Source organism: Brachyistius frenatus, unplaced genomic scaffold, assembly GCF_029030835.1.
Source record: "Brachyistius frenatus isolate BFR_SWC_R1_liver_20210118 unplaced genomic scaffold, ASM2903083v1 Contig_162, whole genome shotgun sequence".
In the NCBI taxonomy this organism is placed as follows: domain Eukaryota; kingdom Metazoa; phylum Chordata; class Actinopteri; family Embiotocidae; genus Brachyistius; species Brachyistius frenatus.
Window position 1 is genome coordinate 734,214 of NW_027210761.1, and position 126,275 is coordinate 860,488.

Genomic DNA, 126,275 nt, shown 5'->3' on the forward strand with positions numbered 1-126,275 from the left:
TTTATTTCCACTGCTTTACTGTCAGAGCATGAAAATTCATTCACTTTGACACGTTTGATCCTCGGTGGTTTCAGAGAGTGGCAGTACAGTACACCACCTGGTACAGAAAGTAGTAAATCTCATACGAGGGTCCTGAATTTGAATTACCATCCGAGGGAGGATATCACATGCAATATAACACTTTTCATTTATTTATAGAATGTTGCCTTTTGTCTCTAATTAATCAGTTTAATTATTACTCCTGCTCTAATGTCTTTATTAAATCCTTGGCTTCCTCCGTGAAGCGATTCACATCCAGCTGGCTCTTGTGCTCGTAAAAAGAAGTGGAAGTGGAAGGCAGCCGGCCGCTGTGATTGAATCTGGGATGTGTCCTGGCCTCGAGGACGGACCGAGATAGAGAAGAGTGGAGAAAATGGGAAGCGGGGATGTGTGCCAGGAAGCACAGTGTTCACTCCAGTTGAGGCTTTTTGTGCGCGCATTCAGAAATAAATAGGCTCTTCCATGGAGATTTCATGAGGGAATTCATCGCCTAGCAAGTCAAAAGCTGATGAAAATGTCGGCGCTGAACTGCAGCCTCAGAGTAAATGCAGCTAGAAAATGATGAGAGAGCAGTTTTTGAAAGTTACACTGTGCAGCATTTTGTGTGTTTCTACCTCCATTTAACTCTAAAATGTGCCTGTACAGACACACCAAGAAATGATGGACAATAAGCAGCATGTCAGCAAATACTCCTTACGTGAGAGGAAAATGAGTTTCAGCCTCTCATCTGGGAAAACAAAGTTGACCTTCATCTTGGTGTCTTGAAGGAGCTCCAAAACTTAATTTTGAACGCTCCAAGAGTTGAACAGAAACATTATTTACCCAAATGATTTCGAAAGAAGACCCACAGAATTAAGCGCCCTCATCTTCTCTTCTTCGTCTTTCCCCTACCATCGGTTTTCTTGGAGCCACAGAGGCTCACAGGTGTGCAATCAAACCTCCTCAGCTCCTACAAAACATTTGATACAACTTAAGATTGCCTCCCGAAACAGAGCGGATTTTCCTCCATGAGTATTGACTCTCTGATCAGAGCTGGTTGGAGCTGGTAACATCCCCGGCAGGCTGAGGGGAGCTTTTTCCTGCTCATTAACCGATGCTGATGAACTCAATATCCCACATTGCCGATCACAGTCCCTGCTGTGGTGACAGCTGCTACCTGTCCGAGCATTTCTTTTTCTGACCTCAGGGAGGTCGATGAAACAGCAGAGCCTCATTCAGGTTGACCGCATGTCCACAAAGCATGAAGGGTCCTTGTGTCCATGTGTTTGATTTGAAATATTTAGGGCCCGAGCACCGACGGTGTGAAAGCCCTATTGTTATTTCTCAGAGCCATTTCAGAAGCTTAACTTAGAGATCAGGTGCTTTTCTTACAAAGTGGAAGATGACCTGAAAGGTAATTCAGCCATTGATATGTTTTGTTTGCTGTATTTCTCCTTATTTGTGAGGTAGGCTTGTTTGACTTGCCAAGACATTTAGATCACCATGTTCCTGACTGTTTAAAGCTACAAGAGATAATCATCTGAATCTAATGTAGACAACTACAGCTTATCAGAGCATTCTTTGATGTTACTGGCAAATGAAGCAAATCAGCAAGGTCTCTTATCTATCTATCTATCTATCTATCTATCTATCTATCTATCTATCTATCTATCTATCTATCTATCTATCTATCTATCTATCTATCTATCTATCTATCTATCTATCTATCTATCTATCTATCTATCTATCTATCTCTGTCTGTCTGTCTGTCTGTCTGTTCGTCAGTCAAATCACAAATTGCGGGGTAAAGGGAAGGCTGCTGATTGAATGTAATGTGACAGCATGTCACATCCCATTAGAAATCTCAGATATATGTAATAAATTGAGATGTCAAACTTGAAAACTATTTTATCTCTTGTTGATCACCTTGAGATTATTTTGTATAAATATAAGGTTTCATTTCCATTTACGCAAAAAGTAGAGGAGATCATTTTTTGCCACTTGATAGCCCCCTTATTTTAGTCACTTATTAAGATATTAACACAATGACTGACTTCTTCCTTCTGACATGATTTTGTTGTAACAGCCTACGTTTATCTCGTTCATGTTATTTTCTCTTCCTTTTTTTTTTTTTTAATTTTAAATTTTTTTTTAAAATTTTTTTTTTATCCTTACCATTTACGTGCAATTCAAACTTTGTTTACGTCTTTCGTGTTGTGTATTGGATTTTTGTTGAACGCAAACATTTTGCGATATTAAATTCAACGACGGGCAAAAGGGAGGTGACGTCATCGTGGGTGGGCGGGTCGGTTGTGTCTTCACTTCGTTTCTCAATAAAGTTTCATTTTGAAGCCAGCCAAGATGGCGGAGTGCGACTTGACAACCAAGATAGCACATTTTCTGGACCGGCATTTGGTTTTTCCTCTGTTGGAGTTCCTGTCTGTGAAAGAGGTACAGTCGTTTTTTTTACATTGGATAATGACAAAGTATGACGTAGCTGTTTATTTGTGGTGATTTATATGGTGGTTGTGTTCCATTCGTCAATCACGTAGAAGATCTCGTAAACCAGCAGGCTCCTAATTCCGATTTTATTTTCGCCTTTTTACTGCTGACATTTTTTTTTTGCTGTAACGTCAGTTTCATGTAAACGCAAGTGACCGCCAATTTCGAAACCTCATGTTGTTTTCGTAGAGCCGAGCTAACTCGCTATCTTTGCCCAGCGTGTTGGCCCGTAGCTTAGCAACCGCAGTGGATCAACGTTGGTTAAAACCGGCTTCACTCCTGTTTCTGTTCTCATGTGTTGTCTACCGTTACTCTGCAGATTATGTACCGCTATTTCATTATTTAAATGCAACTAACCCTATGTGTGTGTATGTGTGTGTGTGTGTGTGTGTGTGTGTGTGTGTGTGTGTGTGTGTGTGTGTGTGTGTGTGTGTCTGTGTGTGTGTGTGTGTGTGTGTGTGTGTGTGTGTGTGTGTGTGTGTGTGTGTGTGTGTGTGTCTGTCTCTATGTGTGTGTGTCTCTGTGTGTCTGTGTGTGTGTGTGTGTGTGTGTCTGTCTCTATGTGTGTGTGTCTCTGTGTGTGTGTGTGTGTGTGTGTGTGTGTGTGTGTGTGTGTGTGTGTGTGTGTGTGTGTGTGTGTGTGTGTGTGTGTGTGTGTGTGTGTGTGTGGGGTTGTTGTTGTTGTTGTTACAGATCTACAATGAGAAGGAACTTCTCCAGGGAAAGCTGGACCTCCTCAGCGACACAAACATGGTGGATTTCGCCATGGATGTGTACAAAAATTTATACCCGGACAAGGAAATCCCGCACTGTAAAGAAATACTACTGTCACGGCACAATTAAAGCACAGCTGTCTTCCAAGAATTTAACTGATATATTCCTTTCACTGGAGCTAAAGATCGGCCTCTTTCAAAGCTGTTGTTATTATTCAGGACTGACTTCTATGTATTGTGTTATCTTTCTATGTTAGCGGATGCAGATTTTATTCATGTGTTAAAGCACAGACTCGGACTCAGTACCTGTCATGTTCAAATATTGAACAACCCTATTTTTTTAGTTGAGCTCAGAAAATAAAAGTGCCATTTTCTGAACCGTGTGTGGTTACCGTACAAAATGTTTCTTCTTGGAAAGGGTTATGTTGGGCAGAGATCATTTCGCAGATATTTTGTTGTCGGCTGCAGTTCATTTTTCAGTCAGACTGAGGGTCAAACGTGGGAATGCTTGTTGGCTTGAACCACTGTGTGTAATGAGCGTGAATGTTCTGCTTCAGCCTTGAGGGAGAAGAGGAGCACCGTGGTGGCCCAGCTGAAGCAGCTCCAGTCAGAGACGGAGCCAATTGTTAAGATGTTTGAAGACCCGGAGACCACACGGCAGATGCAGTCCACAAGGTCAGAGCAACCCGTCAAAGAAGTGCACCTCTTTCAAATGCCTTGTTCACTTTATACTTCGGTCTTCACAGCATTTATTGTTCTTGTGAAATTGTGTATGCGGACTACAAAAGGATCATCTGGCTGTTTGTCATCTATTGATCCATTTGTTTTATGCCTCATCAGAGACGGGAGGATGCTCTTTGACTATCTGTCGGAAAAACACAATGTGAGTTTTGGTGTTTGCAGTTTATGTACAACCTGTCTCTTATCATATAAAAAAAAAAAGGTGCACTGCAAGTGGGTAGCGTGATGTGCGCTTTCGTTTCCATAACAACCAGCTGTCGCTGTGAGCCAACCCGACTGAATCCTAAAACATCCAACAGCACCCACAAATGTCCTCATTATTCACTCAATAATCAAAGACGCTGGCTGCAACTTTACGGACAATGTTTTCTATACTTTTACTTCTATCTAACGTACAGATACATTTCTCTTCTTCTGTTGGCAATTGGTCGGTGCATAACAATGTTGTCCACACCATGTGCACTAGTCTAAAAAAAACACACAAAAAAACAACTAAAAAAAACAGGGACTTGTTGTCAGGGTGAAAAGAAGAACAGGCTTTGTTTTGCCTAAGAAGATGGAGGATTCTGGCACGTTCCCTAATCAGCCGCATGCTGTCAGTCTTGCAGCTTCTGCCAATTAGCTTTCTTTGAAGGAAACAGCAGAGGTGCTAGCAGTATGAAAAACACAGCATTAGAATGACGGCACGACAGGGCTGCAGACTTCTTATGGCAGTTTTAGTATAACCTTAAAAATTAATAATTTAGCCCTTAATAATGACTATTTTACAAGCTAAGCGCAAGTAGTAATGAGAACCTTAAAGTCAAATGTTGCATCCATATTATTGGCTGACAGTCCGTTTTGAACCGTGCTTAAGTTTTGATGCGTCGTGTTTTTACTTCTTAGTTTCGTCAAGAATACCTGGACACTCTGTACAGGTACGCCAAATTCCAGTATGAATGCGGTAACTACTCCGGGGCTGCAGAGTACCTCTACTTCTTCCGCGTCCTGGTAAGAAAATTCACATGTAAAGAGAGAAAATAATATTCAATTAGCAATACGTTGAATTGTCGTGCCTTTTATGACTTTTAGATGTTTTGTTATTTTTCTTTCATAACACTACTCGGCCTGTTCAGACTCTGATGAGTTTGTCGTTGTCTGCTCAGGTTCCCTCAACAGACAGAAATGCTTTGAGCTCTTTGTGGGGAAAACTGGCCTCTGAGATCCTGATGCAGAACTGGGAAGCAGCGATGGAGGATCTCACTCGTCTAAGAGAGACCATCGATAACAATGTAAGAAGATGACTAACTTTGTGTGTTGCGTTTCTCTGACTTATGTAATCAAAACATTGCATGGGTTTTACTGAATCCAAAAAAGGAATGTGTAAGAATAAAGAGGGGTTCAGCAGCACTGACAAAAAAGTAAAAGTCGCTTTGTAGAAAATACGGAGCTGCTTCTGGTTGTTACTTTTCCACATTTGTCATTATGTGGTGCTTCTCGAATGTTCATCTTCAGTTTGACCTTGGTGTTTTCATGGTCAGGCCTGCCACAGTTATTACATTTTTAACTGATTGTGATTATTGTGATTAAAACAATTGTTTTGCAAAATCGTCAGAATCGTTTCCTTCATCTGTGAAGAAACAGCTGAATGCAATTATCAGTAATTTCACATTTCAATTCATGTTTCCACTTCGTTTTAACCCGTTTGAGGTTTGACTGGCGCTTTTTTTTTTTAATGACGTCATTTTGCAAATTGCAACTAGTTGAATGATAATTGATCGTCACTTTTACCCGGTGTTGACATTCGTTTCCTGCCTCCGTTCAGTCGGTGAGCTCTCCCCTCCAGTCACTCCAGCAGAGGACCTGGCTCATCCACTGGTCCCTCTTTGTGTTCTTCAACCATCCCAAAGGCAGAGACAACATCATCGAGCTCTTCCTCTACCAGCCTCAGTGAGTCACCGCATTTTCAATGTATCAGCGACGAGTCATCTTTCAGATGCCACACAAGGCGTGTTCATAGGCCTGATGGTGCCGAGCCACAGTTTTTCTGAATTTGTTATTTTCCTCAAGGACACGTGGCTGAGTAACACTTAGCTTTTTCTCTCTTTTTTTTTTTTTTTTTTTTTCCCAACCTTTTAAATGTTATTGAATTAGATTAGTTTTTTGCTTGACTGCATTTTTTTCCATTGCGTTCTGTTTGGCTGAATAAAATGACTGATGATACCCAGATTCACTGATAGGTAACGACTGTGCCACTTTGTGCTGCCTTTTGTGTTTTTTTTTTTTTCCAGGTACCTGAATGCCATCCAGACAATGTGCCCACACATCCTGCGATACCTTACCACCGCAGTCATCACCAACAAAGACGTACGAAAGCGCAGGCAAGTGCTCAAGGACTTGGTGAAAGTCATTCAACAGGTAAGGCAAAAACGGTTCCTAAGAAGAAGCATTCTGTTGTAATGCGCCACGAGGATTTAATCAACCCCCCCCTCTCCCTCCCCGCAGGAGTCGTACACATACAAGGACCCGATCACAGAGTTTGTGGAGTGTCTCTACGTGAACTTTGACTTCGACAGCGCCCAGAAGAAGCTGAGGGAGTGCGAGACGGTGAGGATCCGAAACTCTTTCTCCTTCAGTTCTCCTGCGTTCGTCACGCTGCACAGGGCTAATTCACCCCAATAGAAGTTGCCTGTCTGCTGGGACCGAGGGCTAAGACGAAGCCTCCCCTTAGCTACGGAGCTCTGATCTCCTGAGTCCCAGGCATTTAACTTCGCAGCTATTCAGCCCCAGCAAATCCATGTCTGGCCTGATTTGCCGGCTCTTACTTTTATTCAGTTTTGATTTTCAAAGCGGAACAGCTGTTAGATTTGGGACTCGGTTGCCTTTTCTTTAGAAAACCCTAGTTTTTCTAGTTTTGGTTGTTGTGCTCGGGGACCACTCTGTGCGTTCTCCAAGCACTCTCATCAATTGGCTTTTAACCCCTCACGTATAAATTATGCAGTGTTGACAAAGGGCTGAACTGTCCTGTCAGATACGGAGTGTGAGCAGAATGATGGAAGAACGAAGATGGTTCATTAAGTCATCCTGTTGTCATGGATTCTGCAGGGTTTTAATGCTCGGGAGGATTTAAATTTACGCTTGTTGTTTTTTCCTCTTAATTACTGTAAACATGACTACGCACAGTTTTTGTTTTGTTCAATTGGTTTCTCAGTCTTCAGCTGAGAACTTTTTGCCTAATTTAAAGTACTAATCTCAGGGATGGACTTAATATACTACTTGAGTATTTAGTGTATTTGACACAGCAAATCACTGAATACTTGTATTTCTTGCACAATACCAGGTCCTTGTGAAATAATGGGCCTGCATCTCTTTTCAAAATCCCACTCACTAATATATTCCGAAATTTAAGCTCTTCTGGCACAAACATCGCATTTCATGTTTCTGTGGTGGTTGCTGTGAAAACTCGGAGACGTCACGACATAATCTCTGTTCTGATGAGCACGTGTCTGGCGGTCAGTATCAGTTGGTGGAGGTTAATGATCAGGTTCCATGTTTTCTTTAGTGTTGCGATAATGATGGGGAAACACGATGGAGCCCTGCAGCGTGTCTTTATTAGTATACAGGTGTTTGAGTTTTGGCTTGTTTTTGACCATTATAACTCAACAGCGGTAGATAATATAACCTTCACACCACCTGAAGAGATTTGGTTGCGCATTGATGCATAAATATGCATTTTAATTAGGAAATTTCAATCTTTTTTTTTATGATGTGGTATCATGCAGCCTGTGTGACACATCTTGTGGCTTGTATTTATTTGCAGACAAACAGTAATGAATAATTCTGCGAACATATGGACCTGTCTTGATTTTGTGTCACTTTTGGTAATTGCTTATGAATAATTTGTGTATAAAAAGTGATCAATGCTCACGGGTTCTATTTTTTTTTTTTTCTTCTTCCCCTTCAGGTTCTTGTGAATGACTTCTTCCTGGTCGCTTGTCTCGAGGACTTTATCGAGAACGCTCGTCTCTTCATCTTCGAGACCTTTTGTCGGATTCATCAGTGCATCAGCATCAGGTACGTCCTCTTTGTAATATGCTTATTTCTACAGAACTGAGTGCAATGTCTTATTTGTAAAAGTACAGTGCTATTAGAAGACTTTTGCACCCAGTCGATTCATGTTTCTTTCTCACTGCTGCCATATTTTAGATACTACCGGTGTCCTAGTTATTTATTTTTTTTACGAATATTTACCAGTAAACTGTAAAAAAGACCAAAAAAACTTGGCCTCAAGGATGTTTACTTCGATAAAAGGCCCCCCTTCTCCTTCACCCTCTCCTCTCAGCATGCTGGCAGACAAGCTCAACATGACGCCTGAGGAGGCGGAGAGGTGGATTGTCAACCTCATCCGTAACGCCAGACTGGATGCCAAGATCGACTCCAAACTGGTGAGACTCGTACATTCACTGAGCTCAGCATGAGCTTCTCTGAACCCGGCACAAACGGCTCTGCCCGTTCAATTCTATTCCGCTGGTAATAATGTATAACGCAAACGAAAACGGCACGTGAGGTCTGTGAGGATTGAACGGGAGGCCCCTTAAAGTCAAAACTCATTTTTGTCACTTTGTTTGCCAGGGTCACGTTGTCATGGGCAACAACGCAGTGTCGCCGTACCAGCAGGTGATCGAGAAGACCAAGAGCCTGTCCTTCCGCAGTCAGATGCTGGCGATGAACATTGAGAAGAAGATGGCGCACAGCAACAGGAACGAGGTAAACCGAGGACGAGACTCTGTACATCGACGTTTTCAAGCTTCAGTAGTGTTTATTGTTTCGGTGAAGACGAAATCAATAATGTAGCTATGCTGTTTCTCTTTTCTTTTCCTTTTTTTTTTTTGTTCATCGATCAACTGATTTGAGAAAAAGTGAACTTTTTTGCAAACATTTAGTCAACGTCAGAGATTGACAGGCTGGTCATCACAACAGCTCGACGCCTGACTTTAAGACATTTCTCTTGCATCAGTTGATACGGTTTTATACCTTCACCAGCGCGATAGGACCTCGACAACTTTCATGTTTGCATCTAAACATACGCGTGTAGAAGCTACACCTCCCCTGTTGTTTCTATGTGTCGGTAGTTTTCCTTTCTCTTACTGCCCTCTGATGGATATATGTGGAAAACAAACTAATTTGATATCATTTCGAATCTTTCCTCAGTTTATTGTAATGATGATGTCTGATGTTCTGGTTTAGATTATTAGATATTACATTTCTGATATGCAGATCTAGATCTGTAACATGAGGGTAACTTCCTTTTGTTTATAGTTTATCTGCATAGAAAAAAAAAATATGATTTCCATTTTAAAATCTATACAATGCCAGAGTATAATGATGGTTTCTACCAACTGGTTTATCATTTTGTCAGAAGAGTTTTTTTCCTCTCAGTTTGAGTGAGAAGCTGGCAGGTTGTCAGTCAGAAGATTTCTGACTTTGAACAGACCTTTTGTTGTGTACAAAGCGTCTTCGGCATTTCTTCTCTTTTTGATGTTTGTTGTTTTTGTTTATTTCCTCAGACGCCAAACTGGGCTGCTCAGGACAGCGGCTTCTACTGACGTGGAAATATGTTCCAAGAGGATGCAGAGCTGAGGCTTTTTATTGTTTACATGAATTCATCCGTTTATCCACCATCGTTGCACAACTGACAGTTTAACTTCTGCAATAACAGGACATCCAAGAAGGGCAGCTAGGCTTTAAGTCCTCGTTACTTGTATCATTATTTATATAAAGTGGAGTTTATTTCCTTCACTATAATCTATTTATAATATGGAATCATATTTATTGTGAGAACAAGTGAATTTCTAAATTGTTTACTGAGGTTTTGGAGGGACCGAACTAACCGAAACATTAACATTAAAATATTTTTGCCCCTTCAGAGATTTGTTTCTTCCTTCTTTGGCCACTAGATGGCAAAGTTGGCTCATTTTTGGTTTTCTAATGTCTGCATACAGCTGTTTTCTTTTTGCATTGAATTTAGATTATTCATTGTGGAAGTAAGAACAGACAGATGCATGAAACTGAACGACATTTTGAAGTCTGCTCTCCTGCATTCGGCATTGACACGAGAGGAGAGAATCATTTTTAATTGAGAGGAAAAACTTGCAGATAAAGTTTGGATGGAAAACTCTGGGAGATGCAGGTTTTACTTCAGTCACACGCCCGGGTCACTTTCCAGCCTCCAGTGTTTATTGTAGTCCTGTTTCTGGTCTCACACTTCATGTTTAACCACACCTAATTTCTCAAGTTTGACTGACACCACCGAGCCTCCTCTAATTTCAGCATATCCTCAGTAAATATTTGACTTGTGTGAAACCAGTCGTCAACACATTACCAAGCAAATTAAAGGATCCGGCCTCGTTTAAAACAGGTTGGGTGAATAGTTTTGGTTAATGAACGTGTTCAACCTTTTGTCACCTTTTCCTCACATTGTTATTATTCATGTCATCCAAAGCAGATCATGGCATTTACAGGACTGACTGACACATACAGCAGGTTTCTAATGTTAGGAGACCCCCCCCCCCCCTCTCCCCACCCCATCCCACCCCACCCCTGTCATTACACAAGTTCCAGACGGCAGGTGTTCAGGGAAAGACGGGCGGGTGGGGGGAAAGTGCCTCAGGTGAATTTCTGAGCTGTCCTTCAACATCACTCACTTTGTGTGTGTGTGTGTGTGTGTGTGTGTGTGTGCGCGTGCGTGCGCTCCTTCTGATGTTCAGCCGGGGAGTGGCTGACAGTTAAAAAGCTCGCTGCTGCAACCCCTAGCCACTCCTCCAGACTGTTTTTCTAAGGCACTCACACTTTTCCAGGACTCTGTAAAACACAACAGACACACACACACACACACACACACGCACGCACGCACGCACGCACAGTGAGCGCTGACGTGGGCTGAGGTCTGAGCCGGGCTCCTTCTGGAACAGCTGGTATCCATCTGTGGTTGCTGTTGCTCTGGAGGGCTGCTGCTTCTCTGCTGCTGCTGTAGGCACCGTGTCTGCCCCCCGAGAGGATCCGCTGCAACCCATTCATGAGCTCTGCTGCAGTCACACGCTGGATTCAGACCTGACTAGATAGTGAGTAAAGGCAGCAAGCGTGCTCGGCAGCCTTCAGCATGGATATCCTGACAACCTGGGCCGTCACGAACCCGGCCGTGGCCCGGCTCCTCTGGGTCCTAGCACTGGTTCTGGCCACCTTCCTGGTCTGGCTCTTCTTCTTCTACTGCTACAGCTGGAACCAGAGCTCGTCGCCCTCCCTGGAGAGGTACCTGGCAGGTAGGTGTACCCCCCTCAAACACACACCCCCCCCTCTTTCTGTGGGTGTGTGGAAGCCTGTGATAGGCTTACAAGTGGACAGATGCAGCTTACAATGAGGGTTAAGTTTGAGTCAGACTTTACTTTTACTAAACACTCTGTAAATGCTCTCTTTCTTTTTTTCTTCTTCTTCTTTTTCTTCCCCCAAGTCCAGTAATTGTAATTTGCCAGTGTTTCCTTTCCAAGACTGCATTTTCCACAAGCTGCCAGCTCGTGTGGGCTCTGGCTCCATTTTGTGGTCAGAGCAGTTCTGATTGCTGTTTAAATGTGCCATTACCCATGTGAGGGGGATACAATGGGTCTTTCATACTCAGAAGTACAATAATACATGTTTTATTTTTTATTTTTAGGATCTTGCTGTACGCCTCCACAGACATACAGTTCCAGCTACGCCTGTAGTGTTGGACAGTGCAGAATGAGAGCTTAACGATATGTTATAACTTGACGTGATGACATGGGTCACGCATGCAGCTGAAGCCTTGACTTGCGGTGTCATGGTAACCTGCATGTCACTGCTAGCAGCTCGTGAACGCAGGTCATCTCTGTCACCTCCGCTGCACTAGATACACGCATTTTAAAACCATGTTCAATCATTCTATTAAAAGGAAAGAAAAACTTTATTGCATTTTACTTACTGATGTATTTCTTCTCTATTTTGTTCCTTCTAAAATATATATTTTTTTGTCCTCACAGTGATGGTGAAGCACTCCAAATCTAAAGCTCCAACGCAGGTGAGAAAATCTCCCATAAGATGACATTTGTTTTGTTCTTTACTGCCTCAAAAATCCCTTTAAAAATTTCTTATATTTGCATTCTGCTCAGTCCTGACTGCTTTTGAATGCACACTTCATCTGTCAGCTTGTAATACCTCCTTCAGGCTTCAGAGGTCCTCGTCCACTTGCACTTTTCATGTGTGACTTGCTGAAGAGAAGAACTCACAGAATGACAACTTCATCAGTGTGCAGGTTTATGATTATATGCCAACAAAGTACACACGATATGTACATTTTCGGGTGAATGTTACCACTCCAACATTCGTGTTTAATATAATTAATCCAAGTTATAAATCTGTTATGAGAACATTTCTGTTGGAACTTGTTATTTTTGACCGGGGCTCATAATAAAGACATTGTTAATAGATTTAATTAGAAACCTGAAGGTAACATCAGGTCCTGGAGGTTTCACAGGCTGATATTAGATCAACATGACATGTCCAGATTTGGCTGTGATTTGGGCCTCTGGAGATGCTGCATAGCTCTTTTTTCAGTAGCCTACTTCACAGGAAAACCTGAATGTGAAAGAAGAAAAAGCACAATGCAAAGAACAGCAGCATTTAGAGTGAGTAAACTGCAAATTATAGTCAAATATTGAGAAGGATTGTGTACATTTTTGTCTTTTAAACCATATGAAATACATTTTAATTTATGAAATATCAAAACCAGCTGTGCTAGCAGCTCTGTGAGGATGTACACAGGCACAGCGTTACTTTGAGCTAAATGTCAGTATGGTAAAATGCTTAATTTTTGGCGTGTTTATCAACTTAGTTTAGCATGTTGAGTTTACCTGTTTGCACTAAATGCAAAGCCACGCTGAGGCTGATGGGACTTTTTCAGTTTTAGTGGTAAAAATTTAAAGTGCTGAATCAACAGAAATCCACCCTCATGATGTAGATGAAAATGTAAAGACGTTATGAGACTTCATCCTGGAGGGAACATGAATGTCTGAACTGGATTTGATAACAATCAGTCCAGTAGTTGTTGAGTCGTTTCACTTAAAACCATAAAATGAACCTCATGGTGGCGCTATAGAGTAAAGCTCAGTGGCTCAGGATACAACTTCTGGGAAGCATGAACGTTGACACTAAATTCTGTCCCATCTGATAGCTGTGAGATATTTCTGTCTGGATCAAAGAGCAGGAGCATCACCGTCAGCGCGGCTGAAAACGAGGTGGAACTTTAAGTTGCCAGCTTGTGTAGGCCGGAGGTGATTCAACTTTCAGTAAATCCAGTTTTTTCATGTTCTGTCTCGGGGGAAGTTTCCAGCATGAGTAACAGGGCTGCCTTGAAAATACAAGAGGAACTGGCATTTGCAGAAGCACAAAATAACATCAGCTCATCTGCTACAATCATGCAGTATCAATGCAATACACCTTTCTAACGGCGTCTGCTTCAGCCCCTTCTAATGCCCCTGCAGAGGATGTTTATATCTCTCCTATGTAATCCGCGTCCTGTAATGTAACCTCTCGGCAGCTGCCGCTTCATCCCGCTGCCATGCCATCACTAAGTGTACTGCTGGTGGGGTCGAGTTATCCTGAGAGATCTGTAACTCCGCTGGCCTCGCTCAGTGTGTTTTGGCAGCGTCGGTATGAATGTTGTTGCGCAGCAAGAGAAGCACTGTGCGCTCATTGTGCGCGCTAAGTTGGAGAGGCTCTCTGAAATGGCTCCATGAGTGAGGCCCTTTGTCTGATTGGCACCAACATGCCAGCTAGAAGTCCATCTCCTTCTGCGGCAGCGAGTGGACGGACAAAGAGACATGTGAGGGCTCTCGTCTGAGGGACAGAGCTGCACACATGCCGACACTGTGATGCGGTGACCATCAGGCAGTCGGTGTCTGTCTGGAAAACATAATATTCTCATACGAAAGTACACAACTGTGGAAAACTAGAAATCTAAAAACACACTATAAGCAAGTAGTTAGAACTCGTCAAAATAAGAGAAGTGTGTTGGGAATCAAACCGATATCAATTACATCTTCAAAAGACAATCTGAGGCTGTGAGTTGAGGCCCTTGAACGCCTCACTCCTGACCTGCGTGTGCTGGTGGTTCAGAGGTGACAGCAGAGCTCGGTGACCTCACATTATGTCACTGTCTGTTAAAAATGTGAAGGATTTCGTTATGGTTGCATGTGATTTTCAATAACCGAGTGAAAGAGAGTCTTGTTCGTTTGGGACAATGAAAATGTCACATGTGATTTTTAAATCATAGGACTGTATAATCACTTCTTTCAAAACAGGGCATGCCTCAAAACTCAGAACTGTTGATTGCTGTGTGATAAGATTCATCCTCCAGGAAATAAATGACCAGTTTTTAAGTTTACAAATTGACAACTTCAGGGAATAGCAGCAGGAAAAAGAAACCCCCATTTGTTTACCTGACAGCATGTCATCATAATCAGTGTCTGAATAAGGAGGCCTTTGTTAAAACCTGCTGGTTTCCAGTGGTGAGATGTATGATTGGACAGCGAGCTTTCAAAACGACCTTTATTTTGGAAGTAAAACCTGAACTTGGCTCCATGTCGGATAGGGGATGTAATAGTGACTGCATTGTTTAGCAGAATCCAGAAACATTATGTAAACTCCACACTGAAAATTGTACGAATGAATATCTGCATGTCTGAACGGCAGCTGCTTGAATTAAATCAGGTAAACACCGATGTGAAATAAATAACCGCAGCGTTTCATTTCAGAGGAAGAAAAAGCCTAAAGAGAAGTCAGCTGCTTCTGTCGACTCACAGAAAGTTGTGGCGAAGGAGTCTGCGGCCGTTGGACAGGAGCGTGCGTGTCCAACGGTGAGGAAGAGGAAGAGGCGACCTCACAAAGCCGGGATGGAAACTGTGAGAACACAGGTGAGGAATCAAAGGACTCATTTCCTGCCTTTTCAGGACCACTTTTTTCCATTTTGTTTGGTTCATTTAAGACAGTTTGGGAGCTTCGAGATTCGTTTCAAGTGACATTTAAGAAAAGAACTACATTATTTATTGATGATCTTCAAAGGAATTATTCTATTGTTCATTAATCCTCATTTTTCACTGGAGTTCCTTGTATTTGAGCTGTTTATTCGCTGGGTGTGTATGGCACGAGCTTGGCTGGTCAAACATAAGCTGCAACAATAACTAATGCTAGTTCATTTTTATACTTTTATAGAATAGTTTATACGCAGCTAACGAATGACAATATTGTTTTTCATTTTTGTTGATCACTGTGATGTTGTGTGACTCTGTGCTTAAAGACACTTAATGTGTTGAGCTTTTTTGTGGATATGATGGCAGTGGACTCATAATTGAAATCTACTATACCGAGCAGATATCATTAAGCATTAAAACAGTACTTAAGATCAATCTTAAGTAAATCACAGTTATTTTCAGCAGCGATCTTTTATTTTATTTGGGGCAGCTGTGGCTCAGATTTTAGAGCAGGTTGCCCACTAATCATAAGGTTGGCGGTTCCATTCCTGTCTCCCTCATGTCCACATGCCAAAGTGTCCTTATGAGCAACTGAAGTTGCTCCTGATGGCAGGCGAGCATCTCGCATGGCAGCTCTGCTGTGAATGAGGTGCAAACTGTGAAGAGCTTTGAGACCACCGAGGTGATAAAGTGTGATTTAAGTGCAGACATTTTACCATTTTATGTTTAAGATAAATTGACAGTCAATACTCAACATGTTACTGATTGTGTTGCCTGGTAATAAATGATAGGAGCGGACACTGAATATATTTCTTCTAGTTGGTCTTTTATTCCCTGAGTGAACTCCGTGGAGCACAACATGAACTCTGAAATTTTAAGATTGCAAAACTATGACAGTGATAATGAAACAAAACAATCTCTTCCTACTTTTATGTACTGTTATGTGGCTCTGTTGTTCATTACTGAACTAAAAGTGTCTTAATGGCTGTTTTTCACCAACCATGAAATACAGGGAGTTCCATTTGTAACTTCCCCTCTGAAGTTTTTATCCTGACACGTCCTCTCCTCCAGCAGTCAGTTTCAATTATTTGCCCCCTCTGCCTGTCTTAACCAGTCCCACCAGGGGGCCTGGGCTTTGTCCTAATAAGTGTCTGACCTACTCTTTAAGTGCGTATAACGTTGTTGATCAAAGCGTTTTACGGGAGATTTCTCTCCCCTCCACACATCTGTTTTCATTCTGCTTTGCAACACCTGAATTTGTTTCAGCTTTTTCAGCTGCAACATATTTTTCAGCAGGCTGCACTCAGAGCTCCTCTGCTGTCCGGTTCTGTGAAACACTCGGTTGATCAGATTAAACCTTCATCACAATGGGTACAAAGCTGGCACAGACACCGGCATTCAGGACTGATGGCACCCATCGTTCATGAATACAGTGGGCTCTGTGCGGGGATTGAGCCAACCCCCCTTCCCCCCACTCCCCCCTCCACACCACCAGTCCCCCAGTGATTCATTCCAGTAGTGGGAGACTAATCATGTAGTAGGGCCACACAAACAAGCAATCTATCATTCATAATGTTGTGATTATGTAATGGCCCAGCATGGTAGTTTTTAATTTGACTTAGTACAAGGCGGCCCCATTAGAGGCAAAGAAGAAACCTGAAAAGCATGACAAGGAATAAACAAACTGCAGAGCAAAAGGAGACAAAGTAGAACAGAATTTTGGGCTAAGAGCTCTTTATTTTCATTTTTAATAAAAATCAAAGTGCAAAGCGGAGGCTGAGCTGAGCTGGCAGGAACTATAAACACAATTAGGCCTTCAGATTTTTAGGACTTTCATCAAAAGTCACTTATTGACCAAGTATGTTTCAACATACAAGGAATTTGACTCCCGTTGTAATTGTAAATTTAGGCTTAATTTTGCAGAGCCTTTTGGCTTGTTTTTAGTTTTATAAAGGTGTCCAATTACCAATGACCTTTCCAAAGCCTTTTTTCCTCATTTCATGGCCTGTTACAGTTGGTGGAATCCTCTGCTGTCATAGCGACGCTTTAGTTGTCTAACTGTTGAGGGCATTTGTCAGATGCCAGCTGGAAAACTTCAAGTAAACTTGATCTTTTTGTCTCCAGTTAACCACAACAAATCTGACATACTATTTAAAACTTTGACCTCAAGCTTCCATTTTAATCCAGATCCTTTTTCATTTGATAACAGTATAAAATAAAGCATACCATCACAGCAGATTTCATTTGATCACAGTATAAAATAAAGTATACTATCACATCAGATCATGTGTTTCCTCCTGCTAGACAGTTGCTGAGATGTGCACTGGCACTGCCTCTCTTGTAACAGTATCATAAAGGTGTGAAATTCAGGGCTTAAAGGTAACATTCCCAGTCTGACTTGTATAGTCCATTAATTTAGACATACATTTCCTTCACCTAACCTGAACCCACTCGGATATCTTATGGATTATAGTTTCCCTGAGAGGCTCTTCGTGAAATAGCCTGCATAAGCAAGAATAAAACTCGGTCTGAAGGGCGCAACGTGTGACGAAGCGACAGCCTCCGCACGCTGCAATCAAAACTGACATGAGCTCAGTTATTTTTTTTTAAATTTTACATGCGCACCGAGCGCGCAATCAAAACCTCTCATCTCCATCCCGGTGAGTGCCTGCAACTTCGCCCGTGCCGTTGTAGCTCCTAAGCAGGAAGGGGAGGCATGCAGGCTGCAGGCTGAAGGGCGCAGATTCCTCCTGTCGGTTCGCCCCGCATGCAGCCCGGATCAGTTCAGGTCTGAGCGGCCGCTGCATCCCACACGCAGACTGCAGGACGCAGGCGCGACTCCCGCTGCGGATGAGGATGATGGCTCTCTAAGTTTGAGGAGGTCTAACTGGGACGAATCCACCGGCGGTACCGTTGTTGTTTTCCACGGAACCGCGGCGACAGGCATCCTGGATATTTTTGGCGTGAGTAAAGCAGGAATACAGACTATTTATGATTCATGTTTTTTTGCCGCATCGTCGACGCTGTTAATCACATGATTTAGTGCCATTTTAAAACCTATTAGAAATATTCTGACATTTTTTTTAATTTTTTTTTTTTTTTACTGTGACAAGAGCGATGATGTTTGCACCCTAACCTGCCCAACAGCAGGTGCACCTATCAGGTATGTCCTCACTGCGGATCAAGTCGAGGAGCCTGATTTCAGGTGTGGCGATGCAGTGCAGCTCGAGCCTGAATAGCTCAAGTTTTCTGTTGAGGATTAAGGACTCGACAGCTTTGTCTGTAAATGATAATCAACAGATCCACTCCTGATGAAGTCCATCAGTTGTTGGAGCAGTCAAGGCGGATAGAGAGGAGTCTCCGTCAGCTGTCAGTGGGATTCAGCCTCTGTCAGTCTTTTCATACCAGCACACACCACTTAACTTTCTTCCATTTTCTTCCAAGTCCCCTGAGTTTCAGGAGCATGCTCCCTAGGGCTCCTCGGGGTTGCCTGGTAACTAACGGATCACCCTTGATGCTTTGAGCCTGCTTGGATGAAGGCCACAGAAGAAAGTTCACAGGGAATAGTAATAGGTTGGAGGCAGGAGAGCAGAAGTGATGTGTGCAGTGAAGATATGAATTATGTGTACGCATTATCTCGAGATGCTTTTAGCGCCTTACTGTCAGGGCATGGCACTACTGAAGAGATGATCTGCAGTACAGTAATAATGAACTCGGAGAGATTCACTCATGACCGGATTCCGTTGGATTCGTAGCTTTGAGCGGTGCCTCGAGGTCACACTGAGGTCACTCCCCTCTCTGCTGTGTGTGCAGGCTGTTTTAGAAGCGCTATGAATTTTTAACACGAGTCCCTGTAACCTTTTAAGCAACCAAGCCTGCATTTTCCCGAACGCTTTCTTTTATTGTAAATGAAAGACAGCATCCTAGAGTCCCAGCTGAGCCCAAAAATCTGTGTCAGCTGACTGGTACTGGGTTTTTTTTTTCCTCCACTTAGATCAGTCAATGAAGTGCTACAGGAAAGTATAATATGCATGTAAGTGCTCTACTTCCAATGTCTTACAGAGATATGACATGATGAGCTGATCTTAAACTGGTAAAACACACGTTTTCCTGAAAAGAAAATGTCTTGGGTTGTTATAATGTGTCACTGTAACAACTGTCATGTGCAGATGTTCAGTTTCACACTTCCTTTAATCCTGAAGTAACCTTTTGCTAAGCTGACTCCATGCAGTAAATGTGCTCTGAGTTGATCTCTCTTTATTCAAAAAAAAAAGGTTTAATTGTTCAGGAGATGAAATAGACAGTGTTGCAGCGCTGCAGTCATAATAACTTACAGTAGCCAGAAATAAGATTTAGCTCAATCATAACCTGAATGTGACCCGTTGTCTGAAACCCTGTCGATGTTACTCCTGAGGCTCTGGTCCTGTCTGGTCCTGTCTGGTCCTGTCCAATCGGAGAGGCCGTGGCGGCGCAGCCAGCGCCCCTGTGGGGAGAGCATCCTGCACTGGATGGTGACTCAGCTGAAATGAAGCTGGGTAGCGTGGTGACGTTGTACAGTGCCCGAGCAGCACCTGCCCCACTCCTCACAGCAGCTCTCTGTGAACAAGTCAGGCCTCCAGCATTTTGGTGAAAAACACTCCTACTTCAAACAGAAAGCCTGAGCACAGAACTGCAGCACTGAGCTTTTGTCCTTGGTCTAAATATAGATGCTCCAAAATAGGGGTGGGCAATAATTCAATACCGTGATTTCTGAAGTTTTGCATCCAATCGTTCATCTTTGGATTTAAAAAAAAAAAAAAATCATAGGCTATGCCAATAATTAAGAGTGGGCTGCAGTAACCCATCAATTGGATTGCGTTGTCATTTTGCCAAATTGACATTGTAAAAATATTCTTACTGATTACATCATTTGTATTTTAACTATATTGTCCAGTCCTGCTTCAGAATATGATTTGAATCACTGTCTGACATCAAGTAAAACCTCCTCGAACTGTACAATTAAGCTCATGATTCATTTTTTTTTATTATTATTATTATTTTTTTTAGACCTTTTCCACCTCTAAATATAAATTGACAGGCTAAAGTGTCTTAAAGGAAAAATTAGGGGTTGTATTCTCTTATCAGAGCAAGATGTTTTCATTCACAACAGCAGATTTTCTATGGAAGGAGACAGTGTGCCTGTCGCTTTAAGAGCGCGTTGCATTATGGGTCGTCCGCCGCTTAATATTAAGCTCGCAATTGCAAGCTTACAGTTGACAGCTGACCAAAGTTTTCTGGTCCAGTTGAAGTAGTTCCAGCATCTTTATCCGAGAAATGGACTTTACAGAGTTGTTTTTCAGGCGCTTAAGAAATAATGTGTCACAGAAACTCATGCTAGCAGAAGGTAAGAACTCAAGCAAATAAAATCAATTAGCTATCTAATTGATTTTTTTTTATTTATATACCCTCTGTATTGGTCAGCTGTAGTTGTGACGATACTTTAAGTTGAAAATATTAAATGTAAATATTGTCCAAAATATTCCTTGTTTCATTCAAAGTTTGCTTTCAAAATTTAAATCAGTAGGGGGTTACCAATAATACTATCAATTAAAAGTGATAGTTTATATTATAGAGCTTCGTTCTTTAATATTATAATTGAACACTGTATTTAAAAAAAAAAAGGAAACTAAAGACCTCTTTCTTTAATTAGTCTTTTAATTTGAAATGTTTATAGCGTTTTAATTAAGTTGTTATCCCTTGTGTGCGTGTTATATAAATGATTTCTTTTAACACTCTTGTTTTACTGAAGTAACTTTAAGTCCTGTGCTTTTATTTTTTTGATTTATGTTTATTTTTTGCTTCTATTTTTGTGTGCTGTTTTAATTTGAAGCACTTTGGGCTCCATGTTTGTATGGGAGGTGCTACGTAAATAAAGCTGATTGGGGCGAGTTCTCCCACCATCGTTTACAGGACTCAAACCACGTCTCATGAAATGGCCAAGAGGTTTGATTCCTGTAAACAATGAACAGACAGTTTCTCATCTCATCTGCTCATTTGGATAATGTGCTTAAGCAGGAAAAGTACCATTTCCACTGAAGTAAAACTGAATTATTTCAAGGTTTAGGTGCCGTACCACTTCCGGCGAATATTTGGGGATGCCACGGCACAGCAACCAATCCATACGAGACTACAGAAATAATAAAGGTTCTCCCTGTTATGATTTGTCTTCATGCTCTTACCATGTCCATCCAGACCATGGAGGAGGTGAAGGACAGGCCCAAGAGGAGGCCTATGGTCCGGGCTGCGTCGGAGGAGAGCGCCAGTGACTTAAGTTCAATAAGCTGGTCTCCGTCCCCCGGAGACACGCTGCCCTGGAACCTGCCCAAGCACCACCGCATCAAGCGCTCCAAGTCAGCCTCTGGAGATGTTCTGGACCCGGCAGAGAGAGCCGTCATCCGCATTGCAGGTAAGATGCTCGCAGGGAGGTAGAAGAGTCTGCGGGGGGGGGGGGGAAGAGATATTTATGTGTTGAAAGACTGTTCTAGCCACTCGTTATCTTTATCTTCCTGCGTAGTGGATATTTAGTGTAACACTGGCTGTTAATGCTGCAGCTCGTGTAGCGTTTCATGAGGGAGCTCTCCTCTCAACTGTTGATCATGTTGAGCATCGAGAAAGGAAATACTTATGTCTGAGCATTAGGCCCTACTGCAGCACTGGCCTGTTTCCTGATGCTGTTGACTGTTGCTTTACTTCACTGAGTCTTGATTACATTCTGTATTTGTGTATTTTACAGCGAATTATTTTCTGATGGTGGATGTCTGTTTTCTGTGGTTGTTGTTTGGCATTGCAATGCTTTCATGCTGTTGACATGGGTCATGGTGAATATTATTTTATATGCCGTTTTTGGGTTGACCTACGTTTGTTTAGTTTAGAGATGTAAACATGACTGTTGGCTTTAGCATGGCCCATTCATTTAATCATTTCCCCGTAAGCCTGGTCACACACAAAGTTCATAGTTTTTCCACGTGCCTTGTATTCAGCTAAGCATTAGAGAAAAACCTGCTCAAAATCTGATTTTCCAAATTAACTTGACGGTATATTTCTTATGATGGTTTGAGGCGCTTAAAAAACATTAAAAAAAAAAAAAATGCAATGATCCACTGTTACAATTTGCATATATACTGTAAACTATACCTCAGAGTCTCTCGTAGCTACATTGTGTAATACGAGAGAAATAGTGCCATCTCTTATCTCCTGGGGGGTTTCAAGCTGCTTTCAGTCTCTTTATCCACCAGAGAGCTTCTCCAGGTCCTTTACTATGAACTATCTGAACACAGTGAGGCAGGGATTAGATGAAGCAAATCGCTGCCTCAGCACTTCCTGTGGCGGGCATTGAGTTTAGATTGTCTCTTCAGACCACAAACAGCAACACGACCTCATCCCCCCTCCCTCCCCCCTGGTCGTTTCTAATATTGATTCGGCGGGGTGGGGTACTGCAGCGTGACTGGATGGATTGTACTCTACACACACACACACACACACACACACACACACACACACACACACACACACACACACACACACACACACACACACACACACACACACACACACACCAGCATGACGGTATGATTTCCAGCACTTATGCAGAGTTTATGGAGGAGCTACAGTTCAGGGACAAACTGGGTGATTTATTTCTGGAAAAAGTATTGACTGTAATGTCAGTAAATGTGAGCAGAATACAAAGGATCCGATGAAATATATGGGTGACTGTATCAGTGTTGGCTCGCTGCCATAACGGCCCTAGCCCCACTCATTAGCCTCGTGAGGACACGTCCACGGCCGGAGCCGGAGCCGGAGCTTTATCTCCCGACAACATGATCGTTGGTTATCAAGCTGCAGACAGTTTGAGAGGCAGGCTGTCAGCTAACACTAAATAAGAAGACTGCATCAAGGTTTTTGTAGCTTTCTGACATCCAAGCTTATCGATCAGATAACTGCAACTCATGACAGTAGCTGTGCTGACATCAGTACAGAGTGAGAGTGATAACACAACGTGCTTGTAAAAATAAACTTGAAGGATACACAGTTCAACAGAACTACATGGAGCGTGAATTGTCCTCATGCCACATGTTGTCACAGCCATGGCTATGACAGATTTTCCAGTGTTTCTTTCAAATGACTAAAATGTCATTGCTGTCCCAAACCCACCACCACCACCCCCATAAAACACAGGAAGTGCACTACATGTTATGTAACTCCTCAGGAAATTTCCCTCTATTTTCATTTTGCTGGTGTTTTTCACATCTGCATCTGAAACATAATGTACCTGAAATTTATAGTACTTAAAGGCCTACTTTTTTTTTTTTTTTTTTTTTACCTGCTAATGACATCATCACTCTGGTGCCCCTGTACAGCTTCTAATCTGTCTTGTTTGGCAAAGTGCTGGTTTATATTGGGTGGCTTTGACCCAGGTCTGTTTGTGGTTAGTCCAAACGAACTCAATATCCTGTTTCTCAGTGAGAGATACCTGAAGAGTGTTTAGCTTCACCAAAGCCAGAACAAGACAAGGCTTTAAGGCAGAAAGAAAAGGGAGCAGAAAAAGGCTTTTCCCTTTTGGTGAAAGTACTCCTGTTTTCTCATTGTCGTAACTAGATTAATATTTTTCTTTCTTTTGAAGTAAATATTCTCTCTTACTCTGTTCCTTCCATTATGTAACCTTATCCCAAGTTAATATTCAATATTTAATTCTCTGCTAAAGAGAAACCTCTATAATCTTAAAATATCAAGCTTCCTACTAGTTTGTTCTGTTCTGAAGAAACACAGATTTGAGGAAACGTCATAGTTGTGCTCCTAATGGATGCACATAAATTATTCAGCGCTGCTTTCAGCATGGGATTTTGTTTTGTCCGAATAGTGAATTGTAGATCCATTATTGATTTTTATATTTACTGTCTTCACCGTTGCCTGCATCAGCACTGTTAAGGATATTTTTGGGACCCTGAGATACTGCTGTGCATCTGACAAGCTTTCTCTGTCTTTCATACATGGTGTCCAGCTTCATGTACATGCTGTTAATGTTGGGGATCAGACTCGTGCCCACAACCCCGCCGGGCACATGTGTAGTATACACACTGGTCACTAGAGGACAGTATCCAGAAATGAAATGTGGCGTGTCTGCATCTTTCTGATCCACTGATCCTTCTAACACTTTGTTTTCATTCACCAACCCTTCATTCAACGCCATACTGGGGATGTTTATCGGAGACCTGCAGAATGAAATGTGTACTCGGTAGTAGCATGTTGAGCGCAGTTGGTAAACGAAACAAGATTCAGCCTCAGGAAAAAGCAAAACGGAAAAGGATGTGCCTTGTTGGGGTCATTGGCCAAACCAGGTTGTAAATATCACTTTTCCCCAAATTTAATTAATGCTTCACAATGAAAGCAATACATCGCTTTCTCATCTGACATAGTTTCACAAGGTTATGTTAAATCGGTCAGTAAGTTTATTTAAATAATTCGTGGCGAGGCATATTTTTCCTTTTTGTGAAGGCAATGAATTCTAACTTGTTGTATTTTATTTACCACTTTGTTCTCCGCTTCATGTGCGCTTCACTTGTAACTTAGATATTTGCTACATGACGTACTAAATTAATCTAAACATTATTACACATTATCTGTGTGCCTTTAATGAACTCTCACTGCATTTTTATTTATTTATTAAACTATTGGACTATTATTGATTGGACACTGTTGTGCTTTTGTTTTTTTTAGCTATTCTTTTCCATCCATCCATGTGTCCGTCCTTCCATCCATTAGCTAAACCTGCTTGTCCTTTTGGAGGGTCACGGGGGGGCTAGAGATGATCCCAGCTCACTTTGTTTTGTGTATTGTTTTGTACTGTAGTTTGACTAGATTTTATTTTAATTGATTTCTTTTAATATTATCATAAGTGCTGTAAAAATCTGCCTTGTTGTGAAGGCAGCATAAGCCAAGAGGAAACTCCTCATGGATTTTGTGAATGTAGAGGCTTAACAGATTAAAAATAGTCCGTCAGTCATTCACCACAGTCACGACCACACTGGAACAGTGATGCTTGCCTGTCTGGTAGGAAAAATTATGTGCTTACAGTAATGTGTAACTCTGGACCACATTATCCAGACACTAACTACGTTTCAGCCTCTTTTTTAGCATTCAGACCACCAACCTGTAAGCAAGTAACCAGGCAAGCTCTTACAAACACAAATCAGTCAATACACAAACAAATCAGTCAATGAACAGTGAGGAGGAGGTTGTGTCCTTCCTTAGATGTTTTGTGGTTTTCTTTTATTTCAGCAGAGAACATAAATTAGTGGTGCAGCCGGGGCGGAGAGGCTTTAGTTTGGTGATGTGTGGGAGGGCCGCTTGGCACTGCAGTGTGTCACCGGAGCCAAAGCTAGACAAGCAAACAGAGAGACAAAAGTGAAGAATTCTCTCCGTGAGACACCATCCGGTGGCCGGTGACGAGAAAACAGTGGGATGTTTTTTTTAAAATTTTTATACCCGTACTGTGGGCCAGGCGGAGAGGGCACAGTTCAACTATCATGCCTGTATACTATCAACATAAAAGAGCCATATTATTCTGTACAGTCGGAAGAAATCTAACTGTATGACTGTTCTTTTTATCCTATAAATATTTTTAGGCTACGCTGGGATTGATGTGGTGACCTATTGTCAAACAGTCTTTGTACAGTGACAATGTTTTCCTTGATTTTCTGTTGAAACGGTTTGACTTTTTTTTTTTTTTGTCCTGCTGTTTACTCCAACAAGTCGCCACTTTTACTTTTCTGGAGCCTGACAATGATTATTCTGATTAGTTTAGGTCAATATAAAAAGTAATATTTGGGTTACATGATTAAAATGTATAAGTTTTGGTCTACATGCTGTATGTTTCTGCATAATTGGTACACAATAAACTGAATCAGTTGTCTAAATGGTGCTTTGCAATCAGACTGCCTCCTCTGCTGGATCACAACTGTTATTTATTTGCAGGCTAATGTCTGAACAAACAGATGTTAGTCCACAAATAGTTTCTGTCCTGTTGTTGATTTGAGTTTCTAATTCAAACCTCAGCTTTAACGCTGTCTCTGCTGGAACGGATTGCAGTTCAACACAACACCATCTTTGTCAGAAAGTTTCTGGAACTCATAACTCACCGCTGGAGACGCACACTGTACATGGGTGGGTGGCTCCAAGTTGCAAAGTTGTACTGATTATTCAAGAAACTCAAGAGTGTAGAAAGATTTCTGACATTCCTGATGTGAAGGATTTATTACGATACATTTTGCAGCTTCAGGTTGATGAAACTCTCTTAATTCTCCTGATGGCTGAAAAAACACAAACTCCCAGCTGTATGAGAAAGTGATCTCACACACACACACACACACACACACACACACACACACACACACACACACACACACACACACACACACACACACACACACACACACACACACACACACACACACACACACACACACACACACACACACACACACACACACACACGTGTGCTCAGGCTGCCATATTCTGTTCTGCCATATTCTGTTGCTTCCAGACACTGACAATGTGGCACATTACTATTCTAGCTGTCCTAATGTTATTGCCCAATAAAAGTTTATAAATAACACAATTATTAGTGGTATTTTGATACTTTACCCCAGCTGTTTAGCTCGTACAGATGCACACAAGTAATGAGACACTCACAGTCTAATCCATTTTATATTGCACCATTGCATGAACTAGTTGAACTTTTCACCGAGTCAGTTTCTGTTGGCGTGTGGTCATTTTGAGATTTTTACAGTATTCACACACCCACTGTACTTGCTTCCAAATAGGATTACATTTTTACATGCAAAACTCGGATGCAGCTGGCAACCTAATAACCACATTATGAACTTCTGAATTTTATGAAGGTGTGAGAACTTCAGAACCCATATATTTTGCATGCTGGTTCCCTGTAATGGTTACTGGGACACTTTAAATGGTTGCACCCAGTTTTAGTTTCACATTTGTCAAATTTGAAGCACGTTACTTTGTGGGTCGTGCACATCTAACAAGAGCCTACTTTTTTTTATAGGTGGTGGAACTTTTGAGGACAGTGTAACGTGCATGCATTTCATGCAAAGAATTAGATCTGATGTAAAAAAAAAAGAAAGAAAAAAAAGGCCTATACATAAACACAACCCTAAACATATCAAAGGTTAAAACGGTGAAATTTTATTGTTGTATGAAAAATATATGTTGAATTTGATGCCAACAATGCATCTCCACAGCATTCTGTAAACGTTTGGGAACTGAGGACACCAGTTGCTGGAGTTTTGAAAGTGAAATGTTGTCCGTTCTTCCCTAGATGGGTGACAGTTCTGGACTTTTTTTTGGAAAACATAGTTGTATAATATCCACTAATAGTCATTTAAAAGGCAGCAATAACAAAAGGAAGCCATGGGATGTTAACCTTGTGGTGCTTCAAATATCAACACGTGTGCCAGACCACATGATAATTTATGTTACTGTTGATAATTTGATAATCTCATTGTAAAATCTCCAAAGAATCGCTCCAAAGAACAATCAGCTTTTAGTAACACTGGAACGTTTTCTACAGAGAGCTTATTGGAAAGAACCGCTCATTGACTGATTAACAGTGAATTTCCTCTGAACTTTTCCAGTTTTCCTCTCGGACACAAGTTCTCAGTGCTTCGTCCAAGCACTACTTCCTTCGAGGAAGGTCCAAGTGGAGCCACAGTTTTTCTTGGCATCTCGACTGACTATTGTCGCTGCTTCATCTGCGAGGGTCTGCGACTAATTTGAATGTAGCAGTAGATCTGTGTGCTGTGGTCTTGGCACTGTACTAAACTGCAGGGCCTAAGAAATGAACTACTTGGATGTATCCTGCACTCATTTGTTGTCACTTGATAAGAACATCGCCTCAATGTAAATGTGAAAGGCTCAGTTTCACTTTTCCACAACTGAATCGGAGCAGAGAACTGAAGGGGACGGATCCTGGCAGGACGTCTTAACTTGCGTATATGTTGGCAAAACAAGCGCGTGATCCGGGCTACATATATTACACAGCAGATTTAAGTTCAGTCAAGTTCTTGTTTTATATCTATCTATCAAATGAAGTTTCACAAACACTTCCGAACTGTCAACCCTGTGTCGTGTTGCATAAATAAAAACTATACAGAGCGTAAAAGTATTCTGTGAAGCATCATTTTGGTTTATTTTGCCTGAGGGTGTATTCTTTTTAGAAAAGGTCACATGAGTCACATGAAACATTTAAAAGTCCCCTCTAAAAGTTGTAGCTGTAGTCTGCTTGGCTTTGTTTTGCTTTGTGTTATTCAGCACTGATCCAGTGTTCTGTCCTGAAGAGGTGTGGTTCTCTTAAAACTTAACAATCTGCCCTCTATTTAGTTTTGGGAATATGACGTGACTTTGAGGAGAACCGTGTAAATCTTCTGGGATTTATTTATTTATTTATTTTTTAAAGCTGTGAGTACTGTAGAATCCACTTGCCCCACTTTCTCCAGCAGCGGGAACTCAAATAACCCCACACAGCTCCGTCATTTGTTTTTTCATCGAGGTAGCCATGTGTGTCTCTCTCTGAGGTGGAGCTGGTCTGAACCGTGTGTGTGTGTGTGTGTGTTTGTGTGATTTGCAGTCCTGCCTCAACTGGTATCTATCTTTGTGGTGTGTGTTGGCCTCTGTGCCTTTAAGAGGAGGGTCTGATATGTGTGTGTGTGTGAGTGTGTGTGTGTGTGTGAGAGGGTATTTCTCAAGCAGAGGAGGGGAGTGGTGGTGGTCTGGAATGAAATGTACAGCTTTAGAGGGAATACTGTGCCTGAGTGTGGGTGAGGAAAAAAGGTGGGGACAGACAGATAGGTGGACAGATAGCCAGGAGGGCTTTTTGTGAAGCTCTTGAGGGGACAGAGATTCAAACTGCCAGTGGAAAGTTTAAAGGGAAAGTTTGAAGAGAGGAAAAGTGCCCTAACCCTGACTCAGTACCAGGCCATGTCCATGTATGACCCAGGTCAGCGGCTGCCAGAGGAGCAAGACTATGTTCAAGCCTATGAGACCGTCAGAGAGAAATACAAAGGTAACAATGCCCCCCCCCCCCTCCCCTCTTCTCTTCTATAGTAGTTTTAAATGACTGTCAAATGATGTTGAGAGCATGTTTAAATGGGAGGTGGGCGTGCTGAATGAGAGCATGCCTCAGTGAGTATAGTATGTTGAAACCTGTTTGACTTACTACCCTTAATTGGTTCCATACTGATTTGCACGGTTGTACTATGTTTCAAGGGGTGTCTCTGTGAACCGTAGAACCAGGAAGTATAACATTTCACCCGGAGAAATGACACGGACATTTGTCTTGACGCTTTTGCTCAGTTTTACTGGAGACATATCGTAACGTTATAGCTAGGAAACCGGTCTCCGTGGTGATTTGGTTGTGTTATGCAGGTTGAGTGATAGAAAACCTCTGTATGAATAAAACAAAGAGGAGTCCCGCCTGGTTATGTCCCTCACTTGTGTCCTGGCTTGCAGCCTCCGTCGCATACAAGGGAATCACTGGGCAGTGCGGTCACAGGGAGGTGTGACATTTGGCCTTGGTTGATTGGCACAGGTCCAACAGTTGCAACATGAATGATAAGAGCTGCCAGTCAACAGGCAGCCACATCAGAAGGAAAGTCGCCTGGATATATCTGGGTAAATGCTGACATGGTCGTGTTTATTTCGGCGTCCGAGCGATTGGCGGTCTGGACAACTTCAAGATGTTCAAGCACCTCATTTGCTTACTTAATTCATGAGTCTGACTTTGATCAATGAAAAATGACCTCATGACTTCTGTGCAGCAAGAAGCAGCATGTTCAGATATGTTTTTATGTTCTACTGGTTTATCAATATACAAAATATATTAATGTGAAATTTGACCACAGAAACCTTGATTGAACCGTTAAAATGTAATCATTCTGTTAACTGAAATAATGCTGACGTTGTTTAAAAGAAGCCAGAGCACATTTAATCAAATAACTTCCAAAACCGATTTCTGTTTATATTCAGTGTCTCTCCCCATAAAAGCCTTTATCATATCAAGAGTCTACGGATTACAATATTTTGAGAATTTTAACACCACCAATATTTCCATCAAGGTTTATTAGCCATCATTTATTTCAGCATATCATTAGCATTCTTCCTCCCTGCATGTGGAGAAGCCTTTCCCTGACATATCGCACCTTCCAGTTGATCATGAATGTGAAGAATTTATTTAAACTGAACAGGTTCATTGTTGCTCCATACTGCCACTAGTGATCAAACACTTCTGAGGATACCTTTTAACTAAAATATTTGGCATGAACGTCATGTATTTTCTGGATGCACCATGTCCGAAGTGAAGATTTTCTTCTTTTCTTAGTGTTATCTCATCGCTAATTGAACATTTTGGATGATCGGTCAGACAAACAAGTAACTTGAAGCATCATCTTTGGCCTTTAGAAAATGTAACGACTGTTGTTTTAATATGAACTAGAATTTTACAAAGCAAAAATAAAACTAAGTGATTTTAAAAACAAAATAATCATCATGTTGCTCAGTAAGGAATATAATTAGTGTCCATGTGTTTCCGGTAATTTACTGACCTTAATTACCTGCTAGACTGCAAAGAACAAACTTTAGAAATAAGCAAGCTTTCCTTAATGTTGGTGTGGAATTAAAAGTACACGCATGTTGGATGTAAGTCTGCATGTCACACTTATTTTTTTGAAGAATTTTATATTTATGCTAAGGTCATGCAAACGTGTTTGCACAGTAAAGCGTGGTTGGTTTGAAACGCAGACTAAGTTGCCTCTAACATCAAAATCGGTTTAACGTCTGATTTAAAAAAATGTTTTTTTTAAATGGATGGAGAACATCCAGCAGGTATCATATTAACCAGCTCTTGACAAGTTGACGCTGCGCCTCTGGCTCAACATATCAGCGAAGGCAGGTGAATTACATTAACATTGCTGTGCGGGTCGTACCCTGTAGTATCTGTAACCGTATCGGTATAAAGAAAGGCATCGTTGCTGAGAAACGGAACGGAAGTTCGGGCTAGTCTTTGGTAAAATTAGAAATATAAAGAGAACATGTAACTGTTGGGCGCAATGTCCAACCTCCTTCCAGCAGACTATCAGTGAGTCTTGGTCTTCATATGCTGGGAACAGATTTATTCCATCCAGTCACATCAGTCTTGTAATTTTCTTCCCATGTGGTTGCCTAATGTGAATGTCGCTGTGGGCAGCGTTCCTGCTGTGTTGCTCTGGCACCAGCTTGGTGCTCCACGCCCCTCTCATAACCTCCAGTCCCTCTGCCAAGATCTCACTTCCTGTTACTCCTTTTCTTTTTGTTGGTTTTTGACTTGATGCTGTTTGTTTGAGATAATTGTACATCCAGAATAAATGGAAAGTCTGGACGCATATCTGCTTTGAAAAGACAAAGCAGAGTACAAAGAAGGTGAAAATACTTGTTCCCATCAACTTGTGGTTTGAGCTGATCTGGTTTTTGAGCAGAAAGTGGGGGGTTTATTGTTTTGGGATTTGTCAGGAAAATTATTATTATTGGTAATTTAATGGAAAATGTACGACCAACACTGCATTATTGGTCTTTATTTGAGCAATAGCCTACGTTACAATGTGTCATAGCTTTGTTATCCTTATCATCATTATTCTTTCATGATTGTTGTGTGAAATATTTATATATATATATTTTTTTTTTGTGGAGCAAATATTTATTTTGTTTGAATAAATTTGCCTTCAGTCCTTAACGTGAAAAATCTTCTGAAACATTACAGACGAAGGACTAATTGTCTTTAGTTAAAAAAAAAAAAAAAATCCCCAAGAGATCTTTGCTAAGCAGTAAACTGTAAGGACATGCTGAACAGCTGTCTGACACAATCTGCAAGAGAGTCAGTTAGCGTTAGGTGAAGGATCGCTCTGCTTGCAGCCTTCAAATGGACAAACAGGTGGGGAAAACATAACGTGCTTAATATGGCCCCACTCTGCCAGCTACAATTCAGCTCTCCCAACTAATCAATTACCGAGTTAAATATTTGAGGTGGCCGACCCATAAATTAGCAAAACGAAATGACAAAAATCGTCCAAAACATTGCCCCTCCCAAATAAACCCTCTCCGTCGATGGACTTAGTCGATCAGTGATTGCTGATATATTCATCTGGTGGCTCAACCCTAAATTGAGTTTCTTCTATTTTTAGCCATAGTGTTGACACCAGTTCAAAATTCACAGCACCCGTGAGAGGTGTCAGATCCCTCACGTACAACTAGCATTTATTATTGGCCGGTTGAACCGTTATTCTTCTTTGGTAGGTTCTGTATTCATTGTGTCCCATATCACAGTTGTTATTCCTGTACCGGCTGTCTTCTGAGGCCACATTTGCATAGGTTAATTGCGGCAGGTTTCCTATGGGGATAATAAATTGTGGCTGAGTGCTGCTCAGTGTTAGAATAGTAACAGAACAGATCTATTAGTGTAAAACATGCAGCTCTGCTTTAAATACTCACTGCAAATAAATCCCTGGAGTTTGCTCTGTCAGTCTCCAAGTTATTTTAGTTGAAAGTTACACTAAAATGACTTCTGACATTTAACTCGACAATGATATTTCCTAAGAAGGTTGCAGTCACGTATACAGTGGGTACGGAAAGTATTCAGACCCCTTTACATTTTTCACTCTTTGTTTCATTGCAGCCATTTGCTAAAATCAAAAAAGTTCATTTTATTTCTCATTAATGTACACTCAGCACCCCATCTTGACAGAAAAAAACAAATGTAGAAATTTGTGTAAATTTATTAAAAAAGAAAAACTGAAATATCACATGGTCATAAGTATTCAGACCCTTTGCTCAGTATTGAGTAGAAGCACCCTTTTGAGCGAGTACAGCCATGAGTCTTCTTGGGAATGATGCAACAAGCTTTTCACACCTGGATTTGGGGATCCTCTGCCATTCTTCCTTGCAGATCCTCTCCAGTTCCGTCAGGTTGGATGGTGAACGTTGGTGGACAGCCATTTTCAGGTCTCTCCAGAGATGCTCAATTGGGTTTAGGTCAGGGCTCTGGCTGGGCCGGTCAAGGATGGTCACAGAGTTGTTCCGAAGCCACTCCTTTGTTATTTTAGCTGTGCGCTTCGGGTCATTGTCTTGTTGGAAGGTGAACCTTCGGCCCAGTCTGAGGTCCAGAGCACTCTGGAAGAGGTTTTCTTCCAGGATATCTCTGTACTTGGCCGCATTCATCTTTCCTTCAATTGCAACCAGTCGTCCTGTCCCTGCAGCTGAAAAACACCCCCATAGCATGATGCTGCCACCACCATGTTTCACTGTTGGGATTGTATTGGGCAGGTGATGAGCAGTGCCTGGTTTTCTCCACACATACCGCTTAGAATTAACGCCAAAAAGTTCAATCTTGGTCTCATCAGACCAGAGAATCTTATTTCTCATAGTCTGGGAGTCCTTCATGTGTTTTTTGCCAAACTCTATGCGGGCTTTCATATGTCTTGCACTGAGGAGAGGCTTCCGTCGGGCCACTCTGCCTTAAAGCCCCGACTGGTGGAGGGCTGCAGTGATAGTTGACTTTGTAGAACTTTCTCCCATCTCCCTACTGCATCTCTGGAGCTCAGCCACAGTGATCTTTGGGTTCTTCTTTACCTCTCTCACCAAGGCTCTTCTCCCACGATTGCTCAGTTTGGCTGGACGGCCAGGTCTAGGAAGAGTTCTGGTCGTCCCAAACTTCTTCCATTTAAGGATTATGGACTCCACTGTGCTCTTAGGAACCTTGAGTGCTGCAAAAATTATTTTGTAACCTTGGCCAGATCTGTGCCTTGCCACAATTCTGTCTCTGAGCTCCTTGGACAGTTCCTTCGACCTCATGATTCTCATTTGCTCTGACATGCACTGTGAGCTGTAAGGTCTTATATAGACAGGTGTGTGCCTTTCCTAATCAAGTCCAATCAGTTTAATTAAACACAGCTGGACTCCAATGAAGGAGTAGAACCATCTCAAGGAGGATGAGAAGAAATGGACACAAATTTCTACATTTCTGGTTTTTTCTGTCAACATGGGGTGCTGAGTGTACATTAATGAGAAATAAAATGAACTTTTTTGATTTTAGCAAATGGCTGCAATGAAACAAAGAGTGAAAAATGTAAAGGGGTCTGAATACTTTCCGTACCCACTGTACAAGTTGCATTTTTACTTGTGTTGAATATTTCCTCATGGGAACAAAAGATGAGTCCATTACAGATGTTTGGCTGCAGTGTTGGAAGTTCTTGGGGAAAATTGGAAATACTGAGGCAGAAACATCGCGGGATGGAACGAGCTCTGTAATGAGAACAGCCTGAACTTACTTACTTCGGGTGGTGCAGTGGTTAGCACTGTCGCCTCACAGCAAAAAGGTTCTGGGTTCGAATCCGGTCCTGGGCCTTTCTGTGCGGAGTTTGCATGTTCTCCCTGTGCTTGCGTGGGTTCTCTCCGGGTTCTCCGGCTTCCTCCCATCATCCAAAAACATGCACTTCAGGTCAGGTTACCTGGCGCCGCGGTCGTGGCAGCCTGCTGCAGCATCTCCCCCCTGAGAGCCCCCCTGCTGTAGTGAAGAAATTTCCCCTAGGGGATTAATAAAGTGTATAAAATCTAAAAAAAATAATAAAAAAAAATCTACAGTGACCTCAACCTTGTTCGGTGATCTAAGCCTCAGGTATTCATTCTTTTGAGGTTAGTTGATGGTTAATCTGCCAAATGTCCAAGAAATGCTGTTTTTCCAGTCCCTGCAACCTACTGGGCAAAGAATTGGGGTTCATTTGGAAACTTTTGGAGCACCAAAACCACCACTTTAATTACATTAAAAAAACAAAACAAAAACAAAAACGCTTGATTTCAGCGTCATCGCTCTGAGCCACCACCAATCTCCAGATTTTAATAGAAAACCATTTTACACTTTTTTTTTTTTCTTCCCTTCGCTCATTTTAGCTTGTAGGTAAACTGTGACGGGTCTCAGAAGACAGTCGTCTTTATTTGTACTAATCTCATCTTTGTGTTCGCTCTGTAAAGTGAAGATTTAAATCATGCCTCGAGGGGGATTTTAAATGTATTCAGTGTCCCACTCCCCCTTCTTAAACAACCTTAAATAAGCCAGCACACGGGGATTCTTCAGCGACAAGAGAATTCTGGTGTGTGAGTGTGAGAATACCGGCAGAGTTCAGTTCAGTTCTAAAAGGGTTGCGATAAGTTTGTCTTGTGAATCACTGTTGAGCTGGAGCACCTGCAGAGAAACCCTCCTCTCCTCTCCTCTCCTCTCCTCTCCTCTCCTCTCCTCTCCTCTCCTCTCCTCTCCTCTCCTCTCCTCTCCTCTCCTCTCCTCTCCTCCTCTCCTCTCAGATCGGTTTCATGTAACATGACCTCAAATTCTAAAATGGTAATCCTCCTGAAGTTGCGCACACGCACAATCACACCTACGCACAGATGCCAAGAAATGTAATGAGACCGACCTACAGGTTGTGTAAATGAAAAATAATAATGGAGTATAGCTGATTTACACGCTGTTTTGTTAAATCATTTTTGGTCTGTGAAATACAATATTTTCCCTTCGCAGAATGGTGACTAATTATCAATAACCTCCAAACCAAATATACTTTTTTGGCTGCCGTTCAACTTGTTACAATTTGCTAATTCACATTTGAGTTTTAAAACATCCCCGGTGAAGCAGGAGGAGTTTGGGTGTGCTTTTTGGGAGTTATAACAAAATCTTGCTCTCATCTGTTGAAACTAATTTTAGTTTGTTATCACCGAATTAAGTGTTATAAAAGTGTTAAAAGTGCCTTTTAGCTTAGTTTTTTTTACAACCAAGCATCCATTCTGTGAAAATAGTTATTGTCTTGTTGACCAAAGCGGTGTCACCTACTAAATAATAATTTATGTTGTTTCTTTTGAAATAATGTTGTTAGTTCTTCAGTCACCTGGGAACATAATCTGATTGGTGCCAACATGCAGAACGGGGAACTGCACATTTCTGAGAGATCATCCAAACTTCATGGCAGTTTAAAACCAAACAGACAAATAATTCAGGCCGGTTTTTGGAAGTAGCTGTGGAAAGTGTTGATTTGTGATATTAAGCAGCAGTTCGTCTTTCATTCAACGCCTCCTCTGTTGCTCTTCCCTGCAGTTTGAAGACACGCTGCGTGCATTGTGGGTCCAGTGAAAACTTTCAGTCATTGATTATGATTTTGTTTGCGTGCATGAACAGCGTGTTATTATAAAAGCAGAGCTGCTTCCCTGAGGGTGCGTCTGTCAAGATTGTCTTGACTGTCAGCTCGAAACCTCGAAGATAATAACTAATAAAAAAGCTTTGTTTTAACAAGACATCAACAGGAGTTGAGTTGTTTTGAATTTACAGATAAACAAGAAAATTCTTGAATCGGAAACATGAAATTACTGAAATTCGTTCTGTACGTGTGAAACGCCGGACAAAAGACAAATGATTGCAGTTTAGGTCACGGATGTATTTCCCGAGGGCCTCTCGGTACGATGACCTCCACTGACGGAGGACACACTCATTTATTATCTCCACACATGTTCACACCTTCCCTCCGTCCCACAGCGCTGTGCCCACAGGACGGCTCGGTGTACAGTAGATTACAGACGACTCAGAAGCTGCAGTTGGCTTCTCACCTGTCTGCTACATCACACGAGTTTGTAAGGTGACCTGGTCAGTCTCTGTTTGTTCACATGTGCAGCTCAAACATGTTGTGCTCTGGATACTATAAATGTGTGTGTGTGTGTGTGTGTGTGTGTGTGTGTGTGTGTGTGTGTGTGTGTGTGTGTGTGTGTGTGTGTGTGTACATGCAGTGTGTAACAAGACGAACTGTATCAGGGCTGGCTGGTAAAAACAGTGTCTCCACAAATGCAACTTCCAAGTAAACAAGGAAAACATCCTTGTTTTCCAGTTATGAGTTAGCTTCACTATCAACCTTTTGATTGATTTTTTAATTTTTTTTTTTTAAATAACATAATTTAAGTATAAAAGGGCAAACACTATTTTTCAGAACTCAGAGTCTACATCTTCAAACTTCTGATTTTGTGTGACCAACCAACCAACCAACCAACCAACCAACCAACCGAGCGAGTCAGATGAAGAGTTTAAGTCCATCCATGTCACAAACAGTAAATGTTTGTAACCTGTCAACTAACCGTAATGGAGCAGTAAGCGATAACACCATTTTGGCTAACTTCCTGGTAGCTGCGAGCATTCGCCTCCTCATGTCACTGTGCCACCACCACATAAACACTCGGGGGCCAACACAGCTAATATCAGCTAAACTAATCATTAGCTGCCAAGGTACAATCCACCTCCAATTATAACGCTGCAGATTCGTAAAGCACAATTTCTGTATGCGATAGTATTTGATTTGAATTGTAGTAATCTAACTGCAAGTCCGGACGCAAGCCGTGCTATTATTCAAAATTGAAAGCTAATATGCTGGAAAATAACCTTAAATCAAACCCGAGCTTCAGCAACAACCATAAAACAAGTTCTTATGCCTGAAAAATGTACAGAGCTTTGAAATCTTGGAGCATCTAATGACCCTGTCAGCTGATTTTTATTTTATTTTACCGAGTTTCAAACCTTTCTGTCCTGCAGTGAGACAAGTTGGCCAGCTCGGTCTCCATTAGTCATGCCACTTTATCTGGCACGAATAGATCAGTTCACATTCTTTCACTGAGTCCAAATGACTTTGATGATAAATAACATGAAGATCTATTTGGTTTTCTTTTGTCTCTGGTTTCTTCTATGAAACGATTCCAAGTCTACAGAGAAACGCAAATCCCAACCATGAACCACGGCGAGGTGAACTCAGCCTGGCAACGTGTGCTGGTGAGACCGGAGAGGACGGAGTGGAGCGGCTGTAGTTGAGATGGGATTTGTGTTGGAGCGCAGGATTAGTGTTTTCCCAAACTCGGGGAGTCAATAACAGCTGACGTTAATTATGTAACCACACTGCAAAATATTCACTGTCTCAAGTTAATTTAATATCAAACCGATTCAGAAAGGTACGATTTGCATAAAAGTTGTTTTTGGTGTGTTCTGAAATTAGAAATGAGAGGAAATGCACTTTTCATCATGCTGTTCATCAAAGTAAATTACATTGGATACTTCGGATGGGTCATTTAGTTTTGAGTAATCCTTTAATCATAAAAATTCAAATATTTTACTGCACTTATCGCCTTCTCTTGAAAGTTTTTTTTCCCCGTGTTTTTTCCAGCCTGAAGGTGGCAGTAATGCACCTGAAAGCTGTTAGTCAACAGCGATTCAGCAACAAAGGAAGAACACAATACTACCAGAGTCAAATAATATTTAAACAGTTCTGAGTGAATATCAAATAGTATTTATGCATGAAATGCCCATCCATAGTGAAAATACTATTAAAACCATCACAACCTTCTGTGTGAAACTCCACTGCAAAAAATTATGTTTAAAAAAACAAAAAAAGGTGCAAACTCTGCTAAGTAAAGCTAGCGTACCAAAAATCTACCAAACCTATTCATAGTCATTTGAGGGCAAAGCACCGAGCAGATGGTTCATCCACAGATCAACAATCAATGTTATGTTGTCATCAGATAAAGTAAGTTTGATGTTGAGCTAATGGCAGCACTCATCTACAACATGATGGCCCGGGACAGGCCACATGTACCTTAACAACTATAGATAAAAAATGTCAATGTGCCTCTTCATTCTTTCAACTTTTTTTCCTGATCATATATACCCTGTAACTTTTGTCATAATTTCTGACATGCAAATGATGACGTGTATTCAATTGACTTCATAAACTGATAACAAAACACAGAACTAATAACTGTGTTTTCCTTCTCTTACTGCACATCTGCAGTTTTACAGTTACTCTTTGTCAAAAGAGAAAAAGAATCAATGAGGTTTTTAACAATTAACCTCAGGTGATTTTTTTGTGTCACTGTGTTGACTGTGCTGACAGGTCATCATTGTAAATGAGAATTGGTTCTCAATTGATTTTACCTGGTTAAATAAAGGTCATATATTTAACGGTATGACGTCAGGGTTTACGTTCCCACGGTGTTCAGAGGTGCAGGTGTCATACCTGTCATGTTCGGCAGGGTGCTGACTGGCTGATAGCAGTGACACTATGATGAAGGAGGTATTTCTAATGTGTCTGAGAGGGTGATGTCACCAGCAGAAAAATCTGTCTGGTCGCAGGGAGATTCCAGTCTCCAGGATACACTCCAATACAAACCGTCACTTTATCCCTCCTGAGTGCTCCGCACAGTCGAGCCATAAAAACAAATTGTGAGTGCATACAAAAATAGACCAAAATGTAAATCCAAATTATGTGCTGTGATATATATATATATTGTTTGCAGTCATGGCACACTACGCCATGGAGTTTCAGGAATTTTCTTTCACATCTGTGTTTTTGAGTTTGTCTTCTGTTGACTGTTCATCCCTCAGTCTAACCTGTGCGTGAGGCTGCTCGGAGATCCCGGCCTCGCGCTGGTTTCTGGGATGTGAAACAATGGTACTAACACCCTGGTTGTGGCACGCCACAGTAAGCCAGACTAATGCCAGGAATGTCGGTAGTGAACCGAGTGGCATGTCCTCTATTTTGTAGCAGGGTCCCTGCGTTTGAGAAGCGCTGCTGCCTTTTCCACCCGTCCACGCCCTACTCTGCTGCCCCGCTCACTTTCTTTGTAACACTCGCGTGGACCCGAGCAGTGGTATATGTAGCGGGGATGCAACAATAACCACATTTACATTGATTTTTGCCTCACCTTTTCTCTCATCTCATTTACAGAGCTAAAACAGAATGAGCTCATCCAGTAGGTAATCACAAATAATAGCCATTAATACAATGTTTTTATAATCTTAACACTTAATCACCTTCAAGTAGGATATTTCAAATTTTAATTAAGTGCAATTCTAGTTTTGAACCTGCTTATGTTTTTAATCGCATATGAGCTGAGAAAAATCGAACATTTTAGGGTACATGAAACATTTGCAGACTCTATTAGATACATCTAAATGACATAGTGGTCACAGTAAAATCAAGACAAACATGTTGACAAAAATTCAAAGATTTCCAGGCACCAGCTATGTTGAGACCAGTTCAGCACAATGAACTAGTTACAAATGGTGTTCATTCATCTCTTTCAAAGGTCATCAGTGACCCCGTTCACACAAAATGGATTTGTTGTTCAGTGTTAATAAACTGTTCTTCCGGGTGGCCCGAGAATAGCCTCTAGTGGATTTCTGTCAGTGCTGCACAAAAGGAAAAAGACACGCTGAATGTGTCCCTTTCAGAGTTGTGGATACGACGGATAGCGGGCCTCAGAATTTCTTTTTTCATCATGACACATTCTGTGAATCGCTCCTGTGTTGGTGTCTTCCTGCCAAGGGCTCTTTTTTTCTTCTGTTTTAAAGTGCCACTGAGGAGGTGTACACACAGTCCTGTCTTTCTATCTTTCTGGGGACACTCATTGACATAATGTACAACTCGGTACCTGACCCTAACCTCAACCAAATTCTTTACCCTAACCCTAAAACTAAGTCTTAACCGTCAAACTTGGGTTCCAGCATTTTGGTCCCCATTAAGTTGTCAGTCCCCGCATCATGAGTAGGCTCCTGCTGTTTGGATATGAAAGAGAGAGGGCTATGTAATGTTATCTCTATCTGGACAGACAGTTTTCAAAATATTGTGAAGTAGAATGCATTACATTTTGTGACAATCCCTCTTTCCCACTTTTGAAACTTGTCAGGATTATACATCTCCTGACCGAGCTTTGCAAACCCCTTATTGTGTAGCCAGATTTGGCCAAAGAGTGCAAACCACGAATTTAGAGGCTTTTCAACTTTATATTATGATATTTAGAAAAAGACAAATCAAAATGAAGTATATGTATAAATTTATGTTTGATATTTTGTAGTTTGAATGAAAAGTGGTCATGATATAAGAAGCATTATTGCGCCCTCCCCCCCACCCCCGTCTATGTTGCGTATCTTGTGTGATATACATAGGGATCAATTTCAACAGGTCATGTAAGGGATGAGAGGGGGAGAGGGAGTGGCATTAATAAAGATATTATTTTTAGCTGCTGACAGTTGACTTCCTGGCTGGTTTTCGTGTTTGTATATGTGTGCAGATGAGCTGCAACAACTACACATTGAGCTTAATGACGCTGATGGATCTACACAGCAAGGGGGATGTGGGGATGTATCGCCTCCTCCACATGCCCAACCCTTAATTCAGAAGGTACTGGTCCCGCTCCAGCTTTTAATGGCTGAACTCCATGGTGGGAAGAACCGCATCCCAGAGAGGGGTGTAGGGGTGTATCAGGTCCTCCAGCTCTGATTAAGTGGGTCATGAGACCTTGGCTGTGTCTCAGACAGCGTAGTACTAAACAGCTGCATGGAAACAGAAACGTCACTCAAACTGGCGAAGGAGTCCGATGGCTTCATATGTCACACAATGACATTTAGCTCGGAAACTTAGTTCTCTCTGAAGTGCTTGAAATGTATTAGGAACAATGGTATTCTCTGTGTGGTACTTTGGATAAAATGGTATTTTTCGAATCACCTCCACTAAGAAGGTCGCAAATAGGAAGTAGCAAATAAGGACAAAGTTAACAGTTAAACACAAAAACAACACAATATATTTGGAGATGTCTGAGTTTCCTCACAGTTTCTTTCTAAATATTAGCACCAGTGTACGTCTGTGAATTCTTGAGGTGTTATGTAAATTTGGGTTTTGCACAGTGACCCATTTCCACACATTTTCGAGTATTAAGTACGTGGATGTGTTCACAAATGCTTATTACTGGAAGTAGACCGTTCAAGGTGTGATCCTCTAACTGTGTATACTTTCATATTCTCATTAGATTGAATTGACGTTATGGAGCCTTAATGTGGCCTGGATATTACAGACTCAAATTCACCTCGTCAATATTTGGGTCTGGCTACGCTCCATTGGCGTTCGTTTCCAGTCGTTGAATCCTATTGGGTGGTGTTTACGGATTCATTTTGAAACTATTTGAGCAGCCTTTAACCAATACCATGAAAGGAAATTCATGTGTTGTAGAAAGCTAATGTTTCAGGTGTGGCCTGTCAGTTGGTGTGTAATGTAGGTTCAGACCATTGTCTATTTAAGCAGTGAAAATCAGTCAGGATTTGCACCACTGTAATTCAATGCAGGGCACCTTCCACAGGTGCAAATCTGATGTGTAAGAAATTACAGGCGAGGTTAAAAAAAAACCAACAACGAATAAACTAGAGAAGGCTTTGATGGAACAAGCGTCATGTAAACAGCTCGTTTTCATTCAATAAACAGCTGCTTTATTGCCCCCACTTCAGTTTGCAGTAAATCTCTCCTGCTTTCTGTACAGTTCAGCTGCGCTTGGCAGAAATCACGCAGGAGAGATGTTTTTTTTTTTTTTTTTTTTCTGGTAACAAAAAAAATAAAAGAGCCGGCAGAGATCTTGAGGTGTTGGAACTGTTAGAGTAGAAGGAAAAAAAAAAAAAAAAAAATCCAAAACCAACGAACCTGCTGTGATGTGACGGTAATGCCTGGGAGTCGGATACAAACACAGGAACGTGAGACACTGAGAGATGCATTCAGTATTTCTACTGCTCATTTAGAGGACGTCAGCAGAATCCTTCAGCGGGGACCATTTTTATTCATACTGCAAAGAGAATGTGGTCATATCCGTCCCAGACCACCTCTGAATGGGATCATATCCGTCCCAGACATCCACCTCTGAATGGGATCGTATCCGTCCCAGACATCCACCTCTCAATAGGATCGTATCCGTCCCAGACATCCACCTCTGAAGGGGATCATATCCGTCCCAGACCACCTCTGAATGGGATCGTATCCGTCCCTGAAGACGTATCCATCCCAGACCACCTCTGAATGGGATCATATCTGTCCCAGACCACCTCTGAATGGGATCATATCCGTCCCAGACGTCCACCTCTGAATGGGATCGTATCCGTCCCAGACCACCTCTGAATGGGATCGTATCCGTCCCAGACATCCACCTCTCAATAGGATCGTATCCGTCCCAGACATCCACCTCTGAAGGGGATCATATCCGTCCCAGTCCACCTCTGAATGGGATCGTATCCGTCCCAGACGTCCACCTCTGAATGGGATCGTATCCGTCCCAGACCACCTCTGAATGGGATCTGAGCACATCGGATCTCAGACCTGTACTTTTGGCTGACCACATATGATTTGATGGTAATGCCAAACATGAACAGCCTCTTTGTCAGTTTCAACCAGCAACTACTTCTTGTTTATCTCCTTCCTGCTGCTGTAGCTGGATCTGTCATCTACCATCAGCCTGACAAGCATCCGTTGTTCGGTGTATTGACTAGAAAAGTGCTCATTACAGCCTCGCTAAATAATTTCTTGCCTGTACCACGAGGTTGTAGCGTAAGCCGTGGCTAGAATGTGCCAACATTATGCTGCTGTTTGTTATGCAGGTGTTCGGCAACGGTGTAGTGGCTTGCTTTTGTTTTCACACACACACGACTTACTCATTAGGACATGAGGACAAGGTGAAGGATGGGTGTGAAACGCTGCAAGGTCGCAGACAGCAGCGCTGTGTTGGAACAGAAAACAGGTTTTTGGGAACCGCGTGGCTCTTGTGTAAAGTTGGGAAAACACCCACAGAAGCTTCTTAGTTGTTTTCTCCATGGATCGGCTGTCATCACTGCTCATGTCTCAATGGCTCCCCATGATTTGCTGCAGGAATTTAAAAAACGATTCTCATTTATCGCCTGTCGTTTAGCGCAATGCATGTTTTATGTTTTTCATTTACCTTCCATAGCGACTGCTCTGTTTTGTTTCAGGACATTTCTAAATTCTGTAATGATGATTTACTGCCTGTGCTTGCTTTGCAAGCAATGTGGAATATTTCTGCTATTTATGTGTTTTTTTTAATAAAACGCAGATGACAAAGCTATGCAGCTTGGGCGAGTGCAACGTTTCAGACAGACAGCAGTGAGAACACTCCTCACTGAATTGTAGTAGTTGCTCTTTAAACGCTTTACGCTTAAGTAGTCTGGCCATTGAACACTTAATTTAGAAAGAAAGGAAACCCCTCAGCAAGACGTGGCATTGACTCTGAAACTGGAGCTAGCGTGTATCTGTGGCCCTGACGGGACCACCTGAACATCAGCTACTTAATCAGACCACATGATACTGATAGAAGCAGCAGCAATAATCGAACTTCGATGCAGGACGGAGACCTACACACAAACCGGTCAAATACAAACCAAACAGCACGCATGCATGTGTAGAAGCATCCGGGTCGACACTGAACTGAAAGGTCACCCTTAAATCTGCCACTTCATCACCCTGGACACAAAGGACTGATTTCACTTTTCCCGTTAAACGTAAGCCTATTACCAAAACAACGTCTTCGCTGACTCACCACATTGTGAGGTGGATCTGTGCTTCTCCAAAAGGCTCAGAGATTCAGACAGGGTTCTTTATAATGTTTCAGTGATTAATGGGTTTCACCTGAAGTTGAGCCGTATTTACTCAAAATCTTTACCCACCACGTGTCATCCTGTTTTGACACATCGGTCGTGCTTTTGGTTTTCATGCTGTTAAAACTATGAATTAAAAAAAAATGCAGGGGAAAAATTTACTCTGAAATTATGTAAGTGTGTCATGAGAAGAATATTTGGAGCTGACGAACAGATACAAGTTATTCTTCGCAGTTTTAGATATTCACAAATCCTACATCCAGCGGCCGTGTGTTCTGCTGGTCAGAGTCTGAGCTCCTCTGTCAGTCTATTCATATTTAAGCAATGTGGCATTTTTGGTGCTGCTGACTTCAGGCGTGAGACAGCGGTGCCAGTCGGTCACTGGAGGCTTGAGGAGACTGCTGAGTCAAAGTCAGCATAACCTTGCTGTCATCTTCTAAAATAATACTGTCAAGAATGTAATGCAAACCCTCCCGACCTCTTGTTTATTCTCTATAGTTACATAAAAGTCAAAGTATTGGATTCTTCTCTAAATATCGGGTTTGGGTATAGAAGTGGATTGTAGATATCGCCATCGTCATCATCGCTTCACCTGTAACTTGCTGGAGGTGAAGTCACAACTCGGTCCTGACAGTATGGGCTTGTTTTGTTTTTAGCTCTAATTTGTGATTTCAGCCATTTATAGAATGTTTTTTTACAGATTGTAATTTTAGTTTTTATTGATATCATGTTAAAAAATATGGTCTTGCATAGTGCAATTTTGTTTAGACTCCAGACTTTAGTTTCCTAAAAAGTGCTGCGTCATCCAAACCCCCTCTAAAGGTCCAAGGTTCCCTCTGCAGTACTTTTCCTGAAAAATAGAGGGACTCCTCTATTCCAGTCAGAGAGCACTTAAGGGGGGAGGGATAATGCTGTGTCACAGATACCATTCTCCTGACAGTGATGAAATACACCACCCAGTGACTATTGATCAGGTTCATTTTAATGTGAAAAAACATCATCGTAGTTTTTTCCTCCCCCAAATGACAAAAATGTAAGTAAATGTTTTATTTTACCCCCCCCCCGGACTTCTCTTAAAGTAATATTTTAACAGGGATTATAAACCTTTATTAAAGACAGCATGTGCATCTCTTTCAGAAGTATATTTCCGATCACGCACCACCTCTCAGTCAAAACATTTCACACACTGCATCGGCTGCTTGAGACCATCCATACGCAACGTTGTGATGTGGCGGCGGAGCGTGACCGCGACTGAGGCACCTCCCCGTGAAGCACCACAGGGATGAGACGGGACGACATCAGGGAGGGGTCGGAGGTGGGAAAGAGGGAGGTGTGCTCCCATCTTCCACGTTCTCCTCTGCGGACAGGGGATTGTGTGCGAGCGGGACGCGGTAGAGAGAGAAAGGGAGTGAACAAAACCACGGTGCTGCCAACTCCCTGTGGCAGCAGCAGTGCAGAGAGAGAGGGAGAGGGCGAGAGAGAGAGAGAGAGAGAGAGAGAGAGAGAGAGGGGATAGAAAGAGCCTGCCGTGAGCTACAGAGACGTTTCCATCCTCCAGCGTGGTGTTTCGGTTGCTGAGCTGACCTTGCAGCGCTCAGACTCGACTGTTTGGAGCCTCGGGCGGTCGCGAGCAGGGAGCCTGCGAGCCTGCGAGCATGGATTCTGCGAGGTCCATCCAGCATGAGATCAGCTCTCTCAAAGGTACTCCTCTTGACTTTTTTTTTTTTTTTTTACTTCCTGACTCCTGTCATCACCATCGTATGCATTCAGGACCGCCTTGTTTCCCCCCCCCCCACGATCCTTCCCCGGTGGAGACTTCCTTATCGTATGGATGAAGGCTGAAGGAAACAAAAAAAAGAAAAAAAGTTCAGTTTTGCTTGTTTTCATGGATGTTGATCCATTGTTGAAATGGAGGAATGATAATCCTCCGGTCCCCCTCGCTCGCTCCCTGCGTGTTTTTGTGGGATAAAAGGAATGAAAAGCTTTTGTTTCCCTTTGTGTCCAGGCGTGACCACAGCGATTGGACCGGGGGTCAGAGGGAAAGATTGTGCTGAGAGGGTGTGTTTTATGAGCGTGTGTGCGAGATGCTGTCCGGAGGCGGCTGCTGCTGCTGCTGCTGCTGCATGCGGCACGCTGAATGCTGAATGCTGAATGCGTCTGCGCCGGGAGATGCAGAGCACAGTGCCTGGTGCAGAGTGGCTGCTGCATCGCCGTGGTAACAGCAATTGCCCTGCCCCCGAGTCAGGGATGGGGACTGTTGGTGCAGAGAGCGTGGTGAAAACATGTTCATGAAACCCTGCAGTTATGGAGGAAAGCTGTCTCCGTAGAGCTTGTGTTCGTTTAAAGTAGTGTTTACATCACTGAAGTTGGCTCCTCCCACTTCCTCACTCACAGGCATCTCACTACTTTAATACATGGCGTCAATTCAAGTGCCTCGTACAGATGTAGTTCTGGGCATCAAACCTACATGTCTTTTGTAATGGATTAAAATGTATCTATAACAGTGAACGAGTAAAAGACGTGTTGGATGAGATCAAGCACTGCAAGTTCAAATTCATAGGCTTCGTGACATCCTTTTTGATTAATAGATTTTGATTTAACTTCAAATTTTGTCCGTTTCAGACAACGACATCTGAGCAGATTTCTTGTACACATCCTAGAAATGTTAAACATGCCCTCATAATATTTAAAAACTTTGTAAAATGAAAAAAGCTCATATTTCTCTGTAACTTTAGGTACCATAAAGACGTTAGAATGATGGCAACCCACGTCTTCACTGAGTTTAAGGCATGCCAGCTACGGTTTACTTGACCTGCTGTTGCTGTGACAACGCATTAAATATAACATTACCACTTGCTCAATAATACATCACCATGTATTTCATTACTGCTTGATTAGTAAGGCAAACTTTGAGTACGTTTTTAAATTGGCATCCACCCAACTTTTGTGAAATCTTTGTCCCCGTGGCATCTTAATTTATTCAAATGCTACTCCTCTCCTCCCATTTCACTCTCACCCTGCAGGTACAAAAGTCTGCATGGCTCGTATTTCCACACTTAGTTTATCACATTCAGGCCATGGAGATTCCCATACTCCGGCATGTAATTAAGAAAAAGACTAAAAACAGCCTGATATTTATAGAGACAGAAAGCCTCCAATTTAAGAAGGCAGAACCCAACCAGACTGATGAAACCGGGCTCAACTCAAAGAAGAGCCTTTTTTATTTTAAAAGCTGTTGTGTGCGGAGCTGAAGTTTGTCTGGAGCACTTCTGGCCTGGCAAAATGCGGTAACACTTTTTGGAGGAGTTTTCCAGGGGGCGGAGGCCTTTGAATGATCCTGGAGAGGGATCTGAAGGAGGCCTCCCTGTTCGGACAGGCTGAGAATGTTTTCCCCAGGGCCGCGGAGACAAAAGCTCCCTCGCTTCACCGGGCGCTCCCAATGGAGATACTTAATATGTTGGACACTGCTGCTTACTCAGTTCATTTGTAAGCATGTTGTCACCTCATGACCATTACTCTCATTGTCCCCCCTTTTTTTTTGTGTTTTTTTTTTTTTGTCAGCTATTCTCAAACACTTTGTACAGAATCAGCTCTTTAACACAGCAGCCTGTTGATGCTCTCCTGTATGTGTTGAGACAAGCAAAGCCACTATTGAAAGGTGGCCTTCGTGCCCTGTCGCTGTATTCTCGTAGGAAAACAACCTTGTACCTGCTTCACCTCTTTCTTCCAGCCTATTCTCTGTCTTGACCCAAATATTTTGAGCTGATTTCAGGCTTATGCAGATCTCAGCACAGTGATGGAGGAAAACTTTTGGAAAGACATTTTTGGATGCAACATTTGGCTGCATCATTAAAACATTTAATGAGCCTGACCCCCCCCCCCCCCACCCCCTTCTCCCACCACCACCACCACCACCCTCCACTGTCTGCAACTTGTTTTTCTGCCATCTTGGCCAGGTCACCCTTTCAAATGCGGTTACCGATTTCAAATATGCTTAGCTGGTTAAATTAGTCTCACATTTAATTGTTTGTAATCAAATAAGAAAAGGAGCAATTCCTTGCAGGAACAATGTGAGCGCTGTTAAAATATTGTGTATATGGCTACGTGTGGTTTTAAGCTGCCTCTACTCCACGGCCTCAGTCTTATCTTTATCAGCATGTTTTCACAAACAGCGCTCTGTTATGAATGATGCTTTCTGAAGGTTACGTGCTGCTGACAGAAAGATTGCTGTGTTTTTGAAGCAGCGCCGGTTCGAGCCGGGGATATCCAGTTAAAAGGGAGTTCAGGGCGGGTGTCAGAGCACTTGACCTCTGAGGGGTGTCGTGTTCCCGGAGTGCAACGGTTAAAAGGTAAAGCAACTTCTTGACATCTGGCAGGTTCCCTCGTGAATGCTGCGCAAACAGATCTCTTTTGAAGTACTTCCACATTGCCAGTATAGGCGTAGATACCAACATTATAATTATATAATGTTCTTATATTTTCACTTTAAAGTAGTAAGTTGATCTTCTGTCCACAAAAAAGCGATGGAGTTGTGACAAGATGTAAAAAAACAACTAAAACTGTTGGCTTTGGGAAAACATTGTAAAAAGGCATCATTTACTTTTTCACAAGTTCCAAAAAACATGCATATACACACTTGTGCTTTAGTAAATTAATATAATTTATGGAAACTAGCAAGAAAAGTCACAATGAACAGTTAAAAGCTGAAACATGCGATCTGTGCGACTGCAGGTTGCAGCCTCGCAAATAGAAACTGGAGAAACACACTGAAAACAAAAAAACCTAAAAATAGACGTACAGCCATTGGAAATCTTCTCGGGTACTGCAGTATGCACGTTTGTTGTTGGGCTGCAAGAAACTATCACTTTCATCATCGATTACACGGGTTGCAACTCCATATACTGCGATACTGTAAACAAGATGATACATGATATTTTTCTATTTTTTTTAAAATTTGATTTCAAGGAAACATCATTGTATAAAGAGCACACAACCACATCCATGAAGCTCGACTTCACCTTTTTTATGCAATCAGTGGGATATGCACCGCATTGTACCATTGTAACACTGCTTTTGTGCAATCTGACGAATAGCAATGAATCTTTGCATGTAAACTATTAATTAAAAATCAACGCAGTTTTTAAGAATTGATACAGTATCGCAAAATATCATATCGCAATGCTCAAGTGTATCTCATGTTCCTAGGGGTCTGTAAACCAAAAATGAACATAAATATTTCCTAGAGCTCAAACTGATGTCTTCCAAAAGCTTTTTGCATTTGACAAATGGTCCAAAACCCAAAACACATTCACAGTCATGAGACTGGAAGAAGTGCCATCGACTAGTTGTTTCAGTTCTAGAACTAGACCAGACTTAATTGGATTCATTTCGTTCATTCCCTTTTTTTTTTTTTTGTCATAACAACAGTGTCTGGTGCTCAGACAGGATGAACAACTCAGGAATGTTACTGCTCCCAAAACAGAAATATGTTTTTTTTTTTTTTTTGGCTATGAAAGTGTGATAATGTGAGGTGAAACGCCCTCTACTTTCATTACCACATCCAGTCGGACAAATTAACCGTATGCGGACCCTCCTCAACCAAATGTGTCTGGCTAACATCATAACGGAGTTATTATTCTGTTGTTTCCTGAGGAGCTACAAGTACGCCATTAAGATTGGAATCTGTAATCTGAGGATCAATAAGTGTTCTACTAGGATTTGCTTCCTGAATTTCCTTCAATATCCTGTGTGTGTGTGTGTGTGTGTGTGTGTGTGTGTGTGTGTGTGTGTGTGTGTGTGTGTGTGTGTGTGTGTGTGTGTGCGTGAGTCTGCGTTCATGCTCTTTGATATCTGCAGATAAGAGTTCAGTCCAACGTCAGATCAGCATTTTTTTTCCTTTGCTGCTGCACTTTCTGCCTGCCAAGAATCCCCAGCATAAAATGATCCACGAGGACAACGTAGGCGATAAATACGCGGCTGCTCCCATTTGAACAGAGGAGGGTTGCTGTTAAAAAATATTTGACACTCATGAAAGATCAAAATCAGCAGTTTCCTGTACAGTTGTCATTCTTGAAAGCGTCATGTGACCTCATTCATTCGCCGTGTCTGTCGGATGTGGCTGATGCACGCATCCTGTCTGTTTTTCATGCTCTTGACACGAAGGGCTCATGTTTCACTCTCAGCAGCTCTCGGATGCTTCGGTCGTTATTGAAGCTGCAGGAATGGGTGGATAGCTATGTTTCAGATTTCTCACCTGTTTCTGTCCAGCGAGAGACAAGATTCACTCCAAGTAGAATAAAAAAAAAAAAAAAGTCATATTGTGTTTGAAGTGTAAACCTCTACACTGAATGCAGATACCTAAAAACATATGAAGGTGCTCCTTCACTTCCCCACAGCTCTGCGATTTAGGGTCTTTCAGATCATTGTTTTGGCTTTGCAGCATGCAAGTTTACTGTTTTGGTTAAATCTCTTCAACACAGTTTTTGGCAGCAGCAGTGAAAAAGTTCTGATAAATCTACTGTACACTTCCTTCCTAAGCCTCTAGCAATAAGCAGCTAAAGATCTAGATAATTCCCTCTGGAGTTGATGGAGACCAAAACAGAGCTACAAGAAAAGTGAATATTAGTCTTAAATTCATCAGGTCAGAAAATGTTTGCTAACAAATTAGCTACTTACTTAAAAAGGTGATATGGTGGCGTTGTGTTTGCACCTTAACCGTAACTTTACAGGTTAAGAAGGTAGAATACTAAAACTCTCCCCTCAAAATGATCCAATTAAGCCTTCATGCCGTCGTTGAAATGATAATCTTGCCTCTCAGTAGCCTTGATAGGCTTTACAGTCCCTAGTGTGCAACTATCGAGGGGGGGTTCCTGCAGTAGACTGAATGTTTTCCCTCACACACCTCAGCACATCGTAGTAGAATCCGTGTTGACAGTCTGACCTTGAGGGATGAATTCAGCTCGCACAACCCCGTGAGTGTTAATGAAACCCCACCCGGCTCCTGACCTGAGGCGACTTCAACAGTGACGCTCGGCCCCGCTTTAGCTGCGAAAAAATTTCCCCTCGGGGATTAATAAAGTACATACCTACCTACCTACCTACCCCAAACGTCTCTCAAACCACCTCGTCTGGCTTGTCGTTTCATTGCAGTAGACTTTCCGACGCATTTTAAGGGTCTTCGTTGCCAATTTCCTGAGTTTGACACAAAATTTGACGTTTGAAATCGCAAATGAGACCAAACCAGTAGTCTCAAAAAAAAGTGGGAACCTTTTAATCGCCCCTCATTTATTAATGTGCACAATAGTTCAGAAACACATTTTTCTACACAGAACTGTCAAAACAGGATTCGGACTTTGATTGAAACATACGTGAAGCAATAAATCGTTTCAGTTGTACAAACTAAACCCACATCTCAGAGTTGTTTGCCTATTTTAAATTAATATATGTAAAAGTAATGGAGCAGGCCCAGCTCTTTAATTAAATAAAAAAAAAGGTTTCAGCAAGTAAAGGAAACGTATGCTCTTCCAAGTGCAATAAAACGAAGGCAGTCTGCTATAATGAAGAGTGTGTAGTCAACGTGTATATTCAGTGGGGTCGGTTTGGGGTCCGTATTGCTCAGTAATAGTCAGTGTAATCCTGTTAGAGCTGTCAGCGAGTCCGTCAGTCATGCTGGTTGATAACTGTGGCCTCAGTGCCGGCTGAGTAGCCTCCAAACTTAGCTGATGTGATTACATAATGTCATTAACCTCAGGTTTCCTGTAATTCAGAGGGGCAACTGCGGCCGTAATTTGACACATCCTCTCTAGTCTTCCACTCCTTCCTTTAATCCTCCCGTTGGTGGAGCGTAATTACACTCGTCTTGCTTTGTTTTGTCAGGGAAAGGGGACTCGGCAGGGGGATTGAAACCAGGTGTCTCTTAAACCGCTTGTCAGATGAGGGGTGACTCTGCAGAGTTTTGTTTGAACTTTATCTGAAGTGGCCACGAGGTGGCGCTGTGAAGCTGCTGCAAACTTAGAAAACAGTGAGGGCCTTAATGAGTTCGCATGCATCCAGTTAAGTGCTGCTGTTTTCCACATTCATTACTGTGGCTGTACTTTTCTTTAATCCTGCCTGAATTGGCCCTGTGGTTTACGCAATAATCTGTATCTTGTGCCATTAGCAGCACTTTCTCCAGTAGCTCTGGCAATGTTCAAACCATAAAGAAGCTGGTTGTTTGTGTGTCAACTCCCACCCAGCCTGTAAAATGCAATCTTTCCCTTTTTACTGCCAGTTAAATCTTAAAGAGTACGTTTCTGAAATATTAAGATAGTTTCCTTTGGAATAAATTTAATTTTCCCTAATTGAGTTTGCTCTTTTTTCTTTTTCTCTCTTTTCAGGTAAGTTGCTGAGTTAAAACTCTTGTCATGTGGTTCCTGGGTGACAGTAGGAGGCTGGGTGAGCGCCTCCTCCATGTTCTGCAGATCAAACATGATGGCACATGTTTCTTTCTGTGTTTGTTATCTCAAGCATCTTGTTTCTGTTAACCTTTTAAGCCCTAGAGGCCCCCAATTGGGGGCCAGGGAGAAAACCTAGCAAAAGCTATTATTAAAATATGGACATGTATACTGATATTTACACATCTGAACAACTCTCACAAGTGTTCCCTTTATTATTACACCAACATTATTCAAATAGATCTCGTGGTTGCAGAGATATACTCTTTTTATTATGGGTATGTCATTTTTTGAGCAGAGGCCTAAAAAAATAGGTGTATTTTTAAAACATTTATGCTTTGGCATAATCTGATAAGATATTTTGAAGATATTTGGGTGTATTTTCCCGTGAAATTCTAATTTATTTTCCACCTCTTCGGCACCAGTTTTTTTGTATGTAGTGTCTTCAAATGAATGCAGCTTTTTGTTTGATATGACAGTGACTGGGGACACTGTCCTGTTGTTGTCTGTGGCTGGAGAAGCTGCAGGGCGTTTGCCATCATGTCTGGTATGCTCTTTACTCTGATGCCAAGCAGAGTGAGTTAACTGGATGTGATCTGCAGCTCGAGGCCATCTCTCTTTCTCTTCTTTTGTATCTCTACTGAAAAGTTTAACTCCTATTTGAGAAGAAGAGCTCGCATGTGCCGGAGTCCGTTTCTGCAGCCTGAGGGTCCTTTTAATGTGTTTAATTTCTTTATCAATTACTTACTACTTAAAATGTGTTAGTTGAGAATCAATCAATAAGTATGTTAAAAATTTTTATCACGTGTCAAATGGTTTGGCTGGTTTGTTTTGTTATTAACGTGCGACCAACACTAATGATATTCAATTTACATTTATATAAAATGAGTAATCCTTGTCGGTGTCCATGATACCCAACACGGGTATCTACAAACACAAACACACTGTATTTCTGCAAAATCATACTTGTTTTTTTTTTTTTTGAATCCCTCCCTTTTGACATTTATGTTTGTCAGTAATTGTACGTCGTAAAGCCCTTGTGCTTGTGCCATTCCCAGAATTTACCCGGCATGCGATGAAGTTATAAAAGCTGCAGGGTCTGTTCGTTCGCCAACCCTCACCGCAGGCATAACAGCCGACGACAGCCAGCAAGGCGCCCTGTCGTATGAAAACCTCGGCTCTTTCCTTGTGGGACCTCTGTTTTGGCATTTTCCTCGCAGCAGATCGCAGTTACTATCGTGAATATGTCTCTTGGTGGTGCAAAGTATTGGAGAGATCTGGAAAAGGCAACGTGGACAAGGGGCATTGTGAGGAGCTGGACAGTCAAAGGGCTTGTTTTGAAGTTGCCCCTTTCACACTAAGTCATGGTTGGGTTTATGAGGAGGGCAGGCTGATATATAGGACTCCACTAATGGCACCCCACACATATCATGCTGACAAAGTGGCCTCAGTGTCTTTCCAGGACCAAAGAGATTTGTAACTACCCAGAGTCTCATCCAGTGCTTTGTCAAAGTACCTTTTAAGTCGTTTTTTTCTTGCTCGTTTGGCAGTCAAAAACACCACTGTGGCACCTTTTGCCTTAAATCTCCTCACAAATAGTTTTGGATGGAGCGCTTCTTCAACTGGTAGTTAGTTGGTCTCCTTCAAAGCCTGAGAATGAGGTTATTTTAATGAGCCAGGACTGAATTCCCAACAAACAGAAACACTGGAGCTTCCTGATTTATGCCCCGCAGCTTCCACGGAGAAGAAGTCGTTCAGGTGTGATGCTTTTCCTCTGTCAAACTTGGAGACAAATGGAGATGCACAACTGCGTACACCTGGGTTTATATTAGAAACGGTCTGATGAGGTTAACACACCCTCCTGTCAAACCACAGAGCTACTTTCTATTGGAAACTTTGTAGATTTTGTCCATGTTGTATCCTCAGAAACACCGAGAACCTAAAGGAATATTTCTCTGAAAAATATTTTGAGAATCCAATACTTTCCCTTTTGTGGCTCCTAAAAGTTTGAGTGTCTTCATTTAATAAAAACAAAAAAAACCCCAGCAACTAATCTGATTGTATTCTCAGCAGTTGGAGTGGATTCCAAAAAATACATTTTACACTATTAAAGTATGTCGTAAACTGTTCTCACTTTGACAATAAATCAATAGAAATTCCCTTTCAGTGGTGCTTAGTGCTTGTGAGGAGGTGCATTGAAGGTGTGAGACATACTGAACATGCAGATCGGCGGTTTTGAGTTTCAGTGGAATAGTCCTTGAAATAGGTCAGTTTGTGTTTTGTGGAGGTGTGTTTGCATGGTAACACGAAAAAGCCGCATCTCCAAAATAATGTCAAAACCAGACCACGATCGCCTTATCCTGCCAGTTTTGAGATGTTTTTATCATCTGATGATGTGATGAGCCAATGAGGCGCTCTCACTTCCAGGAAGAGTCGGTGCGTCTGTTTTTTGTGTTGCCAGTAGCAATTCTATCACCTCTGGCCACCGTTCTGGCCTTGTACTATTTTTACTCATATTTCTATGGTGTGTCACGTTACCATGGCTACAGGCATTCCTGGCTGGCCCTGCCCTATCATGGGTTTTTTGATGACTCATTGCAGCGGTCAGTCACACACACAGAAACTCTCATGTTTCCTGCCCTTCTGCTGCGTGCTTCCTCTGAATCATACCATGCTCTTATGATCCGATTTGGCAAACGGTGGCAAAGTGCATTCATCCATTTGCTGCATTTCAAGTCATCCATTTTAAATCCCTGATCATTCAGACCAAGTTCGGCCATTCTTTACACGCTGCAGTGTTTCAACTTTTAAATGCTTTGCATTATTCTGTTGACCCTGCATCTGTTTCATGACTCCCCGACTTACCTCAGGAATTTCTAATAAAAGTGGTTTTGGCAGTGTCATGGTGCTGCTCAGTCCGATGTGCATCCATTAGCTGCTCAACGTTTCAGCAAGTTCAGCTTGGTTCCCTCCAGACAAGTCATATTCCAGAGCTTTTATACTGAAGGACATTTATAGTCTGAGTGCTTTGTGCAATAACACATAAAACGTTCAGTCTGATAGGTTTGCTTTCCTTTTAACCTAATAATCCTCAAACTCATATTAAAAGCATCTCACTGATATTGGTGCTCTCTTTAGAGTTTAGTCATTGGTGCTACAAACACCATCTGAGTTTCAGCTATCTTTTCCCTTGTTTATTGCTCATTCGGCGACAGAACGGGAGCCTGCAGTCTATTCAGATTCAACATGTTGCTGAAGGACGGTTTGGCATTTTGAGGGTGTGAACTTTGAACCCAGGGAGAGCTTGGCTGGCCCGTCTCACCTCAGCTGTCTGCTCATTTACAGACATGGCTGGTTTGTTTCAGTCCCAGATTGGCTGATGTCAAGTAGTGATCATAAACTGTTCTGTCACTGCTCTGCTGTCTGCAGAGACACAACTGCACCTGAAGTCAGTCACCTCATTATTAAACACTGATATCAGCTTGATATTCCCTATATATTGTAGATATGGTGTGATTCATTAGGTTTAAAACACAGCGTTCCCTCTCTGTTGTCCAGAGTTGGTATGCAGGTGTCGTGACAGGTGTCATGCTGCGTTCTGCCCGCCCGCTGAGAATTAAGTGCATCTCGCAGCACCGCGAGAGAAACTACAGAACAATTTAAGTCATCAGTGTTTTATTAGACCCGGTAGGAGCATTTCATTCATGCAATTGATCTGAAGTTTTCCTTGATTAATCTCCATATTTATGTCGATAATATAATTCCTAATATACATTAATTTATTAGAATGTCTCATATCCTATATCAGGCACCATTATAGTTTGTAGTTGTCTTCTGTATTGGGTATATGAAAGCAATAAACATTTATATTGAAATAAATACAATTGTGAGAGAATTTTGAACTCAATTCTCAGCAAAAATTATTTTCATTTTATCCACAATCATGTAGCCCGGCTAAGTTTTCAGTCTTAATGCCCAAAGTCGACGAAGGCCAATTTTGATACCGCTGATCACAGATCATCAGTCTGCGTTAGAATAATATTTTCAAATTCATTGTACATGAGGTGGACAGATGTAAAAGTACAAGTTTAAGAAGAACAGATGGAGCAAAGAAGACAGATGAAGTGGCACCCTTTAATACTTGCTTATCCAATTGGATTTTATTTCACTGCAGACCGTTTACCAAGCAGAATGGGATTAGCTCGTTGTTGAGCGGCATATTTAGTGCAACTTAACGTCTGATAGTTGCAGAATTTATCACCAGATATGTGCGTTTACTGTTGAGCAATACTCCTTTCTCATTTTTCCCACTGCTCCGTTTCCAGATGTAAAAACGCAGACTTGCATCTAACGACTTTGAAGACAACCTTATAGCTTAAATTCCTCGCTATGAAGTGCGTACTGGAATGCGGAGAGCACTCAATCTGCCAGTCGAGTTGAATGGGGTTATTTTGAAGAGGCCACTGTCACCTTGAGTTGTTGTCATTCTCTCGTCCAGCGCCACCAGCACCATGGCAATGAGCTTTCATCGCAGATTTAAGAGGCTGACAATAAACCAACTTCTTTATTTATATGAAAGCAAAGGTTGGAAAACCATCACCTGGCTGTGCCTCAAATAAGTCAGGATAACCTCTATGCTTTGGTGATTTTTATTTTTTATTTTTTATTTATCATGCGGTCTTCATTTTGAATAAAGTATTTTAATTCCCATTAGCTTGATGATGAATTTTTGATGATGCATTGATTTTTGTGCGCTACGGGAAAGTCTTGAGTTGAAAGTTGAAGCTGTGAGAGGTTTGACGCAGGCACAGACGGTTTCATTTCTCTCCATCTGCGATTTATGTGGTGGTAACCAAACAAAACTCGGTTGCTGCCGTTTTCTTTGATTTAGATCCACGGGACAGGTAATGGGGAGCACATGGAGATAAAGTCTGCATCCAATGAAACAACTCAACACAGGCCTCAACGTTTGTTGACGAATCAAAATGCCACTAAATTCTTGCGCAGTGAAAGATCTGTTTTCTTCCAGCAGAAGAGATTTGATCCGCTGTGCCATGCATCAAGAATTTATCCCTGCTTGCAAAATGCAGCAAACCAGCCATGTTTATGATTTGTGATTCGTTCTTCCAGATATCTTCACTTACTGCGTCAGTACATAATTTCATTTTTTATGACAGGCGATCAAAATGCTGTGGAGCTGGCAGCACATCGTTTGTCCTGGTATGAACTGCAGCGGAGACTCGTCGGGCGCAAAAACAATTAGCAGCGATTGTTTTGATGTTGCCATGCCCCAGAGGGGCATGGCCATGTCCATCTGCATAGTCGGATAAATCGTCGGGAATAGAAATGGACACCGAAATCACTTTCAAATACATTCTATTGTACTTGTACCAAAGTTTATGTGGCGTACATGATGTTGAAAGCCCGTTAAACACTTCAGCATTATTATTAGCTTGTGCTTTTTTCCCCAGACCTGCCATGTCTCGCCTCGTTTTCTCTGCCATTTATTTTGAAACATTGCTCCCAGTAGAGCACGAATCTGCTTCACATTTATTTTCTTGACAAACAGGGTGAAGATTAACAGGCATCAAGAGATTTTTATTAAGGAGATTATGAAATGCTCGCAGGGATGAATAATTATTAGAGACTGCTCTTAACATAAGTGACGCCAGATGTTTGCCTTGTATTTGCAAAGCTTGAAGCGCCTCATCATTTCTCCGTGGTGGGTGCTCTAAACTGTCTGGAGCTCTTAATGTTATCTGCTGTGCGCACTGCAGTATTTCATAATTACAGAATTATAGTCAACCAGTGCAGCTGTCAAAAGAAGGGCACATTTCCCTATGCAAAAACAAAAAATGGGGAAAAACCTCACCGTCCCCAGCAAACATTTTCCAAATCTCTTGTTGGTATTTTTTGCCCTACGTTGGCAGCTGTGGTGGTCCTGGACTTCGTATTGCTTTCCAGTTTCAGTCGGTCTCTCAGGAGGTTGAGTAACAGAGCTTGAACACAGGCACAATTGTCTTCATTTATGTGGAAAGAAATAACTTGATGGCTTTTCCATTTGGGTTTGCAGAGTTGGCTGGTTGGGGATGTGTTGAGGGGAAAGCAGACCAGACTGTGTTAGTACTTGCAGTGTTTGACCTTTTTAAGTTTAGTCTTTCCAAAGTACACAAACCTCTGGAAATAATTTGTGACTGACTTTATATTATATCGGGCCTAGCCAGCAGTTTAACATACAATTACTGCTGTTCATTTCGTACCCTTTGCTTTTATATTGTTGAAGACTTGCAACATGAGCTGTCCCTGCTGTGTGTTGTCTTATTGCATGGTGGATCTGCCCCTCCGGCCTGTTGATTGTAGGTTGTATATAATCTCTGCTCCTGATCACATGTTTTACCTGCCAGCGCCCTCCCTCCCTCCCTCCCTCCTCTGGATACCCAGTGTTATAAATGGAGAATGAGTTGTACTCTAACTTTGACAGTTGATGCTGTGATTCATGGTTATTTGAGAGAAATCTTCCGACCAAGCAGGCGATCTAATATGGCTGGCAGCCGTCCAACATGACTGATTGAAAAGATTTTTTTTTTAAGAAGTGTGTTGTGTATTATTTCATTCATGCACAGGATACAGTATATGTTATACTCAATAAGCTCTCAGACAGTTATGCAATGTTTCAGTATGTTTTCCAGATGTTTGGATCCCTACCACCTACTGTATTACAGAAGGGACACAGTCTTTCAGGGTCACATTATACACATCTTCTGTTTCTGCATCCAAGGTCTTTATTTGAGCAGTTATACATTACAGTGTTGTATCGTATCGTGCATATCGTTCATGTCGGGTACTGCGCATTTTTAAATCTGTGTTCTTTTACTGAAACTTTGCCATTGATGTCATGTGTGAATATCTTGTTATCTGTGTTATGAGGCAGTAATGTCTTTGGTCTTTTTGTTATTCATTTGTTTGTAATTCTTCGACTCTGTTTGGATCATTTTCCACACTCTACTAGCTTAGCTTAGCACGATGTCTCTTCTTCTGGGGAGAAAGGACTGAATTGACTGCTTGATTGTGGCAACTATAGTTTTTTTTAAGAGTACCATTTCAGTCATTTTGAAGATGCACACCTACAGAATACCAGTGTCTCAAACATGCTAACAGCATTACAGATAGGGCTCTCGCAACCATTGAAATAATTCTCATCCAAATAATTGCAAACACCAGTGTCTGAAACAAACTAATAGTTCTTCAACTCTGTCAAATTAAATAAGTAGATGTGGATAGTGTGACTCTCAAACCATTTACGTCAATGTTGTCAGATAATGTCAACTAACCATCATTGGTGAGAACATTAGATTATCTCTGTCATATTTCTATAATAATAAACTACATTTTGTTTTATCACCTAATCCTTCCCAATCACGACTACACTTGCCAGTAATTCTTGGACAGTCTTAGCTGAAGATGTACATACAGTTTAGCTTGTTCATTATTGGATTGTTGCACATTCTGTTTGAAGCTGGGTAAGGTGGTGGTTTGTTTTGTAGCAACACGGATGGTACACACCTTATTCGTTTCCCTTCCGATCCTTTTGGTTTCTTTTCGCATCCTGTGTGCCCACACCCCTCTAGATTCTCCTCCTCTCCTCCCTCTCGCCTCTCGTCTGCACTGTTTCTCTTGCGCCCGGGGACTGAGGAGGTAGGAGGGGTCATGAGCATCGCTGCTTCTCCATGCTGACTCATGATGACAATTGGCTGGATAAATTCTTTATCACAGGGAAGAAGGGCTTGTTTGCGAGATACTGCATGCAAACACTGTATATTGAAGTGTTAATAGTCCAAAGAAGAAATTCCTTGAGGATCTGAAAGAAAACTAAAGAAGTCAAAATGGTGGCTGGAATGGGAATGCCATTAGCCGATCTGACGGCAATCTATGAGCTTCTCCTCAGAGATGGTATCATCGTGGCCAAGAAGGACAAGCGGCCACAGTCCATGCACCCGGATCTTAAGGGGGTGAACAACCTAAAGGTGATCCGCGCCATGGGTTCTCTGAAATCTAGAGGCTATGTCAGGGAGACTTTTGCTTGGAAACATGCCTATTATTATCTTACCAATGAAGGAATCGTGTACCTGAGAGATTACCTGCACCTTCCACCAGGGATCATGCCTGCAACCATTCAATGCATCCGTCGCCCTGCTTCCTCTGCTCAGGTCCAGACAGTAAAAGACCCCAAATCTTGTATCTCGAAACCAAAGACTGGAGGAACAAACCACAAAAGAGAAGAATATGAAAGGCTACCAAAAGACTTCAGAGGCTCCTACCTGGGTAACACAACAGTTGGTCGACCTGAGGTTCAAAGCTCAACCTCTTTCAAGAAAGACAAAGATTTCTGCATAGAAGAGATACTTTGGGCCAAGGAGGGTCAAAGTAACAGTTGCGGTGCTTCTCGTCTCCCGACTGAGGACGGAGCCACTCGATGCTTTTACCACATCATCGAGACCAAGCCACCGGCTACACCAGTTCGTAATTCCTCTTCAGTTGTACCAGAGATCCCCAAAGAGATGCAAACTGTTCAGATGGCTCCTGGTGTCACAGTGACGACTGCTCAACCACCAGCAGCTTTTAAAGAGTCCGGAAGTCCAGTTGTGACAACAAGAAATTTGCATAAAACTACGATCAAGGAGCTTACGAGCGAACTAATACCAGATGATAGAAGAAAAAACGAAAAACTGTCCTTGGAGGTACTTAAAAAGTTTGAACCTGGCATACAAGTGGTGGTGGACCCCCAGAAAATCTCTGTGTTGGCAGGGCGCACTGAAAAGGAAGAGAAAGATGAAAAGGGAAGTATTGAGGACGTAGTTATCACTGATGTAGTGACCCAAGATTTCCATGAGGTGTTATCATGTGAGGTTGAGATGAAGAAGCAGCTGGATTTTGAGGTCTTCAGCCTTGTGACAGAAGTGAAAACCCCCGAGTCTGACTTGACAACCCCTCTAGCGGCAGCTTTCAGAAACCCGCCAGAACAAAAAGCAGTGGATTCTGACTTTGTTGATGACGAGAAAGCCAAGGAAGTCCCGGAGAAGAAAGTTCCTGCTGAAGTCATCCCTCAGTTTCATGTTGCCTCGGAGGCTTCCTACACTCTGGCCACGAAGGCAAACTGTCCCGACTCTGTCGTCCCATCAGAGAGTCCAGTAGCTTCCCTGAAGATTCCTCTGCTTCAGGGAGGCTGGAGCTCTCCACCAGAAGACCCTGAGAAAGACCAAGAGGTTCAGAAGGCCTGGCCTGACTTCGTAGAAGGTTTGAGCTTCCTCCTCCTCTTCCTCCTGCTTCAGGCTGTCTGAGTGTTGCTATGGGCACTGGTTCTGTTTATGAGGGTGAGAGAGGGATAATTTGATCTTCGAATGATACAAGTAATGGTCCCATCATTTCCCATACAGCTAAATAACAACAGACTGCCAATTACGTGCCACTTTATGCAATGTAGGGTGTGCCTGTGTCTTGCTTGAATGACGAGTTATTAAGTCCCAAGTTTTATAACTAAACCTCTTAATGGATTTTATGTATACATTTCTACAATGGGTGTTAAAAAGGGGACTGTTTCAAGCAATATTTTTTTTTCCGCTAATACATATTCAGTCATTTTATAATTCAGCTAATTTCACAGATCAACTACGTGGAACCAGTGTGACTAAAGCTCTAAAACCAGAATATAATTGCACTTATAAGAAGCACTGATCACTGAGCCAGTATTACAGTGCTGTTTTTAGTTGTTACTTTCAATTAGTCCACATGAAGTGTGGCCTGTGATGCTTAACATCTGCTGGGTTTTATGTCCACTGGAAATGTGTCTAATCCTTCCTGTGAAACTAAACAAAAAGCAGTGACTAATTTGTAAGCACTTAAATTATGATTTAACATGCGGTGTGTCCGTGTGGCTCTATTGCCTCGGACCGACAGAAGTTACAGATCGATGCTGATATATGATTGTTCCATGGACGTGTAGAGCAGACGGCACTATTTACAGTCTGTATTTCAATTAAAATGCACACGCAGTGTTTCCAGAATCTCCATGGAGAAGTTTGTCAGGGGCTTTATTGCAATCTAGATCAACTCGAATTACTTAAAGACATGTAAATATACCCACTTCCTAGTTAGTTGTTATTATTTTTATATGGATTAACTCTGCGATTAATTCAATCATAATATTATTATTTAGATATTATCAAGGCTTGTATTGTGTCATTTCCATGCGCACATTTGCAGATTTAACTTATTGAAATGCTGAGTCTTCACTATGTATATTCTGTATCTAGAATACATGTTGTGTATTCACCAGATCGACTGTTGTTAATTCTGCCATCTGCTGGGGAAAAAGTGACCTGCTTCAAACACTGTCCTGCTGTCTGGAGATGATTTACATGCATCACCTGCATATTTGAATGCAGAACGTCCAAAGTGGTCAATTTGTCTTCATCTTCTAAAACGCGCAGCATTTTTAATTTCCCATAAATATACATAACGACTTACAGAACATGTTAGCGTCTTTACAATCCACATATTGAACTGCGAGGCTTTACCTTCATATGGATTCTGCCTGAGAACTTTCCGCTGTCAGGGTTGATACATGACTCAGCAGAGACCGGGAAATGTGAGTCCAATTAAACCACACTCAGCTTTTCCTGCCTGCGCCTCCACAAGAAGGGCGAAGCAGCGGAGCAATCCAGATGAAAACATGTGGCAGTTGCCACCTTCCATCTGCCCCTCAGTTAGCCCAGCCTGCAATGGAAGTAAACTCCAACATTTTAAAAGGCCATACTGTACTTGAATAGATGTGCCACGGCAGAACACAGAGCGAGTAATCTGCTGTCTCCTGGTCCAGTATTATGTGTTGCATTTTTCTGGTAGAAAAGAGAAATTAACAAGAAAAGCTCCAGTGGAAATGAATTTTCCTAGAGACTTCATGGAGGCTTTGATTCAACACGGCCAAGGTAGGAACAGTTCTGTTTCTTTACCAAAAGGTGTCAGCACAGAAATACTTTTTGGCGAGTCTCGGTTGGTGCTGGGGACCAAAGAGGATGTAGCAGGTATCGGGGTGTGTCTCTCACCGCCAGCATATCAGATAACAGACGCGGGCTGGACCCTTTGTTTCTTTGATTAAGTGCCAACACATTGTTTGAGGTGGTTTTAAGATGTTCTTCCCACAGAATTACCCGCTCGCCGTCTGCTTTATTCTGATGCCAGAATAAGGCTGGAGCTAGTTATAGTTTATAACTTAATACTGTGGACCTTGAGTTAGACACCACCCACGCTGCCTGGTAGTGTCTGGTATCATGTTCCCTGGTGTTAAATCCAGGGGAGGTGTGGGCAGCAGGGAGGCCCCTGACTGGCTGATCCGCATCTCTCCCCTGCACAGAACAGTGAATACAAGGCATCCCAGTGAAGGAGCAGGCCTGGGTGGGCTCAGGGATACTGCACAGCTGCATAGATAACATACCATAATGTACACATACTGCATGATGCCTTACATTTACACAAGTATTTCAACTTTGCCTGTACGGTATCTGGGCTGCAATTATAATGATTCTTTTCCATATTAATTACTTTCTCTGCAAATTATTTTGTCATTAAAATGTCAATAAGAAGCGAAAAATATTTTGTTTTACAATCTAAAACCAAAGATATTTGACTTGCAAACATAGGAAACGGACAGAAGTCGAAAATCTATTTAACCAATTTAATACTACCATATTTTTACTGAGATAATTATTACCAAGAGTTATTTAGTGATATCAGTAAAATCTTCAATCTCTTACTGGCACAGCTTTAAATCAAAGCAGAGCCATATAGTGTGTACATGGGGGGATAATTGTAATTGTCTCCAACTGTTTTTTTTGGTGTTTTTTTTTACGGCTCCCACAGAAAAGCCTTTGTTATTGTAGCTCGCTGGCAAAAATAATTTTCCGTTCTTTGTCTAAACCCTGTATAAAAATGTGAATGTGTCCCTGGGAGTCTCTGAAGCCCCGCACATGGACTCCATCCAGGGGCGCTCGTCAGAAACCACCACACATGAGAAGCTGTTTCCACTGCAGGAAAGCCTCACAAATCGAATCAAACTCGCAACGCCGTCTAGTTTTCACTTCCCAGCCTTGCCTCCGCTTCTCCCTCGCGCTCTCTCTCGCTCCCTTTTTTCTTTTTCTTTTTTTCTCATGCTTTCTCTGCACGCCCCCCTGGTTTTGATCAGAATGTTGTGAGGTCAGATGTGACTCCTTGGCAGTTCTGTATTTTCTCTAAAAGTTTTGAAGACGCTGGGAGAAGATGGACTTGTGCTGTTGTTTCTGTTCAGGATCACCAGACGGTAGGGTTTCTTTTTCTTCACAGGAATGTGTCATTTTAAAGACTTCTTTGTGCACTTGAGGATGCTACATCAGAAATAAACTGATGCCGAGATGAGTTTCTTGCATTATGCATGTCATCTGAGGGCAGCGCCACTCCCAGAATTAGTAATGTTTGATAAGGTTGCAGATGAAAAACATCAGTGGCATTCCTCTCGCTGCTCCTCTAACCCTACCTGGGCTCGTAGACAAATGTTTTCCATTTAATATTCGAGGCATTTTGACTGAACTCTAAAGAAGTTTTTACTTAATAACCTGTGAGGTTTGGCTACATCGAGTACGTGGGGGTATGCAGAGAATGCATCACAATATGGGAATGATTGAGCGAACACATACCATGCTCGGAGTGGGCTGACTCCTCCCACAAAGGAGTGGTGGAGTGAATTAAATCCAGACATCTGCTTCCTCTGCTTTTTTTTTTTTTTTTTTTTTTTAATTCCCTTTTGTTCAATCTAACTGATTGCCAAATTGCTCTGCCACTTTGGGAGGCTTTGGGGATTTTTGGTTGACATTTTCAAGCTGGGATCATATGAGGTCTCGGCACCGAAAAGAACTGCCAACACTTAAAGATTAACATCAGCCTCTGACAAACGACCCCTTTCTTCTTCGTCGCAAGTTCTGCTTCTGATTGAGCCGCTGGTCTTTGGAGGGAACTTTAAACGTATTCATGCAACTCTCGTGCTTTCAGAACAAGGCCTGCACATGAAAAGACTTCCGTGTATAGATCGACTCTGCCCTCTCATGCCGAAAGCGGCTTGAGGTCTCGGTTGTGTTGTCTTGTTTTCTGCTTGCTTTGTGGAGCACGTGTGTCGTGGTGCATTGCGTTGCTGTAGCTGCGTGATGGTGACACTGGGCTCGGTGTTGTGTTTCCGAGTGGGCCCTCATCATGCAGCTAAGGTTCCTTTTACATTGTTCAGACAACAGAAACATTGGCAGCGATGCCGTTTGTCCTGCAGCGAGATGCTGTTGACGCCTCACCGGTGAAGAGGGCAGGTGTTTTGCATCCTGCAGTTACAGCTGACATCGCTTTATTCCTTGGCAGGTGAAATACTCACAGTTGTGATTATAGCTGATTGATTGGTTTGAACACATCTAAATCACAGTGCTTAAAGTGGCAGAAGGGGCTCAGTCTATTCTGAGGAGAATTTCTCCCTCAAGGCTCCTCTGTGTTTTGACAACAGGACCTGTCCAGAGGACAAATGAAAAGCACTTTCTGATTTAAGGGTTAAAAATGCTGCTGTACTTTGGAAATTCTGGTGGTAAAACTGTATCCAGTTAAAAATGCTTGTGGGAAGCTCATGCACACTGGTGGTGTGCAAGCACATAAGGAAGCAATTAGTAGTCAAGGGAACATAGTGAAGTTACATAACGAGGATGAATTGTTAGTCTGCGATGGGGAAAAATAAAATACAGAGGCATGGATTCAGTATAAATATTTGGAAAAGTAGGAAGGGGGTTGGCTTTAGATGATCCGTGACTCGTAAAGCGTGATGGAAAATGGGCTTCGCTGGGTGAAAGAAAATCTTCTGGAGTCAGTGAATGAGTTGGAAACTTTGAGACTGGCTCAACGTCGATGGCTTTTTACTTCGCTTCTTATCAGGGCTGACCCGAGTCAGGGTGCTCTGTGTGTGTGTGTGTGTGTGTGTGTGTCAAACAAAGCAGCCTCATATATTAACTCTTAACAGACGGGCTGCAGCGAGCAGTGAGTCAACTCCCGTAGGGCAAAACCAGGGGAGTCACTTGAGCTACGGATGAGAAGAAAGCGGATTTCTAACTACGTCAGGGCTCCGAAGTTGCCTGCGCTTGAAGAACTGGAGCTAATTTTGGAAGTTGAAACGACAAAGACGACTGAATGTATTGGAAAGAGAGGGACAGTTAGCGCAAAGCACAGAGTAAAAGGGGGAGGGAGGGAGGCAAAGAGGGAGGGAGATCGCCCACTTCTGCCAGAGGACTGAGTCACAGAGACGAGCGGAGAAGGAGGGGTGCTCTGTCGTTCTTCTGCCTCTCGTAAAAATAAAGTCACGGACAACTTGGCTGCTCGTTTTATAAATTCCAGGATGACACCACACCCCTAGGCGCTGCCCCTTTTTTTTTTTTTTTCCTCCCACACACTCCCCCCACCCTTTCACCTTTAGCCCCCCCCCCCTCCCCTCCCCTCCACCAAGCGCTCCCACCTGTCTTCAGAGAGGACCGGGACTCTCCACTTTTGTACCAGGAGGCCCGATGCCGACAAGCCCCCCTGGAAATGTGTTCCCAACCCTGGTGGTTGTGGGCCACATCATTACCTTGATCGTTGTCTGGCAGTTGAGAGTACGCAAGAAGCAAGGTAAGAAAAGCTGGAAAACTCGAATCGCTCCGAAGCTGACTAGAGGAGAGCTGAGGGCATTAATGCCTTAAGAGGAAGGTTTTTCCTCAAATCGTTTCGTCGCCGGCCGTCGTCCCCCGTCGTCCCCCTGCTCTCTTTCTCGCCCTGTGTGTGATCGCGCTCCTTCCTTCTCTTCCTCACCGCCCCCCTCTCCCGTCTCGGTTTCCTGTGGTGTGTGTGCGCGATGTTGCTGTTAACCCTGTAAACGCTGGCTGTAATGTGATGACGCAGAGGAAGTATTCTTGTGGTGTTGTTGTTGTTGGGGGGGGGGAAGGGGGGGGCTTCGTCAGAGCTCTGGTCTGCACACCTCAGCACCAGCTCTGGGTTTTTTTTCCTTGAACAAGAGTCTCTTAAAAAAAACACACAAAAAAAACGCTCCATCATTTCATCCGCGTTTTGTGTTTGTAGAGATCAGAGTTGTGTAGCTCCCTCGAAGTGACTCGATGCGAGTTTAAGATCTTACACAACGTCTGCTGGATTCCCTGCATTGTTAAAAGACTTGTGCGACCTGTTACTTGGAATGTTTTCATTGTTAAAAGTTTTCTTCACACATCAGTCATGTGCTGCGGGGGGGAAAAGAATTACTACGTTTGACCCAACTGTGCTGTTTGAAGGTTACCTGCAGCCATCTGTGGCTTTTAATGTCACCAGACACACCTCGGGCACATTTTACTGTTGACACAGCTTGTCTCGCCCTACATGTCGACACACCCTCAGGCAATTTACAGGATCTCTGACTGACAGTCTGCAGGTGTTACAAATACAATGGGGTTTTTTTCTTTGTTTTTGTTTTTTTTTTGAGAAACCTGTTTGTCCACCAGGCAGTTTGCAACAGTTCATCATATTGGCTCTGTTAGATTAGCTTCATAAAACAATGAAATAGCCTTCAGTTACATCCGGATCCTTCAACTTTTATGGAGCTGATTTAAATTGAAGGGAAATATAACTGTACTAGGTTACACACCATTGTTCAACTGTTGGTTGTTATGCATAACTAAAGCAGTACTGTACATTTCCCTTATCACTCCCAGTGGTCTAAGCTGTGTTGTTAACTGCTTTCAAAGTGGACACACCGTGAGGAGATAAGAGTTGTTTTCCACAATTTTCTTGACTTTGTTTTGACCGGATGAGCAACTTTCAACACGGTGACGAGCCGTCAAAGCAAAGCAAACAACTTTCTCTTTGAAGGAAAGTGCTTAATACACAAAATGTGTTCAGAACATAAGCAAAAACGGACAAATCAAAACCGTCTTATTTCCTCATCTCCCCTTTATCTGTCCGGTTTGACTACACGTGTTCTGTAAACTGCACACCAACTCCAGTGCTGATCAAATAAAGGTCGCCTGGAATAATATTTGACTGGAAAACTATTAGGAAACACCGTGTCGTAAAAGTAGGCCGTGCATTATCTCTAACCTTCGGTCAATAATCCACCTGATTTGCATTTGAGGAGATCTGCTTTCAGTTCCCTGTTTGCCGCAGTGCAGACATTAAGGCCACACCGTGTACATCAGCAATGGTGGCGTTCCTTCCTCCCAGCACCTGTCTGCACTTTCCTGACTTATCTATAACAACAAGAAGGAGAAGATGTTGCGATTGATTTTCAGGCTGTGCGGTCGTTGTTTGCTATGACCGGTTCGGTACAAATCAAACACCTCGTTATTAAGGACACGACTTGTCCACTTGTGTAAAATGAACTGCAGCAACAAGGTGCCTTTGAGACAGTGGGAGGGTGAAAGTAGGTAAAAGGGACTTTACCCAGAGCCAGGTTTAAAAAAAGCTCCGCACATGGCGGCCGGCTAATGGTAGTAAACTCAACACGGAGGACGGTGGACTGTGTATCCTGGATACGGTCATAGCAAATGCTCACGCTGATCCTCAAGACCTTTAAGGGATCTGAGGGCTGTTTGGTGCAGATAATTAAGGAGGGATTATGTTGTTGTTTTTTCCAAGTGAATGTGTTCCCATAAATTCTAAACTTTCATTTAACACACTTTGATGTTGTTGTTTTTCACTGTTCTGTTACCTCGAGACTTCCGCTAATGGACTTTGTGTAAAGATCTCCAGAGAGTCTAAAGATTACAAAGCCCCCCTTTTGATCCACAACATCGGGTTTAACGCAGAATATGTCTAATCTTTTGAGGAAACTACACCCAAATGTGCACCAGCATTGAAGGAGGACCCAGCAGACGGGCGTCTGTGTCTGCTAAGACCACATGCCACAGACTCGAGCCGGGTTCCGATTTCTGGCTCTCGGTGTGCAGCTGTGACTCACTTTCCTGCCTGCTTTCACTGTGGCAGTAATAACAGGCTGGGGAGGGAGGGAGGGAGGGAGGGGGAGGGGGGGAGGAACAGAAAAGTGAAAAAAACTCGTTGTCATTGAAGGAAACAATGCACAACCAGTGCAACATAAAGCACTTTGGTGGGGTAAACCAATGTGCTTTATGTTGTGGTGTCTCCTTGACACGCTTTGTGGAAGAAGTCTCGATCACGCCTTTGAGCTGATTTGGCAACGGTTCCCGCTAAAATGTCGAACCACCGACGCAAGTTTGAATTACTTTAATGTTAAAAGACGTGCGTGCAGCTTCAGGAGACGCTTTCCTCTCGTGTTTTTCATGACGTTGTTTTTACTGACGTTGTAAAGTGCAGTTCTTTTGTCTTTTTAGTCTTGAAAACTGGCTTTGTGTTCGCCGTGGCAACATTTGAATATTGTTTAATAGCGCCAGATGCACGTACTATTTCTCACTCCTACTTTGGACATGGCTGTCCAGAGGGGCACGCCTGATCACATCCACAATGACTTTAAAACCACATCAAATAGGCCAGTGCTTTGTTCAATGAAATTTGTTATGAAATAATTTGTGACAAATAGTTCAAGTCAAGTCAATTTTATTTATGTAGTGCCAAAATCACAACAGGTTATTTCATGGCACTTAAGACAGTAAAGTCACTTTACAACATTATACAGAGGAACCCAACAACTCCAAAAACTCCCCATTAACAGGAAGAGACCCAGAGCCATCTGCCTCGAACCGGCAGGCGGACATGTAATGTGGTATAAAAAGGTCTTCATATTTAGCTCGTTTTGAATAGAAATGTTCATATAATTATGAATTTAAGTACTGACGGGCTCTACTATTTTATTGCTTAAAGTGCAATCCTCGATTGTACTTTAGAAACCGCTCCCCTTCAATAAATCTAGCTGCAGCGCCGTGAAAAGTATCTGCTATTAGAATTAATACTTGCTCGTTTTTGACAAATATTTCTGAAAGTTGCGAAAAGAAGGAGGGGTAAAAAAAAAAAAAAACAAGACTTCCCTTGTCAGAAAATATTTATGACCCACAGCTGCTGTGGATGTGGAGGGAAAGTGATGATTTATCACCGGTGGGGAAATGTAGGCGCTGTCAAAGTTGCACTGCCCTTAAATTAAGAGACAAAAGAGAGGAGCGTCTCATTGGCTGCAACTATTACATATCAACTGCGTCTTCCCAGAAGTTATTCTGGTTTCTGCTTTGCATTAGGAGCCCTGGAAGGGTTTATGTAATCTCGGGGAGAGCTACACATATCACACATGCTAAAATAGGTGCCGTAGCGTGTCGTCCCCCCCCCCGTCAGCATACACAAGGCTCCGGCGCGTGTATTTCGGGCATGTCCCTCCCAGACGCGCTCCAAAGGCACAAATCGTTATTTTTTTTTTCGCGTGACGCACGACGGGGCACAGCAGAGGAAGATGGAGCCGCCGAGTACTCTCCACTTCATTTCACTAAACAAAACAAAAGTGGGCTGGGCTTGTGACAAAGTCTGTGCAATCTGACACGACCCTGGTTTTTTTTGTGGTTTTTTTCCCCCCTTTCTCCTCCATGCTGCTCTCGTTATAGAGGAGAGGGGGGAGAAGTTTTTCGGTGCTTCGTACCACACACGAGATATACGCGAGTGAAGGGGGCGTTTTCGGGGAAGTCCAGCGCGCCCTGCGTTTTTTTTTTTTTTTTTTTTACGCGCGGCACAAACACGAACCGGGATGGCCGGAGTGGAGGATACAATGCAGGCTCCGTCTGTGCCGTCCTGGTGCAGCGGGCTGGACTGGGAACATCTATACCGACGAACTAATTACATCCATGAAATGAGCTGCGGAGAAGTGGGCTCTCATCTGTACAGCCGAATGTGCTGCGCAGGTAGGTCCGATCGCGCCGCCGCTCTCCATCTCTCGGCGTTGGTAATAGGAGGAGAGTCTGGTTGGGAGGGGCTGATGGGGTCGTGGTTGGGATGATGTTTAACCATGTCGGTGCCTCCACCCACAATTACAACCAGCCCCGAGGGTCAGAACAGTGAGCGTCCAGGGCCATTGGCAAAACTTAAAACTTGTATTATTATTATGTTAACTTCTGATGCGCTTTTGCAGAAGTCATAACAAAGGCAACATTGCTTCTGAGCGATGTCAGTGACGGTCTCCTTTCCACCTGGGCGCAATCCTGACGATTACCAACATGATTAACTTTGATGATCATTTAAGTATTTTTGAAAACATCAATATCTGCCTCCATCTTCTGAAATGTTGATTGAAACCATTTCAGATGTCTGTTTTGCCTCCAGGAACGTGTAGTAAACATTTTCATTATTTTATGACTTTTAATAAACCAAATTATTTATTGACAGAATAAAAAAATAATTGGCAAATTAGTCAATAATGCAGTGCTACTGTAATGTCAACTTTATTTACTACAAACAGAGGTCTGAAGTGTAAACAAAGTTGGTTTATGGTCTTTTAAATCGTGTTCCTCTGTTACTGGAGCCTCCTTCCTCCTGATGGGATCATTGGTGTTAACATTTGAATAGACTAGTGATACACTAAAAGTAAACAGTCGCTTTGTGAGGCTGAATGGAAACTTCACTTCGTGTTTGTTTACTTTCTTATAACGCCCCCTGAATGTATGATAAAAAAAAATCTGTCTGTAATGTCTCTATTAGATATTTTAATGGTCTTTGACATTTTCCGTTCTGTGCAGAAATCCCTTTTTTCCTTTTAAACTTTAGAGTTCTCCAGAGGTGTTTTATCCAAAACAGTGCGCCGATGGACTCTCAGCTTCTGTGTGTTTTGCCTGTGTTGTCACAGCAACCATTTACACAAATCATTTGTCCCGTATTTCAAAGTGACATATGTCAACACGGCAAAGCCCCAAGTGAACCTTTCTCAACAGTAATCTCAACTCTCATTCGGGACTCGGCACAAAGGAGGTTGTCAGCTACGAGTTTGATATTAAAATGGATTATATGAGAGTGTGACATATTCAGACGCCTGCCATGTTTTGTGTCCACCACAAGAGGGAGACAAACAGTATTGAGCAAATGAGCTTATCTTTTTAATTGGCCTCGGCTGTTCTGAGGATCATAAATCCAGCAATTACCCGGTTCTCATATTTCCATAACTGCAAGAATGTCAGCACCATGCGTGGCCAAGTATATGTGTTTTTGTACACAAAGTGTCTGAAAACATGACTTTTACTGCAAAAGTGACCTGGAATCATGAAGCCTTTGTAATTATGGTGAGGAAACATGTTGCGGGCAACTTAAAATACAACTTTAAAGGACCCTGGAAATGCCTCTTTGTTGCTTTTCAGGTTCATTCAGTTTATTGTCCATCTGCATCTCCCCACTTGAGTTTGTTTTGAAAAGGAATAAATTCCATTCAGTCATAATAACAGTCTTGTCTTCTTCTGTGACCGTGCATGTTGTCGTGCCCTCTCCGTTGCCAGCCCCCTCGCTTGGATCTGCCCCACGATGCCGCCTGGCTTCCATTCCTCCAAACAGTCATCCCATCAAACCCCTCCATCGTAAACCCCATCCGGACCTGCGAACCAGATGATCCACGGTGTTGATTAACATTCCTGTCGTCTTGATACCGCATGCTGACACTCGCACAGATAAGCAGGCAGACTTTTTTTTCCGGGCCGAGCGGGGTCGTTGCGGAGTCGGGGAAATGAAAAATATCCACGCAGTCCTGCACTGTGTGTACCGAGCCGCCTGATGGGGACCGAAAGGAACGTCACAGAATTAGATCAGAAAAAAGTGCTTATCCCTCTTCAGTACTTTTTAATTACAGTGAATCAGTCCAAATAGAAACCGTGATAGGCGAAATCCGTGAAGTAGTAACCTTTATTTTACAATTGAAATAGATAGAACTGGACATTAAATATAATACATATATCGTAATGTGATTTCAATGCAGATGCAAAGTGAAGCAGCTCACTGTTATAGCGAGGGTTCACTGTATACCAAATTGGGTTTTAGAATAATAAATCAGAAGTAGTCTCACTGCAGTGTTTGATAACACCGAGACATCCTAAACCAAAATAAGGATTGTGCATCTGATCTCTGCACAACACTAAAAGTTTTGCAGTGGATCGGGTCACACCAGACTACCTCAAAGGGAAGCAACTGCACAAATTAGGTTTTAGAGATACTCAACAAAAAAAAAATCAGTGAGGGATTTTTCTCCTTAGTAACATTTTAATATCTCAAAGTCTTTGTTGTTATTTATTGTTGTGTTCAGCATGAACAGCTTACAGGGTCGGTTCAAGGTATAGTGAAGTAGTCTCAGCAGCTTTCATTTCTCAGGTCCCAACAAGCTGCCTCTCTCTGCAGGTATTCCAACAATTTCTCTTCCTCAGTATTATGTCAGCAACTGTGCGGGAAACTGATGTTCCTAAGGGTGAAAGGTGCTGCAGATATTTAGGTGCGATGGGACATGTATGTGGTAGTGTGGAGGTGCTAGTTTAGAGCACCTCGAAGTCCAACAAAAACAAAAGCAGGACTCTGTTTTGGTCGAAGCACTGTGTTTTATCAGGGCTCATGCGTGCACGCGATCTTTGGCAGAAGCTTCTTTGAAAGAGTATTTGCATGAAAAGATGCAAACGAGCCTCCTCTCCTCGCGCACGCAGAGACACAGAAACTGCTTTGTTTCTTGGGTAATTTTCTGCAGCAGCTTGGTTCCTCTCTGCTGCTTTGTTTTTTTTATGTGGTATTGAAATAGTCCAGAACAAATGTTTCAAATCAAACTGAAGGTCTTGCAGGTTGTTCTTATTAGAGACACTTAAATGCATCTATTTTTTTCTGCTGCTGGATTCTCTCCTGCAGACATCCCACATCCAAACAAAGCCCTCCGCGCCAGCTTCTCTTTGATTGCGTCCCGATGGCAGAGGAGCGTTTCGCGCTCGATGTTTTCTCGCCATTTCAAGAAAATGGCCGAGGACGTGGTTTCTGCTGGCCTCGTCTGTGTGTTGAGGAAACAGGCTGTTCATTGAGGCTCTGTGGCGGCGCGTCTCGTCAATCCGCCTCCAACCACACACGGCTGACGGAGAGCTTGAGCACGCGGGGTTCATTCGGGGTTAGTTCGCCTCAGTGGTCCGTTTCCACACAATTTGGTCCAAATTAAGAGAAATCCCTCCCTCCCCCCAAATCGACCCCCTTTCTGGATCAGAGATCTGTGCGGTCTTTGTGAAAATTCCACTTTGTGCAGTTGTTAATTAGACACTGTGGATGGTCAGGCAGAAGAGTTCTTAAACCGCTCTGTTCTTCCCTGGATGACCTGCTTTGTTCAATGTTTTTTAGTACATCAGTGCTCAGATTGTCCTTGGACCTTTCTCCCAAGATAATCTCATGTTTGACATGATTCATTTGTGCTTTTATAACAGTGACTCAAAGAGAGTGGTGCTGGCGTTAAGAAGAATAAATTATCGATTACAAATTATCGCCAATAATACGATTTTTTGTTACCATTTAGCTACCTTTGGGTTTGTTTGTTTTAAGTGAAAAGGATCATGTGCGTGAGGTTGTCAACATGCTGTTTGTATTCAAATTGTTGTTCTTTGAAAGCCCAATTTTTTTTTACAAAAAGTAAAGGCAGTGAAAAGTTCACTGTGATAGATTGCCCATATAAAGAGAGTTTCAGGCCTGAATTATATAGCTGTGAAATGAAGCCTGGTGTACTTCAGACAATGTTTACCACCCATGTGAATGTAAGTATGTAATTTAGTTAAGAAAATGCAATTGCATAATAAACACAGAGACATGGTCTAGGGGGTTTTTGGTTGAGGTGTGCCTCGGTGGGCGGAGTCTAAGTGCAGATAACAAGGCTGAGGCAGGAAGAGAATCTTCACCCATCTCTCTCTCTCTACAGACCTCTCTGTGGTGAGTGGCAGCTTCTGACATTGTAGCCCGCAGGCAGGCATTTTGCAAGAGCTGGTGAAAAGAAAAGAAAAAAAAAAGAAAGTTGCATTGAATGTCAAGAGACAGCAAATGGAGAAAGGGAGGAAAAAAGTTCAGTAGCTGAATGAGTGGCTCGGACACTCCCACTTCAGGACAGGATCCCTCAGTGTTGAAGCAGCAGGCAATAAGAAGAAAGTGGAAGTAGACAACATCATCTCTCCTCGTGCAGCGGCTTCTATTTTGGTTTTGAGTACTGATTTGAGATCAGCATGGCGATGCAGCAGAAATTCGGAAACTACTCCTCCGACAGTGTGGGTAGTGACGGGGTCTTCATACAGGACTCCTACTACCAGGGGGTGCTCAAGGCCACGGAGTGCAGGAAAGGTAGAGTTTGACATAATGCTTACTTACATTTTGTATTCTTTGATTTGTACGAGTTGAGTTTGCGTTTCAGTTCTTGAATGACTGCTCTGACTCTTGTCTGAATTTACTCAGGACCTTCAGTGGTCTTCTGCCCCCCTTTAACGAAACGGGCCACACCCCTTTATGTGTCACGTCTTTTCCGCTTTTTATTGGTCAAAAGCGCCGACACCCCAAATAGATCACTAAGACGAAATCTGTTTTGCTCTGTACATGAAATTCTGATTGGAATTTTTTGATTAAAAATACAGATTAAAAACTCTCCATTTAAAAACTAAAATTTGTGATTAAAATCCAACATCACATTGAAATTTTTTTTGGGGGGGGGCTTGAAGTGTCAAGATGATTTGGCCTCACCACTGCATTAAAAGCACAGGAGACCTGATTGTCTCACACCTCGTCTCTGACCCAGGATGAAAGGAAACATCCGAGCCAAGTCTGTTGCTTCGGGCTACAAAAGTCAGCCGTGCAGGCACATTATTTGTCTGAGGGATCAGTAAAGTTTGCTTTTCTCTGTTATGTATTTCACTGGTTTGGGTTTTGGAATGTTAAGTGCAGCTTTCAGCCTCCGTCTGACCTGATTCCTCACATTGTAGTTAATGGTATACTGAAACAGCAGTGTGCTGAGCAGCTGCCTGGAGACTTGACATGTTATTGCTTATTTACTTTCTGACAAAAAAAAAAAAAAAGTATGACACTTATCCAACATGCGTGCGTGACGTTCGGGCATTCGTGATTAAGTGCAGTATCAGAATGAATTGTTCTGTTTTTTGCGGTTTATTTCACTTCTCTGTTCAGACACCGGAGCGGTCGCCGTGAGTCATCGACAGGATGCCACCCTTGAAATAGGCATTGTCGTCATCGTCGTCGTCGTCGTCTTTGGTTCCTCTGTTCCCTCTCCATCTGATCACTTCTCTTACGCGAGCTTTGATCTCAAGAACGGGTCCACATAATACGATCAACTTCCTCTGATTACAGACAAACAATGGCTTTCACTGTCTCGTCACGTCGACCCTGATCACGGCTCACTGTTTGTAAAACACCCTGATCGCCGTGGCGAAGAGGTGAAAGCGCTCGTTTGGTGGTTATATCTACATAGGTTTGATAAGATTTAGAGGGAACTTTTTAGTATGTACAGTACCTGCTGGTATGTGACGGTGTGTTGGGAATAATCAGATTGTGAAATCTAAACAAAAAGCAATAAATCTTGCAAGTTTAAACACTAATCTGAAGGGTGTCAGAGGTCATTCGCTTGTGTTCCTCTTGGACACCTTTCGTTTTGTTTTGATTAATACCATCACCTCCATTTATGGGTCATCTGCGGCATCTTCTGTTGTATATTGTCCCTGCTGAAATCCATTGTTCAACGCTTTGTGTGGTGTCTCTGGGGCAACACAAATATTTATCAGACTATCTGTAACTTGTGAAACCTTTTTTTTTTTAAATGTTTCCCTTCGGGGTTTCATAAGATCTGAGGCCATAACTGTAGCTCCATAAATATAAACTCTGTAATTCGACCGTGTTGTAAAGCAGTGGTTCCCAACCCCACGGGGGTCAGGACTCAGAGGGTTGTGGGATGACAGACGATGGGAAAACAGGAAAAATTTACTTTATCATTTCTGTAACACAATGTTTTTCTCATAAATCAGCAGATAAATGCACTATTTCAGGCCTCTATAAATGATCACAACAAACCATGTGAAAGAAAAAGTTTCCCATTGGTTCGTTGTTCACAACAGGTGACAGTGGGAAATGAGTCGTTTTTGCTGCAGTCTAAAAATTTGGAAATCATTGCTCTTAAGTTCACCAACTTTGTACGTATTTATTTCCCATGTCGGATTATAATTGCATGATTAAATAAGAAAATAAACTTTTGATTAAAAAGGATGAAACCCTTCCAGCGATTGTTTGCCTTTTTTTCAAGCAAGCCTTGTTTATGTTTCTTTGCGCTGGCTTTCATAACATGCAGAAATGAATGAAAACTAAAGGTTTGCCGGAAGGTTTAGACATTAATGAAACGATATGTTTGGGGAGAAAGCTGATTCGTATTTGTTGTTGACAAGGTGAAACGTGCAAAAACTCGTAGACACATCATTAAATTCTGTTGCTATTTGTTTTGTCTTCCCTCAGATGAACGGGACCGAGTCCAGAAAAAGACCTTCACAAAATGGGTCAACAAACACCTGATGAAGGTAAGATCCCACTTCAACAGCTCTCACTAATGGAAATAGTTCATTTTCATAACAAATTTACATTCAAGTGGATCAGAAAACTCAGACAAGGTAATAAAATGTTAACTTCATCTCATTTGGAGCGCATAACTCCAAACAGGAACCATTGATTGTAAGCAGAAGGACTCCAGCTGTCTTGAAACAAACCTTAAAGCTTGTTGTGTTCACGTCGAATTCTCGCAGTTGCTTTCGTATCCCATGCGGTTACAATAGCTCCAATTACATCAAACTGTTTTCTTTAGAAGAAACTGAGCTGTTTGATCTGAGTCTCGCTGCCAGACAAAATGAGCTGAACCAGCCACGGATTACCAGCAAAGAGAACACGGAGTGAAATCAGATTCTGATTCACCCACACGTTCTCTTTTAGAGACCGAGGCGCCTTTTTGGAAAAGCTGAAAAACATTATACCAATCCTCTTTGAACAATAAAGTCCACCCGTGCTATTCATATTAACCGAATGAGTCACGACCACCTGGCCTCACTTTAGCTGGAACTCAGGAACAGCAGCATCGTGGGCCGGGCCCGCGCAGGTTCCACATCTGGGATCCAGGCTGTGCGGGCGGCTCCTCGGGGTTCTGCAGGGGAACAAGAACTCTCTTATCGATTGTTGGGCCACCGGTGTTAAATATGTTCGCAGCCACGGTACGATGAAACAGAACTTGTGAAGTGTTGTGTCCCACGACCCTTAAAACGAAAACACCTCCTGCGTGTGAAATACAGTTGAAGTCAGCTGCAGAATAAAGAGCTGCAGCTACTGTAATAATTGTTCTCAGTGTCTATCGATTTGTGCTGAAATGATTAGTTATTTCAGAGAAATTGTCAAGACTGAACAATTTAGTGAAATGATTGATAACTTAAGTGATTTATCAGCCAAAAAAACCCAAAAAAACATTCTCTGGTTGCAGCTTCTCAAATGGGAAGATTTTCCACAAACGTTTATTTCAATAATCATCATAAATTAAATATCTTTGGGCTTTGTATCGATGATCAGACAAAATTTGAAATATGAAGATGTCACCTTCAGCTCTGGGAACCTGTGATTTGTAATCAATAAATCCACAAAATAGAAAGAAAGATCAATCAACTACAGAAAAGCAGTAATAATTCTTAAGTCCCACACTCGATCAGTTTCTGTAGTTTGTTTCTTTGTCAATTCATCTTTTTTCAGCCAGTTACTGCATCATTTAGTCAATGACATGTAACAATAAGAAAAATAAAAAAATAAATAAATCTAATGTTAGAATTTTGAACATTTAATGAGCAAGTGTTTGATGATTTAATGTAATAACTGGAAATATGCTGACTCATCCAGCACATCAGTGGTAGAGATCTTTGTTTTCCGCTGTTTATTTTCATTATTGAGTACTTTGACAATCACTTTCTTGATTAATCGATTAATTTAATTTGTAAAAATGTCCTTCACAGTTTCCGACTGTGCTGCTTTTAATTTGCTCGTTTATCCCGACAGTACAACGTGTTCAAAGATATAATTTGCTCATAGACGACAAAGAAAGGTGATTCTTCCAGGTTATGAATTATTATTGTGTCACTCATAAGTGGAGCAGAGGAAAGTTTCTTAAAAGCACAAGGTCAGTTTTACATTGACAACAGAAATGGAGAAAAAATATTTTTTGGGAGCAAACATCCAAATACATATACTGCGTATAAGGACAGATTTCATATAAGAGTAGGATGGTTAAATTATGTAAAAAAATAAAACGCGGCGCTCTGTCCGAGATGACTCGCAGGCTTTTGTTTGTGAATCCCTCCGATTTTCGGTCCGAAAGACTCGAGGCGGTCGGCGTCGGACGGATCCCACGAACGGAGTCACGGGACTCAACTGCGAGGCTCAGTTGTCGTGATCAGCTGTCTCTCAGAGAGCCGTCTACTGTAGCGCGTCTTCCAGCTCACTGTGGACTGAGGAGAATGAAAACCAGGCGTCATTCTGTGTTTTACTGAAGCTCTTTTATCTCATTTGATCCCGCTGTAATCAAGACAAAACCGTGAAACACAGAAAAACACATTTTTACTATTTTTTTTTTTTTTTTAACTTTAAAAGGTCAAATTTAAATGCTTAAAAAAAAACAAAAAAACAGATGAAAACGACAAACTGTCTTTGTCTAATGTCTTTGCTGTCCAACCAGCAGCTGTGTGCTCGTCTTCTACTTCACTGTTCCCTCACGAGTCCCTGCAGTTTTATATCCTCTCACCTCAAACTGTTTCTTCTTTCCATCCTTCATCCTGTCCTCCCACCCTTTCCCATCAGCACTGGAAGGCAGAGGTAGGTGCTGTCTGTGAGCAGAGTGCTGAGTGGACACGTACTTCCATTATTCCTGCCTGCATGTCTGTGTCGCCCTCCCTTACCCTCTATATTTTACCTGGTAACCTCCCACCCCACCCCACCCCACCCCCCATTCATTTTAAGTCTCTTGTAGTCTTTTCTAACCACCGCGAGCAACTTTTTCTGCTTTACAGCTTGCCTTTACATGTTCTGTGGCCGCAAGGGATTAAAAGGATAATTACAAATAGCGGTGGGAACGCACGGTTTAGACGTAGTTTCAGGAGAGGCGGTCTAAAGAGATACAAGTCTCTGAGGAATATTGATTTTTTATTTTTTTTAAACTTTCTTTTTAGGTCTTTATTTGTAGGTTTGGATCTTGTTCTTTTTTTTATATATATATATATAATATTTGTGACCTTAACAACTTCCCGGTGAAATTGTAGTTACATCGTATTATCACCAAGAGGATGATAACACAAAAAAATGTGCTAACGAATCCCAGGTTTCACAAATTTTCTGAAATAAGCAGACCAACTTCATGGTTCAACTTTGACCTTTGACTTTAGCCCACTACAAGCCTCTACTTAAACATAAATAATCTAGTTGCCTGCATTTGTCACCTGATTTTAGAAACCTCTGTTTAATGCTCAATAACGTATTATATAAACCTCACTGACCTACGGTTCATTGCTTAAATGGAATACACATTGTTTTGGAAAAAAAAATTTTTTAAATAAACATTTCATTGTCATGATGCTCTCGGTACAGCAAAAGTAGAAGGACTTTATTAATTGTAAAACAACAGTAGCACCTATGAACTTCAAATTTCACACATTTGTAGCTTATAAGAAGGAAATCATTTTTAGAGCTGCATATTTTATGATACAAACTTTAGTTTTCGTTAATTAGTAACTTGTTTCACGTATAAAGGAATTATAGACGCCGCAGAAGGGGGTTAAACTGGGTTTTTGTTGACATCCCATCATCTAACGCTCACTTGTGGTCCTTGCCGTTGTTAACCTGATGTGTCAAACGATATCATACCCACCTGATAACGGCCAAATCTATGAAAATAAGATGTTTAATTAAAGAAAATAAAGCAATAAACTGCTGTAGAAGGTAACTTCTGTCCCTCGCTGTCGTGTTTTTACTTTCTTTTAAGTTCCCTTCCTTTTTTTTTTAAGGTGAGATTAAGTTATTGAATTAAATGAATCTGTGCCTAGCGTGTATGTTTGTGATTCAGCTATGATTCCGACATGATGAGATACTCAATAAATCAGTGACATCTCTGTATGGATCAATCATTTATCACTGAAAAAATAAATAAAAACTGGTCTCCCCTCTCTTTTCTCCGCAGGCCCAGCGGCACATCACCGACCTGTACGAGGACCTCCGAGATGGACACAACCTCATCTCCCTGCTGGAGGTGCTCTCCGGAGAGACACTGGTGAGCTTTTGGTGACCTTTGACCTTCGGATACGAGGACATCCGCTTCTGCTGTCACCCCCTCCCCCTTGTCCTCTCCAGACCTCTCTTCTCGTCCTCCTGCTCTCCTGACCTACTGAGTTTCATTTGCCGTCATATTTGTTCTCCTGTCCGGTCGACTCATCGTTACTTCAGCTGCTCTAAATGTTTATCTCAGTCGAAAAAGTTTTCTTGTCTTTCACTTCTGCATGTGTTGACTTTAATTCTTTAAAATCTTTTGGACATTTCAGTACATGCTGAGGCTATGCGCACTCTTTTACTTTACTTACCTCAGCACTGGTCTTTTGGGAACACACCTGGTGGTGATGTAGCCTTAAAACACTAATTTCATTCTTTGCTTCCATCTTGTAACCTTTCTGCACTGACTTGTTTGACCCCTGGTTTTTCCTTTTCTCTAATTCCTGTTTGCTGACCTTTGCCCTGACCTTTCCCCCCCCCCCCTCTGCCTCTGCCTTCCTCTCTTGTGATGCTCTTGCTGTGGTAGCCGAGGGAACGTGACCTTGTGAGGAACGTGCGGTTGGTGAGTGGCGCCTGGACTGTGACTGGCTGCCTCCTCAGGCGTGGCATGTGTCACCACCCCAGGTGGCTGCTGGGTAGTGCATGATGGCAGTCACACTCCCTGTATATGGTCCCTCTTTGTGTCAGCATCGTCCTCTTTCATTTAATCAGTGAGCCAGCGGGGTCAGGAGATGAGAGGTAGTCGTTTTAATTTGAATACTTTTTTTTAGCTGGTTGTTTTGAAGACAGTTTATGGTTGTGTTTTTCCACAATTAACGTCACATCAATTGTAAATGACATCTGTAATTTTTAAAAGAAGAAAATAACGAAGTAAAAATATATAATATGCCTTCGTCCTGAATGTAGATGTTTGTTTTTGTCTTGTTAAAGGATCATACCGTACATTTAAGGAAGCTTGTGCATCCCAGATTTCAATTTGGGATGAAAAACAAAACTTTTTTTTATTTATTTTTTTTCTATATTGTTCTATATTCACATGTTCTTTTCTCAAATCTTTCTTAAGGGTTGGATTTTCAAACTTTTTTTTTTCAGCGGGTTATGCTTGAATGCACCATCAATATTCCCTTTGTGCACCTGCGCAATGACGATGTAATTTTGAGTTAGAAAGAAAGTAAACATGTCAAAGACATAGTTTGTCCCTGAAAGATGATTTTCTATATGATACTGAATCACAAACAATTCCAGCATGGAGAGTATGGGATTCTATCTTTGGTTATTTATCTGTTAACAGCGTGCATAATTCATAGTAAATAGTGTGAACATGTTAATTTATCAGTATGGTCCTTTAAATATTTCTAAATGGAGTTAAAGGGGGCAAACAACAGTTGCAAGTTATTGGGTTTCCTCACCGTTTTGAAAGTTAAGGGCCAAAGTTTCATCACTGCAAGCTGAAATGAAACTAATTGAACGACAGAGCCTGAGACTGGCTGAACGCTTACAACATGGAGCACCGTGCATGTTACGGCCATCACTCCCGGGATCACCTGTGCAGGTTTAGAGGCTGGAGATCTGCTGGATGGGACTGCGCTGCCAGAAAATTAAAAAAAAAACAAACAACTCAGTCGTCAGCTGACAAACGCACCGTATAAGATCTAACGGAAAGGTGGTGGGAGCTCTTGGAGAGAACACGAGTTGTGATTGGTGGAATCGCTCGGAACGTTTATCATCCATCATCATGCTTTCACCCGCAGACATCTTGGCTGGATCTCGAATGCATCTCAGCGTCATGTTACGGTCAGATCTGGTGATGGTCTGGCCAAAACGCTTTTTATCATAACCACGCAGAATTTGAATCGCACTTCAAATTTGCTCTTTTTTATTTTTAATTTTCCGGACCATGACTGTAAAGATATATAGTGTGTGTATATATATATATATATATAGTAATACAGTAGGGTAGATCTTTGTGTGACTGAACAATGACACACCTGTTCCTCAGTCATGGGGCGTCTCTGTTCTGTTGATCATTTAAACCTGGTGTGTTCGCTCCTCTTCATGTTCGGTGTCCTCCCGTCTCTTGCAGCCGCGGGAGAAAGGACGAATGCGCTTCCACAAGCTGCAGAACGTGCAGATCGCTCTGGACTTTCTCAAACACAGACAGGTCAGGAAAACACAGCAATTCTAATGCACATTTATATTAAAGGAGTATTTTCATGTCTGTCGCTGTTCTGCTCTTTCTTGAGTTTTATTCTATTCTTTGTTTGATTTGAGGGAAAATGTTGTTTAAAGCCTGCTATATAGATTTATGTGTCCCATAAAGGAATTGCTCTGATTGTGTCTCAGAGCTCTCCATTGTACAAATAAATTAACAAACTGTTTTTAATGTCACTCTTTCAGGTCAAACTGGTCAACATCAGGAATGATGACATTGCAGATGGGAATCCTAAGCTGACCCTGGGCCTGATATGGACAATCATCCTTCACTTCCAGGTAATGTATTACACATTATGAAGCCTCGAGTTTGGATTTTGCCCGGCGCCATCTTGCCAGTTCGAAGCGGTTTGGAGTCGGTAGTGACCATATTTGGACGATCTGGGGGGGAGTGAGCGGTGGATCTGACTCGATCTGATTAGAAACCCGGCGATATTACGCCCCGCCCACCGATAGCCGTAACCCGACTGCACCACAGGCGTGTCAATCAAACAGAAATGCCCCCAAAAGCACATCTTTTTGAAGCTTTTTTTGTAATTAATGACGAGATTATTTCAGATGAACTGCCAGAAAACTAATAAGAAGGAGCGACTTTAGCTAACAAAACTGAGACAACTCCTGGACAAATTTTATTGACTGCTAATTTTATGAGAGAAGTTGAATTGTTGAGTTATCTTTGGAGCCAGAGGCTTTTTGGAGCCGACCTCTAGTGGCCCTCGTTGGTATTGCAGCTTAAGGCACTTCAGATTCTGGCTCATTTTTCAGGGCCGGAAACTACTTCCAACTTCTAAATACAGTCTACGGCTGGAAACAGCTGAATGACAATTCCTGAGTGGTGTTCGTTTTAAACTGCAGATTGGCACTTCACTTCCAGAGATCAAATCCTTCCATTGTATGAGTGACATGCATTTTATACAGTTTGCTTCCTTGACTCTGTAAGGGAAATCGGTTCGATGTTCAGAAATCAATTTAGCCTGATGTTGACAGAGCAGTTACAGTACAGTCGGGTCCAGCAGCCAATCACTTCCAAATGGGCTTCATTGGACATTTGGCAGCACTCATGCTCTTATACACAACTACCACTGTTCGTCCAATCCTTGAGTGCACGAAGACTAAACACTGAAAAACAAAGAAAAGCCTTTCATTCATTTTTAAAGAGTTCAGGGAATTTCAAAGGCTCTTCATATTTTTTATTTTTTTTAGTGCCGTACGGCTCGAGAGGTTGGCTCTACGTCTCCAAACAGGGGCTCCTCATTTTGTAACATAAACAGTTTAAAATTGCTCTTACTTCCTGTGTCAGCACAAGCGGCAGCAGAGGAAAGCATTGGTCAGAGGGCAGATGTGCTCCTGATGAGGAAGAGGCACATTTGGATGGTTTTGGTGGATTCCTGGAAAAAGAGTGGGAGTATGTGAAGATTGTTTGATGCTATAATGTGCATGATGGTTATGTTGGGATCCTTTTCCTCGGCCCTCAGTGTGACTCAGTGATTCCCATGTAAAAAAAACAAAAAACAGCTGGCAGTAGACGTGGGCTCGACAGACTCGGAGACTTTAAACTGCAGTGGAAACTACAGAAATGATCCCCGAATGTTTGTCCATAAAAATGGACTATTATGCTTGTTGTTTGAGTAATTAAACTAAAAACTTCCATGTGGATGCACTTAGTCATCCAGCAGCTAGTTTTTAATCCAAACAAATCTCTTTTGTTTCGCACACGCTAGTCATCACAAACAATGGTGAATTTCCTCCGAGCCCCCCCAGGTGCAGCTCACGGTTTACTATATTAATGTATTAGTACAAAATAAAGATCCTGCTTCGTGACAGAGAGCGACGACGATTAAAAAAAACGGTTCTGCGAGGGCGGAGGTCCTGTTTCCATGCAGCTTCTGAGTCACTTTGTGCCCACGTCCACATTTGTATCATCGGGGTTTCCCTTCTGAAGGAAAAATAGCAGAAGAAAGAAATGCCTTCTTTTTTTCTTTCTCCTCCACCCTTTCCTGTTTAAAAAAAAAAAAAATCGAAAAGTCTGTTAGTGAAATGACTTTCTTCTGCAATGACTCATCAGCACACCCCCAAAAACACTGGAAATAGTTAATGGTGGTTCTGAAGCAGCGTTTGTTCTAGTAGGAGACTGTGAAATTGATCAGCTCTGCAAATCACCAGCGACGACGATACAGAAGCTTTACTTCACTTCTGGATGCTTGCTTGTTTTTTAAAAAAAAAAATTATCTTTGAGCAGAAAACTAGGACTGATACCCAGAAACCAAATATACTTAATAGAAGTTGATGATATTTCTTTGGAGCAGATTGGTTCCCAGAGCAGGTGGACTTTTCTGCAGGGAGAAAAAAAGGTTTTCAAAAGGTTTCCTTTGATTGTTACAACTTTGTAACATATGTGCGCAGTTTCTTTGAGACCTCCACCCATCTGGCACATCAAACTGACTGAAAATAAACACCAAGGACTGGACAAAGTACCATTTGTACATCTGATTAGAGATGTGGCACATGGATTAATGCAAATAGTCACCAACTGCAAAATGTAATACAATTCCTGTCTGATGTTTCTGTGTCTACAGGTCTGAAATGTAACTTTAAAGAATGTCTGCATTGATTAAACACGCGCTTTATTTCTTAGTTTCTTTTCCTTCAGGAGTAATAAAAACCATGTTACTGTGGGAGTTTCAGTAGTGTGTTCTCGTGACTCATGGCAAAGCCTCGCAGCTCTCAGAAAAACGAGCCTGTGGTGGTTTTCTTTCACAGTCCAACAATTATTTACAGCCGCCGCAGTATTCATTGAAAAATCGGTTGTCTGGAGCGTATCTATCTAAATGTGCTGCCAGTGACTCGCTCTCATGAGTTCTGCTCCCGTAATCACAAAGCATTTGTGCTTCCCTCCAAATCAGGAACTTTAATGGATGTCATGTGCCCTTCAAGTAAAAGTGGTGTTTGCCATTTGAGGTTTTAAATGTGACTCATCTGAAGTCTGGAAGAAATCTGAGGGAAAACTGGAAAAAGTTTAGTTTTTTTTTGTTTCTGCCTTTCAACTACCACTTTAATCATATTTTCTGTATCAAAGTAAAAGTCATATGCCTGTAATTTTACCATGAAAACTATTTATGGCAGTTTTATATACTCTTCTTTGTCTGTAAATTGATTAATTTTTTAATTATGTAGAAAATGCTTTTTTTCTTCCAAGTCACCAACAATCGGAAGTTCAGTTCTCCCAGAAAAAAAATAGCTTAAAGAGCCTTTTGTGCAAGCATTGTTTAAAGGAATGAAATGGACCATGTGCTCGGTCTGTGACTTACATCGCTGACTGGTTTCTCTCCTCCTCCAGATCTCGGACATTCAGGTGAACGGTCAGTCGGACGACATGACGGCCAAAGAGAAGCTGCTGCTGTGGTCTCAGCGGATGGTGGAGGGATACCAGGGCCTGCGCTGCGACAACTTCACCACCAGCTGGAGGGATGGCAAGCTCTTCAACGCCATCATACACAAACACAGGTGAGACACGAAGGATTTTGATGATACAATAAACTCAAAAAGTCAGTGATGTTGGAAAAATCGACAATAGACACGGTGAGACGAAAAGATTATCCGAGGAAACATAACACTTGTTGCACAGAAGCATTTTTCAGACAACACACATTTTCTGGTTTGATAAACCTGCCTGGACTCGGGACCCTGTAACACCGCAGGACATGAATTTCACACTCATTTCAAAGGTCGTCTCTGTGACCTTTTGTATATATTTCGTGTCGTGATGTCGTTTTTTTTGTAATTTATTGCAATATGTTCAGAGAGGAATGCCAAATTCATATTTGAGCTTTTCACGAAGTCACCAGACGTGTCGGGGCAAAATGTTGAGCAGTTATTGTAAATCAAACACTAACATAAATGTCCGGTCAGACTTAGAACTCCTCATTTCATTCATTCATTCATTCATGACATTCAGTTCATTCAACACCACCATTTAGCCTTAAATTATTATCTACATTGGGGAACACATTATATAATTCATCTACACAAATATAAGACAAGTGTATGTGTTTATGAATTTATTTGTAAGTGATTTAGACTTTCTTTAACTACTTACTGGCTTTAAGGTCAAGAACAGATCTTTATCACAGCAAACATTTGGATATTATAAAAGCCAAATTACCTTTTTAGAACTGAATCTTATTTATTGTTATTTGTGTCAAAGTGTCCACGAGCGCTTCCTAAACATTTCTGTAACATCCATCTGTTTGCTTTCCGAACACTCACTGTTGCATTAGGAGAAAAAAAAAAAAGAAGCTAAAAAGACTGCAGCTCAGATGAAAACAGTCACATTTTTACCATCATTTTTAAAACTTTTAATTAGTTTCTGTCGACACTTTTTGATGTAAAAAAAAATGTTCACAATAAGAATCCATTAGAACTGACATGAACTGAAGTGAATTAGCGCTTCTGTCCTCCTCAGTCAGGAAACTGCTCCCTTAATAACCACCTACCGAGCCCCGAGGAGGAGACTTTTATACTCGGAACATGTAGTTTGGGTGGAGTACCACTCCGAGAATGTGTTTGCATAGACAAACAAGTCCTGTGGGAGCACACACACATACACATACACCCCCACACACAGCAGTAACAGGATACAAAGCAGAGCCTGAGTTGGCATCACTCCGTGTCAAAAAAGGAGAGTCTTTTCTTCAACAGTCTGGGTGTATCTCACTTCTGTGAGAGGAAAGGTTGCCCCGAAGCTACGCTCGCTGGTGGGTTGGCAGGTTGCAGCAAAACACTGCTGCGCTCGCCTCTCTGCTGTAGATTCCTTCGTGGAGGGAAAGGGGAAGGATGTGCGGAGAGAGCTGCGGCGAGGAGTTTCGAGAAAATAAGAGGAGGATTTTTAAAGCAGCAGGAGTGACTCGAGGATTCAAGCAAGAAGGAACTTTTTTTATTATGTTTCCATAGTGTCACATTTTCCGTTTTTTTTTTCAAATCGAAATCTTGGAAAGCTTTGAAAACTTGGCTGCCGCCACAATGCACTCCCTGAAGAAGAAGTTTAACTCTAAGAGGCGTCTGAACAGCGCCTCCAGCAGCACCGCGGGCTCCGTCAGCGACCTGGACGACCGGGTCATCATGCTGTGCGACGACATCCCCAGGGAGAACTCCTTGGACTCGGGCCGAAGCTCCCGCGGCCACAGGGCCCACTCCAGTCGGGGGTCCGAGGGCGAAGAGCACGAATTGGGATCGGACTCTCAAGCCGTCCACCTGAGCAGAGACAGACTCTCGTACAGACAGGCCTGCTACATGGAGAACGAACCGCTGCGGGAGTACTACATCCAGAGAGTCGTGCAAGTGTATGAGCAGTATAAATGTGGTCTTATAGAAACTCCTGAGTGTCTTTCTTCTTGGTATTCGTGGGCACTTCTATCTTCAAAAAGTTCTGACATGCTGCGTGCTTGTTGCTGCATGTTTGTCTCCCCCTGGCAAGAGGCAGTGAAAGGCAGTGTGTCTGTCTTGTGTATTAACTGATGGGGGAATTTTTGATCTTCCCCGGTAGTGGGAATTGTGTCTTTGCTTGCCCGGTTATTAAGAAGATATCAGGGAGGATATAATCGACCCGCCTCCAGCAACATGAAACATGACATGTGTTTTTAACATGCCAGTAGAGCTGCAGCAGTTTGTAGATTAGTCGATTATTCATGTGAAAGACATTTAATTGGCATCGATTTTGATGATCAAATTATAATTTTAATACATTTTTTTAAAGTGTTTTTTTCTGTTTGCAGCATTTTCTGCTTTTTTGTGTGTGTCAATAATAACAGCACTCTGAGTATGTTTGGAGTTTGAACTGTTAATCTGACAAATTAAGTTCAGACATGACGTTGTGCTCTGGGAAATCTTAACAGACATCTTTAACTATTTTTTGACACTTTATTGAGGAAAAAGGGTTCAATTCAGAGTATCATCATCAGCAGGCAATTATTTTCAAACAGTGAAAGAATTTGCTCAGATTAGAGCCAAGTCTGAAGGTGATAGTTATAATAATTTTCTCTCCCACTGAAATGTTCTCACTCGCACACATTTAAAGGTCTTATTTGGCAGTAAGTTATTTGACTCACTGTTGCCTCGCTGCCCGCAGGCCCACTCTGATTGATATGAGTCAAGTGTACCGGCAGTCCAACCAGGAGAACCTGGAGCAGGCCTTCAGCGTGGCAGACAGAGACCTGGGCGTCACCAGGCTGCTGGACCCTGAAGGTGAGCCGAGGCACCCTGAACAATTTACTGGAGGGAAGATCTGAACATGTGTTTAGTCTCTTTTTTTTTTTTTCTTTCTTTTTCTAGGCACATTCGGAATAAATTTTCTATTAGTATTGACCACTGAAAGGGTCAATGCACTTCAAGTATAACTTTTTAACGGAGGATTTTTTTTTTCTTTAATTTTACAACCTTAACTGTAACGAGATCACAATTTTACATATTAGAAAACTGAATTGCAAAAAAAAAAAAAAAAAAAAAATGTATTCACGTTTGATATTTTTCTGCTGGAAAGCAGCAACAAATACGTCGGTGAATGTTTTTGTGTTTTAATATTTTATTTTACCCAATTTAATAGTTTGATCATTCTTAACTACCTAACCTAACCTAACCTAACCTAACCTAACTCTGTGAAGCACTTTATAAGCGCTATATGAATAAATGTATTATTAATCAGGGTGTTAGCATTGTTTTCAATTTCCAGTTGCCCATGACACAGCTGTATTGTTCCTCTTTCCTCCCAGCATCGTTAACAGTCTCGTTTATCCTGTTGTGTCTCTCTACAGATGTGGACGTGCCCCATCCAGATGAGAAATCCCTCATCACATATGTCTCCTCCCTGTATGATGCCATGCCCCGAGTACCAGACGTCCAGGATGGTGTCAAAGCCAACGTGAGTCCTCCTCTTCCTCTTCATCAAGCAATCGTTCTTCTCAGATCAGTTTCAAGGTTTGTTAGTAGCAGAGACAAGAAAGCGGGTGTTGATTTACATCTTCAACAACAAATGGCAGAAAACAACTGAAAAATTCGTACTTATTTATTTATTTTTACATTGTCGTGATTGTAAGCTTGGCCGATATTTTTATTCGTAACACAGCGATAACGAATGAAGATGCCAATTTACCTTAATATAATATATTGCTCTTAACATTATCGCATTATCATAAAGCAGGACTGAAGTTCAAAGACGTGGAAAGCAAGCTAAAAAAAAGTCATAAATATTCAACTACAGTTTTTTTTCATACATTATTAAAATGATGAATTTTCAAAGTATTTGTAGTCCGACTCGCCACATGTTGAATGTTGGTATAAACCTACCGTTGGTCGAATATTTCAGTCGACATTCGCCTCCCTTTCTGCTATCTGTCCGTTACCTTTTTTCAAAATCCTCGTCGCAACAGGAAACGACAACAACCTCGAGCTAGCGTCCGACGTGATTTACTCTGTCACCCATTAAGCTTGAACATCTGTGTGCACCTTCAGGAGCTGGAGCTGCGTTGGCAGGAGTATTACGAGCTGGTCACCATGCTGCTGCAGTGGATCAGACACCACATCCTCGTCTTCGAGGAGAGGAAGTTCCCCACCAGCTACGAGGAGATTGAGGTGAGTGGATCCGGGAGACGATGTCACGACGAAAAAGAAGCCGACGCTCAGCTTGTTTGTTGCGTTTCTCATCTGAAGGTTCTCTGGCGTCAGTTTCTGAAGTTCAAGGAAACGGAGCTTCCTGCAAAAGAGTCCGATAAGAACCGCTCCAAACACATCTACAAATCTTTCGAGGTGAGTTTTTCTCAGCAGGTCGTTTAGATGGTACTTATCACAGTCAGCATTTACATATAGGTCAGAAAAAAAAAAAGTGTCAAAATTCAGGTAATGTTGTTTAACCGTAGTTGACTTTGTGTGGTTGTTACTGTGCAGGGCGCAGTCCAGGCCGGTCAGGTCAAAGTGCCGCCAGGTTACCACCCCTTCGACGTGGAGAAGGAGTGGGGTCGTCTGCACGTCGCCATACTGGAGAGAGAGCGGCTCCTCAGGACTGAATTTGAGAGGTAACCAGGCAACAAAACTAAACCTCATCACATACGCTGTGTTGCCAAAGCAAACTGCAGATGAACGGAAAAAAAAAAAACTGCTGCAAAAACCACAAGGCATGAAGGAACTGAGGATGACTCATCCCCTAATGACGAAGTCCAGTTTGGTTATAAAATTATATTCAGTTGGTTTTCGTGGGGATGGGAAGTACACACGTGACAGGATTTCCATCACCTTGGCAACAATCTCATGATAATACGGTCATCAGACAGTAGCTCAAACTTGTTTGGATCACAGGGTAGGCAGGGCGCAGCTTTTGCTTTTGGTTACTTTCGTCTCTACTTTGGTGGATAGACAGAGTTTAACATCTATCATGGCGTTCCTGCATCAGGGATACGAGTTAAAGTTTTTATTCCGCCAGAGGACCGCGTGAGTGATGTCTTTTTAAAAAAAATTATATATATTATTTAAAACAAATTTTGATCTATATTGCTTGAGAAAGCAAAAAAAAACAGCAAGATGGAGCGACCAATTGCCTGGCAGTTGACCTTTTTTCTGAAGTGCTTTTTAACCTTTGACCTCCCCTTTCCCCCCCTGCAGGCTGGAGCGGCTTCAGAGGATCGTCAGTAAGGTCCAGATGGAGTCGGGGGTGTGTGAGGAGCAGCTCAACCAGGTGGAGACTCTGCTGCAGACGGTGAGATGCAAAACTTTACTCAAAATAATAATAATAATAATTTAAAAAAAAAACATAACAATATTCTTTTGCCTAAAGCCCTTCTATAAATTATCGCTGCCACAATGACGGATGCATTTTTTTTTTTTCCTTCCTCCGTGTTGCAGGATGTGAGGATGATGAACTCGGGGAAACCTCCCCAGCACACAGCCGAGGTGGAGGCGGATCTGGAAAAAGCAGAGGGAATGATCCGCTTCCTCTTCAATGACGTTCAGCTGCTCAAAGACGGACGCCACCTCCAAGCTGAACAGATGTATCGCAGGTGCAAAAGAAATAAACAATCATTAAATACTTTTATTTCGTCATTAAACTCAAAACAAACTTTTAATTTCGACCTACTTTTTTCATCAGTTAATCTACAAAAGTGTGTTTTTTAATAATCATTTAATGTTTAATTCAGTAAAATGTTTTTTTGTTTTTTTTCCAGCTAAAAACATTTGATATGAAACAAGAAAATCCTAAACTTTGAGAAATTTTGAGATAGATATAAAAAAAAAAAAACGTGTTTTTTTAAAATTTTAAATATTTCATCAGTAACTGACATACAGCTTTTGTTTCTGACCGTAGGGTTTATCGTCTCCACGAGAGGCTGGTGAACCTCCGCAGCGAGTACAACCTGCGCCTCAAGTCGGGCGTGACGACCACCCAGATCCCCATGACTCAGGTCCACACCGCCCAGGTCCTGCAGCAGGCCCCCATGAGGGTGCGGCCCGAGCTGGACGAAGTCACCCTGCGCTACACCCAGGACCTGCTGGGCTGGGTGGAGGAGAACCAGCGGCGGGTGGACGACGGGGAGTGGGGCTCCGACCTGCCCACCGTGGAGTGCCAGCTGGGCAGCCACCGAGGCCTGCACCAGTCTGTGGAGGAGTTCCGCTCCAAGATAGAGAGGGCGAAGGCTGACGAGGTGTGTTTACTAGGAACATAAGGGGAATGTACTTCGGGTGGAGCAGAGGGAGACTTTATCGAAAGAAATGTGTGTTTACGAATAAGTGTTTGATTCTTTGAATCATTAAACTAGAAGCGTGGATGATGTCAAAAAATATTAGAAGTAATGTCGTGGATATTTATGGACTGAAATATGCAAATGTAACTGTTCATTGTGAACTTTGCTGTGGAGACTGTGCGCTTTAACACAGTTTGTTTCATGTGCATTTTAGATAAATACTTTATTCATCCCCTCGGGGAGATTCATAAAAACTGTGTTTTTCCTCTTTTTCTGTTTATATGAAGTTTTTCGTTGTTTTTTTTCTCATTCCTGCTGTGAGTGGTTGCTTGATTCCCCTGTTTTTAACGTGTCTTATTGCCTCCAATCTGCTGCAGAGTCAGATCTCACCGGTCAGTAAAGCTGCATACCGCGACTATCTGGGAAAACTGGAGCTGCAGTACGGAAAGCTCCTGGTAAGTAAAAAAATAAAATAAAATACACTCATAATAAAGATAAACTGACCTCTTGTCAAGTATATGGCTGCTGTGACTTGTGATTTCTGAATAAAGACATTTATTTTTCATTTTAAACCGAGACTGAGCAGTTGCGGTGTTAATCTTCCTGCAGCATCATGGAGACTCAAAAGCAGCCTGAGACTTGATGCTGGCACCCTTTAATCCCTTCCACGTTCCTTCTGAACAAATCTTTTATCAATGTTTCTTCTGTGTCACCGCAGAACTCCTCAAAGGCCCGCCTGCGCTACCTGGTCGAGCTTCACGGCTTCGTCACCGCAGCAACCAAAGAGCTGATGTGGCTGAATGAGAAAGAGGAGGAGGAGGTGAACTACGACTGGAGTGAGCGAAACACCAACATGGCCGCCAAGAAAGAAAACTACTCGGTAAAGTAACAGCGTGATGTTCTCAGAGGTTTTAACCTCGGAGCTCTGCAGCGGCGATGATGATGATGATGATGATGATGATGATGATGATGATGATGATGATGAAGGCAGTGATACGACCCTGGTTGTTGTTGTTTCCGTGGAGCAGGGTGTGATGAGAGAGCTGGAGCTCAGGGAAAAGAAAATGAACAGCGTCCAGTCCACAGGAGACAAACTGCTGAGAGACGGACATCCGGCCAGGAAGACGATCGAGGTGAGACTCGCTGCGCTGCGAACATGAATAAACATTCACAGATGATTGTTTCTTCCTCATTGATGCCCCTTTTCTCCCTCCTCAGGCTTTCACTGCAGCCCTGCAGACTCAGTGGAGTTGGATCCTCCAGCTGTGCTGCTGCGTCGAAGCCCACCTGAAAGAAAACACTGCCTACTTCCAAGTACGTTCACTCACTTACACCCGAAGACCCGTTTTCACTGAAAAACAGCCTTGAACCCAGTTAATGTCGTCAGTTCTTCCGCAGAGAGTTAACGTAAAGCACAAAGCAGCTGCGCGTCACTGAATCTGGCGCCCTTTTTGTTTTTGTCTCACCATTTCTGCCTGTCGTCGTGAAGAAAGCTCCGACTTCTTTCACACCACTACAACTTTATTTCTCTTCTGTCTTCGTCTAGTTTTTCTCTGACGTGAAGGACGCCGAGGAGAAGATGAAAAAGATGCAGGACACGATGAAGAGGAAGTACACGTGCGACCGCGCCATCACAGTCACACGGCTGGAGGATCTGCTGCAGGACGCAGCTGTGGGTTCATTCACTTTTCTATTGTTCATTTAAACACATCACGTTATCATCACCTGTCATAATATATTTAGTACTGTGTGATGGCAAATGATGCCATACATCTTTTAAAGGAAAGTTGCAACAGATTCTTCAGCACTGTGGTGAGAGGTCACCGTTTCTGGGAACTCCTCTTCAGATTACATTTCTTTTTCTTAGAGTTTGAAATGGGGAAAACTCTGCCTTTCTGCATATGTAACCTGTTTGTTATTGTGGTCCTCACAGGATGAGAAAGAACAACTGAACGAGTTTAAAACTCACCTGGAAGGCCTGAAGCGGAGAGCCAAGACGGTCATCCAGCTGAAGCCACGAAACCCGGCCACCCCAATAAAAGGAAAACAGCCCGTCCAGGCAGTTTGTGACTTCAAACAGATGGAGGTAAGAAGGAGACCTAACTTGTTTATGGTATTTTCCAAATTTTTCACAGAAATTCTAAGAATCTAATATCCGTGTCCAGCTTTTGTTTAACTTCTGACCTATTAAAAAAAAAAATCCCATATAAAATAAAGAAATATGCGGTATACAGTTCTGTCCTTTTAGCAGTCAGACATCTGTTTTCATCTTCTTCCAGATCACAGTTCACAAAGGAGACGAATGTGCTCTGCTGAACAACTCGCAGCCCTACAAGTGGAGGGTGCTCAATGATAAAGGCAGCGAGGCGTCTGTTCCATCCATCTGCTTCCTGGTTCCACCCGCCAATAAGGATGCTGTGAACAGCGTTGCCGGGTGAGCACCAAATACCAGACAACCGAGTCAAAGGTTACCTGGTGGACGTCGTAACACACACACACACACACACACACACACACACACACACACACACACACACACACACACACACACACACACACACACATAGAGAGTCAGGGCACTAACCTCCTGCCTTACCCTCCTCAGACTGGATGGAAACCTCCAGAGGCTGCTGACCATGTGGCTGACAATGTCTGTGGACATGAGGAGCCTGTTGTCATGGCAATACCTGATGAGAGACATCAACATCATCAACACTTGGAACGTCTCCATGGTAATGACACAAAACACTGAAAAAAAAAAAAAAAGTACAGAGAAGGTGCTACAGGAGGTATTTTAAATCACTAAAGACTTATAAAATATAACAGGAATAATTTAACCTTCATGAGGGAAGATTGTTACATCACATGTCGTCATCACTACATTTGATTTATGCTTGTCTATTAGTTATGTACCTTTATGTATAGTACACATAAAAACAAAACTTGAAATGAATAATTTGGAGGGGCTTTGGAGAGTGGATTTGTTTTCTGGTTGTAGTTTTAAGTGTTTTATCTTCTGTTTCTGCTGAATTCATCAGAGAATATTCTTCCTTATCATAATTTGATCTGATTATTGTCGACAGAGGATAAAAAAACATACTTTCCCAAACATATACCTTTACACTCTACTAGTTACTATACCATAATACAGCCCAGCTTTGTATTGAACGAGTGTTTTCATCATGTTTAATATCCATCTTTCCTTCCCTTGTTCATCTGCACCCCTGAAGTTTAAGAGCCTGAGCGTGGAGGAGTACCGACTGGCACTGAGGAACCTGGAGCAGCACTACCAGGACTTCCTGAGAGACAGCCAGGACTCCGAGATGTTCGGGGCCGAGGACCGCATGCAGGTGGAGTCCAACTACAACCGAGCCAACCAGCACTACAACACAATGGTCAGCTCTGCAGAGCAAGGTAAGCAAATCAAAGCAAGGTAAATCATGGCCTGAAACACTGTTTAAAGATTGTGTTGTCATCAGACCATTTCTCAGGCATTTAAGTTGAAATTCATTCACGGTCATCGGTGTGTAAGTTGACTGTTGGATTCACGTTGCAGACTATGTGCCACCCAGAGCAGGTAAGGCGTTTTAAGTTGAAGCGGCCGACGTGCAGTGAGAGCTTTGGACTGGCTGAATGAGACTGTGTGTGCACTGAGGGCTGCTGTGCTGCCATGTTTCATCTCATTCATTAACTCAATCAGCTTCATCATCCTCTCAGATTTTTCGTATTCCTCCTAACTTGGCTTATGAGTACACTCCTCTCTCTGTGCATGGGTTTAATGGCAGCCAATTGTCAGTATTAATCATTGAATGATCAAGTCAGCGAACTGATGAATTAACACTTGTGAAAAATTTGGCAATATGGAGCCAATTAAGCATGAAGATGTACATTTAATGTTTGCAAAATGACACAGACACGTTCATAAATCATGGATAGTAATTGTATTAAAGCCCCAGTGCTTTAAAAAATTATTTAAGTTTTAGATTTTAGGGGCTTCAGTTAAAAACACTGCACCACAATACAGTTGATTCTGAACAAATAATGACTGAATAACTTTCAAATCCTACAACTAATACCATTTTATGTATGTGTTTGATATTATTAGCTGTATCTTACGTGTAATTTAGAACTCAAACTAAAAAAAACAGCTCCTTTATCCTGAATTTGTTTTCTTATAATTTCATCAATATGTTTTGTTCCAACCAGGAGAGCAAGACGAGACTGTGTGTAAGATCTACCTGACGAAGATCAAGGACCTTCGTCTGAGGCTGGAGGGCTGCGAGAATCGAACGGTGACGCGTCTTCGCCAGCTCGTGGACCAGGAGCCGCTGAAATCCTGCGCGCTGAAGACGGCCGAGCAGATGGTATCATGATCGGAACTAAAAACAAAAACAGACAGACAGTAGCAGAAGGAAAACAAATAATTAAACTCTTAACTTGTTTCTTGTGTTTCTCTGACAGAAAGTCCAGTCTGAGTTGGAGGGCTTGAAGAAGGACCTGAACTCCGTGTCTGAGAAGACGGAGGAGGTTCTGGCGTCTCCTCAGCAGTCCAGCTCCGCCCCGATGCTGCGCTCCGAGCTGGACATCACTCAGAAGAAGATGGACCACGTCTACGGCCTCTCCTCCGTCTACCTGGACAAGTGAGCCTTTTTGGGATTCTCTAAACGCCCGCTGATGCTTTTAAAGCTGTCACTGCTTTTTATCTAAAGTATAAACCTCTTCTTTCTTTTTTTTGTCTTCAGGCTGAAGACCATTGACGTCGTCATCAGAAACACCAAAGATGCCGAAGACACGCTGAAGAATTATGAGACTCGTCTGCGCGACGTCAGTAAAGTGCCGGCTGATTCGAAGGAAGTGGAGGACCAACGCAATCAACTGAAGGTAAGCTGTCGAGATGTTTACAATTCATTCATATCCTTAATCACTTTTCATATTTAATTCAGCACCGTGTCATGAATGATGCACCAGTCTGCGCCCGGTTTGGTTTTAAACTGGACTTTAGGTGATGACTTTCCTTTTTCCTCTGACAGTCGTTGCGCGCTGAAGCCGAGACCGACCAGGTGGCGTTCGACCGCCTTCAGGACGAGCTCAAGAGGGCGACAGCCATCAACGACAAGATGACGAGGATTCACAGCGAGCGCGACGCCGAGCTGGAGCACTACCGTCGGCTGGTCGGCAGCCTCCTGGAGCGCTGGCAGGCCGTGTTCGCACAGATGGACCTGAGGCAGCGGGAGCTCGACCTGCTCGGCCGCAACATGAACTCCTACCACGAGAGCTACGAGTGGCTCATCCGCTGGCTCGGAGAGGCGAGGCAGAGGCAGGAGAAGATCCAAGCCGTGCCGGTCGGCGACAGCAAGGCTCTCAAGGAGCAGCTGGCAGAGGAGAAGGTAATGTAACAGGGAAGAATGAGCTGTGTGGGGTAACGGGAGGAAAAGGCACTGCGCCCTCTGGTGGTCACTCTGAGCTGTAGCAGGATTTCGGCATCATAAAAACTTTTCTTACTGACTTTAAATCACTCGCTGGCTGTTATGAATGTGAGTTATTTAGCAGAATTAGGCTTTAAAAGTGTAAGAAAAAAGATGTCACTAATGGTGAAATATCATTTATTACTTTTACATTTACAGAAACTCCTGGACGAGATTGAGAAAAACAAAGACAAGATTGAAGGTTGCCAGAAAAATGCAAAGGCTTACATCGACTCAGTCAAGGTATACACTGATATTTTCAATTTTACAGCAAAAGAAAGTTTGTTTCCCGGCTTGACTTAAATTTCTTTTCAAATTTTTTTTTAGGATTACGAGTTCCAGCTTTTGACGTACAAAGCCCTCCAGGATCCCATCGCATCCCCTCTGAAGAAGCCCAAAATGGAGTGTGCGTCCGATGATATCATTCAAGAGGTGGGTGTTACAAACACAGTTCTGATGCCTCATCGTCACCGGCTCTTGTTAAAGCTTCGAGTGATCGTTTGACATTTAGGGAAATGCACTTTTGTTTTTATTCTCGCTGAGATTTAGATGTGAAGATTGATTCATGAATATGAAAACCGTACTTTAAATAAGCTTGTGATTAGCTTATATTTGTACAAAGTTTGGAAATACGGGAAAAGTTCTGTCCTGGATCTGTTCAAATACCAGAAAACCTTAATTTAGTTGAGTGACTTTTGTTATTTGTCATTGCTGTGTGGATTGTTGTATAGAAAATAAGTGAACACAGTTCAATTCTTTCAGTACGTCACGCTGAGAACCCGCTACAGCGAGCTGATGACTCTCACCACCCAGTACATTAAATTCATCACGGACACGCAGCGCCGCCTGGAGGACGACGAGGTAATTGCACACACTCTGCCGTCAGTCACGGCAGCAGAAGGCGTCTGTGGAAAACCTGAATCCCCACTAACATAAACGATGCGTCTCTTACCTGTTAACTGGTTCATGTATGGGAAATCATTTGTCATCACAAACTACCAAAATGTTGGCACTCCAAATTTCAGGTCCCGTTACTGAGAAAAGTCATCAGGACAGTGGTGAAGCAAACTGTTTCATCCCAGTGTTGCTGCACGTCACATCCCCACTACAGTATCTGTCTCTCATTCCCCCACACTGTGTATTTAGTCAGGTCATGTCACACAGTCTGTAAACATGACTCTGATTTGGCTTCAGGCTTCAGCCCTGAATTCAGTCACATTTTCAAACTGCTTTGTCCAACAGTTTTTATTTGATATTTGCTTCTTTATTTCCTCTTGAACCCTCCCCCCTGCCCCCCCCCCCCGTCCCCCCACCTCCACACTTTGGCTCGCTGTCTCCTCAGATGCATTATTTTTGAACCCTTTACTTTCCCCCCAACCCCTTTTTCTTCTTTTCTAACTTCCTGTTGTGTTTGATCCTTTTTGACCTGCTCGCCAGTGCTTTGTCATGATGAATATTAGTCACGCGCTTAAGAGATGAATTAACCGCAAAGCACCAGGTATTTAAAAAAACATCCCTCTCGGCCCCACGTCATCCGTCTCTCCATCAGATCCTTGTCCGTAGTGACGGGAAGGTTCACAAGTCTTTGGAAACCTTTTGTAATTGATCATTAATTGGCTGCAGATTCCTGAACTTCTAAGAACTTTGGCTTTGCTATTGTAAATATCAACTTTTGAAGTAGAATGAAGTTTGAAATTTAAAAGCAATGATAAAGTATAACAAGGTTTCTCAACTGTTGAACCTTCCTTGTAGGTATCCGTCCCCTGTACTCAACCCTGCACACTTACCATTCTTACTAAACAGTAGAACTCATCTCCATGTTTTCTGCATCTCTTGTCAGAATTAGTCTCACTCTGTCCTGGATTTCTGTCTGACATTAATTTATCCAAGCTTACTTTGTATTTTATGTTCCATGAACTCATGCTGCGTTTGCTGCATCATTTTATTCTTATACATGAATTTATTCAAATTATTCGGCTGTTTCTTAACTTCATTATTTAGGTATTTGGCATCTTTCTGTCTGCGCTTGATACTTTTTGCATGCTGCTAGTTATTAATTCCTTGCCTATTTCTTCTCAGTTACTATAGCTATACATTTTATTGAAAGCTGCTTCGCTTGGAGACGCTGCTTTAAGCCAGAATATCAAATGGTGACTGAAATATGCAACAATTTCCCCCTTAGAAACTCCATTTTTACTTATATTAACATACAGAACTGTAAACATTACCAGGCTTTATTACAGAGACCATATACAACGCAGATCAATTCAAACACAAATGCATGAAAGCAAAGTGTAGTGTCGTCCCGTGCTGTGAAGTACAGTGTCATTCTGTGTGCCATACATTAAATGACAAGCATTTCCCAATACAGTATTTACCCTCTAGTTAAAAGCTCTGTCTGTTGTGGATTAAAAGCTTTAACTGTAACATATTCTCATGTATTTACATGTTTATGTACCTACATGTGTTGTAACTACTTTCATATTGAAGTTTTATGTTATAATCTAACACGTCTAACATTCTCTCAATTCCCTTTATTCCCTCTTTGCTTCGACTAATACAGAAAGCTTCTGAAAAACTAAAAGAAGAGGAGAGGAGAAAGATGGCAGAGATTCAGGCTGAGTTAGATAAGCAGAAGCAGTTGGCCAAAGCTCACGCTAAATCTGTGGCCAAAGCGGAACAAGAGGCCGAGGAGCTGAAATCAAAGATGAAAGAGGAGGCCAATAAGAGGCAGGATGTTGCAGTGGATGCTGAGAAACAGAAGCAGAACATCCAGCAGGAGCTGCATCACGTCAAGAGTCTGTCTGAGCAGGAGATCAAGTCCAAGAATCTGCAGCTGGAAGAGGCGCTAGTGAGCCGCACCAAGATCGAAGAGGAAATCCACATAATCCGAGTGCAGTTAGAGATGACGATAAAACAGAAAGGCACGGCTGAGGCCGAGTTACAGAAGCTCGGAGACAGGGCTGCTGAGGCCGAGAAGCTCCGGAAAGCTGCTCAGGACGAGGCAGAGAGGCTTCGCAAGCAGGTGACCGAGGAGACTCAGAAAAAGAAGAATGCCGAAGACGAGCTGAAGCGCAAATCTGAAGCAGAAAAAGAGGCGTCCAAGCAAAAGCAGAAAGCGCTGGACGACCTGCAGAAATTTAAAATGCAAGCCGAGGAGGCGGAGAGGCGCATGAAGCAGGCTGAGGTGGAAAAACTGAGGCAGATTAAGGTGGTAGAGGAGGTGGCGGTGAAGTCCGCTGCCACGGAGCTGCAAACCAGATCAATTTCGTTCAACGAAAAGGCAACAAAACTGGAGGAATCTCTGAAGAAGGAGCAGGGCACCGTTCTCCAGTTGCAGGAGGAAGCTGAAAAACTCAGGAAACAACAAGAGGAGGCGAACAAAGCCAGGGAGCAGGCCGAGAAAGAGCTCGAAACGTGGAGGCAAAAAGCCAACGAGGCTCTCCGCTTGAGGCTCCAAGCCGAGGAGGAAGCTCAAAAGAAGAGTCAGGCTCAAGAGGACGCAGAGAGGCAGAAGGTTGAAGCGGAGCGAGACGCCAAGAAAAGGGCTAAAGCTGAAGAGGGTGCGCTCAAGCATAAGGAGAACGCAGAGAAAGAGTTGGAAAAACAGAGGAAGTTTGCCGAACAAATAGCTCAACAGAAACTGTCTGCAGAACAAGAATGCATCCGCTTGAAGTCCGACTTTGAACACGCCGAACAGCAGAGAGGCCTGTTGGACGACGAGCTCCAGCGTCTGAAAAACGAGGTGAACGCCGCCGAGAAGCAGAGGAAACAACTGGAAGACGAGCTGGCTAAAGTCAGGAGTGAAATGGACGCTCTGTTGCAGATGAAGATTCAAGCTGAGAAGCAGACGCTGTCCAATACAGAGAAGAGCAAACAGCTTCTCGAGTCAGAAGCGCTGAAAATGAAACAGCTCGCCGAGGAAGCTACGAGGCTGAGATCAGTCGCCGAGGAGGCGAAGAAGCAGCGGCAGGTCGCCGAGGACGAGGCGGCGCAGCAGAGAGCCGAGGCCGGAAAGATCCTCAAGGAGAAACTGGCCGCCATAAACGAGGCAACTCGTCTGAAGACCGAGGCAGAGATCGCCCTGAAAGCTAAAGAAGCTGAGAACGAAAGACTCAAGAGGAAAGCTGAGGACGAAGCGTATCAGAGGAAGCTGCTGGAGGACCAAGCTGCTCAGCATAAGCAAGAAATTCAAGAGAAAATCACGTACCTGAAGAGCTCATCTGACTCTGAGCTCGTGAGACAAAAGACTATCGTGGAAGAAACTCTGAGGCAGAAGAAGGTGGTCGAAGACGAGATTCACATCATCAGGATCAACTTTGAGAAAGCATCGAAAGAAAAGTCCGATTTGGAGGGAGAGTTAAAGAAACTGAAGGGCGTCGCAGATGAGACGCAGAAGAGCAAACTCAAAGCTGAAAAAGAGGCAGAGAAACTGAAAAAGCTCGCCGCAGAGGAAGAGAAGAAGAGGAAAGCAGCTGAGGAGAAGGTGAAGAGGATTACTGCGGCAGAGGAAGAGGCGGCTCGGCAATGCAAAGCAGCCCAGGAGGAAGTCGATCGGCTCAAAAAGAAAGCCGACGAAGCAAACAAACAGAAAGACCAGGCTGAGAAGGAGGCAGAGAAGCAGGTCGTTGTGGCCAAAGAGGCGGCGCAAAAATGCACCGCTGCCGAGCAGAAAGCTCAAAATGTCCTCAGTAAGAATAAAGAGGACATTCTCGCTCAGGAAAAGATGAAAGAAGAGTTCGAAAATGCAAAGAAACTCGCGAAAGCAGCGGAGAAAGCCAAAGAGAAAGCGGAGAAAGAGGCCGCCTTGCTCCGTCAAAAAGCCGAGGAGGCTGAAAAACAGAAAAAAACTGCAGAGGATGAAGCTGCTAAACAGGCCAAAGCTCAAAAAGATGCAGAGAGGCTGAGGAAAGAGGCCGAGCAAGAGGCCTCCAAGCGAGCGGCGGCCGAGGCAGCAGCTCTGAAGCAGAAGCAGCAGGCTGATGCGGAGATGGCCAAACACAAAAAACAGGCCGAACAAGCACTCAACCAGAAGTCTCAGGTAGAGAAGGAGCTCGGGGTGGTTAAACTGCAGCTCGATGAAACCGATAAGCAGAAGGCAGTGTTGGATGAGGAGCTTCAACGAGTTAAGGGTGAAGTAAACGACGCAGTCAAGCAAAAGGCACAGGTGGAGGATGAACTGTCCAAAGTTAAGACCCAGATGGACGTGCTGCTGAAGCTTAAGCTCAAAATTGAGGAAGAAAATCGGCAGCTCATGAGGAAAGACAAAGATAGCACGCAGAAACTACTGGCAGAAGAAGCAGAGAAAATGAAGAGCCTGGCGGAGGACGCTGCTCGACTTAGCGTGGAGGCAGAAGAAATAGCCAGACAGAGGCAGACTGCGGAGTCTGATTTGGCTGAACAGAGAGCGCTTGCAGAGAAAATGCTAAAGGAGAAAATGCAGGCCATCCAGGAGGCTACCAAACTGAAAGCTGAAGCAGCGGAGCTCCAGAAACAGAAGAACCAGGCACAGGAAAAGGCTAAAAAACTCCTGGAGGACAAACAGCAGATCCAGCAGCGCCTCGACAAGGAGACCGAGGGCTTCCAGAAATCTCTCGAGGCCGAGCGGAAGAGGCAGCTCGAGGTTTCAGCCGAAGCAGAGAAACTGAAACTGAGGGTGAAAGAGCTCAGTGGTGCTCAGACAAAAGCCGAAGAGGAGGCGAAGAAGTTCAAGAAACAAGCCGACGAAGCAAAAGCTCATCTTCAGCAGACGGAAAAACAAACGACGGAAACTGTCGTGCAGAAGTTGGAGACGCAGAGGCTGCAGAGCACGAGAGAGGCAGACGACCTGAAGAAAGCCATAAGTGACCTCGAAAACGAGAGGGCGAAACTGAAAAAAGAGGCGGAGGAGCTTCAGAAAAAATCAAAAGAGGTATTGTGAGCTGAATTAACATTGTCAGTCAATTCGTTGAACCCGTTTGATTAACACGATCCTGTTCAACACTAACTACAGCACGATGGTGGTAGGAACACGTTTCATGTAAATTGCAGAAACATCCAGCAATTTATATGAAAGTCAATCAAAACACAACAGCGCAGAGTTAAAATGGTTACTAGTGACGCATTAAATGAACGATTTGACGTGTTTATAGCTTCATGGCAGAAAGTCAAACCGAAAGATCAACACTACTCTGTACACTAAATATGAGGCTAAAGCCAGGAGATCTTTTGACCAGTCCTAATGCTAAGCTAGGCTAACCAGCTGCTGCCTGTAGCTTCATATTTACTGGACAAACATCAGAATTGTATGGATTCCCTCACATATGTCTTATCAAGAAACCAATGGAGTGTACGTCCCAAAGCTTTGGACTATATCTTCAAATATGTATTTATTTTAGATGCATTGATTGAATGATATTTCATGGACATCTCACTGATTTTGGTCTTTTTTTGTTTTTTCAATACAGATGGCAAGTGCCCAACAAGAACAAATTGAGCAGCAGAAGGCCATACTTCAGCAGTCTTTCCTCACAGAGAAGGAGCTGCTGTTGAAAAGAGAAAAGGCCATCGAAGATGAGAAAAAGAAGCTCGAGAAACAGTTCGACGATGAGGTGAACACGGCCAAAGCTCTCAAAACTGAACAAGAACGTCAGCGTAAGCTAATGGAGGAGGAGAAGAAGAAGCTTCAGGCCGTCATGGACGAAGCTTTGAAGAAACAAAAGGAGGCCGAAGCAGAGATGAAAAACAAGCAGAAAGAAATGGAAGTGCTTGAAAAGAAAAGGCTTGAACAAGAAAAACTGCTGGGCGAGGAGAACAAAAAGCTCCGAGAGAAACTTCAGAATCTCGAGGTGGGTTCAAAACAGGGTGCGTCCAAAACGAAGGAAATAGAGGTTCAGACTGATAAGGTCCCTGAGGAGCAGCTGGTTGCCATGACAATGGTGGGAACAACCAAGAAAGTGTTCAATGGCTCTGTTGAAGTGGCTGGAGTAAAGAAAGTTGGAGAATCGCCTTTCGCGTTCGATGGAATAAGAGAGAAAGTTCCTGCTGAAAGGCTTCATGACATCGGTATCCTGACCAAGAAGGAGTTTGACAAACTGAAAAAGGGCAAAGTCTCCGTGCAAGACCTCGGAAAGACTGACAAGATTAAATCATGTCTTCAGGGGCAGAGCTGCGTTGGAGGCGTCTTGACCCCATCCAAAGAGAAAATGAGCGTCTATCAGGCCATGACGGAGAACAAGATAACTCCCAACACTGCCACCATGCTCCTGGAAGCTCAGGCAGCTTCTGGCTACATTGTTGATCCAGTGAAAAACAAACTTCTCTCGGTAGATGAGGCCGTTAAAGAGGAGATAATCGGCCCCGAGCTCCATGACAAGATGCTGTCCGCAGAGCGAGCAGCCACTGGCTTTAAAGATCCCTATACTGGAGCCAAAATCTCTCTTTTCGAGGCCATGAAGAAGGGACTTATCGAGAAGGAGCAGGCAACCAAATTCCTCGATGTACAGCTTGCAACCGGTGGCATCATAGACCCCATCAATAGCCACAGAGTGCCACTTCAGACGGCCTACAAGCAGGGTCAGTTTGATGCAGACATGAACAAGAAACTCGTCGATCCCAGTGACGATTCCAAATTATTCATTGACCCCAGCACTCAGGAGCAACTCACTTACAAACAGCTACTGGAGAAATGCACCAAGGATGCGGAAACTGGCCTGCTGATATTACCGGTGACGGAGCAAGCTGCTCAGAGCGAGAGAACGTTCACAGATCTGGAGACTAGAGAAGTGTTCAGTAAATCAAACGTTGATGTGACTTTTGGAAGGTTCAAAGGAAAAACCGTCACTATCTGGGAAGTCATCAATTCTGAATATTTCACTGAAGAGCAGAGAAGAGAGCTGATTCGCCAGTACAAGACTGGCAAGATCACAGTGGAAAAGATCATCAAAATTGTTATCACTGTTGTTGAAGACAAGGAAAAGAAAAATGGAAATGTGTTCAATGGTTTGAGGGCTCCAGTCTCTGCCAGTGAACTGTTAGAAGCAAAGATTATAACCAAAGACCTGTTTAACAAACTGAGTAATGGAAAGGTAACAGTCAAAGAGATCGCTGAGATGGATCCTGTGAAGAAGGCGCTGCAAGGAACACCGAGCATTGCTGGATTGTTGGATGAACCAACCAAGGAAAAAATGCCATTCTATCAAGCTATGAAAAAAGAGTTACTCTCTCCAGAGACGGCTTTGACTCTTCTCGAAGCTCAAGCAGCAACCGGGTTCGTAATCGATCCTGTGAAAAATGAGAGGGTCCCTGTTGATGAAGCTGTTAAGTCGGGTCTCGTAGGTCCAGAGCTGCATGAACGACTTCTGTCAGCAGAGAGAGCAGTCAGCGGCTACAACGATCCCTATTCAGGGAAAAAGGTGTCTCTGTTCGAAGCCATGAGCAAAGGCCTTATAAAGAAAGACCACGGCATCCGTCTGCTTGAGGCACAGCTTGCAACAGGTGGTATTATTGACCCCGTAAAGAGCTATCGCATCCCTCACGAGGTCGCCTGCAAGCGGGGATATTTTGATGACGAAATCGGCAAGACCTTGAACAAAAGCACGGATGAAACAAAAGTTTTTTATGATCCCAACTCCCAAGAGGATGCCACCTATGCACAGCTCATGAATAAATGTGTCACAGACAAAGAAACCGGACTCCCATTGCTTTCCCTCTCAAAGAAAGCTCCAAAACCAAAAGAAGACAAGCAGATTACAGAGGCTAAAACAAAAGAGACCTTGAACCAAGCCACCATGGAGCTGGAGTATGGACCTTTCAAAGGAAGAAAAGTCACAATTTGGGAGATCATCCATTCTGAATACATTACTGAGGTGCAGAGAATCCAGCTGATCCGACAGTACAGAATGGGCCAGGTCACAATTGAAAAGTTGATAACGATTGTGATGACGATGGTTGAAGAAAAAGCAGACCAGACTAAGGAGGAGGCTCCCTTCCAAGGCCTTCGGGCACCAGTCACTGCCAGCTCACTGCTTGATTCCAACATCATCGATAAGGCGACATTCGATCAACTCCAGCAGGGTAAAAAGACACCGAAAGAAGTCAGTGAAACTGATAAAGTCAGGAAGTACCTGCAGGGCACGGAGTGCATTGACGGTGTTACTTTGAAAGATTCAAATGACAAGTTAAGCATATATCAAGCAATGAAAAAGAACGTTTTGCAACAAAACACCGGCCTTGCACTGCTTGAGGCTCAAGCTGGAACCGGTTTTATAACCGATCCGGTCAAAAACTTGAAATACTCCGTGGACGATGCCGTAAAGGTCGGAGTTGTTGGGCCAGAGCTTCATGAGAAACTCCTCGCCGCGGAAAAAGCAGTGATAGGCTACAAAGACCCATACACAGGCAATAAGATTTCTCTGTTCCAAGCCATGAAGAAAGAGCTTATATTGAGGGAGCAGGCTATTCCTCTTCTGGAGGCTCAGTTTACTTCCGGAGGGATAATCGATCCAGTCAGCAGCCATCGTGTTCCCAATGAGGTAGCCATTCAGCGGGGCTATTTCAGTAAACAAATGTCTAAATCCTTTAATGAACCGTCTGGTGACGTTAAAGGCTTCACCAATCCCAACACCAGCGAGAGCGTTACTTACAAACAGTTGCTGGAAAACTGCACAAGAGATCCCATCACTGGTCTGTGCTACCTGCCTCTGTCAAAGGTCGAGTCACCTGCACCGGTGGAGAAATCCTACCAGTTCACAGAGGAGCAAGCCCAAACAGATCTGGCTAATACTCAAATTGAGATCCCACACAAGAGTTTTGCAGGAAAGAGTATGACCATTTGGGAAGTCATGAACTCAAATATGCTGCCAGAGGAGGAGAGGCGCCGTCTCATGGAGCAGTATCGCTTGGGGCAAATCACAAAGGACAGAATGCTAATCATCATCATTGAAATCATGGAACAAAGGGAGACTCTGAAGTCAGAGCAGGGCATGTCATGTGATGTCATCAGAAGAAGAGTGACAATTGAGGAGCTGTACAGTGCTCGAATTATCGACTTGCACACGTACAACCTCCTGAAACAAGAAAAGATGAGTATTCGCGAGGTAATGGAGATGCCATCGGTAAAGCAATACCTCTTCGGCACGGGTTGCATTGCTGGAATTATGTCGGTCAGTCCTCCAAGGATCAGCCTTTACCAGGCTATGAAGAGCGGAAAGATTAAGCCTGAAGTTGCGTTGAATCTCCTTGAGGCCCAAGCAGCAACAGGATTCATGATCGATCCGGTAAAAGACGAACTTCTGACAGTTGATGAAGCTGTACGCAAGGGGCTTGTTGGCCCTGAACTGCACGACAAACTCCTGTCTGCTGAGAGAGCGGTGACGGGTTACAAGGATCCGTACAGCGGAAAAGTGATTTCGCTCTTCCAGGCAATGAAAAAAGACCTGATTCCAGAGGATTATGCCTTGAGGCTTTTGGAGGCCCAGAATGCCTCTGGAGGACTAGTGGACCCCGAATACTACTTCCGCCTCCCCACAGATGTTGCCATGCAGCGTGGATACATCAACAAGGAGACACTCGACAGAATATCTGAACCAACTGCAGATGTGCAAGGTTACACTGATCCAACAACCGATGACAAACAGTCCTACGCCCAGCTCCTGAAAAGATGCAGAGTTGATAAAGAAAGTGGCTTGCGGATGCTTTCACTGGCGGACAGACGGCTTCTCTTTAAGGGTCTCAGAAAGCAAATCACTGTCGATGAGCTGCTGCGGTCACAGGTCATTGACCAAAAGACGTACAACGAACTCACCGAGGGTCTCATTTCAGTGGAGGAGGTCAGCAGAAGCCTGAAGAAGTACCTCGAGGGCACCAGCTGCATCGCTGGTGTGTATGTAGAATCAAGCAAGGACCGCCTGTCTATTTACCAAGCAATGAAGAAGAACATGATCAGACCAGGGACCGCCTTTGAGCTCCTTGAGGCTCAAGCTGCCACTGGTTATATAATCGATCCAATTAGAAACCTGAAACTTAACGTCCCTGAAGCTGTTAAGATGGGAGTTGTTGGCCCAGAGTTTAAAGACAAACTCATCTCAGCTGAACGAGCCGTCACAGGCTACAAGGACCCTTATTCTGGCAAGGTTATCTCTCTTTTCCAGGCCATGAAAAAGGGGCTCATCCTGAAAGACCACGGCGTTCGCTTGCTAGAGGCTCAAATTGCCACTGGTGGAATAATTGACCCACAGGAGAGCCACCGTTTGCCAGTTGAAACAGCGTACGAACGTGGCCTCTTCGATGAGGAAATGAATGGAATCCTCACCGACCCATCCGATGACACAAAGGGCTTCTTTGACCCCAACACTGAGGAAAATCTCACCTACCTGCAGCTGATGGAGAGATGTATGACCGACCCAGAGACCGGCCTGGCTCTTCTGCTACTGAAAGAGAAGAAGCGCGAGAGGAAAACGTCATCCAAGTCTTCCGTTCGCAAACGAAGGGTGGTCATCGTCGATCCAGAGTCGGGCAAAGAGATGTCCGTGTACGAGGCGTATCAGAAAGGGCTTATCGACCACCAGACTTATCTGGAGCTCGCAGAGCAGGAGTGTGAATGGGAGGAAATTACCATCACCTCATCTGATGGAGTTGTGAAATCCATGATTATCGACAGGAGGTCCGGTCGGCAGTACGATATCGATGACGCCATCTCACGGGGCCTGATTGACAAGTCGGCCCTGGATCAGTACCGAGCGGGAACGCTGTCCATCACAGAGTTCGCAGACATGCTGTCCGGAAACATAAGCGGCGTCAGATCACGGTCGTCTTCCTTTGGCTCCTCCTCCTCCTACTCGATGAGCCCAGCGCCCGCCATAAAAACACCGGCGACCACATGGAACGACCCGACAGAGGAAACGGGCCCCGTGGCAGGAATCTTAGACACCGACACGCTGGAGAAGGTTTCTGTCACCGAGGCCATTCACAGAAACCTCGTGGACAACATAACTGGTCAAAGGTTGCTGGAAGCTCAGGCCTGCACGGGAGGCATCATCGACCCGAACACCGGCGAGAAATTCGCTGTTGTAGATGCGATGAATAAAGGGCTCGTGGATAAGATTATGGTGGACCGCATTACTTTGGCCCAGAAGGCGTACAATGGATTTGAAGATCCCAGAACTAAAACCAAAATGTCAGCAGCCCAAGCTCTAAAGAAAGGCTGGCTGTACTATGAGGCCGGGCAGCGATTCCTGGAGGTCCAGTATCTCACCGGCGGGCTAATCGAACCAGATGCTGCGAGCAGGGTCTCTATCGATGAGGCTTTGAAGAAGGGCACCTTAGACGCACGCACTGCACAGAAGCTCCGAGATGTCAGCGCTTACACCAAATACCTCACGTGCCCTAAAACCAAGCTGAAGATCTCCTACAAGGACGCCATGGAACGAAGCATGACGGAGGAGGGGACTGGCCTGCGGCTACTTGAAGCATCATCTCAATCGAGCAAAGGCCTATACAGTCCATACAGCATCAGCGGGTCTGGCTCTGCCACCGGGTCACGCTCCGGCTCCAGAACCAGCTCCAGGTCCGGCTCCAGAAGAGGCAGCTTTGATGCCACAGGATCGAATTTCACGACAACCTTCTCTTCTTCTTCTTCCTACGCTTCGCCGAGCTACAGCCGCCGATACTGATGAGTGAAAGTTCAGGAAGGATTTTTGTTTTTGTTTTTTTGTTGTTGTTTTTTTATTAAGGAAAGGATACGCTATAAAACCACAATGCTCACCAGATGCCTAAATCTCAGTGGGATAAAGACTCCCTTTATTCTGCTCTGCATGGGGTCATTACAGAACTTTTAGTATTTAATTTTCTACAAGTTGAATAATTTTGTTTATTGTATATTTTCTTTTAGTTATCCTTAAGCTATATCATCAGACTATCTGATTACGTACTGTAAGCAGTTCAGTTAGCATACGCAACAGCTGCTTATTCCCAATATCTTCTCACAAACGTGTTCATGATATTCTTTGATTGATAAAGTGTAATATGGTCAGCATTTACTATTCCACAAAAAAACATGTTACACTATAACCGAAAGTGTTCACGAACCTCAGCCCGACTGTTACAGAGAACCAAATTGTGTGTACAAACAAAAATGTATGTACATGTGTATATTTCTGAATATTAAGAAAAAGATGTTCGCTAAAGGAAAATAAAGCCACTCTGCAGAGCAGAATATGGAGTCTCCCGAAGATGAAAAATACTAAAAGTGTCTGCTTTTAAAAAACGCCGAGTTTCAAGATCTTTTCTCTCCTGGGCTGCACTGCCACAAATACTCTGGCAATATCTGAACCCGGCTCCATTCCCGGCGGTCCGTCAAACAATACTGCAGTTCCAGCAACACGATAACCTTTTTCAAATGAACATGAAAGTGCAAACTCCCACAAAAGAACTGATAATGTATCTTAACATTAGCATTAACGCCATGTGACAGTTCTGGACTTTACACATCCAACTTCAAGACCAACACATACAAGTCCCTGCCTTTTTGGACACTTTAAAAGGTACGTAAAAAGACTAAATTATTATTGAATTACTTTAAATGCCTTGTGTCATTTTGTGAAGTCTTGTGTTTTTGGGTCATCGTTGGATGTTTCTGTTGCAGAAGTTGCCGTCACACTTCACCTCGTCTCCAGCTCTTCGCTCGGATGTCTTCCAGAGGCCCTTGGCATAATGTGGACGGTGTCCTTCGCTGTAAACAAAGGATTTTATGCAACGGCACAGAAACACTCCATACAATGTTCCATTAGATGTTTTTAACAGTGCATCCGATCTTGAACTCATTTAAAGGCTTAAACCGTGCTTTGTAAGTGCCTGCGAAATACTGTCAAACACTTTACAGGGATGTTGGGTATTAAAGGACGGTGAGGTTGTTATACTGTAACTGACTGATGCATGACCGAAAAAGCAATGCTACCCATAATGTTGTGATTACTGTGTTATCAGGTTAGCCTTTTTACTGTCCAACTGCATTACGTCACAATCTAACTTTAAAATAATGGTTCAAAAATCTGGTAGTCTCACAGGGCTAAAATATATGGTTGAGATGTTTAATAGCTAGGATATACATTATCCAAGTTTTTTTTTTCCTTCACAGACAAGTAATGTATGTATATATATATATTGCTGATTATATAGAGTGCTATTGCTAAAAAAAAAAAAAAGCCATCAATTAACATTTCTTTGAGGAAGATCTTCAAGCTTTGCACCAGCCCCAGTATTTGTATTTTACACTACATAAACTTGTTTTTTTTTTATTTTACTTCTTCTTTGTAAAACAACACATTTGATCAATATCGTTTTATTTTCGTACCCTATATATTTTTTGGTTTGCATGATTTACTAACATTTAAAAGGTGCAAAAATTAAATAGGTGCATCCATTAAAGCTTTTTTGTTGTTGTTGTTGTTGTTACATTTCAAAAGGTTTGAAGGATGTATTTTAGTGAGGGTTATCAAGCCTTGTTTAAAATGGTGTATTTATAATAAAAGTGGTGACAAGGAATTTTATTATAACACCCTACACTATGTAAATAAACATGGAAATGAAAGGTTTTCTCGGGTTTTTCATTGGAATTTTGACACGGCACGAATAATTGTAATATGAATGGGTTTTTACGTCAAATAATAGATTGAATGGGATTACTGGTACCTGCGTCATTGTCCTACCTCTAGAATGTTTTTGTCACTATTGAACTTTACTGCCACCTACTGGACATTTACATGTATGGCTTTTAAAAGGCCGAAAGCTCGAGCTAACCAAAGTGAAAAGTTATTTGTGGATTTGCCACGTGAGTCGTATCTGTTCCAAAATTAAACGGGTTCTTCCTCGGCCTACGACACACCTTTCTAGCAAGTTTCACGGAAATCAGGGTGACAAACAAACAAATTGCACCCAAAACATAACCTCCTTTTGTGGGGGGGAAATGAATCCGTTTTACAGAAATATGCAGCACTGATTGTCCATCGGTATTCAATCAGCTATGATCAACACGTGCACTCCTCAAGACGTAGACGCAAACCTTAAAGTTCCCTCACTTCAGTCTTCAGTCGAGTGTTAGGAAGATAATAAATAAGTTTGACCACTGATGTTGATGTGCTACCAGTCTCTCATATTCTTTCAGTACCTTTAAAGATGTAAAAAAAAAAAAAGAAAGTTTTTTTACTTGATTTCTGTATTTGACAGCTTGTAGAAAGTGACTACTATTTGACTTATGGTTTATCTTACACAGTTGCGTACTTTATACGGTCACTGTGTTGCTGGATTTTATAGCTTTGCTTGTTTTATAAAGCCATTTGTAACAGCAGATCAGAAAAGTGCTATATAAATATGGATTCATTTTATTATTATTATTATTATTATTATTATTATTATAATTATTATTATTATAAAGGGCCTGAATCCTTCTTCCACCTGTTTGATAACTTGTTTGATTTTATAGTTTGTTTGTTTGCTTGTTTTATGAAGCACTTTGTAACACAAGTTCAGAAAAGTGCTTTATAATCACGGATCGTGCGGTGACGTGATCACTTAGTGTCTGACCAATCAGCTCAGCTCCAGAGCGGCCCTTAATGACAGCTGGCTCCTGATTGGTCACCGGTCTTTGGGATCGTGTCAACTTCATATTCCCACGCCAGAAAATGATACATTTTCTCTTCTTCGTTGTTTTTTCTTTTTTCATTTTTTGTTGTTGTTCTTTAAAACAAAGTTCAGATGAGGTCAGATGTCTGAGACCCCCTGAGCTGATTCAGAGACGGACACCTGGCTCCAGCCTCAGCCGGAATAACCGACTCTTTTTCTTTTTCTTTTTTTTTTACTGACGAGCAGCTTCCCGGTGAAAGATCATGTCTTCATCCAAAGATCAACCGGCGGAGCGACCGCGGCAGCCGAAGTGCTCCCGGTGCCGAAACCACGGCGTCATCATCCCGCTGAAGGGCCACACCAAGAGCTGCCCGTTTGTCCGGTGCGAGTGCTGGAAGTGCGGCCTCGTCACTGAGCGGACTCGGATCACGGGGCTCCAGAGGAAACGGATTACCGGCAAGAAGGGGCCGAAAGTGACCTCCGGCACCCGGACCCCGGAGGGAGACCCGGCTCCCGCCACCGAGGCCGTCGATCTCCGGAGGCGGCCGGAGGCGACAGGACGGCCGGAGGCGGCAGGACGGCCGGAGGCCAGCTTCACTTCATCTCCAGCTTTCAGTAAGTTGATTATTATAAAGAGTTTAAAATGTGGAGTTTGGTTAAAGGTCCTCTGAGGAAGCTGTTTGATGAACATTTACAATTAAAACAGAAGAATTGTGAAGCTAACTTTAAAAAAATGTCACTAACAGATAATGAAGCTCGGGAGCAACAACAAATATTTAAAAAAAAAATTAAAATGCAAAAGACTAAAATTTTGCTTCATTTAGCAGAATTAACCTCAGTTTTTAACCTTTTTCTTAAATCAGACTTGGTGTTTTTTTTGTTTAATTTTAATCGATGTAGCAACAGGCAGCTGTGAACCAGGACAATATGGACTAAAATGAGGCCTAAATATCAGTATTTCTGACCAAATACCTGGATTTCGTTATTGTGATTAAATTGAATGATTAATTGGTTTTTTTCATGAAATATTTACTCGTGGAATTTCTAATAATCTTAATGTGGATGTAATAATTAAATTAGACAGCATTGTGAAGTTGTTTTTTTTAACGTAGCCTAATAGGGGACATATTACTCTATTAAAAATATAATTATTAGTTTAACTATTTTAATCATTTCTTCAAAGCCATGTACCTTATTATATTTGATTACTTTTTGAACATGTGTTTTAAACTGGACAATAACGTGACAACTGTCAAACTTGTATTAAAACTTCTTCAATAATTGAATTAGGAGGGAAATGTACCACCGAAGTTTACGCAGGATTATTATTAAGGTCATCCATATGTATTGCAATTTTATGAACATAAATTATACTCTTATACAACCAAATCCAAAAGAAATATCCCTATTTGAATCACCGAAATTATGGGCTTTTTTGGGGGGGGGGCGGGGGGGTGTAGGGCCAGTAAAATACATTTTACGTTAAATAATAGATAAATCCACACTTAATAGATCACTGCAGTGAAGGAAAAATGTTTAATAATCAATTAGATTATCAATTGTTAAGTTTTGCTTCCTTTTTCTGTTTTATATAATGAGAAACTGCTGAATTCTGATGGTTATTTTTCACATTTTCACGTCATAAACAAAGAAAATAATTGGGAAATTACTCAATAATGACAATAACTCAGTTGCAGCTAAAAAGCGGTGTGTTATTATTTGTTTTTGACATTTTCGAGTGGATTTTGGCTTCAATGTTGACAGACGGTTGAGAAACCTCATAACAAACTGTGTAAATGTAAAATATTTGATTAGCTCATGATGAGCTTCCATATCCCTCTGTTATTCACTGTCCATTTGGGATGACAGGTCAGCACCACCCACCTCCACCCCCGGACTTCTGGCCGTGGTTCCTCCCTCTACCTGCCGCCTTATACAACGATTATGGCCCAGTAATGTTCCCAGTTTACCAGCAGGGGGCGGTGCACCAGCCTCTTCCACAGGAGCCCGCAGCTGTAAGTGTCTCCTCTTTCTATAACTCTCTAACTAACTGTAGTGAAAACAAGCTGCTGTTCTGAATGTCGATGAACATCCCTCGTGTTTGTGTCAGGATTGCAGGCGGGTCTACATCACCCTCCACCCACCTCCACTCCCAGAGACGTCTCCGGAGGAGCTGGTGTCACGGCACACTTAAAAACAAAAACAACAACAAAAATCCTCAACAGGACTATTGTAAGATGAGCTTTCAGTTCTTGAGCTGTCTTCAGTTTCACCTTAAATGTTTTGTTGTTTCAAGTTGTGTCGAGAGACCGTTGACTCTTATTTTTTATAAAACGTTTTGGTAAATAAAAGATTTCACTTCGAGGGAGGATTTGACTTGTTGTTTTTCAGATCAAATCGATCACTTTCTCTTTTTTTTTTTTTCTGAATCTGTTGTTACAAAGACAATAACAGTGCAAGCGGATATTGTTTGTCATGCTCAGGTCAGATTATTAGACTATTTCCAGACCTGTATGTTCATGCTGTTGTTTTGTTTTTTTCCTCTCCTACATTGTGTTTTATATTTGACGTTTCCGCTCTTGGCAGGTTTAAAACTATTATGATTTTTTTTTTTTTTCAATTTTGCTTCTGATCTCAGTCAGGTTTTTTTTTTTTAGGTTGTTGATTTGTCCACTCAGCAGTCACTCTGTCACTCCCATCACTCATAGTTTAAACCGAGGTGTTAAAACAGCCGGATGTGGTCCGACCTCTCAGATTTTCCCCGGTGACCTCCCCTGCAGCTCAAAACACACGTGATGACTGGCGACGGGTCCAAAACCTCCGGACGACTGTTAAACATGGTGAGAAAACTAGAACTGCTGTCCAATGGTTCGTTTTTCTCCTCCCAACTAGTCAAGTTGCAGTTTACATCCACGTCTCTCCACTGATGATTTTGAAGGACATTCATAAGTAGATGGGACACCCAAGATTAGTGTTACCAAATATTAAATATGGTCACAATCTCTAGAGTTCGTGGTGTTAAACAGTGGGCAGAAAAGTGTTCTTGGAGGACGTTATATTGTCACGGTGAATTTGACCTTTGACCTTTTGCATATAAAATATCATCTTTTTTTTCATCCTATAAGACATTTGAGTGAAGTTTTGTCATAATCAGAGCATGAATTCTTGACTATTTAATATAGAAAGAAAAAGTACGCGATTCAGAGCATGGCTCTTTTTTTGGGGGGGGGGGGTGACAGTGACCTTTGACCTTTGACCGCCAAAGTCTCATCAGCTCATCCTCAGTCCAAGCGACTTGGATTCCCGCTAGACGTCCCCGAGACATCACGTTCCCGAGAAAGGGACGGACGGACGGACGGACAACCTGAATACATAAATACTCCGTTTAAACAATAACATCAATTGTCTCCACGGTGATGTTTCCCACACCCAAAAGATCGGCGGCTTTCCTGCGGCGAGCCACTGACCGGGTTATTAAAACAGACGCGGGCGGTGTCGCTAACGGCGAAACACTAATTAAAAAATAAACTCCCAAGTGTCCTGCGTCTCACGCTGACCCCGCTCTGATTATCTGTCGCGTCGGCGTTGCGTCTTCGTGAAGGATTCCCAGAGGAGGCGCGCCGCGAGACTCCCCCGTCCCGCCGGCGGTGTGTTTAACCGCAACCGATTAACGTTGGCATCGGTGACTTCAGAGCAGTTCACTCAGTTTACCGAGAGCAGCTGCCAAGAGGCGAGTGTTGTAAGATTTCCTGAGAATATGTCACCCGAATAAATCACTGCGTCTATATCGTTGTCTGTTTTTCTCTCTGCTCTCTTTATTTACAATAGACTTCAGTGGGATCAATAACCCAATAACCTTTCCCCAAACAGTGAGTCAACAGCCGTGTTTTTATAAACGAGTTCCAAAGTCCAACGCTATTTAAATTCTTCTCCTGGAAGCGTGCAATCAAAATTTTCACCACCTCAAAAACATGTTCAGATTCCAGGTAAAAACAAAAAAAATTAAAGAAAAACGTATAATGTGATTAACACAAAAAAAGATCCGACGGGTCTGATGTCCTGGAGGCTAAAACTCCCAACATCTCGGCCAAATGAACGCTATGAGATTTATATTTCCCATAATTAACTCATTATGACTTGTAAAGACAACAAAAGCCGGTCTGTATGCCTTTGTTCTGTATTTAGTCCCAGTTTGAATAAAGCACAAGAGAAACGGGCCACGAGTTGGTCTAAGTTGGTCTGCCTCCTACGAACAGTAAGTACAGAGGAAATTCATAACTTCAAAGAGACGCCCAGTTACGTAAGGTTGGCATCCGTAGCAGGGAACACATAAGCAGCTTAGATGAACTGTTTTGGGGATTTTACCGGTGGCTGAAGCTACTGTTTGTACTCTACTCTGCTTTATTCTTGTGGAGGTTAAGAAAGTCCACAGCTTTCGTCATCGAGTCTGTCTTTTGGAGACCAAACATCAGCGGTGGAAGAAGCTGCCTGTCTGCCAGATGTACTTACTGCATGAAAAGTAAAAGTACTCGTTATTGCAGCCGTGGTTGTTGTTATATTCTCATACGGTTGGATTTGTAAACGCGATTGCTTTATCAAGTGAGCAGTATTTTAACGGTGTGAATGTATGGATCACATTGTGGATCTGAGGATGGATTTTCAGTTATTGCATCCTAGTGCGCGTAGACCTCCGCTTCAGTTTGAAACTGCTGGAAAGTCGGCTTTAACCAACATATCGTTTATGTTGCGCGCTTTAACTCCACCAAAACCAACCGTGACGTCACCCATTGCTTTGGGAAATGTGGATATTAACAATCGAGTTTGGCATTTCGTTTGTCGCCATCTTGCCATTTTGCAGCCAGAAGTGTGACCGTATTTGGACGAGCTTAGCGGTGGAGCCGACTCCATCAGCCGACACAACAACCGTCCACCTATAGCAAACCTGACTGCACCGCAGGCCTGTCAATCAAACAGACACGCCCCCTCCAAACACGGTTTCTCCAGGCCTATTGTCTAATTAATGACGGGATTATTTTCAGATGGACCTCCAGAAAACGAATAAAAAGGAGTGACTTCAGTGAACTACACCTTTATGAGTAATGCTGACTTTGCGCGAAGTTGAACGGGCATTCATCAGGCTTCTATTATTCTATATTGGGAAAATGTAATCCTTGTGCTGAGTCAGAAGAACCTCCTCATCTTTTTTTTTTAATGCGTAAATAGCAAGTTGGCCACTTCTACCTTCTGCCATCAGTGTGAAGTCTCACAAACTGCTTTCCTACCTGTTCAGACTCGTTCTCGCCTCGTGGTGCCGCGTTACATCGGACACGAACCATCATGTAATTCACTCTAATTGGGAATTGGACGTGTACTCGCTTTTTTGTTGCATTGAGGTTTTGGTGTTCAGTGTTGCCTGTCTTGGTATTAAATTGTACCTGACATCAAACAACCTACACGTAAATATAAAAGAAATCCGGTTATTGTAAGTTGATGTTGCACAGAAGTGACCTCACATTTGTAATATATGCTCATTTTAGGTTTTGAATTCAGAAGTTTCAAGATGAAAAATATATTTTCCAAGCTTTATTGCCGTACCCGTGTTAACTGTTCACGTATGTCTTGCTGCTAAACAACATCAGAAAATAGCGACATCGTCAAATCGTCCCACAAAAACTGCCGTGTCACTGATTTGTAACTTTAGCTGTTACGTAATGGAGTCAGATTATTTCCACTAAAGTTAATTGAGTGGAGTAAAAGTATAAAATAGCAGAAATCAAAGAAATGTAAATTTGTACACATTTTTTTCTTGTTCCATCACTGATGAATGTACTGACAGCTGTGGAAGCTTGAAAGTACTCCAGGCTCTTATCTGTTCAACATATGTATGTTGTACATAATTATTACCTTGTATTATTATATTATTGTAAGGTATAGTTGTACCTTATAATTTGTGAAGGGTGTCTGAACTAATTCCAGCACTAATGGCAATAATTGGAGTCATAAAAAAGTTGGGCAAGCTGTCATAAATCTACAGCGTCGTTTCGCCCTCCCCTTCTTTCGCTGGAATCGATGGGCGTCTCTCCTCAGTTCTTTTTTAATTTAATTTAATTTTTTTTATTTGAAGTCGAGCCAAAGATCAATGTTCACATACATTTCAAGGAAATACTATTCTTTCAAATTCTCAAACAAACCCTCAGTCATCAACGCAGAAATCCCAACATATTCAGACGTCGTTTAAAATGACAGCCCACGCAAAGTTCCTCGGAAATTAAAAAGTTTTATGGCACTTTGAACTCAGTAAAAAACACACAAAGTCAATTATAAAGGTGGGAAAATCCCCTGTGAAAAGGAAAGTCATAATCATTACACCCAATTAGGCGGAGCAGCAATAATTTCTTCGGGACTTCCAAAGAACCTGATAAAATACATGACATTTCTTCAGAACAATAGCGGGCTTGTTCGACCAAGGACAAGACGCCTCATGTGGAGACTTCTTCCCTGTAATCTGCTCTGAGGTGATACACATGATATCTGACACTTTGCCTGTCTGAGAGCTTCTGTGCTGGTCGTTGATCCATTGAAGGGAAGTCAGATGTGTTTTGATTAGTAGTGAGCAGAGGTGAACATGCTCATCCAGGCTGTTCCAGGTTTTTTTTTAAGTTTTTTTTTTAAAAAGAACTGCAGTAAAAATATGCAAATAAAGTGTTTAATGCTTCTGAAATAAGAGTAACAATTATTGTGCTGGCAGCTAAATTATAAAAAAAAAAAAATCAATGAGTTGGGAACAATAATCTTTTTTTTTTCATAAATTCTGAAAAATAAGTAATGCATATTTATATATTTGCAAATCAAATTATATGACTCACAGACACTGTATTTTACCGTAGACTATATATATACGGTGAGCAAAACTAAATTCCTGCAGACTTTCCCTGAAGGCGACAATGTTCATCTGCCAGCTCTTTGATTAACATGTCTCCTTTCAATCCAGTATCACACCCACGATGTAATACACCCGTCAGTCCACTAGAGGACAACGTGACTGTCACGTTATGTCTCGCCTCTGCGACAAAAGTAAAGTGCGTTAGGTTTAGTATCAGGAAAAGATCATGGTTTGAGTTTTAAAAAGTAACAAAACAAAAAAAAGTAAGGTTACATAGATCCTGTAGGCTAAAGGACTTATAAGTAACTTCAGTAAGTTATGTCAACATTGCACAGATGCCTTAAAAGAAACGCTTTTATAACGATTTTATAGCGCATGTCTGTCATTTCATAACAACTGTTTATTTTATATCTCTTATGTTCAGACATGATTTAAATTACTGACAAACCATTTGAAGCTCCCTCAGGATGCGAACAAGTTGAGGCAGACAGACAGAACCACGCAAGCTGTTTCCAGCTGTTGTTGCCAAGTGTAACCTCATGAGAGATTAGACAGGTGTCGATCTTCTCATTTTTTGCCAAGAAAGTGAATGAACCATCTTCCCAAACTGTTGCTGTAGTAATCCACTGCATTATTAATCATTAATAAGAAGTTTCGACCACCCTTATTGAAAGATAAGAAAACAGCCTGAGGGTGAACAAAAAAATGTTGCATTCATTGTTCTCCAGTTAAACCCTTTTAACATGCGTAATTCAGCTGTGAACAAGCAGCTCTTTGTAAGGAGGCCCCAGCCAGGAGGAACCAAAAAAAAAAAAAAAAAAGAAGGTGTCAGGACTTTTGTCTGCTGTCTGTGCATTCACAGAGAAAAGCTGGGTGTGTCTGAGATAACAGAACTGCTGATAAAAACCAGTCCAGTGCAGTCGAGGAATGCAGAACTTACAACAAGTTGTTTATGAACTCGGATTAGACTTCATTCCGACTGTTAACAGAAAATCCCTTCAGTCGAAGATAAAACATTTAATTAACAGCAAGAAACTGTTGGGTTGATGTTAAACACTGCTGTCATGCCACGTCACACATGGCTGATTATAGTCTGTCCAGGCATGTGTGTTGATGCATTGTGAGGATCATTTTCACATTTTTAAAAGGCAGTTTGAGCGTTTCGATATTAGTTTTAAGGTCAATGTTCAGGTTCGTATTCAGCATTTAGCAGTGATGACTAAACTTAGTGAGGCGTTCAGAAATCCAATACGTCAATTCGTGTTATTTATATATAACTGTTCTGATTTAGTTTCAGCCCTTAAAAGTTGTGAGGTGGCATTTTTCTGAAGCTGCCTTTTCTCCATCGTATCTCACATCTCTTTTGGGTAGGCGATTTGGTTTGGGAGTGGAGGGTAAAGAGAGCAGGATGTTATGGAGGCAATGTAGAAAGAGTCTTTATGGTTTGAAAAAACAACAACAAAAAAAACACATTATCTCAGATGCGTCCACTTAAACGTGGACAGACTGCCAACGGGAGGCGGTCGGGGGTCTCGGAGCAGTAAAGTACTGACCTGAGCAGACAATTGGAAACTTTTTTTTTTTTTTAAAGTCCTGTCTCTGTGTTTTAGTTTCAGGCTGAGTGGGAAGGAGCTGAGTAATATCCTGCAGGGCGGTCAACAAGGGAAAGAGAAAGAGGAAGAAATCTGTCTCACACAAGTGGGTGATGAAAGCTGTATGACGACGGTTTGGCAAATCAAATGAAATGAGTTTTAGTTTCTATAAATAATATCATGTGGATGATAATAATCAAAGTTCGTGTGTTCATTTGGTGTTTTTTAAGTAGTGCAGTAGATTTTTTTTTTTGCCTCTTTATGGAACCAGTATTTAGGGCTTTCCTTGTGTTTTTAGGAGCGCTTTCTCTGACCATGAAACTTTCACTTTCACACTATTTGCACTCTTGCTGCGGGAAGGTGCGGTTTTCAACTTAATACGTTACCGTTAAAGATCTCAGACTGTCAGAACAAAAGCTCTGGGAGTGTGTTGGCCTTTAAGGGACCGAGTTCAGACTTGTGAGCGTGAGCAAGAAGGCCTCTGACACCGAAGAGCTTCTGTGTACGATCCCTCTGGTGAACTCACCAATAAACATGTCAGATTTCACTGTTTGTGCGCAATTTCAATTTAAAAGCTCAGATCCGTATTTTAACAATAACAATGCATCGAATGATAAATGCATAATGGGACAGAGACTCTCGTCGTAACAAACATACAGAAAAGGCTGGGCTATTACGATCTCTCAGAATTAGTTCTCAAGACCCGCTGTCAACCCAGTTATTTGGAGAGGTTCTGAACGGCCACACTGGAAAGCGGGGTGGAGGCGTCAAAGTCATTTTTCCAGGGAGGGAGGCTCGAAAGAGATGCACAGCATCCAGCATGTCTCACTTTCACGCAGGTGGCCAGCAGCGGCACGAAGTTGGTGTGAATGTCGAGAGTTATAGATGATGGGCGAACCAGACACCTCCTCATTGTTCATTATTTCGGCTTTACTGCCCCGCAGCCTTTCAAACCCCAACATGATGCAGAAATACCACCGCTCCACCAAGCTGAGTCTTTGCAAACTAGATACCTGAGATACCTGCACAAGCTGAGTCTTTGCAAACTAGATACCTGAGATACCCGCACACTTACACCCATGCAGTATTTTAAGCATTCTGTCAGTCAAGAGCTGCAATTCCCAAGAGGCTGAGTTTCTCCCACCAGAGTTCACAGGTGTTCTGCATTCTGCCAATAACTAGAAAGGGACTGATTACTTTCAGCTGAGAACAATTTATGCTGCTGTAGTAAAAAAAAAATTCCCCTTGGGGATTAATAAAGTAACTACCTAACCTAACCTAACCTAACAACACAGACAATACGCAACACAGAAACCAAAGATGATTTTCAAACATGAAAAAAAGGAAACCAAGCTCCGGTTTGTGCTTCTCATGTATTACCTTTATGTTCGAGTCACCGAGCTACATATCATTTTTTCAGAAAAATGTATTCCTGTCCATCAAACTTCCCAAAACATATTCTGTGTGCCCTCCTCGTAGAAACGGGCCTGCAGCTTCATTGACTCATTATTATTGTATTTCACCGTTTGAAGTCTGTTCCTACTTGTTATTAAAACCTCCCATTTTGAGTATTTTTCTCACTCATCACTCGGTTTATCCTCAGAAGCTCGGGGACACCACACCTGACTTTCACCACAGCACTGTCAATTTGAAAATGGTGACTGATAAACATGAGAAAGCAGGTTTTGGGTCTTGGGCGCCAACACCTGATTGACACTTGACTGATTAATATCTATTTATTTGTTTTTTCTTGGCTTGACAAACATTTGTTAGGTAATAAATAAAAAGGTTATGACAGTTATCTATTAAATCTTTTGATGTTAAGTGTTAATTTAATATAAAACTTGGCAAACCGTGTTCTGACAGTTACATTTTTTTTATTATTATTATTTTCTTTAGTATTTGCGGGGTTTTTTTTTTTTACAACTGAGACACATCTTTATTTTATTATTTTATTTTCAATGATTAACTACATATAATGCAGTTTACTGTACAATAAAGTTGCAGATTCCATTTACTGTACATTTTCCACAGAAAACGTCTTTTATTTTATTTCTTAAAAACACAATCACAGCTCAGAAAACGTGACTTATAGATGCTGAATCAGATAATGTGTCAATTTTACGAACAATTTTAAAGCATTCATGTAAAAAAAACAAAAAAAAAACGGACTTCTTCAGTCCTTTTAAGGCACTACTTTAATTGTTCTCACACATGATTTAGAGGAATTTGTTTACCACCTGTAGTGTTCACCTGGTTTCCAAACTGTTTCCACATTTCGCATGAGACATTAGTAATGTCATCATAACCTGACTAATGTCTTTGTTGGTTTAAGCCGCTGATGTAACGGATGTTTTCCGTGCAGCTTGTCTGTTTTGTGACATCAGTTTTTTTTTATTATTGTTAATGTGTCTCTGACTCATCAGGTCTCTGCTGCTCACAGCTGAAAACCTGCCAAATCTGAGGAAAGACAATCAC

At 42.4% G+C, this 126,275-nt stretch overlaps 3 protein-coding genes across 16 annotated transcripts; all 3 read left to right on the forward strand.

The window, feature by feature from the left end:
- Positions 1-2,368: 2,368 nt before the first annotated feature.
- Positions 2,369-9,879, forward strand: eif3eb (eukaryotic translation initiation factor 3, subunit E, b). The gene is made up of 13 exons (XM_069716703.1): positions 2,369-2,469; positions 3,214-3,331; positions 3,791-3,908; positions 4,074-4,116; positions 4,860-4,964; positions 5,120-5,245; positions 5,779-5,903; positions 6,245-6,371; positions 6,459-6,560; positions 7,918-8,027; positions 8,296-8,398; positions 8,586-8,720; positions 9,521-9,879. Exons 1-13 carry the CDS (start codon positions 2,380-2,382, stop codon positions 9,557-9,559), a joined length of 1,341 nt encoding a protein of 446 aa, XP_069572804.1. The 5' UTR covers positions 2,369-2,379; the 3' UTR covers positions 9,560-9,879.
- Positions 9,880-17,639: 7,760 nt separating this feature from the next.
- pleca (plectin a) lies at positions 17,640-114,295 on the forward strand. 14 transcript variants are annotated; one of them, XM_069716683.1, is made up of 36 exons: positions 17,640-17,955; positions 21,224-21,437; positions 78,503-78,564; positions 82,242-82,331; positions 82,854-82,889; positions 84,411-84,488; positions 84,725-84,817; positions 87,876-88,042; positions 90,663-90,778; positions 91,345-91,451; positions 92,042-92,161; positions 92,240-92,335; positions 92,474-92,601; positions 93,185-93,278; positions 93,425-93,579; positions 93,885-94,221; positions 94,638-94,715; positions 94,979-95,140; positions 95,289-95,393; positions 95,479-95,574; positions 95,807-95,932; positions 96,194-96,346; positions 96,540-96,694; positions 96,866-96,992; positions 97,491-97,674; positions 97,817-97,837; positions 98,467-98,624; positions 98,722-98,900; positions 99,003-99,141; positions 99,291-99,647; positions 99,885-99,968; positions 100,053-100,157; positions 100,488-100,586; positions 102,289-105,636; positions 106,172-113,245; positions 113,347-114,295. In XM_069716683.1, exons 2-35 carry the CDS (start codon positions 21,227-21,229, stop codon positions 112,373-112,375), a joined length of 13,770 nt encoding a protein of 4,589 aa, XP_069572784.1. In that variant the 5' UTR covers positions 17,640-17,955; positions 21,224-21,226; the 3' UTR covers positions 112,376-113,245; positions 113,347-114,295. The 14 variants fall into 14 exon arrangements, with proteins under 14 accessions (XP_069572784.1, XP_069572785.1, XP_069572787.1 ...); XM_069716684.1 differs by lacking the exon at positions 97,817-97,837; XM_069716686.1 differs by lacking the exon at positions 82,854-82,889.
- A 1,176-nt stretch (positions 114,296-115,471) lies between these two features.
- LOC138631633 (doublesex- and mab-3-related transcription factor 1-like) lies at positions 115,472-117,634 on the forward strand. The gene is made up of 3 exons (XM_069716707.1): positions 115,472-115,937; positions 117,192-117,337; positions 117,433-117,634. The coding sequence occupies exons 1-3, from the start codon at positions 115,586-115,588 to the stop codon at positions 117,514-117,516; spliced, it is 582 nt and encodes a 193-aa protein (XP_069572808.1). The 5' UTR covers positions 115,472-115,585; the 3' UTR covers positions 117,517-117,634.
- Positions 117,635-126,275: the final 8,641 nt, after the last annotated feature.

What these genes read in the sequence shown, in the direction of transcription:
- eif3eb (XM_069716703.1), top strand. Translation starts at nt 2,380, where the DNA reads ATGGCGGAGTGCGACTTGACAACCAAGATAGCACATTTTCTGGACCGG. An exon ending in TCTACTTCTTCCGCGTCCTG is followed by an intron (nt 4,965 to 5,119) that starts GTAAGAAAATTC and finishes TTGTCTGCTCAG; the next exon opens with GTTCCCTCAACAGACAGAAA. An exon ending in AGCTGAGGGAGTGCGAGACG is followed by an intron (nt 6,561 to 7,917) that starts GTGAGGATCCGA and finishes CTTCCCCTTCAG; the next exon opens with GTTCTTGTGAATGACTTCTT.
- pleca (XM_069716683.1), top strand. Translation starts at nt 21,227, where the DNA reads ATGGAGGAGGTGAAGGACAGGCCCAAGAGGAGGCCTATGGTCCGGGCT. An exon ending in GCCATCATACACAAACACAG is followed by an intron (nt 88,043 to 90,662) that starts GTGAGACACGAA and finishes CGCTGCCCGCAG; the next exon opens with GCCCACTCTGATTGATATGA. An exon ending in AGCAGCTGGCAGAGGAGAAG is followed by an intron (nt 99,648 to 99,884) that starts GTAATGTAACAG and finishes TTACATTTACAG; the next exon opens with AAACTCCTGGACGAGATTGA.
- LOC138631633 (XM_069716707.1), top strand. Translation starts at nt 115,586, where the DNA reads ATGTCTTCATCCAAAGATCAACCGGCGGAGCGACCGCGGCAGCCGAAG. An exon ending in CACTTCATCTCCAGCTTTCA is followed by an intron (nt 115,938 to 117,191) that starts GTAAGTTGATTA and finishes TTGGGATGACAG; the next exon opens with GTCAGCACCACCCACCTCCA. An exon ending in TTCCACAGGAGCCCGCAGCT is followed by an intron (nt 117,338 to 117,432) that starts GTAAGTGTCTCC and finishes TGTTTGTGTCAG; the next exon opens with GATTGCAGGCGGGTCTACAT.